This window comes from Trachurus japonicus, chromosome 5 (assembly GCF_045865225.1).
Source record: "Trachurus japonicus isolate A0001 chromosome 5, Traja_1.0".
In the NCBI taxonomy this organism is placed as follows: domain Eukaryota; kingdom Metazoa; phylum Chordata; class Actinopteri; order Carangiformes; family Carangidae; genus Trachurus; species Trachurus japonicus.
In genome coordinates, this window is record NC_140911.1 from 27,660,141 (window position 1) to 27,778,513 (window position 118,373).

Sequence of the window (118,373 nt, forward strand, 5' to 3'; positions counted from 1 at the left end):
CTGACACTGAAAGGGTCTGGGGGGGGGGTTGGTAGGATAGGATATATTTATATACATATAGTATTTTTTGCAATTAATCAACAGCAGTGAAGACATTACTCTTTTTACACACTCTGTGCAGGTGATTACTCAGGTTTATGTCCACTTAGGTGCAGTTGTTTAATATTCTGTTTCAAGTCTGTCACACTTTTTAAAAAGGGGCCATGAAACACCATGCCAGATTTGAAAAAATAAAAATATTGCCAAATATATATAAAATAAGTTTTAAAATGTATGTCTCCCCTCTGGAACACAGGAGGAACAGTTAACTTCATGCCAAACAGAAACATTACTTTATCCAGTGACCACACAGCTGTAAATGTTTGAGCAACCAGAGCCACAGTCAAATCATGAGTTAGTGGAGAACCAGCTTTTATACATTTCTACAGTATATATATATATAAATATATATAAATATATATTTATTATTGTATCATAAGGGGAGGGATATGCAGAGTGGGATACAAAATGTTTTACCAGTTTGCACCTGCCCACAGAATCCTGAACTCAGAAACGATGAAATGCAGTTTAATGGTCTGTTTCCACAGTTCACTATAGCAGATCGTTTTCGGGAATAGTTCTGTTAAATATCTGATGTTTTTGTTAACAGGATCTTAAAGTTTATTTCAGATGAATATAACCTTCTACTTGTTAGCATACCTGTTTAATCAAGTTTCTCCACAGTTAATCCACAATGCCAAAATGGCTATGAATGATGACAGTTGCACCTCTACTGCCTGAGTTAGTTAATTACTGCCACAAAAGTGTTAGACACATATTCATTATCGTTTAGGTGGCATTTCATATTTTAACATTTGTTGTCTAACAGGTGAAATACAGTCCATTATACAGTGTTATTTTGATGGGATTGTTTTCTGTGTATCTGTTGAAGGAAGTCCTGCCTCCTCTGTGTCTGATCAACACACCCCGGCCCAGCAGGGGCGATCACACCTGAACCACTTCTCCCCGACAACCCCATTTGTTTTGTGGAGGCCTGGGGTGTTAGGTGCTCCATGATGTTTACTTTGACAGTGAAGCGTCCTTGTTCTGAAAGAGTTTCAAAACAATGGCCTACACTAAAGCAAAGATTCAGATTAAGCACAATGTTGCGCTACTATGACTTATGGACTCATGGACAGACCTATAACACTAACCAATCATTAGCTATATGTTTGTGTCACAGTACACATTCACAAATGAATATAGCCACAGGATAAGACACAGCTAGTCAACTGCAGCTAAGAAACAAACCGATATTTCAACCCTCTGATTCCACCTACCTTCCTGGACCTTTGTTGTTATGGTTACCGAAATAATCACTCCTGTGAGTGGCGTGACATATAGTCAGGTAGCTACTATAATAACAATCATGTCTTGATTCGGTTTAGGCACAAATTTAAAAAAAAAGATCATGGTTTTGCTTAAAATACATACTACCTCAACATCTGTTGTCATGGTTACTATGATAATGATGTTATGAACTTTGTCGAAGGCTCCTTGTTAAAACTAACAACTAGTTTTGGGCATCCGTCACCACTCACCTTTCACTTCCTAAAGTCTCACTGTGAATTTAGTCTTGTTTTCAACGCGCTGCGAGTTTTTACTCATCTTGATCGTAAGACCTTCAGGTGGTAGGCTACACATACATTCTCAGTATTGGTGCTTCGACATATTTTCTGGAGTTGCGTACCAGCAAATTTCCCCACACACAAATACCTATGAGAAACATCCTGAAAAGTGGTGTGCCAGGCAAACAGAGAGCACCCATAAATAAACCAGCTCCCTCTCTGCCATTTCCCTCTTGATGTGCTGCACTGAGAGCAGAGCCAGTCTCCTCGGTTTGCCCCCAGGGGCAGATGAAAGAGAAATGCTGATGAGGAGGAAGCAGCTGATGGACGGCAGAGCGAGGTGAAGGTGGAAATTGGGAATAAAGTTAGGAGGAGCAAAAGGTTAGAAGAGAGGGAAGAAGTGAACCTCGGCACAGTGTTAAAGCAGAAACGATCCGGTGGTTTTGGCTAACGTCTTGTCAGCCGATGGAGTTAGCAGCCCCCGCCCTCGTCCCCACGTCACCACATTTACGCGCATCCCTTGGCTGCACACACAGAGAGGACCGCCCCTTTATGCCGTTCTCTCTCCTCATTGGATAAAGGTTGTAGGATACAAGACGTTTTCTCCTGGGCTTACAGCAGAGCAGAGTGACTGACAGACCCGTGTTTCAAACCAAACACTCTATAGAAGTGATTGCTGTCGGAAGATAGAACTATTTAAGACTTATATTAAAGCAGATATCAGTGGCAAGGCCGTTTCGGCTAATGCTGTGTTCAAGGCAGGCTTTTGAAACCGTAAGTTACAGCTTCAAGTCACAACTACGACTTGGTAGCGTTCCAGGTAACCCGTAGCTCGTGTTTTTACCGTCCTGTTGTCTGTGAAAGTTCCCTATAACGGCCACTCGTAACTTCCGACCCGTGAACTCGTACCAGATCGAACTGGTATGACTTCACAGGAAGGAAAAACACAAAGTACGAGTTTCCTTGAACGCACCATGAGTTAGCAGCCCCCGCCCTTGTCAGGCATCAATTGGTCCTCGTGCTACGTCACCACATTCACGCGCATCCCTTGGCTGCACACACAGCCCTTCATGCCGTTCTCTCCCCTCATTGGATAACACTTGTATCCCACAAGGAAAATTTTCTCCTCGGGTTACAGCAGAGCAGAGTGACGGAGAGACTCGTGTTTAGGCTGAAATACTTCATGTAAGTGATTGCTGACGGAAAATAGGACTATTTAGGACTTATATTAACAAAAACATTCCACTGATATCTGCTTTAACACAAATATTCCGCTTACTTCTGTTTTAAGCCAGTAGCTACAACAGGAGGTGGCTGTCAACCTGCTCCACACACTCATCTGTGCATAAAAGATCTAAAGAAAAATCATATCGAACTTGTAGGTCGAAGCACTACCAGGTCACAGAAAAGACAAATGTCTCACACGTGACATTGAATTTCTTACTTTTACATTTTGAGGCTTAAAGGGATAGTAGCATTTTTTTTTAAAGTGGGGTTGTATGATCTACAAATAGCCCCTAAGTACTTTAATTGCAGTAGAAGACTCTCTGCACTCCTCCCGTTAGCAACGCCAGCCCATAGCCCTGCCCAGAGATTTACAACAGTGTTGTGAACAGACTCAAAGAAACGGCCTAACTGTGTATTTTTTTTCCAGGTAAAACCTCTTCTAGGCCGCGAAAATAGGCCGTTTCTTTGGGTCGATTCACAACACTGTATGTTGTAAATCTCTGGGCAGGGCTATGGGCTGGCGTTGCTAACAGGAGGAGTGTAGAGAGTCTTCTACTGCAATTAAAGTACTTAAGGGCTATTTGTAGATCATACAACCCCACTTTAAAAATGCTACTATCCCTTTAAATGTCCTGAGAATGATGTTATGTTTCTGGGAGTTACTGTGTTTACCGGCAGTAGAAAAGGAACAGGAGATAGTTGTGGGTGAATGCAGCTGAGACTTTCAACTAAACGTCATTAAATTTGACCTTTTGAAGTTAAAACCCTTCAATCATCATATCGTTAGAGACACATTTTTGATTTTGAGGATACAGTTGGTGTGAGTCTGTCAATTGATTTCATTTAAGAGCCCATAGTCATTTTCTTCTTATCTGACTGGCAATCATGTTTACCACCAGAGAAGACCAAACAAACATTAAAGGGATAGTTCAACATTTTTGGCAAATTGGCGCATTGCCATAATCCCTATAGGCATAGCAGTAGGTTTGTTACCTTTATTTGCAAGCTATTTTTAGAACTGCCGAGTCGCGAGCTGCTCAGAACTACGCTAATGGGATTCACAGGTTACAACTTGTCCACCAGAGCATTTTGGAGTTGTTGGATTGTGTATTTGATGAGTTTTATGAGGAAAACCAAGAAATCCCATGAGCCTCCATAGCGTAGCTTCACCGTTCTAAAAATAGCTTGCACCGACAAATAAAGGTAACAAACTTACTGCCATGCAGGGACAAAGACTGCAAATAGCTGAAGCTAGATGTCTTATATGCATCACATTTTCCCATTTTCTGTGGCAATGTTGTGTGTATCGTCCCTGTTAAATAAACATTAAAATAAATAAATGACTATAGGGATTATGGCAATAGGCCAATTTGCCAAAATGCTGAACTATCCCTTTAAGATTTGAGACGTGTGGGATAATTATTTATTTATGAATACAGGTAATTAAAAAAAAAGTCACAACAGAATCTTCTGCTCACACTTCACTTCATTAAAGGGACAACGAGGAGTTTTGGAAAAGCGAAGTGTTTTCACACTACATTTATGAGCCTCCGCGCACCGTGAAATTCTTTGACCGGCGCAAGACAGACTCATGTTTTCATTCATCAAGAATTTAAGTCAGAGGTTCAAAGAGGTTCACATACCGTCGTAGTTCCGACCATAAACGGCGATTCGGTGGCGTTATTCTCATGACTCGCCACGAAACCGAAAGTAAAGAAATGCTGGTCGGCTCGACCAGCATTTCCACCACCACTAATAATAACAAAATAACGATAGAGACAAAATTATATATTTATCGAAAATGGGCCCATTAACAAGTGTGGGTAGCGGAGATTCATCCACATTAACGTGAGACTTTTTTTATAACCAAATAGAAACTCCTCATTGTCCCTTTAACTGACTAATTATTTCACCATCCAGAACTCATGGTTTTATTACTTTTAGTCAATTAATTTATGAATTTGTTTAACTGTGTCTCTCTGTACCAGAACAGGTTGTGTTCATGCAAAACCGCTGATGCGCGTTGCCTTCAGGGACAGTTTTTCATCAAGCAGTCTCTGCATTTACCTCTAAAACAACTCTGTCTCGTAACGTTCCGTTATTATCTCATAGCGTGGTGAATGTGCGGGTCTCAACTTGTCCACCAGAGCGTTGTGGAGTTGTTGGATTGTGTATTGAGTTTGATTAGGGAAACCAAGAAATCCCATGATCTTCCGTAGCCTACAGTGTAGCTCTGAGCAGCTCATGGCTGCGCTCGGCTGTTCTAAAAAAAAAATTGCAGTGACAGTTAAAGGTAACGAACCTACTGCTATGACTATAGGGATTATGGCAATGAGCCAATTTGCCAAAATGTTGAACTATCCCTTTAACACAGTAGCTCCACTATCTGTATGGAGCTGTGTTTCTGAGACACAGACAAAAATACAGTCGGGAATTTAAACAGCTCTATATTCCACAACACGACACAATACAACACAATATAAGAAAAAAATAAACACATGAGTTTAGACTACGTGACTTTACTGTGTCTGTCTGTTCAAACATGTGGTGATGTAACCGGTTAGTGACATACTGAGGTGAAGGAAGGGACATGGATCTTTAAGAACCCCTCAACCAGCGGTAGACACTCCGTCCCCTCTGTGCCTCGGCCTCAGGCAGGAATAAGAGGCAGAAATACTGCTGAGACCCCCCACCCCCCCCCCCCGCTGTGCTTTACCTGTCTCTTTATTGCTTCAGTCAGCACCAGAGTGCCAGCTGCCTTTGTGTGTGTGTGTGTGTGTATGTGTGTGTAGAAGGATAGAGGACGTATGAGGATTGCTCTGACATTGCAGTTCATCAGCGTGAACACTATTTCACATGTGTGACGCACTCACCACACAAACAGACAAACAAAAATAACTAGAAAATCTCCTCAGAGAGAGGGTGTGATGTAAACATATGAATAATTGTGTGTAAGCACATGTGTGTGTTGGTGTGTGGTTGTGTTTCACAAAGACTTGATATAAATGTATAGGAGGTCAGAGGTAGATTACAGTTTTGCTTACACACTTTTGCAGAATTTGCCTCATTGTGTCAAAATTCTACACACAAGCAAGATAAGACAAACACTTGGAGTGAGAGTTTTTCTATAGTCTTTTTTTCCTGCAATTTTCTTTTTCAGTTTACTGTTTGTGAGCATATTTTTGTTCAATGTAAATATATACAGTATCTGCTGTGCACTGACTGGTTTGGTGAAAAGATAAACAGCACGTGTGTGTATCTGCAAATATTTCTGTGCATGTGAACAATCTGAAGAATTCTCTACAATTTGAACTATTTTAGTATTATGGTAAAGCATGCTAAAGATGAGAGTGCTTTTCATTATGCCCAACAGTGAGTAGTTGGTTAGACAAAAATCTGGTGATATGAATGAAATGTGTACCATTTGGTGCAAAAGTTTGATTATTATAATGCTATGTGTAGTTTTGGTTGCAGTGCTTCATTTTGCAGGATATATGAGGTATTTTGCAGTTTGGGTGAGTGGTTTTGTGAATTGTGTTAAGTATTTTGATAAAACCAGCCTAGTTTGTAAAATTGTGTTTTAGCAATTGGAAAAAAACTGTATACAGACCGTTGTCCCCTTACTGCCCATTTCTGAACCTAACTGCAGAATTCTTCTCAGCATGATCACCAACCACATGCCTGCATGCCTCTTGGATCCAGTGGTATTTTCCCTGTTTTAACCAGGAACCATCTGAAATAGTCTGCGATGTGAATGAGGTCTTTACATTTCCCTGGAATGATTTTTTGATTACTGTAGAAATGAGCTCCACACAGAATTATTTGAGGAAATAGTAATAAAATAGCAAAGACTGAAGCGTTTTGTGTCAAGTGCATCATTGTGTTGCTGTTGATTTGAAAATGATTCAAGTGGTGCATGTGTGTATTATTTTGTTGTTAGAAAGGATTGTTGTGTTTTGATTGTAGAGTTTTGACAGAGCTGTGAGGTGTTTTACAACAAGTGTTGTGCCTTATGTTGCTTGTGTGTAGAGTTTTGACATAATGAGACAGATTTCGCAAAACGTGTGTAAACAATCGGCAAAAACTGTAATGTCATGATTTGCCCGAGATAATGTGAAATAAACTGCAGATAACATTTGAGGAAACAGGTATGTTGGTTAAAAATGCAAATCAACTGAAAGTAAAATGATGAAGTTTCTCATTCTGTAAGTAAACCAGAGCCAGTGCACAACACACTTACTGCAAAGCTACTGAAACTGCAATACAAAAGACCTGGCTGACAACCAACACTACTGCAGCAAACAGCAACAAGGCACCAGCAGATAATGTTGTCCACTGTCCAGTGCAACAATAGCCGCAGACCTACACTTGGAAGACAATCAATTACTAACAGAAGTACACATACTGTAGGAGGATCAGCAGTTCAGAGTGCTGCAGTGGTTACGTATTTTTATAGGCCAACTGGTTCCCTCAACACAAAGCCGAAGGATCATTGGAGAGAATAAACTCTGTGACCAACAAAGGTTTTGTTTAGCAGAATGACTTTCATAGCCAATGAAAAGCACTGTTTAGATTTTTGAATCCTAAATACCATCACCAGTAGCAAAAGATGTTCCCAAAAAGCATTAAAAAAAAATCAAAATTGTTTATAATTCATTTACAAGACTTTCCCCTGCAACACTCTATCCCGCAGCAGCAACAAAGACAGATGAGGGTTTGAAAGAGGAGTGAGGACTGTATTAACACCCACCGCCGACAATACCTTCCTCACCAGGTGGTCTGACACCAATTCACACCTTGATCCACCTGACTCCATGTGACAGTTCTCCCATGACTGTTAAATGACACAAACCTCTTACATGTGGCTCTCATGTCGGGAACAACCAGCAGAGATTTGGTCACGTGGAAGTCAAACAGTCTGCTGCTAAAACCAAGTGGACAAGAGCAGCCACTCACTTCCAGACGTACGTTTCTATGTAATACTTTGTTCCATAGGGAAACCAAAATCTAAAAACACTAAACGGTCTTAAATGGTGTTATTTCTGGCACACAACAGCGATACAGTAAGAACAATATTGTAAAATAAAATAAAATAAAATAAAAAGTACAAGGCAAGCAGCACTTGACCACCAGCAGTACATTTCTGTGTATGGATAAAACCCACTAGATACCACAATCTAAGTAGGAACACTTTCCTAGATGTAAGCATTTCTACCTGTCATGTCATATTTGATGAAAATCAATTCACAGTTACCTTGTAACAGTGTTACAATAATGTTGTTTGTTGATAGCTGGTGAAAAACAAAGCTCAACTGAGATGAATGTAAACAGTGCAGGCCCTGAACGCTCTTCAGGCAGTCGATTGCCTGATGGTGGAATCATGATCAGTCAGTCAGTCACTGACATTCGTGAATATGAGGTTGCCCCTGCTGTTGCAGTGCAGCAAAAAAAAAAAAAAAAATACACTGATTTACAAGCAAAAACATAAAATGACACAAAGGAACAGCAGCATGAAAACATGTGAGCTGCATGAAAACAATCCCATCCACTCAGCAAACCCTCAAACTACTAGAATAAGGCAGTAAATGAGAAGAATGCATGAAGGGCACTGTGGATTCGCTATTAACTCCAAAGTGAACAGATGTTTGAGAGTGTGGTACAGCAGTGCTTTAAAAATAGATGAGCTGCGTAGTGCAGAAAAACCTGGATAAGAAGTAGGATTGCATCAAACCTTTACAACTCATCCACACTGACCTGAGGACAGAAACACAGAGCTGCTACAGTCACAAGCTACAACAACCTAAGGCAAGTTGTTACTAAATACAAACCCATGCCACAACATCGGTGGTCCAGTAGTTGCTGTAGTGTCACATACCAACATGACGATGTTGTTTCTAAGTCCACTAAGGTTTCAAATGAATCAGACCAAACAAATCATAACTCACTCATCTGAAAATCTTCTATATTGTTGTGTTTTTTAACTGTGCCGACTGTTTTAGTTGTTATATTTCTGTATTCCTTCAGGAAGTCTGTGTTGAAAAGAGTATAATATATAGTTTAACATTATTATTAGAGATTTTCATGTTTTTCAACTAAATATGTCCACTGCCATCTCTGGTATGCATATTGTTGGAAAAGCTCCTGTATCCTACTTCCTCTCAGTGGCTTGAAGAGATGGTTTTTCTTTTTAATGATCTATTTTAACAAATTACAAATACTTCCTCCCAGTTAAAACACACTCCGACCAGCAGCAGCCCTTGTCTCCCCTCTCTGTTCTCTAACTGTGTAGATTCTCTTTGCTTGTACCTCTCTGGTTTCTGTGTGGTAGTTCCTGGATTTACCACAAAGTGATTTTGGAATGTCACTGATGTTTAATCTTCCTTGTACTTTTTGATGTTAACATCAGGATGGGGGTGTTTGACGGTTAGGTGTGTCAATTACATGTTTTGTCTAAAAATGACCTCAGAGAAAGGATAACTTCAGACAGAAATTAAAGAGTGAGGGGGGATTTTTTTTTCTTTTCTTTGAAGAATGGGTCTTTATAATTAACTCTCTTTTAACAAGAATATACTGAGAAAATGAAATCTACCAAAGGAAAATAATTCAACCTTTAAAATCCACATGTGTTTTACTGTCTGTTGAAATGTACCTCTGAGTAATTGGCAGGTTTTCATATTATATTATATTATATTATATTATTATACACTGTTGCTGGTAAAATTGAAATAATCATTTTAAGATATCAATGTTAACAAGATCAAGGAGATGATCATTGATTTTAGAAAAAAAAAAACAGGATGCCATCTCCCCTGTATATGCATCAGAAAATAAACCCATGCACCTTTCTACCAAATGTCACTGAAATCTGTGAACCATTTTTAGATCCTATTAAATAACGGACAAAAACAACAGTCCAGATTTAATAGACCTCTCAGAGGAAAAACACCTGAAGCCTCAGAGAGACAATCACAGACCCCTGAGAGAGCTCTCAGCACCGAGCAATGATTAGGTTGTCCAACACGCAGACACTCGGTCGATTGATCCTTTACAGGTCTGATAAAGTCATATTGATCGATTGGTTCCAGGTTGCAGGAGGTGAAACATGCAGAAACATTGTAATTCTTTTCCATTAGTTCCTGCTCGATGTCTCAAACGAAGGCAAATCAGTGTGTGCATTTGTGCGCCTGGAGCTAGTGCCACTGTGTGAGCTCACACAGTGAAATATAGCGTGTGACCATAATATTGACCTTGCTGCTTTTATGGTTATATCAGTGGATATTCTCTGCAGCCTGCCGGAAATCAATGAGTAAATGAGGTTTGTGTGTTGGTGTGTGGGCACAAACATGCTGTTTGGCTGCATCTGCTGCTTTTTCTAAGGTTTACTGCAAGAGATATCAGTCATGTTGAGCAACACCTGCAGGTAGCTGATCTTTTTCCTGTCTGCGATCAGTCTGATGGAGATTTTGATGAAATAGCACTGACACTAAACCCAGCAATGAGGTAATCCATCACTTAAAGCACCGAATGAACTGAAACTGCATTGGTCTGCATGTTTTACAAAGAAAGATCAATCATGTTTTTCTCCACTTTTAACCAACTCAACCAGATCCCTAGAAAGTAACCCAGTTCCTCACTGTGCCTAAGAACCCAGCAGTAATGCTGTAAGAGCATGTTGAGTCCAGATTGCATCATAAACGGGGTCATAGTTTGAAACATCTCCATATTCTGGTACAGGGACAGCTCAGCCAAAGAGTGCATTTGAGTCCTGAATATTCCTGAAGTCAAATGATTCACTAATTCATAAATATGTGGGTAACACTTTACTATCAGGGTCCCTTAATTAACGTTAGTTAGTAGGATTATTAAGCATTAATATATAAACTAATGTGTTAATTAATGCTGAGTAATGCATACATAATGATAACTAATTACATTATTCAACTTTTACATTTATTAACTAGTAAACATTAATTAACTGCTTACTAATAGGCTACATTAATTAATGTGTTTCCTTATCCTAAGTAATACATAATAATGATTGTTAATATATCTGTAAACAGTTAATTAATGCTTAATAATGTACTAACTAACGTTAATTAAAGTAAAGTGTTACAGATAGGCTATGTGAATAAATTATATAAAAATATATTAGATGTATTATGTATTAAAGTATAACTTTGTGTAGCCAACGTAGTATAATCAGCCAGTCCAACCCCATTTAGTTATTAATAGTGAGTGTGACATTCTCATAATGGATTAAAATTGCCCTCACATTCACAAGAGATCCACATGATACAGTGCAGGTACAGTGTGTAATCTATATTATTATCACAGCAGCCATTGTGTACTCTGCTTGAATGTGGTGATGCCAGCAGAAACACAAGTGTTGGTCATAAATGGTCATTTTCTGCATTCTTTCATCAGCTGATTATTTTCATTTTCATTTCATCATTTCAAGTCATGGAACAAGAGGGAGCAACAACAGAACAGGATGCTCTCCAACTCATTTATCATAACAACATGAGGTTGTAAACACATACTGTAGCCTACACAAGGATCTCCTCTGTTAAGTGCTACAATGAATTAAGACTTTACTTTATTAGACATTTTTACTGCTTATATTTTCTAGACTTTAAATGTGAGGATGAAAACTTTAAGTTCGTCTTTACAAACATACATTTCACTGTTGGTGAGAAGGAACAGTCATTGCTAGAAACAGGACTCAGTTTGCTACACTTGTCCAATTTCTGCAGAAGGTGAAAAACCTAGTTAAAGGGACATTGTGTAACTTCTCCTGTTATCTATTCACGAAAATCAATTATTTCGTTCAAAAGAAGGCTATGTTTTTCATTAAAGCAGATATCAGTGGAATGTTTTTGTTAATATAAGTCCTAAATAGTCCTATTTTCCGTCAGCAATCACTTACATGAAGTATTTCAGCCTAAACACGAGTCTCTCCGTCACTCTGCTCTGCTGTAACCCGAGGAGAAAATTTTCCTTGTGGGATACAAGTGTTATCCAATGAGGGGAGAGAACGGCATGAAGGGCTGTGTGTGCAGCCAAGGGATGCGCGTGAATGTGGTGACGTAGCACGAGGACCAATTGATGCCTGACAAGGGCGGGGGCTGCTAACTCATGGTGCGTTCAAGGAAACTCGTACTTTGTGTTTTTCCTTCCTGTGAAGTCATACCAGTTCGATCTGGTACGAGTTCACGGGTCGGAAGTTACGAGCGGCCGTTATAGGGAACTTTCACAGACAACAGGACGGTAAAAACACGAGCTACGGGTTACCTGGAACGCTACCAAGTCGTAGTTGTGACTTGAAGCTGTAACTTACGGTTTCAAAAGCCTGCCTTGAACACAGCATTAGCCGAAACGGCCGTGCCGCTGTTATCTGCTTTAATCAGTAATCACCATTCACCCCCGTCAACAAACTGAAGTGTTCCGGTAAACTCTGAATTTGCTGGTCATATCATTCATATCTACATGGAGCTGGTAAGCTCGTGTCTCCATGTTTTTACGGTCAGTGGCAGCGTGACGGTAGGAAACCACGGAAACTCAGCGGAGACACCGGAGCTGTCGGCTCAGGTCGAGGTGGCGTCTGTGAAAAGTCACCGCGGTAACGCAGTGAGGAGGAATGGAGCGTTACACTGATGCTGCATTCACCTGCAGTCGGGCAGACGGCCGTCGCTAACAAACCAGATGTCATTTTAGTCACAGAAGTCCAGAGAAAGCCGGTAAAACGTGGGTCAGGTAAACAATACGACATCGCCATGACAACATATTGTCACGTGTATTGTTTAGCCTCGTGCTGACGGACCACTTGTTTACATACAGGCTTGTTTATGCCGTTATGTGCAGCGGCTGTCGTCCGTCTGCCGTCTGCCCAATTTCACGTGAATGCAGCATGAAAAATACGGTTGAGTTGCTTGTGATATACAACCGCAACGCTAGATGGGAGTAATTCCTACAAAATATACCTTTAATGAAAATAAATGAACAAATTCACATTGTAGCAACAATAGTTACTGTTATGGCATTGCTACCAGCAGCACCAGTGCCATGCCCATGCCCAATATGCGACCCTGGTTCCACATCAGGAGAGAGCAGTGAGGTGTATAGTGTGTAACGTGTGTCGGCTAACTTCCTGTCAAACACCATCGGAAAAAAAACCTCTCTTCACACTGCAAAAGTTCGAACCACATTTTAGTTTGGTCCGGACCGAGACCAAATTCAGACCAAATTTCGGGTGTATTAGTCCGGGGAAGCTTTCATACGGATCAACAGAAAAGTCTGAAAGCCGGACCAAATGAAGTAGGTGTGAAAGCCTCCTTATCTCAGTCAGTCATGGCAAAGGTCATGTAACGTTCAGCAGTACACAACATTTCTCTGTGCAGCGTTTCCTCTCTGCTGTGACCTTTTCTCACAAGCTTTAGCAGGTTTTGCGTCAGAATATAAAGTGTTGGCCTCACTTCAGTTTCAATCTGGATGCTCTCTCTCAGTTGTCTGGTGAAGCTTTTTCTCAGCTTCCGTCATACCGTGTTTCTCTTCGTGGTGCCTGTTGTAATACTGTTATCTGATTACAAATGTGACTGGTATATATACGTATTTAAGTCATTTACAGCTGCTCCATTAGCTAAACGGTGTTAGAATCAGAAATCTGCCATCATCGCTTACATCCCAGTCGACTGAATCAGCCTCCAGATGAATGGTTGAGCGGGATTGGAGTGTGCTTTCTGAGTGCACTGTCAGAACTAATTGGCAAAATGTCCACAGCCAAAACTGCACTCATGAAGTGCTCTCCATGTTTTATGAGGCAGCTGAAGGTTAGTGCTCTCTGGACCATCACTGAAGAGTTTTATTTACTCCAGCAGTCTCATCTCCCAGCAGAGCTCTGAAAACGGTGATTAGACTTTACTCTGTGCCAACTTTCTAACACCCTCACACACAAAACACAAGCAGGTGAGAAACACATTATTTACTCGTTGGACAGAAAATGTGCATTGTCTCTTCCCTCACAGCGTTTCAATCAGACATTGAAAAACAAAATTGATCGATTGAAGCTGCGTAAGTTACCAAATTACATCTCCATCGTTCTTACGCTCAGTTAAAGTTTCTGCTTCTCTTCTCTTCAGCTCCTCATGGGTCATAAAGTGAGCAGGCAAAATATCAGCTTTGGACTGAAACAGTGCCTCTCCACAGATGAACCAGCTTGAAAATTTGAGCAAATCCTCATGATTGCCAGAGGATGAATCCATAATACTGTGATGATCCCCAAACCTTTCCTCCAGCACCATCACCAGGTTTACGTGTGTTTTGTGGTGAAACACAATATTACCCAGGGGGCAAAATCCCAGTTTTTTGGAAAACAGACACGGAGCGTTGTAAAAGGTTTGACACCAGAAATGATATGTAGGAACTTCAAGGATTAAAACCTGGGTGGACAACCTGGTCAACTAGCTGCTGGAAAGCTACAGGGGCCAAAACCCCTCTTCTTGGGTCATTTTGCTGGCGAAATTATGTAAATGCAAATATTTAGGTACTACAATGGCATAAATAGTCATACAACTATAAAATTTGGCAGAGAGTATCTTGACACATAGGGGGAGGCATGAAAAAAAGATTCTGGGGTTTGTTGCAACTCAATTTTAAGATATCACCCTCAACATCCCAAAAAAGACAAAAAAAAAAGTACTGTTCGCCTGACAAATTCTCATGAAAATTATGATTTTTCAGCACTTTATGGAGAATATCTATGCCTAACATGCCTAAATCATAATTTTCATGAGAATTTGTCAGGCGAACAGTACTTTTTTTGGTCTTTTTTGGGATGTTGAGGGGTGATATCTCTTTATAGTTGTATGACTATTTATGCCATTGTAGTACCTAAATATTTGCATACATAATTTCGCCAGCAAAATTACCCAAGAAAGGGGTTTTGGCCCCTGTAGCTTTCCAGCAGCTAGTTGACCGGGTTGTCCACCCAGGTTTTAATCCTTGAAGTTCCTAGATATCATTTCTGGTGTCAAACCTTTTACAACACTCCGTGTCTGTTTTTTTGCTTTGCCCCCTGGGTATATGGATTGTCATTAGATTTGGTCAGGATATTCATGTTCCTCTGTGAATCAGTTCTAGTATCCCGTTGTGCAGTGCATTTCTATCAGCCTCAGCTGTACTTGATGATGAACATGATAAGCATCAGTATGTTGACATGTCGGCTCGAAGCACAGGTGTGTTTCAGTGCAGCAGCCTCTCAGCTGCTGGTTCTGCATAGCTGAAGACACTTTGGCAGAGCTCAGCCTTGTGTGAAAAAACACAGTCCTCCCATTCATTTGAATGGAGCCAGTCCGTCTGTGCAGTGTGGGTGCCAACACAGAGAGCTCTGACACAACAACACAGGGTCATGCTGCGCAATAAAGTCAAACCTGGTTCTAACGCCAAAACAAGCAGGGTAGAGGGAAGTTCCTGGTACAGTAGATTGTAAACGTAGCTGCTGTATTTCTACTATCTGACTGTGATTAAAACATTGTGGTTTATTTTTGCATCTTTATATATTTTATGTCGATATCAGCTGGGTCATATAAGCAGCTTACTCTGCTGTTATAACACACAGCTCTGTGTTGCCAATTTTTCTCAAATCATAAATTTGGAGACCGATTTACTAAGGTCCCAGATAACGGGCGCTAAATTGTTTGCACCCGCTAAAATATTGCGTGTTTGGTTAGTGCACGCAAAACAGGTGATCTACTAAGAGTAACCCGCTAAATGAAAACACGTGCAAACCACAATATGTAAATGAGGGTTTTGCGCATGGTAATCGTTTCCGCCATGGAGAGAGTGGACAGAGAGCTGGACAGACGAAGGGACAGAATGACATTTGATCCGATGCATACAATGACAACATGTGTGTTCATCTCTCTCGCGCTCTGTTTAGATAAATAAACACAAATCGCTACAGGGCCCAACTCGTCATAGTGACGAACAGGCAGCAGCTGCAGCGACAATCACACACGTATTATAGGTGTGTGCTGCCCATGATCCAGCGGATTAATAGAGATCTCAGGTGGGACCGAGGGGGCAGTTGTCGGTCTGAGAAGTGAAGCTCACTTCCGCGTTCAAAAAACTGCAATCCCCTCGGATTCCTCTGGGGGCTGGTGTCAGAAGGGAGCATTCCCCATAGACCCCCATGTTAAAATCGCCGACTTTACATCCTCAGTAAACATGTTAAAAGCCTGGTGTCAGAACGTTTTTTCGTCTCAATCGATAGTTTTTACCCCCGCACACACTCTGAGGGGGATGAATTTTTTTTTTAACTCTACCGTTTTACTGTTGTAAGGTTAAAACTCTGGCCAATTAGGGCGCGGAAACATTGAGTGACAGGTCCGAGCAGCTCCATGGACAGCTGCTTCGAGGCCAGTGGGCGGGTTCTCGGCCGGCCAATCCAACATGGCGCTGTTCAGGCCGCCATATTTGAGTCACAAAAACGACTCCCCAAAACCAATGGGCGATTCTTTTTACAGTCTATGGGTGGGACACACGGATCTAAACGCTCTGACCACTGACCAGAGGGATCAAAGACGGGTGAAGGCAGCGGTGACGTGTCAGTCCGGGACCGGGACTGAGAGACGGAGCTGAGCAGCCAGGTAGCCTACTGGAGAGGAGAGGAGAGAGGAGAGGAGAGGAGCGCACTGCAGGACAGACGTGCGTAACGGCGCGTAAAGGACTTTTAACACGGCTGAAAAACTGTTACAGAATGACCCAGACGTGAGGAAATGCAGAGATGTAAGATCACGGGGCTCTGACAGGTATCAAACCAATAAACGCATAAGTTTTGGCAAAGTTGTATCAGTTAGTACATGGTTTTCAGACGTGATAAATAAAGACACAAAAACAGCCACCGCAATCTCTTCCTGGTTTGGTAAATCACATTGCGTGCACTAAATAAATCGATTTGCATCTACTCCTCCCAGTATTTTGCACGTTCTGGCTGAAACGCCCATATTTACATATTCATCAAGGCAAAAACGCTAAATGGATTGCAAGTGCTATTTTTCCCGTTTGAGAGACGCAATCCTTGGTGCGTCTGGTTAGTAGATCAGGTTCCACGTGTGTTTGCGCGTGCAATCACGTTTGCACACGTTTTAATACACGCAAACCTTTAGTAAATCCGGCCCCAAGGTGCAGCAGACTCCAGCTTACCTACAATGACACGGAGTTGAGTGTTGGGTGCAAAGCATTTAAGCACTATCCAAGCATCAAGCATAGTCAAGCATATCCTGAATCCTGAGCAAAATACTTGTTGGTGGTGATTAGCACCCTTTGTCAAAATGTCTACCTAAAAAAACTTGCATGCCCTGCCCCACACATAATATGCCCATGTACATACTTGTACTTGTCCATGCAAATACCGAGAGTGAGTTTCCTTTGCCAAGCCAAGTTTGTGATGCTACAGGTCTGGACATGAAGCAGACAGCAGATGAAAGCAGAGACGGAAGGAAGGAAGGAAAGCTCCATCATTATTTCTGTCCTTTCAGTCAGTGTATTCTAATCAATACCTGTAAGTACTCTTCTTTTTATTCCGAAGCTGGGGTTTCATTGCTACCAGTGTTCAGTCAAATCAACATGGGCACAGCTCAAATATTAACTCCACTGAAAAGGCATGGTCATAATGAAAAAGGTTACCGTTTAATTCCTGTCCTGTGTGCTCAATTGTATCACTCAGTGTGTTCACAGCAGCAGCCCCTGGAGATGAAAGATCAACCCAACCAGAAGTGGCAACATCTGCAGTTGAATAGCCCATAAATCCCCATAGACTCCCATGTAAAACTGACTGTATGATTGTGTATGGTCACGGTGGATTGTAGAAACTGAATTTCCCTTCGGGTATCAATAAAGTGCTTGTTAAACTTTTGTTTAAGCATTCATTGGCTAACAAAGTCCCTGCTCCTGTTCTCTTTTTCAGTCAAATTAGATGGTATTATTGTTTCACTTATATACTGGCTAGTTAGCTTAATTGAATTAACCTAGGTTTAGTGCTAACAGTGCTAACAGCTCTCAAATTATGATGCCAGCATATATCGAAATGTGGTGCACACCCACACATGTTTGCATTTAGGCAGAGGCTGCATCCATCATTATTCACTGTCTATGGTTGTCATCCACACTTGTATCCTCCTTATGACCAGAGGCGTTGCAAAAAGACAATAAGCAATTGCAGAGGGCCCTGAACTGGAGGGGGGCCCGCAGAGATTACATATCTCCTTGAATTTTCTACTATAAATGTTAAACCAAATTTAGCCCAAACAAACCAAACATGTATTTCTTTCTTTTAATGTTTAATTAACAAGGACAATACATACAACATTGCCACAGAAAATGGGAAAATGTGATGCATATACGTCTAGCTTCAGCTAATTTACAGTCTTTGTCCCTGCAGGCTTAGAATAAGATACTGAATACATTTTTTTTTTTAAATGCAATGATACAAATACAGTGAATAAATACCATGAATAAACACAGTTGCAGTTGTAAATTACAGATTAAAATACAAGTAACTGAACATTAGTAGTAGTAGTAAAGTGCTGTTGTACTGACAATGACTTGTGAGAACTTAATGTTCACATTTCTGCTGCTGCTGCTTGAGCCATGAATCATGAATCACTGTTACTCGAAAATTTAGTCATCAATGGCGTTGGGTTAATTAGCGGTTAATGTTTGTGGCGTTGTGGGTGAGGGGCTCTTGTCTGGGGCCTCCAGAGAGTCTAAAAAACGCCCCTGCTTATGACTGGGGTTTTGGAGTTTCCCTGGTAATGTTTTGTGCATGTAAACTGTTCATGTAAAAATCAGATATCTGAATAAAACCTTATCCCAGGCCTGAGAAACCTGGATAGACCACATGGAGTACACTGATAAAAAAACCAAAGCACTGTGAAATGTATCAACGTGTGTGAACCATGTCATGGTGCGTTAGGTGGCGAGAAATTAACACGCACCTGCAGTATCACAATCAGAAACCTGCATACTGGATTATGTGAATATGAAAAATCATGTTTTGCATATTACATGTGACGGCCTGACCCGAATGTAATCAAGAACAGGATGAGGTTCAAAATCAGGATACTAATGCATACATAAACACACTCACTGTGCTGCCGTGATAACAACTCCTGTTAATTTGTACAACAGAGGCAGAGAGCTGAGAGAACATTCATCTAAAACTCAATCAGCAGGACTCCTCAGCAGTGGCAGAGCTCATCAACATGGTGTTAATAAAATGGCTTTCTAATAGCATGTCTTCCTTCTTTGTGCACAGTCAAGCCATGAGCTCTTTACACTATGAGGAATAAAGTGCTGTTAGTTTGTTAATCACATAGCATGTTGTCATGCTGCATGCACAGAAGGAATTTATAATATTGCTTGCACAGCCTTCCTCCAGATTAATTGAGTTAGGGAGCATGAACACGTACACACACACATACATAATAGACGCCAAATGCAGTGGAAGTTATTATCAGTCTTTTTTAAGTGGAAACAAAAACAGCATGTGTTCAATGTACCAGAGTTAGTGATGAAGTGCTGATGATGGGGAGTAGACCTCACCCTTCCCATGAAGCTGCCTGCTCTCCCTGCCTCCCGCCCACCAGAAGCTGCCTTCATCTTGCATGTTTTTCCATATTCTGTGTTATAAACTGTTTTCTTGTCTGTAACAACATCTATTAATTGCATGTCTGCCCGTCCTGAGGGATCCCTCCTCTGTTGCTCACCCTGAGTTTTCTCCAATTTTCACCCTGTTGAAAGGGTTCCCGGGAGTTTTTCCTCAGTGGATGTGAGGGTCTAAGGTCGGAGGATGTTGTTCTGTTGCTGTGTAAAGCCCTTTGAGACAAACCGTTTGTAAAAATGGGCTATACTAATAAAATTGCCTTGCCTTGCCTTTAAAACATGAAGCAGTGTGTGGCTGTATGTGTTTTATGGGAACTGTTGGACAATCTTTTTAATCAGATTAGAACCAAACATTGTGAGGGCTTTTTGATGTGAGGCTTTATATTAACAAGCTGTGTCCCAAATGCAAATTACCGTACTATTAGTAATTCTGTGCAGTATTTAATACATGCATGCATGTACTGAGGAGGATTGTTATCACCTCCTGTGGTAAAGTTAATCAAATCAAAAGGAAGTGCAGTGAAAGATGCAAAGCAACCACAAAACCAGTGAAAACAGTCACATCTTCTTTATCTGGGTGAATCTGTGGTCTGTGTCTGTTGTTAAATGGATACACAATCATCCCTGTTTTAGCAGTTTACAATACAAAGACATGTCAACACACCGTTGTCATTTTATCATTGGACGAACAGAAGCAAAATGTGATTTCGTTTATGAATCAAAATGCAATTTTGAGGGGTCAGTAGAGCACCCGCCCCATGTGTTGAGGCTATAGTCCTCACTGCAGGCGGCCCCGGTTCGAATCCTGCGTCGAGCGGCCCAATCCTGCATGTCACCCCCCCCCTCTCTGCCTCCTATTTTCTGTTTCTCTCTCTAACTGTCCGGTCATTAAAGGCCAAAAAGCCAAAAAATATACTTAAATTGATTTCCTGCAGCAGGTCCTCCTTTCCTTTCTGTGTTGCACTTGTAGGATGAGAGTGTCCGTAGACGGCACACTCAGAAGGGGAGCTTATTATGCATGCTCCTTTTATATCAAAACCATTTCACAAGACATTTCACTTTGAACCAAGAAATGGAACCTGGAAGTATAATAGCATCAAGCAAAAATTCAAATGAATGTCACTGCTTTTGCCTCACTAACTGCACGCAGGAGAATTCCGTTGCTGTGGAAATCTGCCCTATTCCTCAATCTTTTAGATCTTGGAATAGTGAGGTAATGCCTTTCTAAAAATGGAAAAAACTAAAAATTTTCCCTGAGAGGCTCATCTTGTAGATTCTACTCATTTGCCGTTTTGTTGCTTGTCCATCACCCGTGTACATTAAACTTGGTTAACTCGCATGTCTGCTCAATATTAGCAAATAGTAAATACTATCAAATATAAGAAATGGGTAACACTTTACAATAAGGGTCCCTTAATTAAGTAAGTAAATTTCCTTTATTGTCCCGAAACGGGCAAGTGTTTTTGCAGCAACTGCTTCAACATTTAAAATACATGACAGGCAACAAGGAGATGGAAAGACAAAGAGACAAAGAGCACAGCACTACAACAATGATGGCAGGTAAAAAGCAACAAGCCACTATAAAAATCAACAAGAAATAGATAAAACAACAATAGATCAAAATCTAAAAATACATGCTAACCATAATAAATAAATAACTGCAAAACAAAGTGACTGCGTGACTACCTCCTTTTCCCCGCATTAAGGAGGGTGATAGCTGTGGGGTGAATGAGTATTTGTATCTGTTGGTTCTGAACTTGCTGCCGGTCGCTGCACGAGCATGCGCCCTGTGATCAATGTACTAATTAACGTTAGTTAGTACATTATTAAGCATTAATATATAAACTAATGTGTTTATTAATGCTGAGTAATGCATACATAATGATAACTAATTACATTATTCAACTTTTACATTTATTAACTAACTTTGAATAGTAAACATTAATTAACTGCTTACTAATAGGCTACATTAATTAATGTGTTTCCTAATCCTAAGTAATACATAATAATGATTGTTAATATATCTGTAAACAGTTAATTAATGCTTAATAATGTACTAACTAATGTTAATTAAGGGGCCCTTATTGTAAAGTGTTACCAAGAAAGGTTGTCCACACTCAAAATTACAGTAGAAGACATTAGACATGAGATCATCAACAAACTAATATCTCTTAAAGATGCAATATTACACTATCTTAATGTCTGACAGAACATGTTGTGGGGACTGTGGGGTGCCATTTGTAAAGTGGCTCATGATGAAAATAACAAGAACATTTTGTCACATTTAGCTTCAAACCACGTTTCAAAATGTGACAAAATGTTGCTGTTATTTTCAACATGAGCCACTTCACAAACGGCACCCCATAGGCCATATCTGAACAAAATTTCTGTGATTTTTTGTGAGAACCTGAATTTTCCAAAATGTTGAACTATTCATTTGAGCGGACAGACACAGTTATTCGTTCACCTCAGCCTCCAGAGGACTTCAGCATCCATAAACCTGCAGACAGACAGGACCTTTGTGCACAGTCTTTACATCTGCACTGTCTCCTGGGTACAGATAACTGGCCTGGTAGCACAGGTGTTTTTTGTTGTTGTTATTTTGTATCAAATACCAAGGCAGAATCAAATATGCCTTTAAAAAATAATATCTGCCATTCCACCACTATCTAGACTATATATGTACACATTTTTAAAAGTTTGCCATATTCATTCAAATTCTGACCATAGTGATTATTTCCAGTGCAGGAACAGAGGGGGTGCATGCAGGGCAATCTCATCTCACGAGGATACTTTCAGTCAGTGCGCTCCATTTAGTAAGGCTTTTACCTTTATCTGGTTACACACACTCAGGGGAGGCATAGACGTGGGCCCTATTGTAGTCAACTGTGATGACTGCATTTGAATAGCCTGCACTTGCTCCAAGTTTTCTTTCTAATAAGTGGAAGCTGTGGTATTTACTGTAATCCTGTCTAATGGAGCAGCTGAACGGCTTCCTCTGCTGCTGCTCCATCCAAATGCAACGTCCTGCTCCTGCCACATTACTGTTTCTCAAGGTGGGCTCCAGTCCTGTGTTCAGTTTGACAAGCTTCAAGGAGTCCCTAGAGGAAATCGAGATCAGATAATGTTCACAGTTATCTGTCTTACCATGGACCGATTGCTTAATGGGTCAACTGAGCTACACAGGGGCACTGGGCCAGAGCATTTACTTCTTGTTGCAAAGCTGATCAAATCAAATCTGCATATTTGTTGTACACATTTATGACAATAGGAGACATATAAAGAGAATGACCAGATAAAGTGATGTGAAGCAACCAATCAGAAGACATAAAACCAGTACACACAGATGCATAATTTGCAATTATTTTGTATCTCTTTCAATGTGGCTATCTTGCTCCTGTTTTGCCATTTGTGCTCAGAGACCCATTGTATCATAATCCAGTGGTTCTCAACATGGGGTCCGGGGATCCCTAGGGGTCCTTGAGAGGGTTCAAGGGGGTCCCCAGCTTTTTTTTTCTTTAGAATTTATATTATCATTATTATTTTTTGTTTGTTTGTTTTTTTGAGAATTTTACCATTTTTTTTGTAGAAAATCTTTAACTTTTTTTAAAAAACTTTTTTTTTCGAGATTTTTTTTTTAACCACTTCTTCCTACAAATGTTGAAACGTTTTTGGAGAAATGTCTCTATAATATTTCCAAAAATTCACGCCATTGGCCCTAATTTTCTAAACGTTATTCAGTCTCAGAACAAATATTTGTGTATTTCTGGTGTTTGCTTGAATATTTTGTCCAATGGGGGTCCGTGGTCTAATTTCTGTTAATTTAGGGGTCCTTGATGTAAAAAAGGTTGAGAACCACTGCTGTACCCACACTCCTATAGCACAAGATTACATACAAGTAAAGCAGATGTTATTTTCCCTGCAGCCAGGAACATGTTTACATCTGGTCTGCTTGTTGTGATGAGACTTTCTGGCTTCCTCTGGGGAAACCCTAACCCCATCTTTTGTCCTACAGCTCTAGTGCCTGAATGCTTGGATGATTGAGTAGGATGACCCTCGCGCTTTGAAAATTACAGTACAAGAGGAAACGTGGAAAAAGCATAAATGCATAAAACTTCTTCAAAATGCCATCAAAGACCAAAGTCCAGGAAAAGAGTGACAATGATTATGTTTCCTGGCTCAGCAGCAGCAGCAGCAGCAGCAGCAGGAGGAGGAGGAGGAGGAAGAGGAGGGGGAGGAGGAGTAATCTGAGTTCCCTAGAGACCAGAGTCAGGAGAGTAGAGTCATGCAACAGTTGTGGAGACTAAGTAGTAACTGAGTGAAATGACTGCACCGCGGAAACAGTCCTGTAGTGAGCAGTGTGAGTGACGCAGGTGTTCTCTGAGGGGAGCAGCAGCTTCAGGAGGCTCAGTCCAATGGGAGCGGGGGGAGCCGGTGTGGGCGATTAACCTCGGCTGATGTCTGCTGTCTGATGTCTGCCGTCTGCTTCAACACACTCAGTGGTCTTTCATGCTGGCCGAGGATCATGCAGGCCTTTTTACTCCGCTGCGGTTTTCTCTGGGCGATGCTGCTGCCGCCGAACCACATGCTGAATGCTGAACCTGAACCTCAACCTGAACCTGAACCTGCCACAGGTGAGTTCATAACAGAGGCTTCACTCTATACGGGACAAGGGAGTAGGCTGCTAACACTACTACATTACTAACTAACTAATCCGTCTTTGGGGTTTATTAATAGAGAAAATGAAAGGGTTAGAAAGAAAGAAAGAAAGAAAGAAAGAAAGAAAGAAAGAAAGAAAGAAAGAAACTTTCCAGAACTGTTCCAATCCAAAACAAGAGGACACGTTTTCCTTCCAGTCACATGGTGATAAGTCAGATCAACAAGATCATTGTTCGAAGTAGTAACAGGCCAGGACCATCAGCAGTCTGGTCTGAACAAGTAGGTGTTCACAGTGGTTTGGTGTTTATCATTACATAACAGTGGCTCATCACTTTGAATTCAGAACATAAATAATGCCACAGTTTATCATCTACTCAATATCAGTAATGACTATTAATGAGTGTTACAGGGGATAGTGAGGAGGAAAACACAATACTCCAGCTGAGCACCTCAGTGTAATGTGCTTCAGCTCTGTCTCATCTCAGAGGGAGCTATTAGGCTGCATTGTCTACTCCACCACATTCATCTGACAGCCCCCGGATACTCTGCAAATTATCATTTTACACACAAAACACATAAAATATGTTGCATTGTTGAAGCTTGATCTGCAGTATATGAAATATTTAAATGTTCCTCACTTTGATTATCTTTATCTTATTTTATTTTATTTTTTCTAATTGGACTTCACAGCACAACAACACAAAATTTAACAATCTATACCAAGACAAAACAGAACAACAACAACACACAATGCAGGGGGCCTGTATAGTTACAGTTCTACATCTATTCACATCACAGGCTGGGACATCTTATCTGTCTTTGCGACTATGGAACAAATTATCGGAGGCTATGAAATGTAACCATGATGTCATTTTTTTCCCCATATGATGACACCACTAGAGATATTACAGACAAATCTGAGCTCCACCTCTTTTATAGAAACCTATAAGTAAGCAGTAGTATGTCCAGTGTTCCCACCTGCCCTGCAACATCTTATCTGTCTGAGTGTCTGGGGTTAATCGAGCTAATTATTACCTCATATCCACATGTTCAGGAAAGGACAGATTTATTTCTAGTGGATCAAGATCCTATATTCTCACAACACAGTCCTCGACTTGATTAGTTGACAAAGCAGCTCCACAGCTATCTGATTTACAACCCAACCTTTATTTGTAAAATATGTTGAGTAGTCCTTACCAGTGTGTTGGCTGTGTGTTGGTTTGGAGCTGGCTGCTGCAGATGCTGTTCCGTGAACAAATCAGTATTGTAAACCAGTCAGGATGCTCAAACACTGGTCATAGTACCGATCCTTCAAACGCAGTCTGATGGTCTACGATCAGCCATGCCATGTTGTCATATCAACTGCCTCCATCACCAGTCAAACTGCAGGAAATCTGGTCAGAATGAACCTGCTCTTCCCGAGTGACAGCGTAGAATAGTCACATGTTTTCCTGCTGGATCCTCCACATTGTTCCTGTTTAATTCTTCTCCAGGTGCATTACTGCGCTCTGACACTGAGGGGGCCGCAGCTAATTAAAAGAAAATATTTTGACTGATTAGCTCAGATAGAAACATCCCTCCTAAAGAACCCTGCATGGTGGAATGTGTGGCATTTTTAATCAGTTTGCAGTTTCCCTCCTCTGTAATGTGTTTAAAGGAACAAAAAGCAACATGCAGAATGTGTGTAAAAATATCATCAGTAGTTTAGTAGATCTGACGGAGACTGGCTAGTGTCTGTCCATCCAGGCTGTTTGATGTCAGGACATGATGACGGTGCACTCAGTAAACTTCACAGGAAACATTTACATATTTTCTATTCATCTTTGCAGCTCTGCTGTGTAGCATATGGCCTTGGCACAGCTTGAAACCAATTAAATGACAGATGACATGCTCAAATATCTCTCTGCCTTACACACACACACACACACATTTCAAATACACTTCTCCTATACGAGAAAGGCAGGTAAGGAGCAATTCCACATCTCCATCACCACCTCTAATGTGTCCTTATCTCTCTGTCGCATTTCTCCATCTCACTTTTCTCTCTTGGTTACGCACACATGCACTCTTTCTCTCTCTCACAAGCACACACACACAAGCACACACACGGTATGGGTATATAGGTCTGCTGATTGTCTGCAGCTTTCCTCTGCAGCATCTGCCTCCTCTTAATGATTGTAAGTTAATGTTGGCTGATGCCTTTTCATCTGATTGTGTATTTCTCCCTCATTTCCTCTCTGCCTGTTTATTTGCCTGCTGCTTCAATTTCTGCCTTCCTATGAAAGTTTAATGATTATAGGCCATTACTGCAATAAAATAATGGGTGTGTTCAGCACGGCAGCTGCACATGGAAAAGACAGAGAAGTGTGAACAAACACAGAAGTCCAGTGTTTCCCCCAGAAAATTTGTTAGTTAAGGTGGTGTCTGTCCTGTCGACGGGATGAATATGAATATGAATATGAGTATGAATTTATTCCCATCTATCATGTAATCTGGTCCTCGCCCTAAATTATTCTAAGAGCTAATGTCACAGTATTAATCATTTAGAATTGGTGATGAATATAAAACCAATATTTCATGAAGTAAAGGCACCACATGTACAAAACGCATCTTGTGCTGAGTAGGAAACACTCATTGTTTTCTTGGAGGAACAGATGACTGAGTCACCAAATGAAATCAGCATAAATCTGATTGTACAGGCCGGTGCTTGTCGATGGAATTGATTTTTTTTTTTTTTTTTAACGTTCAGTGTTATTCCAGTAACATGACATTGTGACAACAAAATGGAGCACAATTGCTTCTGAGAAATGCTCATGGGTGAAATGGAGAAACCAGTGTGTGTTCATTCATGTGGAGAGCTCCCATGATGTAGGATGTGCTCTATTTTCTTCTCTCCGCACTGTCTCTTTTTTACTGCTTTATTTACAAAGTAATTCTCACACTGGTTTCATGTGATGAATCGACTCCTGACGACCAACTCTCTTGGGTCGTCACTGTCATAAATCCACTGAGGTAGTTTCTTTCAAAGTCTTGTAAAGCCTGCAAGCTCCACAGCATATTGTCCCCAGGACCTCCAGTCTGATGCATGAAACAGAACCTCTGATACACCTGTTATTGCTTCTCATTCTTGATCCTAATGCTTCTCCAATAACAGTAATTGCATCTGTAGCCTTAATAAGATCAGTCTTGTCAAAGGTACCACAAATCAGTGTCCCTTTTTTATACGACTGAGATATTACTGTGGCCATAGCAGAGAGTGGTGATTCATCACTGTCAGCAGTTTATAGTATCTTCACAGAATGCAGCATAGACACCTAATAATTCACCAAGGTTTATAAAAATCCCACATCAACCATTCATTTAAAACTTTTCTGTGTGTACCTTGATCCAGAATGGGGGGAATGTAGCTAAAGGTTAAAGGAAACCTCAGTTAAAAGTTTGCAGGTATAATTGTGAAACTAGTAAATGGAGAGTGTGAGATTCACACAAGATTCACATATTAAAGAGGTCATATTATGGAAATATAACTTTTTGAAGGCTCTTTAACATATATTTGGTGTTTGTTTTGCCTTCCGGATCCCAAAATGTGAGAATTGACAAAAAATTTGTAATGTGCAGGCTCCCTATTTTGAAATCCATGTGGTTTTATGAGCTGTTCCCTCAGTTGACCTCCAGTGATGTAACTAGGATTTGAATTTGCATACTACCACCCCTACCTGGTACCATAGACTGTAAAAAGAATGGACGTAGCACCCGTGACGTCACCCATTGGTTTTGGGGAGTCTGTTTTGTGCCGCTACTACGGGGGTTTGAGCCGCGCCATGTTGGATTCTACTTGCCATATTTGGAGCGGTGCGGCCGTTAGCCGGCCGAGGGCCCGCCCACTGACCTCGAAGCAGCGGTCCCCGGACCTGTCACTCAACGGTTCCGCGCCCTGATTGGCCAGAACTTTAAACCTAATAATAGTAAAACGGTAGAGTTTTAAAAAAATTCACCCCCCTCAGAGTGTGTGCGGGGGTAGAAACTATCGATTGAGACCAAAAAAATGAAATGTACCAGGCTGTAAATATGTTTTTTTAAGCTGTAAAATTGGCTATTTTAACATGGGGCTCAATTGGAGTTGCTCCCTTCTGGAGCCAGCCCCCAGCGACAGCCGGGGGGATTGCAGTTTTTTGAACGCGGAAGTGAGCTTCACTTCTCAGACCGACAACTGCCCCCTTGCCTGGTACCAGTAGAAGGGGGCGGGGCAAACTGTGGTTCATTTGCATTTAAAGGGACAGGCACTGAAACCAGCCGTTCTGAACAGGGCTGTTTTGAGCAGATGAAAAGAGCTGTGAGGTTTGATCCTTGGGATATTTTGACCAAAGCATGTCACAGACATGTCTTTAAGACACCTGGGAACTATTTTGATTTGTGCAAAAGGGGCAGAATATGTCTCCTTTAAAGTAGCCTTTCTGTTTTTCCTCCTGTTGTCCACAGTGTTGAACTGCTGTGAAGGGGATGTTCTCCTTTTGTTGGATTCCTCCGGAAGTATAGCGAACTACGAGTTCTCCCGCCTGCTGCTTTTCACCACGGAGCTGCTCCGCCCCTTCTCATTGGGCCGTGGGCATGTGAGAGTCGCACTGCTGCAGGTGGGCACCACCCCAAACCTGAAGTTCGGCCTAGATGTCCACGACAATCAAGAGAGTCTGCAAAATGCCCTGCAAAGTGTCACCCACCTGCAGGGGGACACCAATACTGTGGCGGCCCTCGGGGTGGCCCGGCGACTTCTAACAGAGACTCAGAAGAACGTCCCAAAAGTAGTGCTGTGGCTGACTGACGGCGTGCAGCCCGGTGACGTGGACAGGCCCATGGCAGAGCTGAGGGCACAGGGAGTGACTGTGTTGATTGTATCCACAGTCCATGGTAACTACCAGGTGTTACAGCGTGTAGTGACGCCTCCTCTGGAGTCCCACCTCTACTTTGTGGACATCGATGACATCGGCATCATCACAGAGGATCTGAGGGAGGCCATCATCAGTATGTGTGTGCATGTTTGTGGCCGGCACAGTATCTCCAGATGTTATTCATTTATTGGATTATTAGGGACAATGCAACGCTAATCGACAGTATTTAGCATTTGTGTTAGCCAGTAGGACTAAGTTTCATCCATGTTAAAGGCCACCTAAAAACCAAAAAAGGGCAACAATTAAGTAATGCATTAAAATACAACTTACATATGGATTTACCTGAAAAAAGCTCATAATAACAAATAGGACATGTAAAAAAAAATTGACATACTGGCAGCTCATGATTGCAGGTGACACACAGGGCCGTTGCTAGGAATTCTGGGCCCCTCAAAGAATACTAAAGTGGGGCCCTGGGGGGGGGGGGGGGGGGTCGCACCGCGCCGTGCCGTATTAAGTTCCGCTTTCAACACGCGCTGCTGTTATGCATGCGCGCTTCTCTGTGGTGTGTTAGTGTGTGAGAGGATGCAGCCATCGTCCGACGGGGGGGGCGGCGGCGAATATCGCTACATTTTATTTTTTATAAAGACGTTAGGTTAGGCGGCAGCTCTTTGTTGTTAAGGCGGCCGCCTTAACAGGAAAGCGCTGCGGGAAACCCTGGTATGTATTATCATTTTTTATTTACTTTGTTTTGATGCTAATGCAGCATTACTATGAGTATTAGTCAGGGTCATATGCAGAATAAATCAGTCATTAGACTACTGGGGTTTTTAATTATCATCACATTTCTCCCCTATACAACGGCCCTGGTGACACATATCAACACTGGCATGCAAACATAAAATGCAGCTAGGAAAACGTAAAATGTAAATAGCACATAGAGCTATGACATTAGCAAAAACAATAGCAGGCATTAAGAAACAGGACATGCAATGGCAAGCTAAGAAAGTTAGTTTTAGACAGAGAAGGTGTTTCTGACTACAGAATTAACTTTTTTTTTTTTTAAATCTCTTGTCTCTTTCTGTCTTTATTATCGTCTCTCTCTGTCCCCTTGTCTTGTCTAATCTATAGAAATCATCCGTGCGGAGCGGCTGAGTGTGGTTCACCTGACTTCCCACAGTGCCGTGCTGCAGTGGCGTCCTGTTCTCAGCGCAGACACTGGTTACTATGAGCTGTGGTACAACTCTATATTAAAAACAGCTGAGAGTAGACGCACACTCTCAGGTGACTCCAGCTGGGTAGAGCTGACTGACCTCCAGCCTGACACCACCTACACAGCAACCCTCCGCCCTGAGTCCAACCAGCGCCTCTTTAACACACTGTCTGTCCACTTCACCACACTTCCTGGTGAGATGACTTACAAGGAATTTGCACATGTGTTTTAAAGCACTGAAAAGAGCAGAAGTTGTACCATCAGATCCACTCGAAACTTATCCTCCTGAGAAAATAGAGTTTTCTCGTGGAAATGTCGACATTTGAATTTCCATTTTTCTCAAATCAGAAAACTGCAGACCGAATTATTCAACCGGCACTTGTCAAACGGGCTTTTGATTTTCTTCTATACAGATATTCATGTCATCACCAAGCAATTTTCTCCAGTGAGTGCACATGTCTGCACGTTTACAGTTTGTAATAATAACACACACAGCCCCAGACTTGTGCAGCTGCACATTCATCCAGAGCACACTAGGGTTTCATTTGTGTGATGTTTTCCAGGTTTTATCTAATCTAAGTTCAGAGGAGTTCATCTAAACTTGATGCTGGTAGTCCTTATCTCACCTGTATGATCCCTTCTTCCTGTGCTTACTTTAGATGTTTTAAGCCCGGCAGTGGTCTCTGTGTCAGACTCCAGCCCTCATCAGATCCGTGTGAGCTGGGGTCCCCTGCAGCCGGCCCGGGTCCACAGATACACGGTGGAGTACGGAGCCATTCCAAGCGGACACGTCCAGACAGTGACATTACACAGCCACAGAAACTCCACCTTACTGACGGGCCTGGAGCCGGGCACCCAGTACCTGATCACCGTCAGCGCTCTGCACATGAATGGGAGAGAAACAGCCATGTCTGTGAAGGCGTGCACTCCCGAGGGTACGCTTCATTTCTCTTTTTTACCCCTACCCCTTGCCCCTTGAAACGGAGCTACAAGGGGTAGGAGTTGAAAATCAACCCCTACGAATTGGGACACCCCTTCAACAATCACATACATCATCACGTAGTCTCACTGGCTTTTACGTAAGCAGATGCAGCAAGCTTTTGCCAGAAATCCAATCGCCTTGTACCAAAATAAAACTTAATGCAGACTGATCGGTTCATTGTAAAACATTTATTTATTTTTGTAAATGTGATGATTAATGTACGTAGGCTACAGAGCCCAGAGGCAGCGCTGCTCTTCTATCCAAGAATACACATGAAGCTTCACTTTTCATTCAAACAAACAATGCTACTGCCACAATTGTTAGATTTCATCAATGAGACCAACATTTATCTCCTAAAAAGAATTTAATAAGCTGGTAGTAAACCTCTAAAAACCTGCGGGTAAGTTAATTAGCGATCGCCTTCTCTCCCGGGATGAGGACGTAGTTTGGCCGGTGGAGCAGCGCTGCAGACCGGCTGCTGCCTCTGTGAGGAGCCGCTCCTCCTGGAGCTTCACTTCTCCGAAAAAACGTCGGAGCAAACTTCTAACCAGCCGTCATTCGGATAAACTAGCCGCACATTTGGGACCTAAACAGTTACTTTCTCACAAGAAAAAATATTAAAACTTAATAAAGTGACGTAATAACAGCTCTACAGCAAGAAATAAAACAGCTTTTCATTTTACAGCTACCAGTCGCAAGATGCATTCTGGGAAACTTTTCATACCCCTCCGTTTGGAGTGTGCCTCTGAAAAATCTCTGTTTGAAGGGGTATGTAGCCCTACCACTTCCCCTTACCCCTCTGTCCTAACGGGAATTGGGACGCCCCTACCCCTACACGTGAACGCACAAAACGGAGGGGCAGGGGTAAGTGGTAGGGCCAAGGGGTGAAATGGGATTGGGCATTTGTCTTTGACGTTTATACACCATGTTTTATGTAATTCCCTCATCACAGCAATTAATCCTGTGTATTCTCCTTTGTGAAACCTGACCTTTTAATATTTACTGCTTTATGAATCACTCCTACTATTTTCACATTGTATCAGCTTCACAGGAACAAACGCTTTAAATCTATCTATTATCTTTCTCTCCTGCAGCCACTCTGCCTGCTCTGGCCAACATTCAGCTGACCCCGATGGAGCGTGGAGAGGTGCAGGTAGTGTGGCAGGGCCGTCAGGAAGGACTGAGAGGCTACTGGCTCAGCTGGGAGAGGGAAGACTCTGACACGTCCTCCTCAAAGTCCTCTGTCTACCTGTCTCCCACCTCTCAATCCACACGGCTCACACACCTCGCCCCGAGCAGCCGAGTGTGTTTGTCTCCGGTCTATAGCTCGGGCCGAGGAGACGGGTTATGCTGCACCGCAGAGACTCATAAAGGTTAGGCCGGCTGTTATCTGCTTTTTCCACTATTCCTGCTATTATGTTCATACATACTAGATTTGAATCAATAGGGGAAGTGTGATTTCCTGTTTCTCTGTCTCTGCTCTCTGATAGATTCCAGTCAGTGGGGTAAACAGCCAGAGTCTGCAGCAAAAGAAAAAGGAAAAATAATTAAATAAAGCATTAAGTGCTCTGGATGTACTAGATAACTGCAGGAATGAATAATATTTTTTAAGTTAAGTTCAAGTTTCATCTTGAAATGAATTACAATTCTAGAAAGCTTTATCACATCACCTCAGCCCTCTGTCCTCACATGGCTGGATAAAAAACATAATAATCTTTTTCTTGATGAAAATATCACTAACTTCTCTAGAAGGCAATCTGCCACAGCAACACACACATTTGTTCAGACATAGCATTTAGCCAGGAGCAGACACAGGTACAGGCGATATGAGGAACTACTGTTACTCAACTATTTATTATTCTGTTGAACAGTCTGTAATGTCAGCCTAATCTTAAATTGAACTGTTACACAATTATTGTTATAATTGCAGCTGTATTTATTTGAAATTAAATGAACACGTACTTACAGTGCCTTCCTACCAGCCCTGTGTCAGAGCAAAATCACAATTAGCAATATCACCATCATTAGTTTGAATCCATAAACCTGTAATTTGGGTGGAGAAGTGACAGTAGTTAGAATTCAGTTGCAGTGTTTGGAATAAGATGAGATGAGCATGGGGAAAAATTACACATTTAAAGTCTTTGAGGTACCATAAACCCTGAAACACCCCTGTGAGTCGCAGAGATAATGCAATTAAATATACAAGTTGAGCTGCTGATAATCAGGCTGCCCTGCATTTCATTTTCACAGCATTAGTCATTTCAATAACTCAATAAAAAGAAAAGAAATGGTCATCAGTTTGGAGGCCTGGCACTACAGCAGTATTCTCTCACGCCCCTGTACAACACAGTGTTTTACATTTAATGATGTCTTCATTCACTTCACATATGAATGCTGTTAAATGTGTTAGTCTACGCTAAGCTGACGATACTTTAAATGCAGAGGACGTTAACCTCGCCTATTAATGTGCTCCTCAGATTCTCTGACTGAGAATGAGTCATCTTTTTTTTTAATCTTGTGAACGCAGTGTTAATTTGTGAAAATGATCAAAATGAATTATTAAAACACACAGTGGTGTCAGTGCAGAGTTACCTTCTTCAATCCGTGAGCTGCAGACAACAAATCATGGTGAAGGTAATAGTCCAACAAAATAATGCTGCATCATAGTCAATTTGGAATGATTATCAGAAGCCGAGTTTCTGCTTGTTATTTCTGGTAAAGTGTCTCTTCACTGGTCGACTATAGGAGTTTAATATGTTCCAAATGTTCTGTTTAAAGCTCATTATAAATTAGTCATGATGGTGAATGTTTTTTTTGCTTTTTTCAACATTCTCTGTCACATATGATGGACATTTAGCAGCCAACAAGCAAAGAAGCAGTCAATATGGCAATCACAGACAGATGCCTTTCTGCATTGCTACCAGTGATAAGGAGCAGGAAGGATGTGATGCCTGCATGAAGATGATTATGGTATTTTATGTTATCTGCTCTTGAGGTTGGGGTGCCACCCTTTCTGCATTAGCATCCCATTTCTGTACTTTGTGCAGAGTATGAGGAGAAAATCTAAATACACATCGATTCTTATATCTTACTCTTACATTTTTATTGCTTTGTGTTTAATATGTTCCTATATGTTCCTGTGTAAAATTAGCAAATTAAACAACAACATTTCTATTTAAAAAAAGAAAGACGTGTTTGCACTGTGTCTACATGCATTTGACCTTTTTGTAATTATAGAGGGATAAAATGTTCTGTAATAAAAATAAATAAATAAATAAATAAAAAGCGTTGTTCTGGCTGGTGGTGTGGTTTTGGTTGTTTGTAGGGCCATCTAGTGGTGATAGACTGTAAACAGATCAAACACTGACCTCTCACTGTAAGAGCAAAATAGGCAAGGCAAGGCAATTTTATTTGTATACCAGTAGTCCATTTTGTCTCAAAGGGCTTTATAACAACATCCTCTGCCCTCAGACCCTCACATCCACTGAGGAAAAACTCCCAAGAAAAAACAGGAGAAAGCTCAGGGTGAGAGACAGAGGAGGGATCCCTCACCCAGGACGGGACGACGGGACACGTCTGTAGCTGAGACCAACGTTAAGTTAAAAAATGGGTGGTCTGACCGCTGAGTGGGTATCGATCAGAATGTTGCTGCTGACAGACATTCAGTTTCTTCCTCTAATATTTTGACTTCTTAAATTAAAACATCCTATTTTCAGTACATTCATCTCTTGTGTTAATTCTCTGCTTGTTACAATCCCTGAACCAGTTACTGTGGAGGCTACAGGATTTCAACGGTGGACTTCTTCTACCCCAAGCAGCAATTTAACCACTGGAACCATCACATGCTGCTAATGATGACATGTTCAATATTTTTATAGGAGCATAATGCAAAGATTTGATTGATATAGTACATGCTGACTCCTGTGACGGATAAAGGCATATTTAGGATAGAATAGAATAGAACTAACTTTATAGGGGAAATTTGTCATGGACTCAAGTGCATGGTAATAGCTGCCTTGTCAACAACAATAAATATAGTCTTCTTATAATGGTAGTGATCCAAGAGACCTGAAACTGTTGTGGTCCTTTGAATACTAAGTGGCAAGAATTATTTTAGTGTTTATGAGCAGTGAGCACACACCTCTGGCCTTGAATTAAAGTTAAATTGCATTAAGTTTGCATCAATTTGCTGAAATCCATCCATGTGTAAGTACATACATAGAATCAAGCAAAAAGCTTCCACTTCCCTCAGGATAATGATGTAGAAAGCAGATTTTACTCAGGGAAGCTGATTAATCTCCTGTGCTTCATTTACGTGCGCCTCACACTCCCTCGGGGATAAAACATAGTGTTGCTGTGGCTTTCTGAGGGCCTGACAGGCTGGTGTTGTCTTACAGCATCACATATAGACAACCCTCTGTCAGTTTTTTGTCATGATGACACAAGTTGTTTCACCTTCTTCCATTGGCCCAAAGAAGGAGCGTCTTAGCTGACAACTGCAAAGATCAAGCAGAACAAAATACTTCACATATTGGCAGCATGTTGGAGGACCATGGCTGAGCTTTGACATGCATCAAAAAATGACAATGAGGGAAACTTTAAGACTTTATATCAGCTGGTAAAACTGCCTCACAGACAAGCTTGTTAAACCAATGGCTACAATGAGCGACCCACTACAGCAGGATGAAGACGAGACGCTTGTGGGGATGGGACTTCGTGTCTCTGTGTCCCCTACACAGCTGGCTTTTTACATTGTCTTGGTGACGCTGGGCATCCTGGGTAATGCCACTGTGATTGGAGTGATTGGTAAGGGTGTGATCATGGACCGTGGAAGAGGACGCAACTCGGATATCATCATCATCAACATGGCAGCGTCTAATTTGATGGTGTCAATGATGAGGAACACACTGCTTGTTATTTCAGACATGGGACTGGAGGTATGTAATCTTCAAGATCAATAGATTTGAAGAGTTCCAGTCAGTCACACTTTGTTTGCCTCAACAAACCTACAGTAGCTGAGAAGTGACGTTGGCATTGGATTTTATTCTTCCACTCTTTCTTTCTGTTACAGCTGTACACGTCCAGAGAATGGTGTCAGTTCCTGATGGGTGTGTGGGTGTGGCTGCGCTCTGTCAACGTGTGGTCAACGTTCTTCCTCAGTGCGTTCCACCTGCAGACACTGAGGCGCGTGGCTCCGACTGTGGGGAACGTTCAAGGGCCCCAGGGGGCTCCCAAGCTCCTGCTGGGTCTCGGCTTCATTTGGCTTGTCAACTTTCTTTACTCCATTCCAGCGCATGTATTTTCCACTAATGGGGGCCTGAACACCACAGAGGTGAATCCAGTGGTTTTGCATGGTTCAGCCTATTGATAGCACAGTGTAATACATTGTACTAATAGTACCTATCTAAAGTACTATCATCTCAGTTTCAACAGATTAGCAGTAAGTATCAATGGGACTACTTCTTCTGAGGAGGCTAAATTGCTGACTAAGAGTATGCTTTGTCTCAGTTAAATTTAGTAATAATTTGAACTTCAGGTATTTTTGTTTTATCTCAAATGTATTCCATGAATTTTGGACTTCAAGTTTGTTTGTTTTTTTCATCTAATTTGAGGGGTGAGAATTTAGTAGAGAGGGGTCTTTGTGACAGTGAGGAAAGGCAGCTTTATAATGTATGAATTGGATGGATTTTCAAACATTCAATTCTAAAGTTTGATAGATAAACATGGAGTTTTAATTCATAATGTTCAAAAAGTTCCTCTCTCGTTCCTCCATGTTCTGCTCTCACTGCCCTTTCTTCCTCATCTCAGACTCTGATGCTGGTGAGCAGCACAACGCGCCCCCTGCTGGGCTGCGTGTGGAACTTCCCCTCCAGCTTCAGTGGTCTGGCCTATGCCACCACATCCATGGTGATCCACGAGTCGCTCCCCATCATCCTGATGGCTTTCACCAACCTGGGCTCCCTTTACACCCTCTACACCCACGGCAGGACGCGAAGCTCAGTGCCGGACGCCCCTGTTATAAAACGTGTGCCAGCAGAGCGACGAGCAGCCAAGGTGAGGAAGAAGAGGGTTTCTAGAATTTTCTGTGGCGGTTAAACTACTGTATTTGAACAGGTAGTAAATGGGTGGATTGAAATGTACAGCATTTAACTGCACAACATAGCCAATATCTACAAACATAGCCAATATCTACATACATTTTTATTGGATTCAACTCATAGTGACCATTTTCATCAAATCAGATTCTTCTCTGTCTTGTGTGATTTCCAGGTGATTCTTGGTCTCATCATGCTCTTCATTGCATCCTGGGGAACCAGCATTATCTCTGTCAACTATTACAACTACAACCGTGGCGACGCAGCTGAGTTTCTTCTGGTTATTGCTCGCTTTGCCAACATCATCTTCATCGCCATGTCGCCTTGTGTTCTGGCAACCGGCCACAGGCGGCTGCGTTCTTTCATCAAGTCTCTGCTCTTTCACTGACAGCGCTGCAGGCCGACAGCCGACGATGCTGAGGCCCAGGAGGTGAAACTCTCACAGTTCTGCTGGCCACAAGCTATTCATGAGCTCATGTTCTCTCTGTGGTTGAAGGTGGTTCGTGGGCATAGCTGTGAATGTATGTTAAACCTCCACAAATACGTGTGTGACTGGAGAAGAACTCCATGGAAAGACAAAGTGCTGATGGCATTCAGGTTACAAGGATTTGTGAAACATGTTGTACAATGCTAGTTCTGTTTGTATATGCTTATGAGAGATTTTATTAATGAAACACATGGGGGAAGTGGTTCATATAATGAAGAAACAGACACTGTCAAACCTACAAAACCTTCAAGGATCGCTTATTGAGTTGCTTCAGTTTCTTCTCATTTTCCCTATCTACTACATTGTTAATACAATGTTTTTCTTAAAGGGATAGTTCAACATTTTTGGCAAATGGGCCCATTGCCATAGCAGTACAGTAGGTTCGTTACCTTTATTTGTCGGTGTAAGCTATTTTTAGAATGGCCAAGCCGAGCCGCGAGCTGCTCAGAGCTAAGCTACGGGGGCTAATGGGATTTCTTGGTTTCCCTCAACAAACTCATCAAATACCGATCCAACAACTCCTGTGGACAAGTTGTGACCTGCACATTCACCACGCTATGAGATAATAACGGAACGTTACCAGACAGAGTTGTTTTAGAGGTAAATACAGACTGCTTGCTGAAAAACTGCCCCTGAAGGCAACACGCATCAGCGGTTTTGCATGAATTTCCCTCTAAAACAACTCTGTCTCGTAACGTTGTGTTATTATCTCATAGCGTGGTGAATGTGCAGGTCACAACTTGTCCACCAGAGCGTTTTGGAGTTCTAAAAATAACCTTGCACTGACAAATAAAGGTAACAAACCTATGGCAATGGGCAAATTTGCCAAAATGTTGAACTATCCCTTTAAACAGAAAACAGAAAATACATTAATAGCTACAATCAACAACACAAACAACCCTATATAAGTGAGATAAAGAAAACTCAAAGTATTATTAGAAAACATCTCAGCTCAAACTGTTGCATCTCAGTTTGACTTCCATTGATTGTCTGCTGGTGATGAAAAATCTTAATAATAATCAATGTAAAATAATACTTGGTACAGTTGTCCAGGCAGTAAGAGGGAAGATTCCAGCTGATTATACATTCTTGCATCATTTGCTTACTTGACCTTTCTCCTCTACTTTTCTGACTGTCCTTTCTTTTGGAACAACAGAAATGGTTGATTCTTCTTTTTTTCCTCCAGTTTTTGGGGTTTTTCTCCCTTGTTCAGTTTTCTCACTGTGACAGTTAAGATATTTAGACCACCCCAGAATCATGCTCGTGATTCTCTTCCTCAGCTTACCATGTCCCAGGGCCACCACCATTGGACTGAACCCTACAAACAGAGAGGCAGAGAAATGGGCCACGGTCAGCAGTCCCTCAGCATGGTGTCCCCCATCGTGGTTATAGTATGTCACCGCAGCGACCTGTAGCGCCCAGCAGACCACGAAGAGCGACACCAGTGACATGATGACAGAAGCTGCCTTGCGTTCAGTGGACACGTGCTTGTCCAGCTCTCCATGAGCTCCTCCTGCCTCCCCCCCTGAGGTGACAGCTCTGATGTGCTTGGCCAGAGCGTGAAGCGTGGCCAGATTAGTGAAAACCATCAGCACCAGCGGCAGCACCTCGTTAAGCGCCAGTGAGGTGGAGGCAAAAGCTGAGCCCTGCTGTTCAGAGGGAAACTCCCAGACGCAGCCCAGCAGAGGCCTGGTGGTGCAGCTGATCACCATCAGCTCCACCGTGGCGTTGCCGTGAACATGGGTGCTATACACCAGAGCAGGAATGGAGAAGACCAGGTTGGCCCCCCACACCAGCCCCAGAGTGATCCATACCCGTCGCCTCTCCCTCTGCTGAGCCAGCGGTCCAAATGCCACATGCTGTCGCTTCAGGGTGGTGCAGTGGAAGAGACTAAGTGCTAGAGTCACCCAGCAGCCCACGGCCCGCCACCACACCCACAGCAGCATGAAGACTCGGCACCATCCGGGGGATAGAGACACGTCCAAGCCGAGGTCCGACACAAAGATGGGCACTGTGCGGAAAAGCGAGGTCAGCAAGTTGGCCAGTGATAGATGCACCAAGATAGTGTCAGAGGGAGGGAGTCTCCGAGCTGGATTCTCACTGGCTGACTGAAACACCTGGGAGTAAAAGCAAGACAGACTGAGAACAATCCAAACCCAAACACACTCATCCCACAAGAACATACAATAATCTAAATGCTCTCACCACATGGATGACCAAGATGTTTCCCAGTATGCCAGAAAAGACCAAGAGCCCAAACAAAATAGCATCTACAGTGAGGACTTCTGACATGGCATCATCCTCTGCATGGCCACCTGCTTTGCTTTTTCCTCGTGCAGAGCATTTGTAAGAGAGTAGAGGAAAACATCAAGCTCTCATTCACCCAACTACTGCTGCTGATGTCCCTCATCTTATATATGCACACAAACAAATAGGTTCACCACACACAAGGTTTCATCTTTGCTGACCAGCTTCAAGGTTGATTTAGTTTAATTTGCTGGGTAGGCGAGGCTGGCATTTTCCACATTTGCTTTCTGAATCACCAACCAACTGTAAATGTGATGTTGGCTCAGTAGGCATGCATGGCTGTTATTTGTGCTGTTCATAAGAGTTTGTTCACATTAAATTATTTATACTAATTCACTCAGTCACTTTTCTCTGCTTTAGAAATGCATGTTGTGATGGACTTGTAACCCACCCTGAGTGTTTCCTCAGCTGGCTCATTTATTTTTCAGTTTATCTTGTTAATGTCCCAAGAACAACTTGGTTGAATAAGGGGTGTAGTGTCAGATATATGCCCAAAACTACTGATCACACAGATTTAAGTAATTATCTAATGTGACCTTTGAGGACCAGGTGGTGCTGAGCCAGTCTCACTGACACAGCATTGTTTTCTCTTATTAATCAGCTCCCTTGATAATAATTGTTTGCTGGGTTGTGAGGTTTTTCTCTTGGGATGAGGTAATTTTGATAAAAAATCTCACGTAAGCACTAATAAGAAGCTTACTACTGACTATGAGCTCATTTAATAATCATTTTAGTGTAGACCTCTGACACATGCAATCATGGGAGATACACATAGGATGGAACACAATAATAATACTGCTATAAAACCCTGCCTTCATTTCTACCTTTGTGCCATTCACTTTTTACAGAGGTTGTGTCAGGGAGGTGTAAGAACAACTGCAAACTTTTGAGGGTGCATTTGGCATTTTGGAAATGTATGATTGGAGAAGTTAAGAGCAAGGGTTCAGTTGGCCGTGCATCCCCTTAACATACACTACAGATTTACATAAATCCATTTAAATCTGGAATACAAATAAGGAGGAAAAAGTGTTAATTCAGTTCAGTGTGTTGAAGAACTGCAGAATAAGGCGCTTCAAACTGTTTGAAATGGTAGGCTAAGGACCGACAATTATATGCAATATTAATACCATTTCTCCTCCTGCAAGTCAGTCATTGGGCATTGAATCCAACTCAGCTAATTTATATGGGAAAGTATTATAAATTAACCACTAGTGTAGCTAGCTACTTTGAATTTGAATTGTATTTTCTGTAAAAGCATCATGGCTGATATGTTTAGTTTAGTGTGTTTATTTCGGTCTTATAAAAACAAATAGCCTACAATAGACAAATATAAAGGTATAAATACAATACAAAACAAAACAAATCAGAACAAAAACACAACAAGCAATACAATTCACTTTGACCGAAAAGGTGTAGGCTGAAGCATCAGCTTATTTTGTCTACCCTTGTTAAATTAACATTTTCCGTTCACTCATTATACATTTTTTTTACAGAATATAGGCAATAGAAAGCTGGAGCCATCCTCATCAGAAAAAGATAATCAGATGTAGCATTTTATAGGCCTATATTTGAAACTGTGATGATTGAAGTGTTACCACTGCATACATTTATAGGTAATAGAGGGCCAGTCTCATGTTGAATTGGTTACCAAAACAATGAACAAAACAGATCAATCAACACAGCATAATGATTTTATTATATTTTTGACCTTGAAGTCCAGCCTATTTAAATAGCTAGTCTACTTCAAACACATTATTTCTACTGGACTAGGACCAGGTGTATTGTGTAGGTGTAGTGACACAGTGGTGGGTGTTGCACCTTGTAGCAGCTCTGATCTGACGTGCACTGAGGTGTGAGGCTGCAGGTGAGCAGCAGCAGCAGCAGCACAGGTGTCTAAACCGTCCGGTCCAGTCCAGGATCCTCTCCTCTCTGCTACTGACAGACGCCTGAAGCTCTGTGTAGGATGATGACTCACAGACCAACCGTTTATAACTACAAGTTTTTTGTTTTTTTTTGTGCACGCACCCACGCTCCCAAGCACTCCGCGGCGCGCGCGCCTCCACGTACACTCTCGCACACTCGCACAGCGGGCATCAAAGCCGTTACGTCAAGCCATAGGCAGGAAGGAGAGAAGCAGATCTGATGGCACGATAACCGGATCCTCACGTCCCATCGAAACCAGTAAGTGCTTTTCATTATCGGCTGGAGGTCGAGGGGCGACGGCGCAGTGAGTGAGGCTGTCGCCGAGCATCCTCCGTACAGCAGCCCACTGGCTTCTCCTGTGCAAGGTCATACTCGGATATCTGACTGACTGAATGTGAATGGACGTCTGGTTCTGAATGTTCTCTCTGTCGTAGATGCATCCCCGCTTCTCTCCCGCCCGTGGACGCACTATCCACTTTGCACACGGAAGCTGAGCTGATCCTATGGCAGACACCAGCCCGCCCTGTACCGATCTGATCCACTGTGAGAGAAAAGCGTTCGATGAGAGGGAGTGAAGATGAAAAGCCAACAACGACCGTCACTGCTCGCCTTGTCGGCACTCCTGCTCTGCACGTTACACCAGACGGCTGGGTCCAGCAGGTCTGATCGCAGCAGCTCATCATCAACAACATCATCATCATCATTATCATCATCATCAGTACCATCATCCACAACATCCGCATCGGAGCAGAGAGGTAGAGATACTGTGGGGACACTCCAGAACTGGCTGAAACAGGCTAACATCAGCTCTGAAAGTAGGCCATCACCAAAGTTTGAAGATGTAACAGGCCACGTGAATAGCTTCTCTCTCAACACCAGCAGAGGCAATGTTACTACTGTGATATCAGAAAGGTCTGGCAGGGCACCGAGCCGGGGCCGGGGCCGGGGCCCAGCGGGAGGGGTGTCACCACTGTGTGCCTACCGGGTGATAGAGGGGGGCATTGGGGGGCAGCTGTGTTTTCGAGACACGCTGTTTGGCTACAAGTGTCATAAGGGAGACTGCAGGACAGTGGTGTCTGTCAGAAACCTGGTGGCAAACCTTCTCATCAATGGCAGCGTACTGTTACAGTGGACCCGTGAGGGAGAATCCATGACGACGGGAGGCCGAGGCGGAAGGTCAGAAGAGGTCGCAGCCGGTCAAAAGAGAAGTGGGGATCAAAGGTCAAATTCAACAGGAGAGGAAACTCTGCAGTCCAACACTGTTCCAAGTGGCCGACGCCACAGACGTGGAGGTTATGAGTTAAGCTGCTGGTGGAATGGAAGCTACACTCAGTTTGAGTGCGCTGGCGTTCATCTTGGATCCGGCTGCAGGGACTTTCTCTTCACCGAGCTGCACGAGAACATCCCGTACCGCCTCTGCCTGCGCTCCCTGGCCCAGTCTCAGCCGGGTCAGGGTCAGGGAGCAGAGCAGCGGGACTGCGTCGAGTTTACCCTGCCGCCGTCCGGGATGCAGGACATTGTGATTGCCATGACGACGGTTGGGGGAGCTATTTGTGTGATGCTGGTCATCATTTGCTTGCTGGTGGCATATATCACAGAAAACATCATGAGCCCCACAACACAGCACTCGTACTCCTACCGCACTCACTCGCGTCACTGAGCACTGCTGAATCAATAAAATGTCATACATCTAACATAGTCACTCATTGTCTGGAATAATTATTTTTCAAACAGCTACATAGTATGATATATATTATACATCCTGTTATGACTGAGTTGAAGCACAATCTACTATGGCTCTGCAAATAACATGCCTTGTCAACCTCTGCGAGGATGCACTGAACCAAATGTACTGATAACCTACAGTTAGTGAAGACAGTAGTTTACTGTGTTATGTTTTTTGTTTGAGGCTGTCTGTGACTGAATCTGTCAATGTGTGTGCTGGCAGCATTTATACAGCAATACAATCAACTAAATGGCTTTGAATACATCAGAAACAGTAGTTTTGCTAAATGTGCAGCCCGTGAAAGAGTCAAGACTGGTCCTGTACTTGTTGGGTCATAGAAAAATAAAACTGAACTAATTTACATTTTCTCGCTCAACTAAATCGTCCCACCATCTTGTTTTGCTTTAAGGTCTGCATATAGTATGTATTTGTACCATTTTGTGAAGGGCAATACAATCTGGTGTACAATCTCCAAGTACTGTGCCAAAGTAAGGATAAGTTATAATGCCTTTATGTCCTGCTGTCAGTGAATAAAGAACCATGAGGTAATTTCTAGTACATTGCAGCTGTTGTTATTTCTCTCCTTTTGTGTGTGTGTGTGTGTGTGCATGTGTGTGTGTGTGTGTGTGTGTGTGTGTGTGTGTGTGTGTGTGTGTGTGTGTGTGTGCGCGTGTCAGCATTCACATCCCAAGCAACAAATCTACAAGAACCAGATTAAAAATACTGAAATAAACACAACCCCTAACAAGGCAGTCACAAAAAGAAAATGTGGACTTTTCCCATGACTAATATCACAATGGTTAGTATAGTCATTTTCTGAAAAACAGAAATAGATTTTTTTGGCCAACCAGGTAAACTAAATGAGAACATCAAATTGGTGCATCACACTGATGCATTAATGATATCAAAATCCCATGTTGACATGAAGCCTATTCAGTAATTTGCAACACTGCCTGATCCATCCAGAGATAATACAGGGATCATCACACCTAAACACTATGGCAAAATCTCTGATGTTGCCTCTAGGTAACAGCATAAATACTAGGACTAAACAAGTAAAGGGGACATGTATGCCATAAAAGCATTAAGGTTTGCATCATGTATTCCTATGTAATATTCCAACCTACTTGCATAATAGTCTAGGCTATCCATCCGTCCCATTTTGAGAGCGGAATATCTCAATAATGGCATCCATCATGTTGGATCACAGGGGGCCGGAGCCAATCCCAGCTGACATTAAAGGAAACTTCATATAACAAAATAGTAGTATGTAAAAACACTTTTGTCGATTATTTAATGCTGTAGGAGGGGGAGAGTTCACTAAGGTTTTACCAGCAGTGTCAGTATTTACTTGTGTCAAGTTTACAATTAAAAATATATATATATAGCCACATGGCATGCAGGATGGTATCTTACTATGCCCTCTCTATGCCTGCTACACCACAGATATGGAATACATTAGCAGAGAGGCAACAAAGATTTGCTGTAACTTGTCAAATGTTAGCTTAGAAGTTAAAATAAACTGGGAAACCAAACATTTTATTGTCAATGTTATTTAATGAGCTACTTGGTTGTAAAAGGATGTCACAGATTTGTGAACATTATCACCCAAAAGCAAAACATAAGAACTTCAGATTTATACTTCTTGAGGAAATAACTGTAGGCCTATTAGCCTAGATTTTGCTGTGTCATGGCTGAACAACTGTTGAGACTAGGGAAATTTGTTTTGACCTGAAGGCCAAGAAAGTAGGCTACATAATGTAAAATGTATGTTAGAAAATACTCTGGTTGTTGCCTTAGTAGGGTAAAAGTATTTCAAAGTCATATTTTCCACAGTTTGGCCTGGCAGACATGAAGCCCCGCCCTCACATGACATCACCGGATAAAACCGGATTCAAGTCACAGGGCTCCGCCATTTTAACTTCCTGCTTCAAAAGAAGACGAGCACGTCGCACAGTATTTGTTGTCGAACTCGTTAATGTTTAGCTCGACGTAGGGTTTTGTCTTGGTGTTTTCTCTTACAGGGCTCAAACTAACAACGTTTGTTCAGCTTGTATCTGGTAGTTTCAGCCGGACAGTCGCGATGCCGAGCCACCCGCTGCGTGTAGCGGTTGTGTGCTCGAGCAACCAGAACCGCAGTATGGAAGCGCACAATATCCTCAGGTAAAGATGAGCCGCCGGGAAGAGGAGAAAACGGGAAACCACCACCGGGCGAACCGAATATGTGTCGTGTCTGGCTGTTTTCTGAGCCGGTTACAGCCTTGCCGACATGGTGACATGTAGACAGTCCGTCGGGCCTCAGCGCCCAGTAACAATGGACCCGCTCTTCGACAACTGCACCGGGCCACGGCCACTGCTAGCGCTGCTTATCACTAGCCTTCCGCTTAAATGCTGCCAAAATTTAACGTCAACACTGATGTTGTCAAAGATTTCAGGGTTTCCAAAATTACCGGCCCAACTTAATGGGTAGTTGTCTTTTTTTCACCCCCACATGTTGACAAGAGCGCCCCCTGGTAGGAAAAATCCGGAAGAGAGGAACTGCAGCTGAACAACACAGTGGGGCTTGGTCTCTGATCAGTCCTCTCAGTCACAACATCTGGAAGTTTAGTTTTTAAACAATGTGTGCTCGTTGCACACTTCTTTTTATTATTTACTGTTAAGATTATTGGACAACTTGCTTTAATGGACTGGACTCAATTGTGTAAGATAACGACCTATAGATGGCTTGTTGCTGACATTTATGTAATGAAATAAAATTTAAAAAATCCCCCTATTTAGGATTTTGTCTAAATGCTGACGTCCTAAATCTAAGGAGACGAGTGATAAGGCAGATGGATAGGATCAACTGTAGGCATGGGAAGATGCTAATTAATGCATAATGTTGTCTGTGTTTGTAATTTACTCTGTTGTCTTTTCCTTTTTGCAGCAAACGTGGATTTGATGTGCGTTCTTTTGGGACAGGGTCTCATGTCAAGCTACCCGGTCCTGCCCCGGATAAGCCAAATGTGTATGACTTCAAAACTACATATGAACAGATGTACAACGACTTGGTCCGCAAGGACAAGGAACTGTATCCCCTTCTCACTCTCACTCGCTCTTTCATTACACACAGACACGGATAGTAGATGCCATAAGAAGTGAACATGGTCCATGTATACACATATTACTTAGATTCATCTTTGTCAGGATTGGTACAATGTGATTTGCAGCTGAATGGAGACCACTGGAGGCTAAATATGCAGAGATTTTAAAATGGGCACGAGATAAACTGACTTTATGACACCTGAAGTACAGGGTAAACACCTTGCAGTTCAACAGCTGTGCAGCAGTAAATGCATTTTGGTGAAGATCATAAGGTTTTTGCTGAGCCCATCAACCTGAATCTGTCGTCTTTTAACACTCTAGCTTATATTGTTTGAAATGTGAGGTCTTTCCTGTCACCACTGTCCCTTTCTAATGCAGTTTTCCTATATTTGTAATTTTCCCCTCTGTCATATTAGACACCTTTTTGCTGTTAATTGCACAAAATTGATTCACTGGTGTTTTAAGGTATTGACTATACTGCCCAAGGTAAGTTAAATCTTATCAATTACAATCACCTGTTTGATTTGAGCACTCATCTTGACCTGCATTACAAAAGGCCTGTAATGTGTTAGAGGAGTACATATTGCAGTAGTGCATGTAGTGTATATACCTGCTGAACTTTATGTGTACATATATACATAAACTGTCTCAAATCCATCAAATGATTGTAGTTCTTGCCCCTGGTAAGTCCCAGCCGATGGTACTGTTGGTCCTCACTGACCCTGTTCTAATATCAATGTAAGCTCTGTTGGTAAGCAGTTACACCTGCCCCATTGGTTGTTTTCTTTTAAATGCCTCTTTCCCCCCCTAGAATATTTAAAATTCAACTTTTAGATAATTGTTTTGTTTCCTAAAATACCAGACTAAATGTAGGGCCGGTTAAAAAGCCATCCTGAGTTATTCTGGTAAAAAAAAAAAAGGAAAAAGTCTCAAGTGAAAATCCAGAACACCACTTAACACATCAGGTTTTTAACTTAGTATTGTCCTATACTAATATTAATGAGATGTCGGGTGTAAATGTTGCCTACCCATAATACATTGAGAGGTCTAAGGTACCTTGTTGCATTTGATGTGAACGGTAATCACATTATAAATAGAGGTTGTACATAGAATTCTAGTGTTCTAACAACTTTGCATAGATTTCATACATATAGCCCACCATAAGAGACAGCTCCCATAGTGGTTTTGCCCCCCCCCCCCCAACCCTTCCCTTGTGTTTAGCTTTGCCCAGCAAGGTAGCCATGTACAGATGTGCAGACACAGTCTGAGATTGTCTTTGTAAAGTCCAACAGATGTCAGCCTTCCACTATCTACCTGGTTTTGTGATATTAAACCCTGGCTGGATGGATGAATAACAGTACTGCTCTATCCACCTTGGTGTTTACAGCAGACCCCTATCAGACAGGCTGCTCACTGCCCACTAGAGGGTGCTGCAGTTTGACTAATGCAGATACTGACTCCTCAAATCTACATTTACTGTTCCTTGCTTCTGTGATGTGACTGACACTCCAGCTGACAGATGAGCATTTTTTAATTTTATAGTACTTGGCCACAGAGTCTTGTAGGGGCTTAAATGCTGTGTCTGACAATGTGATCAGTGTATTGTGTTACCTTGAAATGTTTCTCTGGCTCCTGTTGTGCTCCTTGACCTTCCCACTCTTCAGATACACACAGAACGGCATCCTGCACATGCTGGACCGCAACAAGCGCATCAAATCAAAGCCAGAGCGCTTTCAAAACTGCAAGGATAAGTTTGACCTGGTCATCACCTGTGAAGAGAGAGTGTACGACCAAGTGCTGGAGGGTGAGGCTTCTTATGAGAAATGTCTAATCACTGAAAGTTGGTATCTGACAACCACATTGTACTAATATAATGCTTTTGTGGACAGTTTTTAGTTGTTTTCATCCCATCGGCCCCAGCACAGTCATGCTGTGCTCTCGATGCTTGTGAGTGTGTGTGTGGTACTTTTGTCTCATTTGTTGCATCTTCACAGATCTGAACTCCAGAGAGCAGGAGACCCTGCAGCCCGTACACGTCATCAATGTAGACATTCAGGACAACCACGAGGAAGCCACGCTGGGCGCCTTCCTTATCTGTGAGCTGTGTCAATGTGTGAGTGTCTCCTACCAGCGTCCTCAAATTCTGATATACAGAAACATTTGAAGCAAAGTGTGATGAATTCGCCAGAGACTTGCTTTGTTTGCATATTTATTTACATGACAGGCATGTTTAAGGTGTTGAGCGGCGGCATAATGGATTTTTTGCCACAATAAGATCTTTATGTGCACATAACCAAAGCCATATGAGATTGAGTTGTCACCTAGTGAAAATGCCAACGTTACAGACGGGTGGTGTAGTGTGGGTGAAGGAGCTGGCTGTGTTTAATGCGTGTCCTCCTCCATCCCTTCAGATCCAGCACACTGACGACATGGAGAATGAAATCGATGAGCTCCTCCAAGAGTTTGAGGAGAAGAGCAACAGGCCTTTCCTTCACACTGTCTGCTTCTACTGATGCACAGGAAACTGCAATAAACACAAACCCAGATCACAAGCAATCAGACAATAGATCATGGACACACACTACCTGCTCCCTAAACATCTGTTACAAAATACATACATATTGTGTGCCTACACACACACACACACACACACACACACACACACACAAACAGCTTTGGGTTAGGACCTAATGGCTGCTGTTGGACATAATGGTGATGATGGGTTTTTCCTCTATGCAGAGGACGGACTCGCTGCTCTCGCTCTGCCTTTATTCCTTGGGATCAAGGTCAGGCCAAGGTCCTCCCTCCATCCCAGTTCAGTGAAATCACTCAGCCATGTCTCCTCAGGGAGAGCCATAACACCCACACCCCCCAGTCAAACAACCGCTTTACAAGTTCCTCTGTTGAGTACAGCATTTTGATGCTGATTTTCTTTTTCTCTAGATGATTTACGACGTAATTGTAATTCATTTTCAGCATTATGTCAGATTTTTATTTCTGACCAGAGACGATGTAAATGTCTTTCTTTGGGGTCAGAAAGGAAAGAGAGAGAAATAATTGAATTGAATGCGTGTTTTGTGAGACTGTGTTGTAGATTAGTTAGGATTAAGTTAAAGTGGGTGGGCTACTAATAACCAAACCTAGACCTCTCTGAGGCTCTCCAACGTGTTTCCAGTATAATGTGTTGATTCATATTTAAAATCGGCTGTTATCTTTCAGGGCAATTTTTTTTCCTTTGTAAATGTTAAATAATTGAAGCATTGTAATGAACTGCAAACTGCGAGCTCAGCTCAGAGTGCCTGAATTTTCTGTATGTACATATGAATCCACTTAAGAGAGTAAAAAAAACCTCTAAGAAACCTGCTCTGACTGTTTTTTTGATCTGTGATGTGTGGTTCACATAAGACCAGTGATGACCAGCATGCTACTTGAATGAATGTTACTACAACACAGAAGCCAAGACAATCTGCTCATGCTCAGCCTGTGGTTCAGTCAGATGTTAACCTACACAGCTTTGGACTTGCAGGGTTAACTAGGGCAATAATTTGAAGTAAGCATGAGTAAAGGAAATCTCTCTCTATCTATCTGCTAAAGTTGACATAGTAACCATGACAATTCACACAACTGCTGTGACTTGAACAATAACAGTCCACCTTGACAGCCGTCCAGTTGTCCACAGCAGCGTCCGTCTGCGGTTGGTTGGGTCAGTGAAGGCAGCACCGACTGGATGCACGGCACCGACACAGACCGGTAGACCGAGGAGCCGCTGCGTGTTGTCCCGGAGCTCGTTAACATGTAAGTTAGCTGGATATGACATCACCGTGCAGATCAGGATGTTACTGTGAAGTAACGGTAACAACTAGTGTCTTTACGGCGACGGAGAAGAAGTCAACTGTCTCAACAGTTTCTCACCACTTCAGTGATGTTTGACTTTATTCCTCTGTGTCATCTCCTTAGACACTTTCTGTCCTGACACTGACAGACATGGACGCGCTTCTCAGCCGCATTCACAACTTCGTGATTATGATAATGAGAGGAATGGACCGCGCCTGTTCCTGCGCCTGCGGAAGGTAAAACTACAACCCCCCCCAGGCTGTAACGTTACCAAATTGTTTGTACGTGATAGATAGGCTACTGTACGACCAAACTCTCTGTAATGAACCCTGGTGTTAAGTGTCCTGGAGTCAGCTCACAGTTTCTGAACTGTTCTTTGTGTTCGTGTAGAGCCACAGCTGGCGCACCGCACGTGCAGACTCTGTCCTGCTATTATAATGTATGCGACCACTGCACATAGGATAGCCTACAACATTATGCCTATATGGTGGAAAGACCAATATATCAGCAATAAGCCACTGTTAAAAATCTTTGAAAAATATTTGTGTACTATATGAGGTTGTGAATTATTAGAACTAAAAACCACAGACAGTGACATCATATAGCTAAGTTTGATCATTGCTTTTATTCATGGGTGCAGATCCCGGGGGGGGGACGGGGGGACATGCCCCCCCCCAATTTCTGAAAAACATGAACTGCCCCTCCCCAATAAAAATACCCTAAACTATTCAAAATTGATTGATGTATTTTCAGACTTCACATTCTTCACATTTTAGATTAACATCTAAAAAGAAATGATTGAAATGGTTGAACAAATAACCAGAGCAGAAATCTCTGGTCTCCTTCACTACGATGCAAATGAATGGGTAGTTTCTTACACAGACGTTGATGACATCAGCAGGCTTTACATTTTAAAAAACGGCCCCCTCAATCTTAGGATTCATATTTTGATATTCATCCATATCAGTTAATCATGCATAAAGTAGTCCCTTACACTGGGTGAAAAGGAAGACGGTGAGAAGAATCTGGGAGGGTCGGTGGGAGGCGAAAGATAAGAATGTGAGTAAACATTATGTCCGAGACCCTTAAAATGATAATTTACTAATATAACAGCAGTGAAACGGCTGTTGGCTGTTTAGGACAAATAAACAAGAAAGGTAAGCACAATAAATAATTCCCTGTGCTGTGCTTTTTGAATGATATGGTGAGCCTCCACCAAGTTGTGATTTATGGTGGCATGTTATGAGCTGCATATGGGCAAAAAAAAAAAACACTTTTGTGTCCCCCCCAATCCTGACATCGGATCTGCACCCCTGCTTTTATTGTTACTTTTATTGGTTTGGCTGCGTCTCCTAAAATAAAGACTAGATCCACTATCATCAAAGAGAATATTTTGTGGGGAAAAAAAACGAATCAGAGAAAATGTCAGAGATTTAATTTCACTAAGCAAATGTCATAGTTTCCATTTGTGATGCTTTTGTAGCTGTTATTTAAAAACTTGAAATAGACATGATAGGCTACATCAGGATATGGGTATATGGTATTAGCATAAGATCACTTACTAGGTCACTGCTTTTGTCAGAATATCTAAAAAATAGATATGATTCCACAATCAGGGCTGAACAGAACATCCTTATCATTTTGGTTCACTGGCACTTCTCCATGTCCGAATCCCTCACTGGCTTCTGCTCTGTGTGCTGCAGCCATCAAGTTCACCGTGTGATTCCATATGAGCCGCATGGGCTCATGGAATTCACAGAACACAAAGACTATTTATATGGCATCTTGACCCGGATGGAGACGTGCATGCTACTAGGACTGCTGTCGGGCCTCTGCATCAGCTGGTTCCTATGGAATCTGGATAGACTCTGGCGTTCATGCCACAGATACTGGTGGCCCAACTGAACGAGCTGTGAGTAAAATCTACGGTTTTTGAAATAACAGTGATGTCACAGCAAATTCATTCACAAGCATGACCCAGGAAATGTGTGGTAGATGTGTATGATATTCTCATCATACGCTTTATCCAGCAGCTTCTGCTTTCTCATGTCATCTTTTCAGCTAAATTTAATCCTGTTGCCTTACTGTGATTTTTCCTTCCTTCTTTCACTTATTCCATCTCCAGGCAGTTACATCCAGTCCAGAACACAATGGAGTGGGGAAATGGAGCACAGAAAGCAAGCTTTTTCCCATGATGTTAATGAGACCTAAAAGATAAAGTGTGGCTCAACTTCCCCTGTTGCTCTGTGTTTTCTGTTAAGTAAGTTAAAGCCTTGAAGTTCTGATTCAGGCTTTATGTATTTATGGAGGCATGTTGTGCCTCTTTAAAAAAGCTTGAGAGACCTGACAGAAAATGAAGGGAGAAGACAGGTCAGACACACAACAGTACGTCTGATATTACTGTCAGTATCTACAACTATCAGGCTCAGTCACCATTTTTATAAAACTATTACTGCCCATCTGCTTATTTTACATGAATTTAAACCCCCATGTATTGAGGCTATAGTCCTCATCCGGTTCGAATCCCACGTCAAGCAGCCCTATCCTGCAAGGCCTCTGCCGTTATGTGTAACAGTACTCCCTTCTGGCTTTCAAAACCATAAGACTGATCTCTCTACAGCAGCATTTCATAGGTACCGTAGGACTGGACCATTAGATCGATTTAAAGGGATAGTTCAACATTTTGGCAAATTGGCCCATTGCCATAATCCCTATAGTTTTAGCAGTAGGTTCATTACCTTTAATTGTCGGTGCAAGCTGTTTTTAGATCGGCGGGGCAGAGACATGAGCTGCTCAGCTAACGCTATGGAGGCATATGGTATTTCCGGCTTTCCCGCATGAAACTCATTAAATGCACAATCCAACAACTCCAAAACGCTCTGGTGGACAAGTTGTGACCTGCACATTCACCACGCTATGAGATAATAATGGAACGTTACGAGACAGAGTTGTTTTTGAGGCAAATGCGTAACCGGAACTACAATCCAGACACGGCTGCTCGGCAGAGTGACTTCAAAAGCACAAGTAGTTCAGAGTATTTGCTTTATGTGTTGTAATGTTACATAATTATACGATATTATTTCATAGCATAGTGAATGTGCAGGTCACAACTTGTCCACCACCAGAGTGTTTTGGAGTTGTTGGATTGTAGAATGCGCCTCTGTAGTGTTAGCAGCTTGTATCTCTGCCCCGCCGATCGAAAAACAGCTTGCACCTACAATTAAAAGCTAAAAGGAACCTATGCCTAAGACTATAGGCATTATGGCAATGGGCGAACTTGCCAATATGTTGAAATATCCCTTTAAATCCCACCAGCAGCTACATTGTCCACTGGCCATTTCCTTAGTGCCCAAGCAAGAACCATCAAAACTTGTAGTGTTTATAAAAACACAGACCCATTTAATCATTCCAACAGAGACACTCCACTGTGCACAACATTTATAGAGTTATTACAGACAGAATGGTTCCCATGTAAAGTACACCTTTACAATGTATACATTATATGTTAGAGTTAAAGTCTCAGACCTTGTTTGTTAAGTGATCATCTCCCCAAACCCTGTTAACTCATCTTCTGTCATAAAAGACAGTCCATCAGATTACTGGACATTAAGTAGCAGACTAGTTAAAGGGGCAGGACACTAATTCTTTAAATTTTCAGCCTGATTGAAAAAAACATTGGACTCAAACTGGAGTTCCGTCCTTCGGAGGAGAGGCTCCACTCTTGTCCTCCTTCTCCACCTTGACCTCCTTCTCCACCTTGACCTCACTGTCAGTGGAGGCAGCAGGCTGGGCCAAACTCTCTGCTGTCGTAGCTTCTGATTTGACGGCATCTTCACAGTTCTGTTCAGTGGCACTTTTGCTCTCTGTTGATTGGTCAGTATCAGAGGGAGGTGGTATACTGTCGCCTTCCTGCTTTGCATTTACCTCAGGTGCAGGAGCGATCACCTCTGCATTTATCTGAGGTGCAGGAGCGATCACCTCTGCATTTATCTCAGATGCAGGAGCGATCGACTCTGCTTTTATCTCAGGGGCAGGATCGATCACCTCTGCATTTATCTCAGGTGCAGGAGCGATCGACTCTGCTTTTATCTGAGGGGCAGGATCGATCACCTCTGCATTTATCTCAGGTGCAGGAGCGATCGACTCTGCTTTTATCTCAGGTGCAGGATCAATCACCTCTGCATTTATCTGAGGTGCAGGAGCGATCGACTCTGCACTGATCTCAGGTGCAGGATCGATCACCTCTGCATTTATTTGAGGGGCAGGAGCAATCGACTCTGCATTTATCTCAAGTGCAGGAGCAATCACCTCTTTTATCTGAGGGGCAGGAGCGGCGATCACCTCTGCATTTATCTGAGGGGCAGGAGCGATCGACTCTGCATTTATCTCAAGTGCAGGAGCGACCACCTCCTGAGCCTGAGGTGCCTCGCTGAGTGGCAGGTTGAAGCCCATTTTGCCTCCGCCGCCTGTGGTCCCGGCCGGAGGGGGGGTGAGGGTCTGGGCGTCGTCGTCTCCGTGCAGCCAGTCCATCTTCTGGAGGTGCTGCTTGACGGCGTCGTCGACCCGAGCGTCGATCATGGCCTCCGTCAGGACGCCGTCCTCAGAGGAATATGCTGCTGCCTGTGACAACATGAAGCACAACGTGTGTCTTACACATTTCTTTACGCAATGAAAATAAAATCTTATAAAAGCATCCGATCCAAGATACATTTACAAAGTCATGGTCAAAATGGGTCTCTTATGTACGAACGTCACAGTCACATCCTGGAGACTTAGCAAACTAAATTACTTCTCTGTGCACTTAACTATTTTGTTCATCTCTCTGATGGTTTGAGGATTGCCTGGTCTTATAGGTCTTATATACATATTTCAACTTAGAAAATATAGTTGTTGGTTTCCCTACAAGTGAATGCACCTGTTGTTACTAGCCCATACAGCCCTCTTTGATTCATCATTGTTCTTTTGTTGTCCCACATTTTGTCTCTGTCTTTAGTTGGTTTCTGTCTCTTTCTTACAAATACTGTATACTATACTATAATATAATACTTTGCAGGTTTTGTTTTCAGCACTTTAACATTACATATTTACGACAGCTATGTTTTGATATGCTGATTTTTTTTCTTTTTGATACTATCTGTGAACCAAGAAATCAGTATCAGATGTGTATCAGAAATGTAAATGTAATCTGTGATGATGATAATAATAATAATGAATAAAAATGTAAAATAAAATAAAAAGGCATCCAATCTGGAACAAGTTGAGGAAACATACCTGCCAGGCCACGCCCAGCTTGGAGATCTCTCTGCCCGACATGCCCTCTGTCCTCTTCGCTATCTCAGAGCACTTTTGACCATAGTCGAACTGTGCCAGCTTCATCCTCCTGCACAACACAAACACACACAGCAATATGGGTTTATTTGGCTGGCTTGGATGCAATGCCTTTCAGGTCTTGTAGTGTTTTTGCAGCTCACTTCAAAGCCTCCTGGCCTATGTGTGCATCACCCCACCCACACATCAGCCTCCATCACACATCTGCAATTAATGCCTCAGCATGTCTGCTAACCTTCACGTGCCCAGCAGGCCTTTTCTTGGCCTTCAAATCAAACAGGCCTGAATGTAAACTAACCCACACTGGCATTTAAAGGAAGGGATATTAAACCACAAAATGACTGTACATCCCTCTACACATTAGGACTGAACCTTATTACTTGTTTCAATATGCATCCCTGGTGTGTGGCACAGGTTTTCTGCCCTATTTAAAAGGGATAGTTCAACATCATAGCAAATTAGTCTATTTCCATAATCCCTATAGTCGTAGCAGTAGGTTCATTACCTTTAATTGTCGGTGCAAGCTGTTTTTAGATCGGCGGGGCAGAGACGCAAGCTGCTCAGCTAACAGAAGGGAGGTGACAGGTACTTTCACGTTCCCCTCATCAAACTCATCAAATACACAATCCAACAACTCCAAAACATTCTAGTAGACAAGCTGTGACCTGCACATTCACCACGCTATGAGATAATAATGTAACATTACGAGACAGAGCTGTTTTCGAGGCAAATCCAAAGCCGGAATATATTCCAGACACGACTGCTGGGTAGAGTGATTTCAAAAACCCAAGTAGTTCCAAGTATTTGCTTCATGTGTCATAATGTTACATAATTATACGTTATAATTTCATAGCGTAGTGAATGTGCAGGTCACAACTTGTCCACAAGAATGTCTTGGAGTTGTTGAATTGACCCTTCGCCAACTCCTCCCACAAACGGCTATTGTCCAATCCTACGTTAGCAACCGTAACTATAGGCCAGGCAAGCTTTCCGCAGTGAGTCATTACGTTTGCTTTTGTGGACATATTTTGAGACTAGGACGAAAAACATTTGTTTGTAGAGAAGGATGTTGTTGTTGCTGCTGCTACTACGGCGGCAGCAGCAATATAGAGATGTTCAGATACGAGCGGACTTTTTTTTCGACTTGAGCAAGTGTAAATATGGGGATAACCTATGTTCACCTCCGAAATGACAGCTGTACTTTTACCGCGTTTACCTGGGCTTTTTGGCCAGGGATCCTCCAGGCAGGGACTGCTTTCACTGACTGATACAGCGCTGGGAGAAAACAAAACAGCAGCGAAAGCTGTATGTGGTTCACAATCGCCCAAAAACTTGCAGTGTGACAACGTTTCATGACCAGTGAGATGACGTAAGTCTTCGTGGGTTGATAGACGGTAAAATTACCGGTCCTTACTGCTGCTCTGTACATTGTCCAGTCGTGTCGTTGAACAGATGTTTTATCCTCCTGCGCGAGTCACGTCACTGAAAACTCTGAATGATCTTTGTGACTTCTACTCTCCATTATCTCAGAACAGTTTATCCAGAAATTTGCTGATATTTCCTTTGAAATCGATACCAAATACTGCCAGGAGCATGGCTGGGAGTGAAAGCTTGCCCGCCGTAGCAACAGTAACCAAGGGGGTGGGGCTTATGGGGTCAATTATGGGGTCAATTGTGTATTTGATGAGTTTTGAGCAAAAGTACAATTCCGTTCCGTTGCGTCTCTGCCCCGCCGATCTAAAAACAGCTTGCACTGACAATTAAAGGTAATGAACCCACTCCAACAGTAAGACTATAGGGATTATGACGAATTTGCCAAAATGTTGAAATATCCCTTTAACAGCTTTGTCAGTAGTGTTGGGATTTTTTTACTCACTGCCTCCCTCCAGTGGCCGGCTCCAGCACGTATCTGTCAAAGTACAACCGCACCAGCCTCTCCCTCTCCTCAGGACCCGGCAGAGCAAAATTCACTATTTCATCTATACGGTCGTTGATGGCCCAGTCAAACTGCTCTGGTTGGTTACTGGCCAACACCAGCATGAATCTGCAGGGGGAACAAAAAAAAAAATCATAGAAATTTAGCGACATAGTTATGTGATGAAAGAGTATGAAACAGTAAAGGTTCGAGATTAACCCTCCTGTTGGAAGAAAGGAAGGAAGGGCGAAGGGAAAGATGGGAGGAAAGAAGGAAGGGGAAAAGGAAGGAAAGATAGGAGGGAGGGAGGGAACAGATTGGGTCAAAAAGGAAGGAAGGGAAGGGAAGGAAGGAAGGAAGGAAGGAAGGAAGGAAGGAAGGAAGGAAGGAAGGAAGGAAGGAAGGAAGGGAAAAGGGATTGTGGAATGAAGGAAGGGAAGAAAGATGGAGGGAGGGAACAGATTTGTTCAAGGAAGAAAGAAAGAAGGAAGGACAAAGGGAAAGATGGGAGGAAAGAAGGAAGGGGAAAAAGGAAGGAAGAAGTAAGGATGAAGGGAAGGGAGGATGGATGGAAAGAAAGAAAGAAAGAAGGAAAGGAAAAGGAAGGAAAGAAAGATGGAGGAAGGGAACAGATTTGTTCAAGGAAGGAAAGAAGGAAGGGAAAAGGGAAGGAAAGGAAAGAAAGATGGAGGGAGGGAACAGATCAGGTCAATTGGATCAAAAGAGGAAGGAAGAAGAGGTAAGGATGAAGGGGAGGAAGGAAGTAAGGAAGGAAGGAAAGAAATAAAGAAGGAAGGGAAGAAGGATTGTGGAAAGAAGGAAGAGAGAAAGGAAGGATGGAGGAAGGGAACAGATGGACAACAGGAGGGTTAAAGCAGCAGTGTGGCACAGAATGAAAACATGTTTACTTGTTGCTCTGTTCTCCAGTGCGATACAAAAATGCATTCAAGGTGGCTCGGAGGTCTTCACTGATCTTCTCCTACAAGACACAAGAATGAAACCTTCAAATCATGTGCTTCAAGATAAATGAAGGGATGTGCAGTTATCAAAAGGGATGAACGTCTGTATAGTGAAACACATCAACACTTACAGTGGATCTCTTGCGAAGGAATGCATCAGCTTCATCAACAAACAGCAGCAGCCTGTAAGAGGACACAAACAAAAAGAACTTACTTTATCTTTCTGGACATTATCTTAGTTTGTACATCATCAGAATAATCTCCAGCGGCTGTGGTAACGTACCCCCGTCGACTCGTGCCGGCCCAGTCAAACACTTTATGCATGGCGGTCACGCCGTCGCGGCCCATGGGCGCTACATCACCACCGGTCATGATTGCATAGTCCATGCCGGAGTGCATGGCCAGCTTCTGCTCAGCACAAAGACAGATGAGACAGCTCACAGTTAGATCAAGCCTCAGTGTGCCTGTCCTGTATGTGACAGTCACCATCACTCAGCTGTACCTTGGCAAACAGGGTCTTGCCCGTGCCGGGTGGGCCGTACATGAGGATGTTCCTGTAGAGGCCGTTATTCTGCCTTGTGTTTCTTGTCGCTATGGCGATGTCACGCACACGTTCCTCAAGGGAAGGCTAAGAAAAAAGAAAATATGCTTCGATTACAAGTGATTGCAGACCGTTGATAAGAAGACGTCTGTTTTGTTTGAGGTCCACTTACCTTGAGCACCACTCCCTCCAGAGCGTCCTGGGGTTTGCTCTTCAGACGTTTGGCCGTCTGAACGGTTGCAGGAAGAGGAGAATGATCAGAACCGTGTTAGAACCTGCACGTACAACACGTATGAAACAATGAAGTCCTCCACAGCTACCTTGACTGGATGCTTGATTGCCTCTGCCACGGTGAAGCGGGACGTCTCTCGCACCAGCGACGGCTTCCCCAGCCGGGCCTCGATGTAGCGTCCTGCCACCGCTGTGGCGTTTCTGGCTGAATAGACTCCCACAGCCAGGAGGGTCAGTCCTGCCACCTGGTCACATGGAGACAGACATCAATGGTTATTCACATGTTGGGTGTCCTCTGTGGCATAAATACTATTATAAGACAGAAAGGTGAAATCCGGCGATCTGATTGGTTGTTAACCGTGGTATATTGAGCATATGCCACAGCTACTATTCTAAAGCCTTATCACAGCGTAGGCTATCACTCCGCGTCAGGCACGTATGACTGGTATGAATGGAAGTTGTTGTCATGTATCCATGACAACGGACTGTAGCAGTCCGTAGCAAAAGACAGCTGATGTTTTTACGATGTTAAAAAATGGACTAAAGTAGTTGAATTCACATGTTTAAGGTGAACTTTCACCTCCGGGGAGGGTTAACAATGGTAGAGGGGACTGAGCAGTGACTTTCACCTGAAAAAAGCGGAGGAAAAGACGAGATGCAGAGCTACTTGGAGCTAACGTCTGGAGAGGTGGGACTATTTTTTCACAGTGAGGCTATTTTATTGGATAATATGTATTTCTGGTTGAATAAAACTACATGAAATTGATTGCATATCCCTCTTTCATATTGTCATTATTGGTAACCGTTTTATAAAAGCAATATATCACTCCAGTCCGTGGTATATGCTCATTATACTGAGCATATACCACGGACTGGAGTGATATATTGCTTAAATACATCATATAAGGACTGAATGTACAATGACATAACTTCTTGCTTTTGTTGTTATTATTATAGAGCAAACTAAATCAGACTGTGACAGAACCAAAAGTAAACTGAAAAGTAATAGGTTATAGTTACGAGTTACTTTACCCAAAAAGTAACTGAGTTAGTAACTGAATTACTAGTATAAAAGTAACTAATTACCAGGAAAAGTAACTGTTGTGTTACTCTTTTATAAAATGCTCAAATATGTCAAATGACTTGGACTCGCCCCCTCTAACCCCAACACCACCTCCCGTTTATCTGGAACTAACTAACTCACTCAGTATTCTGTGCGGAGGAATACTGAGTGAGTTGGTTAGTTTACAGATAAACCACTTTTTTCCAACTAGTTGAATAAAAGATGTATGTAACGTACTCTTAATGGGTGTATTATTTTGTGACAGGACTTCTTGAGGCAAGTAACAGCACATTTTATTGTCAGTAACGGTAACGTTGTTATAACGGAGAAACTGTAACTTTTTGGATTATTGGGAGGAACAGTGAAAAAAGTAGCACCGTTAGTAACGCTGTTGTTCCCATCACTGGACAGAACAGATCTGGTTGTCTTTCTGTTAGTGACGTTTAGACCTTACTAAGGCTGCATCTTATGATTATTTTCATTACCGATTAAAAAAAAAACCCACCAGATGACGTCCTCAAACGTCTGGTTTTGTCCACAAACCAAAGAGAGACTCAGTTTATTGTCATAAAGGAACAAAGAAACCAGAAATATTCATATTTAAGAAGCTGAAATCAGAGAATTTTGACTTGTTTTCTTAAAAAACTATTATCAATATAGTTGACGATTAATTTAATAATTGTTTATTGTTTGATTAATCGATTAATTGTTGCAGCTCTAGTCGTTACTGTGCATTTCTAATGTAATCTCACACTAAACTAACTGTGGATGGAAACAGACTCACCGTAGCTGTGACTTTGTCCCAGTCTGAAACAAAGGCCCTGAAGCCTTCTCCAAACACAGCACCAGCAGTCCTAAAAGCAAAGACACGTTCACTGTCAGTGGGACTTTCTGGTGTTGACACTTAAGCGATAAAACCATGAGCACTATTGTGTCATAGAGTGGTGTGATAGTGACTCCTTTAACACCCTCTGTTAATACTAAAAATAAGAAAGACTGTAGTGTTCAATCAGAAAAGAGGCCGTGTGTCTTACTTGATGGACTCCAGGACAGTCTGTCTGTGTTCCGCAGCCTTCAGGCGGATTTGCTCGCGGATGATGTCGGCGTTCTCTCTCTCCACGCGGGCCCGGGCTTTAGACTCCGCCTCTATACGCAGGAGCTCGTTCTTGTGCCTCAGATCCATCTCATGCTCTATCGTTGCTGGAAAAGCCATGACAAACAAAGTACATAAACCACTGGTCATCAGCTGCAGAACGACCCCCACATGACCCCGCTCATCAGTGTAACAGAGGTGAACTGTGCACCTTTCCTCATGGCCTCCTGTTTCTGGACCGACTCCTCCTGTTTGCGGAGGTTCTCCTCGTTCAGGGCTTGCTGTGGGAAGAAAACGGAAAGTAAAAACAGCCATCAGTTTGGTACTGCAGCTCTTTTCAAAGCATTTCCTGAGAGAGTTGCATATATTCCCATTGCACTGCTGGTATAGTGACAAATATAGCTCATTCATTTCAAACTAAACTCACCTGTTGCCTTAGTTGGTCCTCATATCGCTGCCTGGCCAGCTTGTCTTGGTACTGGGCTCTCTGTGGGCAGAAAGAAATCACTGTAGCCATCAAACTCTGTCTGGTCTACTTCAGTGCATTGTGTATTTCTAATACTTAATTACTTTAATAAAACAAAAAAAAAGGAAAAGATAGAGCTGTTCTGTTCATACCGCTTGATGCTGCTTCGTCTCCTCATTCAGAGTTTTCCTCCTCTCCTCACCTTGGACTCTTAACTGGTCACCTTTTAATTGTTCCACTGCTGCTTCATATTCCTGTTACAGTGAAATATAAACATGTCAACAATCAGTCACACTGAAGGAACACACTAGAGATCATTCAATAATCACTTGGGTTATCCAAAAGGATACAGAGCTACATATGGGGCCCATGTTTTATTGTGCTGCACATTGTACATAGAGCTAAAGTGGAGATGCAAATATGACACTGTATTTTGAAGCTACACATCCACATGAATACTTTGGACACAATTAATGCCATAATTTACATTTTCTTTGACAAAATGCACAAAACATAATTGGAATGTGTATTATTTACTTTTTTTCTTATTCATTAATTATACTCTTTTATAAATACGGCCTTCTTTTTGCTGCTATTGCTATTTGCTATTTATCTGTGATATACATTTCTTTGCATTTTTGCTTTTGCAGCCTTGTACATTTCCCCACTGGGGGACGTATAAAGGATTGTCTTATCTTATTTGTCTGACTTCCAGACTGATGTAAAAGTCTAGCTCTAATACTCTTTTAACCCTGTGAATAATGAGCGACTATTTGATGACTATTTGCTCAGGGTGCTGCTTATAACTGCTCTAAAACAAATCACCAGAAACTGGCTTCAGAAAACCCAGCCAACAATAGAAAAATGGAGGGACACCATTCAACAGGTACATCAAATGGAGTATGTAACATATAAAATGAGGGGTAACCTCAGACTATATGAGATAAGATGGGCCAAGTGGTCAACCTACTACAATTGATTTAATCATCATAATGTTGTTGTTGTAACTGTGATTATCCTGCTTGTTGTAATTTTTTTTTATTATCTTTTTTTAAATGTTTATTTATTATTTATTTTCTGAGTGTTTGTCTATGTGATTGTTGATGTTATATGTTTTTCTTTTTTTTTTCCATGTGTATGATGTTGTGACTGTTATGTTGTCTATGTTACGTGACCTTTTTTCATGTGTACATGTAAATGTACAAACACGTGGTGACTTTAAAAATAAAGTAAAAAAGAAAAAAAAGAATAATGAGCGGCACGTTACTTTTCAATTTCATTATTTTTCCTGTGTTGGACTTTCAGAACAGAACAGCACACATGGGCAGCACCGACAGTCAGTGCTGCTCCAGGACACAACCCCCGTCCTGCAGAGGATGAGGAGTGATGCAGGACTGGAGGTGTAAGGTAAGGTGTACTGTACCTTTATTTTGCTCTGGTGCTCCATCTGAGTGGACTGCTCCTGCATACGAGCCAGGTCCAGAGCTTCTTTAGCATGTCCTGGACAGAGGGACAGGGCGACATCAGAGATACAGCTTACACACAAGGAGGGACTCTAGTTGATCCTGGTCTGACACCACACAGCGCATTCAGGCCGGAAAAACACAAAGCTGGTTCTCAAGGCAACCAAGAAATAGTTGGTTCTTTCCTGGGAACCGTGACATGTTGTATCCTAGACAGTAAGGACAAAGGCAGTGACTACAACCTGGAGAAAGATTTGCAATGTTCTGCTAAAGAAACTAAATGTTTGTGGCGATTTGGGCGTCTACAGAATTTCAAGAAAAGCTTGAAAGCAGAATTAAGAAGTTGTATGGATTTCCCATTGGGACTTAATAAAGTCAAGTAATTCTGATCTTTTAACTCTGGAGAGATGGCCAAGGCTGGGTTCACTCCAACACCAGACCAAAATATTCATAAAGCTAAAGAATGATTACTGAGACAGCAAAGAAGCAATATCCAAAGCGATCCGGTGGTTTTGGCTAACTTTTTGTCAGCCGATGGAGTTAGCAGTCCCCGCCCTCGTCCCTACGTCACCACATTCACGCGCATCCCTTGGCTGCACACACAGAGAGGACCGCCCCTTTATGCCGTTCTCTCTCCTCATTGGATAAAGGTTGTAGGATACAAGGAAAGTTTTCTCCTCGGCTTACAGCAGAGCAGAGTGACTGACAGACCCGTGTTTCAGACCAAACACTCTATAGAAGTGATTGCTGTCAGAAGATAGAACTATTTAAGACTTATATTAACACAAACATTCTGCTTACTTCTGCTTTAATAAAGTAAAGTAATTCTGATCTTTTAACTCTGGAGAGATGGCCAAGGCTGGGTTCACTCCAACACCAGACCAAAATATTCATAAAACTGAAGAATGATTACAAGGAAGCAATAATTTGGAGTAATGCTGCAGACCATACTCCCATTGTGGTTCCACTTAAACTGGTTCACCATGAAGCACAGAGACTCTGAGACTCTTGAACAGAACCAGAACCAGAGAGCGCCATCTGAGGACTGACAGAATGAATGAATGAATGAATGAATGAATGAATGAATGAATGGCAGCAGCAGTGTAAGCTGTGTGTCTGCAGTCAGCCGCGGTGCAAGGTGATGACCTTTGAACCCAGTCCACTAGTGTGAATGGAGGAGAGGCAGCACAGACTCGGTCTCATCCGCTACTGGACTTTCACAGGAGCACGAGAGTCCCGGTCTGAGTCCGAGGCCTCGGTGTGAAGCAGCTGCACAGACACAATGTGGACGGACCTCCCTGAGCCCCCTCAGCCCCCTCAGCCCACTCAGACCCACTCAGACCCACCGGCGCCGTTCAACACTTACGGGACTTGTCGAGCTCCTTGGCGGCCTGAGCAGCCCGCTCCAGCCCGGTCGGATCAAAGTTGCTCCATTTGTCCTTGGGTTTATCACCACCACCTCCGGAGCCTCCGGCCGGTGGTGGTGGTGGTGGCGGCGGGGCCGGGAGTCCGGCCGGCGGCTCCGGCTGGCCCCTGTTCAGGCCGAACAGCCACGACATGTCGCTATCAGGAAGAAAAACCCAGATCGGCCGGTTCCGTGTGGAGCAGCAGGAGGATCATGCAGCTACTGATCTGATCTGTCACTGCTGCACACGCGTGTCACGCCGCAGACTTCTGCGCAAGTGCACCAGGAAGCGCAGCGGCTCTCTGAAGAACAGCGACGGCCATTGGCTACCGGTCGAGCACGCCTTCTTCTCATTGGCTGCCAGAACCAGCGTGTTCACTAGAGGTCATTCACGTAATCCCACCCAGAATTGCTACGGCAGCCGCGGAAGGTCACAATAGCTGCAATTCACATGGACTGACAGCAAATATTCTTTGGTTGCATCAGGCTGGTGGAGGTTTGGTGAGACAGAGGACACACACACGGTGGGATTTGACCTCTACTGCAGAGAGAGAGACAACTGTTGGAGTGTGTGACTGCAGACCTGGGTGTGTGTGTGTTCCTAAAACACCACTGGTTAATTGAATTGTATTTATTTCATCCTTGTGTTTGTTATTATGCACCACCGGAACATCTGCAGGGGAATGGCAGCAACAGTTTGTACAGAAGTGTAGAATAACATCAAAACAATGCTGTTCAATGAGAAGAACCAATGAGAACAGAGTATGTATCAAAATGTTTAATGAACTAAACATAGTGAGGACAGTCTTACCACAACAATGGGTAAAATAGATACAAAACAAAGTCATCACAAAAATCATCACCCTCCATCCTTACCCCCCCTCAAAAAAACTTCATTACAACATCAAGTAATAACTTAACAAAGGTTGTGTTCCTATCATGATAGCAGGGGCAGTTAGGAGATCTGCTGAGGAACAGTTTCACACGCTTCAGTAGGAAACCTCTGGCACACATTGACAGGTATGTTGGACTGAAGACGGTGAATGTAGCAGGAGCAGGACTGTCTGCAGACAAACGGTTGCTATGCTACGTATCGTCAGCTGAGAGCTGGGGTCATGACGAAGCTTGAGGGATGGTCACAGATGTCACAGAAGAGTGAACAGTATCGACAATAAATACAATTGGCTTTAGGATGTGTCATATTCTTATATAAATATGAAAACTTGAGCTTTGAATGGCAAAATCACAACATGGAGAGAGAAGCCGTCCTCCGAGGCCGGGGATCAAACAGGCCCTTCGACAGCGTCCTCCCCCGTCCTCCCCCAGGGAAGTCGCTCGGTTGGGAAACTTAAGTTAACAAATGTGATTATTATATGACAGATACCTAGATAGATGAAGTGGCTGTGAAGCAAAGTGGTGGATGTCAGTCTGGTCAATTCGGAGGATCATCTCAACAATCCAAGGGCACTGCTCTTTAAAGCACACATCAGCTGGAGATCCATAACCGCAGCGAGTCCTTTTTATTGTAGGCAAACCACACGCGAGAAGACACCAGGAGGCTCTTTGCCGTCGCCCAGCGCCGCACCGAAGCCTTCCTGCTGCCGAGCCTGGGCCAGCTTGGCAAGCGAGAGGAACGACCGGGGTTCTGTGACGGCCAGGTCGCTGATGACACGCCGGTTCAGCTGGACGCTGGTCTGTATGGAGGGAGAGAGAGATGGTGAAGTGAAACGTCGAAGCTGCGAGATCCTAGAGAGAGAAGTGGTACAACTCTGTAAACGTGTGGTTTGACACAACCAACCTTTGTAAGGTTGTGCATCAGGGCCGGATACTTCATGCCGTGCTCTCGAGACGCTGCTGCGATGCGTGTGATCCAGAGCTGAAGACATCAGAGCAGAACAGGAGATGTATCACACTGGTTAACTTGTTCAAGACCATATCAGCAATTACAGGGTATGTGAACAGTTGTTTTTAAAAAGAACTCCTCAAACGTCATGTACTGTAATAGATAGATAGATAGTCAGTCTTTATTACGGACTCAGGTCCATTATAATGCATAATTATTAAACCCTCCTGTGAGCTGGAGATGTGAAGAGGGAACAAACAAAGCTGGGATTGACAGCTGCTTTGTCTTTGGCTTCTTGTGACGTTCAGAATCATCTTTGGGTCCTTGGAAGACCTCATGTCCTCTGTTAAAAACAACTAGTGTCCTCAAGGTCTAAAAGTCAACGTTGTGGACAGACTGCTAAAACTGGTTCAAGTGTTTTCATTGTTATGTTACCCAGGATTCACTGGAAAACTAGACTGCTACTGATTAATATTGGTCTGACTAGAGGAGAACATGCTAAACTATTTTGAACTGGGTCTTGGATATAAACCGGGTGACACATCAGATAAAACCTACCCGGCATGTATTTGTGTCTTACCGTTCTCATGTTACGTTTCTTCACTCTGCGGGCTTTGGTGGCGTAGACGAACGCCCTCCGGACCGCCTTCACCGCCAGGCCGTAGCAGCGGTTCTTCCTGCCCCTGAAGTGCTGGTGAAGAACCGACAACACAACACAACCACTGACGTGATGCTTTTAACGTGTGTTCATGCCGACGAGGACGCGTTAAGCCTCCACCGCACAGCAACACATATCAGAGAATAAACAGCTGCGTTTCTAGTTTCCTGAGGTGACTACAACACAGTGTTTAGTCGGTGTGGAGGCAGGTCAGCTAGCTGACTGTGCTCCAGGAAATAGTCCCAGCCTTACCCGCGCATGTTTGAGAACTTCTTGAACTTTCCAGTATCTGTCGGGTCCGCGGCTTCTGATCCAGCACGACAAGGTCAGGAAAACCATGTTTGTTTTCCAAGCCCAGACTTCACCGCAGTCTTGTTCCTGTCAGAGCGAAAACACCGCTTTAAGTGACCTTAGCCCAGCTCCACCTGCAAGGAGACCGGTTCACTCAACACGCCGTGCTGCGACTGACTGACAGACGGACTGGGTGCGCTCGGTTTAAGACCCAGGCTATCTGGCGGCAGCGTTTCATAAGCTCCGGTTGGGCTTACTGACGGGAATGTCGGGGAAGATGTGTGTGCAGTGCAGTGTTGGGTAACTTACGTTACTCTCGTTACTATACTTATTAGCTGTAGTTACTTCCCCAAAAAACTTACTGCGTTAAAATGAATAAAAAGTAACATACTTTCCAGGAAAAGGTTACTATTGCGTTACTTTATTTTATTTTATTGTATTTATAAAATGCTCAAATATGTCAAATTAAATATGTCAAATTACTTGGACTCGCCTCCCTAAACTCCTGACATCCCGTTTATCTGGAATTAACCAACAAACTCAAAAACACTGTTAACTCACTGAACTCTTACGTGAGCGAGGTTCAGTCACACCGGCACGTGCCTGTGATTGAAACACGCGCCCCCCTGAGAGCGGTGACGCGGTGGATGCTGGGACAGCAGACAGGCAGTGGAGGTCAGACAAACTCCAAGATGTCGGCTGCTGGTCTCACGTCCTTGAGCCGCTGTGGCTTTTGGGCTTTCCGCTCTCCCACAGGACTGGTGGTATGTTAGACAACAGGATAAGTAAACGGCTGACATTGTGTATGTTGTGGCGGTGCTGATAGTCTGGCGGAGCTCTGTGAGCGGGCTCAGGGTAACCCATGCTGGGTTGACAGCGGAGGGCTCCGTCTATGCTCTGACATCCGTGTTACGTAGTCCTGTGCCTTGGCTGCTAACCAGTACCGCTAACTTTCAGCAGGAGTTAACACTAACTATGTAATAACTTTACAAAAAGTGTTATTTACTGGTTGTTGGTCGGTGCGTTCTGCATCAAACATCGACAACAAACCCGGTGTGGCTCTAGTTGTTAATGTAAACACTGGTCAGCTAAATATAGCTCCAGTCATGTGGGGAATTCAAGCAAAACAAATGGGAAAGGACGAGAAAACTATCACCGCCTTTGTCATGCAAACGGTTTTGTCTTTCTTAAAGTTGGTTCCTGCTGAACATTTGAGTGCCTGTTAACATGAAGCAGAGTTTGATCCTTGGTACTGAGGGATGTAGTTGTGTCTGGTTGAAATGAGAGCTGCGTAGGTGAATGGATTAGTCCATAATCTCAAGCGGCTTGATCGTCAGTTGATCAATTCAGTCACTCCTATTAAAATGCTGAATATTTGCTGCTCAGTTCTTCCTTCATATGATTACATTTAGCTGCCTTCTTCTTATCATGTCATTTATCAGGTGTGGGTTGGTCGACGGTACTCTTGAAGACCTCCTCATGTCATGCAGTCATGCACTGTTCATTGATATTTTATAGACTACTTGATCGGCTGATCAAAGGAAAAAAAGATCCTCTGTAACCCTTAACTTGTAGGAGTAAAGTTACTTCAAGGAGCAGCAAGATCAAGTAAAAACTGATGTTACAAAAAAGTACAGATGAACTCTAGAAACACATGGGCTAGACCTTATCCTGATATGTATCTTATCATGGCAGTAAGAGATAAATAATAAATTGTAATAGTCAGCAAGACAGAAGACAAAGTGAAAGAGCAAAGAAAAGGAAGTTTAAATTCAGTTTTCTTGTGTGTATATTAAAAATGATAGAGGGACAGAATCCTCCTGATTGTTCTTCTTGTCCTATCAGGCAGTGCGGTACGCCCAGACAGCAGCAGCTCCAGCACCAGAGCCCAGAGTCAAGAAGTTCCAGATTTACAGATGGGACCCAGACACGGCAGGAGACAAGCCCCGCATGCAGACCTACGAGATCGACCTCAACACGTAGGTTTAGAGCTTTTACAGCTCTCAACACTGAGACATGGACAGTGGCGATGTGCAACACTGTGTCACTGAGCGCTCCAGCTTTCAAACTGCGTTGGCACTTGGCAGGTCTTACCTACTTGTAAACATGAGCACTGTGGAGGCTGCTGTCAGAAAGAAAGCTCTCCTGTGGGACTGTGGGTGTAAATGTTTACAGTTGTTACAGTAATGAAGACGACCCTCAGATTAAAGGGATAGTAGCATTTTTTTAAAAGTGGGTTTGTATGATCTACAAATAGCCCCTAAGTACTTTAATTGCAGTAGAAGACTCTCTGCACTCCTCCCGCCAGCCCATAGCCCTGCCCAGAGATTTACAACATACAGTGTTGTGAACAGACCCAAGGAAACGGCCTATTTTCACAGCCTAAAAGAGGTTTTACCTGAAAAAAAATACACCGAAAAAATTAACAAAATGATATTATAGCGAACAATGGAACTGTGTATTTTTTTTCACGTAAAACCTCTTTTAGGCCACGAAAATAGGCTGTTTCTTTGGGTCTGTTCACAACACTGTATGTTGTAAATCTCTGGGCAGGGCTATGGGCTGGCGTTGCTAACGGGAGGAGTGCAGAGAGTCTTCTACTGCAATTAAAGTACTTAGGGCTATTTGTATCATACAACCCCACTTTAAAAAAAATGCTACTATCCCTTTAAGCTTCAACAGTCAAGTCAAGTGGATCTTATCTCTTCTGATGAACAGCAGTTAAATTAAAGGTCTTATTAGTTGATGCTAATAATAATAACAGCTTTTCCAGTTCTGGTTATGTTCACCTGTGATGGTGACTGGTGATCAGGGCGCTGTAAGCCGTAACCTGGGCAGTTACAAACAGATAGATGAACTGAGAACAGGCTTCAGGTGGATTTACCACCTGGCACATTTCCACTCTTATCAGCCTGAGGAGACTCACCGTGCCAGGGCGCCATGGCAATAAAACACTGCAGTGTCGTCCCCGGCTGCACTTTGATGTTTTATTGACTCCCTGACTGGTTTTCTTCTTCATCTAGTTGTGGTCCAATGGTTCTTGATGCCCTGATCAAGATCAAAAACGAGATGGACTCCACTCTGACCTTCCGTCGCTCCTGCAGAGAAGGTCAGTCACGTGAAAGCTGGAGGGTGACGCCTCGATAATTCTCAACTGTTTAAAGTGTCGTTAGAAAGGAATGTAGTTTGTAAATGCATTAGTTTCATATGACCTCAAATAATAAAACAATCCATACATCTGTGTAATAAATGTGTAGTAATTGGATTCAACTAACTCTGTTTTTTTCTTGGTTTGTTTTTAAGAAAATGTACCAAAGTTTAAGTTTGCCCTGCAGATGCTTTTTTTAAAAAATAATTATTAAAGGGATAGTTCACCCAAAATTCAAATTTCACTCATTATCTACTCACCCTCATGTCGTCTAAGGGCTGGGAGAAGTTTCAGAGTCCTCCGTGCCTTCTCGGATTTACAGGGGGTCTCCGTGCAGCACTGCATGTCCATATGACGGTTGCGAACCCAAAAAACATCCAAATGCCTCCACACAGCTCCTCTGTAATGTCCCTCTTGTATTGAAGCCCCAACATGAGAAATTGTTCCGAAAAAAATTCAATAAGTCTATATTTTAAGCTTGTTTGTAGCGGAAACTCCCAGTGTCTCAGTTCAGTGCTCCGCCGGTGTCAGTGCAAATCGTGCAAGATTTCTGAAACTCTCTGAAACTTCTCCCAGCCCTTAGACGACATGAGGGTGGGAAGATAATGGGTGAACTATGCCTTAAATTTGTGGAAGCCAACCACCACAGTAATAAAACACTCTAGTTTTAGTTTTGGTTGAAAATAGTTCAGATTGACTTGAAATGATTCTCACCGTGTGTTTTTAAAATCTCTTTACTGTAGGAATTTGTGGATCCTGTGCAATGAACATTAATGGAGGAAACACACTGGCCTGTCTGAACAAGATTGACACCAACATCACCAAGCCAACCAAGATTTACCCCCTGCCACATATGTATGTGGTCAAAGACCTCGTTCCGGTGAGTAACAATCCACTACACCATGTAACTGATGTTGCCCTAGTTGTGTAAGTTGATAAGTAGTAACATTGTCATAAAGTCTGGAATGTCATGGTGATGACAGCATGACAACATTTCTCACAAGCTTTCTCTTCTGACGCATGGAGACATTTCTGTATCATGTTTCAGAAGTAACTTACTAGATTTCTTCTGTTAGTTCCTTTCTGACATTTTAGTTCTTCTGACTTCATGATTGTGTTTTGCAGGACATGAGTAACTTCTATGCCCAGTACAAGTCTATTGAACCCTACCTAAAAAAGAAAGACGAGTCAAAGGAGGGGAAAGAGCAGTACCTGCAGTCTGTGGAGGACCGACAAAAGCTGGTATGCCGCTATATATATATATTTTTTTTTTAACTTTTGTTAAAGTATTGACAGAAGGCTTTCAAGTACTCAGTCACATTGAGAATAAAAATTAATACATTTTCTTGATTTTCTTCCCTGTGAAGGACGGCCTGTATGAATGTATCCTGTGTGCCTGCTGCAGTACAAGTTGTCCAAGTTACTGGTGGAACGGAGACAAATACCTGGGACCTGCAGTGCTGATGCAGGTGTGTCTGTGTGTGTGTGTGAGAGCGTAGAAACACTGAGGATGGTTCATGGTGTGCTGTGTGTATCAGGGTTGAAAACATTATTATTTGCTGCTGCTTTTACTTCAATTCAATACATTATTTTAGTATTGTCATTCTAATTCGTAACTATTCATTATAGTCTTTTAAACCCTCTTTTATTGGCTTTTTTTCTTTTAAATGTATGTATTTCTATGCCTGCAAAGCATGTCTTACCTTGCCTGTGCTATGGTCCGTCAGGCATATCGTTGGATGATCGACTCACGAGACGAGTTTACAGAGGAGCGTCTGTCCAAGCTGCAGGATCCTTTCTCCCTATACCGCTGCCACACCATCATGAACTGCACCAAGACCTGCCCCAAGGTAACCTGTCAGCACTGATCCTACACCAGCAGCCACACTCGCATGCACAGCTTCTCAGTTATGTCTTTCATGCAAGTTACAAGAAAAAGATTTTTTATGCACTGATTTGCATCTGTACTTTTTTTAAATCTGTTGCTTATTGTGTCAGATATAGTTTCTACTGACACAAAGGGCTTAAGGGGATACGCCAACATTTTTTTTTTTCGTGTCTTGCCTCACTCCCGAGTCCATGACCAGCAGATAGACACCATCCTTTCGACTGTGCGGGCAGTAACGAGGGAGATAGAGCCATATCGCCCATTATTAGCTTAGCTCAAACACTGGAAGTGTATCGGTACTGGTAGCCTGCCTCCACCGAACGTCATCAGAGAAACTCTTCAGCAACTCTAAATGGAAACCGGCGGGACGATCTTCGTCTTAGAGCTGACAAAACTCTCCGGTAAGGCATCTTGAGCGGTCAAATGCCGGTAACGGGACGAGATCGGTCAAAACAGGGGGTTCAAGCAAAGACGGTTTATTTTGGTTCAAGCTAGCTACATCGAGGGTAGGTTAGCTTCCTATTTCAAAGTAAAAGCACAAATTCTATCGTCATGGTTTTCTGTATGTAAAGGGAAATGGGTGTTTTATTTTGTGAAAGTAACCGGAAGTGCGTTGGTCACAACGGCTAGCTTGAGTAGCGCCAAATTCGTCCGAACAAAATAGTAAACAGCTGGTATTTAGACAAATTAACGACACACTGCTGATCTAAACGGCTACTTTCTCGCCTAAACATGTTTGAAATGTCGATAAAGTGATATATTTACAGAGTTTAGAGCTAAAATGAAATCAGCTTCTGACTGCTGATTTCGGCTCGGGTAGGAGGCAGGCTAACACTACCTATACACTTCCAGTGTTTGAGCTAAGCTAATTACGGGTGATACGGCTCTATCTCCCTTGTTACTGCACGCACAGTCGAAAGGATGGCGTCTATCTGCTGGTCATGGACTCAGGACTGAGACAAGACATGAAACAAAATGTTGGCGTATCACTTTAAAGTTAACTAAGAAAACAAGGATGCACTCTTTACTTCAGGTGTTGTTTGAACTCCCTCTAGTTCCCTTAATATCAAATTGACTCTGATCTTTCCACCTCTCTTTCTCTCAGGGACTGAACCCAGGGAAAGCCATAGCTGAGATCAAGAAGATGATGGCTACGTACAAGGAGAAGAAGGCTGCTGCCATGTGAAGCTGCAGTCATCTTTCTCCTACAACTTTTCCCTCCATGATTAAATTATACGTTAATTAAAATGCTTAATGAGGTCTGAAGGGCCAGTACATCAGTCAGCTCACCCACCACCGCACCTCCAAGATCAGTGTGTGTGTGTGGTTGGAGGACATGGTGTTACAAAAACGCACATGTAGAGTATGAATGCAGGAGAGACGGAGAGAGTGTTTAAGAGAGAGAATGAGAGTGTGTGTGTGTGTGTGTGTGTATATTTATCTCCAACTTCATAGTGTGTATGTTTGTGCACTAGGGAGACACAATGCTGCATATTACTCCAGTATAAATGAGGCATTTTAATGTGCATAGACATTTTTTAGCTTGTTGCTCACCAGGCTTGCAGCCGGTCCGCAGACACAATGTTTATCCTCCCTCAGATCTTCCAACATACCAACAGCAGTCTTTGTCTTGATGGAAAATAAATAGTTAAAATATACCTGCCTTTGTTTTCATTGGATCGATTTCATTGGGTTGATTATTCTTGGTCAATTCGGTCATTACAGCCTGGCTCCACTAGATGACGTTATGGTGCAGAGTCTGAGCTGTGAATGGACCGTCAGCAGCCACATCCCTGTCACCTGGTTCACTGGGTGTGTGACACAGATGCACATGTTCATGTACAGCATTTGTTTAAACACAAGTGAACTGATTTTAAAGCAATAGTTCAACATTTTTTTCCTATTGCCATAATCCCTATAGTCTTAGGAGAAGGTTCATTACCTTTAATTGTCGGTGCAAGCTGTTTTAAGATCAGTGGGGCAGAGACAGATGCATGACGCACGGTATTTTTGCCTTTCCCTCATCAAACTCATCAAATACACAACCAACAACTCCAAAATGCTTTTGTGGACAAGTTGTGACCTGCACGTTCACCACGCTATGAGATAATAATGGAACGTTATGAGACAGAGTTGTTTTAGAGGTAAATGCGTAGCCGGAACTACATCCCAGACACGGCTGCTAGGCGGAGTGATTTCAAAAACGCAAGTAGTTCTGAGCGTTTACTTCATGTGTCGTAATGTTACATAATTATACGTTATATATTTCATATGTGGTGAAATTGTCCACCAGAGTGTTTTGGAGTTGTTGAATCATGTATTTAGTTTGATGAGGGAAACGTGAAAGTACCGTGCACCTCCATTGTGTTAGCTGAGCAGCTCACATCTCTGCCCCGCTGATCTAAAAACAGCTTGCACCGACAATTAAAGGTAATGGACCTACTCCTAAAACTATAGGGATTATGGCAATAGGCCAGTTTTCCAAAATGTTGAAATATCCCTTTAAGTCTTAGATCACTGTATTTAAATTGAAAGGGGAACAATTTGTTGAGAAACTCTCTCTCATCTATAAATAGTTACAAAGTCTATGTATGTAATAATAAATGCACAACAGATTATGTTTCTATTATAGAAAATTATTAGTGATGTTTAATGTTTAAGGATAAATCACTGGCTGCAGCTGTAAATAAATTACATATTCATGTCCTTGTCAAGACGTCTTGCAGGACTCAACCAAAATTCAAGTTAAACATCTTATTTGATTTTCAAACTAATCCTATAGAACATAATCCAGATGTTATCCTGTACTATAAATATAATAACTAGCCTACATGGTATGACAAGAGAGAATAAGGCCCATGGTAAATAATGTTCAGAGCTGAGGTGTAGCCTACAGTTTAGATGGAGAGTTTACTGTTTTGAATCTTAGAGGATGCAAACAGGTTTCATATGTAATAAATTAACAATAAATTAATCTGAAAACTGGATTTATCTGGTATTATAGGTGTAAATAAACCTAAACAATATTCCTTTGTCATGATCATCTTTACATCTTGAGAGCTAATTTAAACAAACAATGACCTGCTGGTAATTCCATCAGTCAGCCTGGTTACCTAGCAACAATCATCACTAGCTCAGGTCATGAATCTTTTCTGCTCTGGTGTCTGTTGGCTAACCGGTTTTGGTCGAACCCTGGTCTTGCTGGGACCGGGGGATCGGGGGTTGGGGGCTGGAGGCTGAGACTGGACGGGGAGGAGACTCCAGATGCGGGGTGGTACAATGTGGCGCTGCGAGATCCTCCTGCATTCAGAGGACGCATGAGAGCTGAGAGAAGTCGGGGCAAACTGATCCAAAGTCATTATTGGTAAGACACTCAGAGGAAAGAACAAGTCTGCATTTGAACTTTTTGTTGTAACTGGACGTCATTTCTTTGTTTGTATCTGATGCATGTGATTGTTTAGAAGATTTATGCTGAGAGTTTTTGGAGGAAAAGAAATCAGGTGGTGTGTGGAGACAGAGTGCATGAAGCTTCTAGGTCCATGTTTCAAAGGCTTCAAACCCTCCCAGGTCTTTATCAGTGGGCTCGAAGCAGACAGAATCAACTGTGGATAATTAGTGTGCATGTTAATGGCTGTGGAGAGCTGACATGTGGTCTGGTGTTTTCACTGGAGAGAGGGAGGAGGAGGAGGGACTTCACTGCACAGCCTGCAGCAATGGCACTACAATGGAGACTGGGTGCCAGGAGGAAAAAGTCCAAGAAAAAAAAAAATCAGATGCCTCTGGAGGGTTTGGGTCATCAAGGCCTGCTGGAAAGTTTATTTTTAATTTTTATTTATTTGTCATGGTTGCATGAAATAGGTGACAGCGGTCAAACCTCCTGTTGCTGCCCTCAGTAATTGTGTGTGTGTGTTTGTGTGTGTTTGGTGGGGGCTAGATGGGGTCTCTAGCTGGGAAGTGAAGGACTAAATGGGGGAGAGGGGGGCTAATCGCTCCCAGATGTGTGCTGTGAAAACATATGGTTTCCGATAGCCACTGTGATGCACAAGAAGAATGTGTGTGTGTGTGTGTGTGTGTGTGTGTGTGTGTGTGTGTGTGTGTGTGTGTGTGTGTGTGTGTGTGTGTGTTATGCTGGGACACAAGCGCACATTCACAGATTTGTTACATGTGCAGGGCTCATGCAAACAATGTTTCCCTCACGTTTTGTGCTCAGTGCGGCCGCACAAAGATCTGCATGCAGTCACACACACACACACACACAGAGCTGAGGAGTCGGTCCACAGTGTGGGACGTGTTGAAAGCACAAATGCACTGCTTCATGTTGTGTGCATGAAGGAGTGTACAGTGCTGCAGCAGAGGAGGAGCGATCATACTTTCCACATAGTGGAAAAGTAGTTTAGTCAGTGGTGCAGGAAGCGAAGGTAATGGATTTTACTGTATGTAACACTCTGGGACTTCCTGAAGCTCACTGACAGCTCTAGGAAAAACTAATGAGCGGGGGGGTCACCATGTCTTCATGTAGTCAGTGTTCATGTTTTTTTTTTCTGCCCACATGTCATTTCGACTCAACCTGAGAGGCCCTTTGGTGGAGTGAAGAAGAAAGAAAGAAAGAAAGAAAGAAAGAAAGAAAGAAAGAAAGAAAGAAAGGGGGGGAAGGGGAGGAGGGGATGGGGGTTCGAGGAAATGACCAGTGAGGGCGACAGAAGGGAAATGAAGGATGTGGAGACAGACGGATAAAGGGAGAGAGGGAGAGAGGGAGGGAGGGAAGGAGGGATGAAGAAAAGTTAGAGTGGGGTGGGGTTGAGGGGTCCTCTGTTTCTTTTCCTGGAATGCAGCCTCCAGACAGTCTGCTGCTGCTGCTGCTGCTGCTGCTGCTGCACCACAGAGAAGTAGGAAAACAGAGAGATTGTTCTCAGGAAGACAAACGTGCCACATTCTTGCTGTCAGAGCCCCCCCTCCTTCTTCTTCTTACTGTGGCAGTTTGGGGCCAGTGGAGGGGGTTTGGAGGAGGGTGGGCTGAGGTGGTTAAAGACAGAGGAGGAGGAGCAGCGGGGGGTTTATAAGGTGACAGAGGGCGGGGGGGAAAGAGAGGACAAGGGAGTTCAGGAGACCAAAGGACATGTCCAGCCTCCAGCGGTGTGTTCAACCCCTCATGGTGCTCTGTGTTGATTCCTCTTCCTGTCCCCCCTGTGTCCCCCGCAGGGGTGAAGTCAGTCTACCTCCCACAGTCACCATGAGAGTCCTCCTGCTCATCTGCATGCCAGGTAACCGCACCATGTCCCACTCCCAGCCCCCAGCCTCTGGGGGTCACTGATGGAATAACCACGTTACTAATGGCGCTACTTTTTTCAGTAACGAGTAATCAAAAAAAGTTACAGTTCCCCCGTAATGTTAATGTTACTGACAATAAAATGAGCCGTCCAGTCACAAAATAATACACGTAGGCTATTGTGAGTTGGTTAGTTCCAGATAAACGGGAGGTGAGGGGAGTGGGTCCAAGTAATATGACATATTAAGCCTGTGCATATTCTCATTTGTCTAGGTCATAGTATCTCAAAGGAATTTTAAATCGAAAGCAACTGGACTTGGTTATTTGTCTAGGAATAAGTCTAGGAATAACTAGACAAATAACCAGGTCCAGTTGCTTTCGATTTAAAATTCCTTTGAAATAGACATATTTGAGCTTTTAAAAAAAAAAAAGAAAGAAAGAAAAGAAACAAAAGTAGTGCAATAGTTACTTTTCCTGGTCATTAGTTAGTTTGTAGTTTCAATCAATCAATCAATCAATCAATCAATCAATCAATCAATCAATCAATCAATCAATCAATCAATCAATCAATCAATCAAGGTTGATTTATATAGCACTTTACAGCATCTAAAATGATGAACAAAGTGCTTTACATAAAAATTACAACTTAATAACACAACAAGAACAAGACAAAGAGACATTAAACGATAATAAAAAACAAAAACAGCATGTAAAGAGAGAAGTCACAGCATCACTCAGTATTAAAAGCCATTCTGAATAGAAACGTTTAAAGATTGGACTTAAAAAGCGGCAGGTCATTGATGGCTCACAGTTCTGGTAGTTTCATCTCTGACATTTTGAATACTCATTAATAGCTAATTATAGAACTATGAAAGCTATAATAATTATTTAATAACGGATGTGCTTCCTGCCCCAGAGTGAGAGGTTACAGATACCAGCTCTCATGTCTGTACAATATACAACCAGATAGCTTAGCTTTGCATAAACAGGGGCAAACAGCTGGCATGGCTCTGGCCACAGGACACTGTCAACCATAGTGACGGAAGTTGTTCAGGAAAATAGTTCTGAGGGCCTTTAAAACATGAAGTATTTATTATGTAGATTGTATTGAAATGAACAAAAGCACAAAAAATCCTCTCCTGTATATTGTACATTAACTGTAACTGTGAAAGTCTCCTCTCAAGTCACACTCTGTGTAAAATCACAGAGGTTCAAATCCAGCAAGACGGCAACACTCTATTATTTAGCTGATGAAAAGTCGAATCAGAAACCAGGGGCGTGTCCAGACATTTTTGATAGGGGTGGCCCAAGTGGAGCCTTATAGAGAGCCTAAGCGGAAGCAGGAAGTCACGTCGCCATTCAATGGTGATCCAATTGAATTGTGCCATGAGAAAAAAATATGACCTCTACCTGTTTAAAACATCACGTTTCATGCAGAGAAATCAGCAGTTTATCGTAAAACGGCAACGGAAGAATATATTTTGTGTGACGACCGCTCTAGGACTACAGATCTGGTGTCCCACAAAAAATACATCACCAACTGACACGGGAAAGGGCGGCATTTGGTATGTGACGTCACCTACGCGACCTGTAGTCTTTCTGGTTACGGACTCTTCTGAATTTTATTTTACAATAGTTTTATAATAAACTGCTGATTTCTCGACACGAAACGTGATGTTTTAAACAGGTAGAGGACATATTTTTTTCTCATGACACAATTCAATCGGATCACGATATAAAGCTTTGACTCCCGTTCATTTACATGGAGACTTTTTCCAAGTTGAGGTCCCATGGCGACCGTTACTTCCTGCTTCCGCTTAGGCTCTCTATGATGAGGTGGCATGAAGCGTGAGCAATAGTGCCTGTGCACACACATTACGTACTCATGTATGCATGTATGTACGAAACACACCCACACAGGTTTTGGCCATACCAGGTTTGTCTGCAAAACCCATATCTACTTCAGTTACTAACACTGCAAGAAAAACTAGACCTACTAGTCAAAATACAGGAGTGGCAACATATAATTGTGATAGAAAAAAAAAGCCAGTATAAAGCCCATCATATTTTGGGGTGGCACCTGGGGTGGCCAATCAGATTTCAGCGGTGGCCTGTGCCACCAAAGGCCACTCCCTGAACACGCCACTGTCAGACACAGCTAAAACAGCTTTGATCAGTTCGGCCCACTCAGAGGTTTTGCTGCAGATAACTAGTTATCAGACTTTAGTGTGACCTCATCTCTTACTAACATGGCCGCAGGAAGGAGTTACAGGATGACGTCAATGCTAAAGAAATGTAAAGTGTGCGTATAACACACATTAGGAGCAGTTCTGTTCAGAGCAGCTCATCACCTTGTCTCTGTTTGTCCCAACTGTCCACAGTCCTGCTGCTCGCTCAGGCCCAGGCCCAGTACCAGGAACGCTTTACGTTTTTGGGTGAGTTCATTAAGAGAGCATTAGCCTGGACCGTTCCTTCCAGCCCAGCATCAGTTTCTATCAGCGCTCTCCACATCTGTTCCTCATCTGTCTCTGTCCTGTGATGTGTCACCTAGCCTGGGGGAGTTCTCTCCTCTCCTCCTGATTGTTATTTACCACCCGCATAGCAACTGTTGTCACCATGTAAAACTCCAACCGCTCTGCATGTTGTTATTTGTAAACATCTTGCGTATGAGGTCATGAATTACACCCTCGCAGGCTGCTCGTTCTCTCCAGCTCTGGCATGCATGTGGTTGAGTTCATACAGAGCGCTGCCTTTTGTGTGTGTTTGTGGGGGAGGGCGGGCTGTAATTGGTTTCACAGGGTTGATCTCATGAAACATTTCTCTCTCCTGCTTACTTCATGGCTTCACAGAGGACTATGGGCCAGATTATTTCCCAGGTAAAACATTTTCACCTTCTACTGTGTTGTTCCTGGATGTTCTTGAGCTGTCACTGATGTTTAGAAGGACTTCTATCTTCTCCTCCGTCTTTTTAGGGAGTCCAGACTCTGAAAACCAAGATTCCCTTCCTGGAACCTTCCAGCAGCAGGTTCGACTCGAGCCAGTGGTCCGTCCAGAAAAATCAGGTATATCACATCCCGTCAGTATATTTTGAATAGGTTTCTATGATGTCAGAGTGAGAAAACATTTTAAAATCTGTTTCTCCTTTTGGATGTCAGGGTCCGAGTTGGAGACAGAGCCCACAGAGCCCGGTCCCCTTGGTAAGAGAGGCTGCAGAGATGAGATGAGGAGCCATGATCAGCTGTTTTCTTTTGAGTGGAGATGGTATTTGTCTTTGTGATTTATTTCCAGATTGCAGAGAGGAGCAGTACCCCTGCACCAGGCTCTACTCTGTTCACAAGCCATGCAAGCAGTGCCTCAACAGCCTCTGCTTCTACAGGTATGTAGGACAGGACGTCTGCAGCTCCCAGCCTCTCATCGTCTCTTCTAGTTTGAACAAACTACTTTTCTATCCCTGGAGAAACGTAGTTTGTAAAACTACAGCTAAAAAAGTAGCTTCAGCAACTACTTCTACTCATTCTACTCATTTAACTCAGCGTTAAATAAATCAACATGTGGTGTCTATGAAACTAAATATAATAGCCTACAATAAATTCACATGCAGTAGAAATATGCCTCTACACTCAGTTTTATTTTCTAAATAAAAAAGCTGATATTGTTGGTCAACATACTATAGGTTGACCATAGACATGTTGGGTAATGTGAAGAGAAAATGAAAATCCTGCCCCAGAACCCACTGGTGAATCAGTCAACAAAAAATACAAAGGGGTCGACATATTCTAGATCGGTGTGTCTGGAACAACAATGTTTAAAACCATGACAGGAACGCCAGGGCCAGCCAATCAGAGGCAGCGCTGGATTGGCAGATTTATGCCTTATTTCAGTTCTAGAACACAATATGGTAAAATACAACTTATATTATATAGGGTTTTTTTTAAGTATATTTTTTGGCTTTTATGCCTTTATTTGATAGCCATAGTAGAAATAGACAGGAAAGGGGGAGGCAGAGAGAGGGGGAATGACATGCAGGAAAGGTCTGCCCGACGCGGGATTCGAACCGGGGACGCCTGCGTTGAGGACTGTAGCCTCTACGTACATGGGGCAGCCGCTTTAACCACTGCGCCACGCACCGCCCCTATATAGGTTTTAAAAAATATATATATTTCATGTTATTGGCCAAAATTGTAGTTTGTAATTTAAATAGTTGAACTACAAAAAATGACCCCAAAAAGTCGACACAGCACAAAATATGAATGTAGTTTAACTGCCAGCAAGTTACAGCAGATTGTAGTTAAGATAATGTAGAGTTTAAGTCTCCACACAACACTGCATGTTGCTGTGCTAGGACTGGTGTTTGTTTCTGTTGACCTGGGTATAAAGAGGCTACATTTGCCACTTGAACTCATGTTTTTTAATGGTGGAGGAGATTATGGTAAGAGTCGTTAACTTGGTGACACAAGCATGAAATCTGACACAAATACTCTCTAAGGGTCACTCTTTTGGAAAAAGGCGCTGGCCACTCAAAAAGTATTTTATTATGGGTCTCACATTCCAACATTAGAAGTGTTGTTTTTCTCATAACAGCCATGTGAAATGTTGTATTGAAGATGGCGTGCAAGATGGCCGCCATGTAAAAGCAGTTGGCATATCTCATGTTCTATGAAACATAGAAACACAGTTTTTGGTTCTATACATTGGTTTCTGGGGTTTAAGATTCCAATAGACCTGTTGGTTTTCTTGTCAGAGCATTTAGTAGGTGGAGGAGCTGATTTTAAAACCAATGTACAGAACCAAAAACTGTTCCTATGTTTCATAGATCATGAGATATTCCACCTAGTTTCACAGCCATCTTGCACGGCATCCTCAATACAACATTTCACATGGCTGTTAGGACAAAAACAACACTTATAATATTGGAATGAGACCCATAATAAAATACTTTAGACCTAAATAAATTGATTTTGATAATTACATGCTAATATCAGACATATGAATGAAATGGCTGCCATATTAAACCTATTGAGTGGCCAGCAACTTTTTCCAAAAGAGTGACCTTTAGAGAGTATTTGTGTCAGATTTCAGGCTGTGTCACCAAGTGAATAAGACGTCTGTCTTCAAAAGCCTCTTCTGTCATTTGTTGTGCTGATGTGTATTTGTTGCAGCAGGCCAGTGATCATGTTTGTTGTAATGATGAAACGTGTGTGAGGTCTAATGCACTAATGTATCATCTGACCTCCATGTGTGTCCACTCAGTTTGCGACGGGTATACGTCATTAACAAGGAAGTCTGCGTGAGGACCGTGTGTGCACATGAAGAGCTGCTCAGAGGTGGGTTCAGTACATCGTGTGTGTGTGTGTGTGTTTGTATTAGGGATGGCTCGATACCACTTTTTCATGTCCAATACCGATACCGATACTGCAATTTAGAATATTGGCTGATACCGATATCAATCCGATACTGTCTTTTCTCCTGTTCATGTTATACATATAATTTGTATAGACGTAGGCTACTTTGCTTAATATGGACATCTAAAAACACCATGTTCAAACTGTGCAACAAATATTCTGCTCCCCTAAAGCAGTGGTTCCCAACCTTTTTTGGCTCGTGACCCCATTTTGACATCACAAATTTCTGGCGACCCCATGTGATCGTCAGGATGCTCAATTTATATTTGAGAAAGTGAAAGTATAGAATACAGTTTTAATCATAATTTTAAAAAGAATAATAACTAGTAAAAATTTTTTAGATATAAGTTTTTTTTTTTTTTTTATCAATTACTAGACAAGGGGGACCCCATTTGAATTCCAGGTGACCCCCTCATGGGCACCCGACCCCAAGGTTGAAAAACACTGCCCTAAAGGAAGAAATAAAATAAATATGAATCCTGGGTTTCCCCCAGAAATTTTGGCCAATATCGGACCGATATCGATCCTGAATATCGTATGGAGCCATCCCTAGTTTGTATCCAGACTTGTTTGACCTCTGCCCCGTCTTGCCTGTGTACAGCGGACCTGTGTCGTGATCAGTTCTCCCGCTGTGGCGTGGCGGCGCTGAGCGGACAGTGTGCGTCGATAGGAGGGAGCTGTGGGAAGAGCTGCGGTGGCTGCTGATGGAGCACTGAGATCAGGGACTCTACCTGCCCAGATACTGCCGCTTCCCTCCAACCCGTCCACACCCTCCGACCACGCCTCCCTGTTTCTGTGCTCCACTCCTCCTTGACCGACTCCTCTGTGCAACTCATTACTCTTGTGCGAAAAGCACTTCTGTACCCTTACTTTTCCACATGTATGTCTGCCCAGTAGATCCTGTGTGTACGGTTAAATATACTCCAAAGAACGATGATTGTATAAATCACTGGTGCTATAAAATCATCACACTGGTGCTATAAAGTTTAACCTTTAGAGATGCACATAAAACTGCAGAACATCTTTTTCCCCCCTTTTTTTTGCCATATTGTATCATATTAATCTCATGCTTTGTGTTTGTTCATATGTTACTGTACTTGTGTTGAGAAGCAGTCATTGTCACAATGACCAGCTCATCAATGGTGGCCACTGTGCACTGACATCAGACAAAGTGAATCAGTATCCAGCCATCGGCCGTTTCATCATTGAAGGTCATGAGACGTGTGAAGAAACAGGTGGCGAGTGACCTCAGCTTTTGTACTACTGCCACCTGGGTCTGCGCTTAGCAACCAAGCAGCACGCGTATAGAGATATACTCCAGTGGCAACAAGTGCTCTGAAAAGGCATCTCACAAACAGCCTCTGTACTACTGCTTTGTTAAACTGTCACTATAAAGACTGAGGAAAAAAATAAACTTTTTTTGTACTATAGCGGTTTGGTGTGTGTGATTGAGTCAAACATGATTCATTGTGTACAGCATAATACAGCGCTGAAAGGTATTTATGGTGCACACAGTACATTTATTCCCCTGCAGACATGTGGCCTCCATGTGTACTGTCATACAAGTTCATTTGCTGTTACTAATCATGAGTCTGTCGCCTTCATACAGTAAGTAAAAAATATAAAAAGCATATACACCAAAGAAGACCAGTGATCAACTAATACAAAGACATACTGTAAGTATACCGTCACTGTTTCTGGCCTACAATAAAGTCAGTTGGATAGTTCACCCAAAATTCAAATTTCCTCTGTGCCTTCTCTGAGTTACGGGGTGGGGGGGGGGGGGGGGTGGCGCGCAACAGTATTTGTCCAAACAATGGTTCTCAATGGATACCAACTTTCTTCGTCCAAAAAGACACACCAAAAAACATCCAAATACCTCCATACTGCTCGTCTGTAATGTCCCTCTTGTATTGAAGCCCCGACATGAGAAATTGTTCCGCCGGTCAGTGCAAATCACGCGAGATTTGCACAGACACAGGAAGAGCAGTGAACCGAGACACTGGGAGCTTCCGCTACAAACAAGCAATATAGACTTATTTAATTTTTTTTCGGAACAATGTCTCATGTCGGGGCTTCAATACAAGAGGGACATTACAGATGAGCAGTATGGAGGTATTTGGATGTTTTTTGGTGTGTCTTTTTGGACGAAGAAAGTTTCTCACAGTTCTTAGTTGACATGAGGGTGAGTAGATAATGAGTGAAATTTGAATTTTGGGTGAACTATCCCTTTAAATCTGTGTCTGTTGCTAAGAAAAAAAAATACACTGCAGTCACCTTATTATGCTCAATTTGTTTGTTTCCTGGCACTGGAGCTCAGTGAAGACCTTCCCTCTTTCTTTTTCTGTCCTTGACTGTTATAATATAAATGTGGAGGAATTGAGGCCAAACTGCAAAAACCTGGCAGAGTTTCCTTCCTGCGCTACATCCAGATTCTGTGCAGAGGAGAATCCTGCGGTGATTTGGGTTTCTTCTCGAGTAAAAGCAGGAAGTTTTGCGAAAATGTTGAGCAAGGATCAAGTGCAGATGGCTGCCAGTAATCAGCAGGCTGCTGGCGTCCTCGCCGCAGCTGTGGAATCACATCACTGCCTTCCCTCCAGTTAAGTGTTTACTGTACAAAATATTCTAAAAATGCCTGTGCTCATTTCAACGTCACAAAATAAAACAAATAGCTCTTTAAAGAGTAGAGTTAGAGTATGAACACTGTCAGGAATGTCTCTGTGGGTAAATATTGCTGCTGAGACATTCATGATGAGTGGGCTTTCCCTGGATTAGAAGCTGCTCTGCTGCTGATTCACTTTCTCAGTTCCCTGCCAACAATAAGGACGATGGAAGAGTAGGCTGCCGCCGTTTCATCTCCTGCTGCAGCTGCTCCTTCAGGGTGGATACCTGTGGGAAAACAGGTACAGCAGTGGGCGACAGAGCTACACTTCTATATACACTTCAGATCACTTGGTTGCACACTGATGCCATGAGGCTGGGCACCCGCTTCTCCTTCAAGTGGCTGCAGATGACAAAGGGATGATGACCGAGCTCCGTCCCATGTGTTTCTATGTAGAACTGTGTATCCAAGCAAGATGTGTGAATCACATAGCTGTGCGAGTTTTTTTGAATTTCATTCATTTGTTCAATAGGGACAGTCCAATTTAATATAGTTCCAATACAAAGCATGGGACTGAGATCATTTTTTCCCCCTGATGACTTTGAACTGCAGGCTGAAAAACGCCACTGTGCTGTGCATGGACTGATGTAACTGTGACATTCTTTAATTCCCCCAATGCTGTCGTTGTCCCCATGACTAGCAGCCGCCATCTTCATAAACAGTGTAGTTCATATGCTGGTCCATCCGCCTCCTGCTGTCATCTACTGCTGCGTAAAGTTTGTTTTCAAAAAAGGAAGCATGAAATTAGCAGTGATTCATTCTTGAAGCATTCGCCTCAACAAAAGCTGCTTTATCCTTTAAAGGCTAGAAAGAACGGAGCTCAGAGAGGCTTTCTTCCTGTTTTCTTGATAATGATTCTGAACATTTCACCACAGCTGTGATCATAGAAGAAATGTGATCATTCACAGGACATACCTGCTCCTCCAGCCCTTTGACTCTGTGCCTGTGAGCTCGCTCCCTGGTGCCCAGAGTTCGCTCCATGTCCCTGAAGCTGCTCCTCAGCCGCTCCGCCTCCCGCTGAGCCTCATCGCGCTGCCTGGCCAGACTCTCACACAGGTTGTGTGACTGCTCGATTTCAGTCAGCTGAGTCTATTCACACAACACAGAGTGGAAGACAGAAAAACTTTACATTGGTGTAAAACATTTTTGTAAGTCATATGCCCAGCTGTGTGATGTCATGCCAAGTGAAAGGGAAAGAACATATACTGTATGTGATGGCATATCTAAAAAATATACAGTGAAGAGTGAAGAGCAGTTGTTTAGGGCCACATGATCACAACGGTCCCAACGGGGATTCGATCAGTTCATTTAACACATAAACATGTTCCACATAGTTTTTTACCTTATGAAAGTTAATTTAAATATACTTTTCAGTTGACCATAAAACCATAGGATGTTAAATTCACTCCCATGTAGAGAACTCAGTTAGTTGCCATAGTAACACAGCACAGTGAATGCAAAATGTAACGGCCAAACATATTTTTCACCGGCAAAATGAAAAAAATCATGCATTATTAAAGGGACAACCTTTTGGAAAAGCGAAGCGTTTTCAGGGCTGTCAGAGTTAACGCGTTAATCGCGATGAGATTAATTAAAAAAATTAACGCGATTAAATTTTTTAATCCCGGTTAATCGCGGCCCATTTTGTCCTCTGTCTGCTGGACTGGAGGACTGGAGTGTGGGACCTCCAGTCCAGTAGGTGGCGGTAAGGCACCTTCAAGTTGGTTGCTACACAAATATACACAGTCTAACATATATCCACAGCTCCATCCATTGATTTTTTGACGGCTTCTGTTGTCAACAAATGCACATGGCCAGGCAGAGGCGTAGCAAAGTAAAGGGCAATTTCCACTGGATGCAATTCGTTTAAATTCTGTGTGAGTTTCATGCATCATGTGTTATGATTAGGTAGGCCTACTAGGTCTGGTCTAAAAGTTGTTTGTCTAGAGATTATAACACTTTGGAGTGTTGAAAGTCCAAAGCGCCATATATAATATTTTTAATAGAGATTAATCGCGAGTTAACTATGGAAAAAATGCGATTAATCGCGATTAGAAAAATTAATCGTTTGACAGCCCTAGTTTTCACACTACATTTATGAGCCTCCGCGCACCGTGAAATTCTTTGACCGGCGCAAGACAGACTCATGTTTTCATTCATCAAGAATTAAAGTCAGAGGTTCGAAGACGATCACATACCGTCGTAGTTCCGACCATAAACGGCGATTCGGCGGCGTTATTCTCATGACTCGCCACAAAACCGAAAGTAAAGAAACGCTGGTCGGCTCGACCAGCATTTCCACCACCACTAATAATAACAAAATAACCATAGAGACAAAACGATATACTTATCGAAAATGGGCCCATTAACAAGTGTGGGTAACGTAGATTCATCCACATTAACGAGACTTTTTTATAACCAAATAGAAACTCCTCGTTGTCCCTTTAAATATTAAAAGAGGCTGAAAGTCACAGGACATGTCTGTTCTGATGATGCAAGTCAGCGGCCCTGAAATGTGTTTCTCTTCTATAAACACACATTCCACATTTTGGAGGCGACGTCTTTCCACATACCAAACTCATTTTTTACGCCATTGGCACTTGGTGGGTTTTAATTTTACGCCCTCTACATATATACTGTATAATACTATATATAGGCTATATGTGTTTGTGTGTGTTCTTTCAGTTGTTAGCAGTGTGTGTGATTTGGTTTTTGTGCTGTTTTTGAGTGTTGGGGTGTTTTGGGGCCCACAAACAAAATCTTGTTTAAGGCCAGCAAAATCCTGGGGCCGGCCCTGACTGCAACCAGCTCTTCACCTGCATCATCAGTATCTGCTGCTGTGCTTCCTGCAGCTCCTGCTCGGTGGTGTTGAGAGAGCGATCCAGGCGGCTCTTCTCCGCTGACAGCCTCATGCTGCCTTCTTCAGTCTTCAGCTTCTGACGTTCCACCTGGTTAACACAGGTTTTTATAGAAACACAAGCAACAGAAAGAGTGAAATGTTACAACTAGGAGACTGGGGTAAACGCAGCATGTTTCCAAATGGCTCATGGACCTTTGAGCTGTTATTACAAAAGGTTCTTTGTAAGGACAGCACTGACCTTATCCAGCGTGTTCCTCAGAGCATTCTTGTCTTTCTCCAGCCTCACAGCCTGTCTCTCTGCGTCCTTTTTCTCCGTCTCCAGCATGGCGACGGCTCGCTGCAGCCCACGCAGCCGCTCCTCCACGGCGAGCCGCTCCGCCTGAGCCGACTGGGCGCCGCGCTGCGCCTCCACCAGCGCCGCCGAGCGCAGACGCAGGGCCTGACGGGGGAGGACACACAGCACACACACTCACACCTGGCACAGGAGTCTGAACGAAGCTTGTGTTGTGTCGTGGACGTTATTTGAGCAGATGTTAGTGTGACATGATCTCCACCTCCTGAGTGTTGCTGAGCTCCACCTCCAGCTCCTCTCGCCTCAGCTCGCTCTGGCTCAGCTCCGTCTGGAGGCTCTGCAGGCGCTCGGCGAGGGCGACCGTGCTCCTCCTCGCTTCCGAGGACGACGCTCTGACTTCATCCATTTGTTCCTTAGTGACAGAGTATTCACCACATAAACACTCCACTCTCTCATCCACGTCGTCTCAGGCTCCTTCTCCTTGTGTTTCACTCACCTGTAGAAGTCGTTTGTCGTGTTCCGCCACGCTCAGCGTCTTCTGCAGAGCGGCCAGACGAGCCTGTGTGCTGCTGTGAGCTGCCGCCGCCTCCTGAAGACTCTGGTTTAGAGAAGCTGTTTTATCTTTGAGGAAAGATTCACTTTCCTGAGCTTTGAGCAGGGCCTGTCTCAGACTGTCCACCTCCCTCTGCAGCACAGACACACGGGCCTCTCCTTCTGCCACCTGCAGTTTGTACAGATCACACTGATGTGCAATTCATTCAACAAACAAAGACGCAATACTGTAAAATTAATATGAAATTAAAGCTGCTTTGCAGTAGTGGTCGGGGCCAGGCAGTTTTGGACAAATTTATGGAATTCTGAGTAACAGGAGACAAAAAAGGAAGACAAGAGCAACATCGACATTTCAATGTCCATTCTGCCTTAGCTGAGCTTTGATCCTCTGACACCAAGAACCAGCTCCTAACTCACTGAGCTAATTGTGTTATCTATACATAATAATACATAAATTGCATCTTGACAGCATGGAAATGTTAGTGATTTGTTTTTAATAATAAGTGTTTTGCATCATAAGAGAAAATCTGATGTTTAAAAATGCCACTCTTACATTGACTGCAGTTGTTCCCATGAGAACCATCAACCATGACTCCAAAATATTCTCAATTTTTTCAGGAAGATTGAAAATGTATTTATCAAGAATTGGATGGTATATGTTTACAGTCAAACGTTTTCATGCACTGTAGGCTCAATTTTTGATAAATCAAAAATCCGAGAAACAAGTTTGGTGGAGGACAGTCTGAAGATTCTCTGTAGCAAGTTTGGTGTCAATTGAGCAAAAATTGTGGGAGGAGATAGGTTTAATAAGTTTTACAGTTTTTGAAAAAAACAGAGTGATGGACTTCATAATTTGTAATGAGTTTAAGTGGACAAAAGTTTTAGCAGTATTGGGGCGGCATTTTGGTGAAAGTTGCAAAACTGTAGCATGTACTGTTGATTTGGTAGAAATTTTTAAAGTTTTTCAATTTAAATGCTCCCCCAGGAGGAATACTGACATGTGCTTGGAGTTAAGTAGGAGGAGGAGGAAGAAGAAGAAGCTGTTTACCTGTTTGAGCAGGGAGTCGTGGCGGTCCTGGGAGGCTTGGCTCTCAGCCTCCCGGTCTCCCACACTCAGTCTGAGTCTCTGCAGCTCCCCCTCCAGACTGCGCCGGCCCAGCTCCACCCTGGTGGCCCGGGCCTCAGCTGCCTCCAGCGCTTCCCGCAAGCGCTTCCTCTCTGCCTCCAGACGCAGCTCAGCAGCACGCTGCTTATTCAGCTGATCCTGCACAAGACAGACAGAGGACAGGTTGGTCTTTACTAGAGAACACAGTTCTTTGTTTCTGTAAAAGACGGTCTTCAGAAACGTGTTTTATTTTATTTTATTTAACCATATAAAAACTCATTGGCATTTAAAAACAGGTTTTCTGCAGGTTTCACCAGCTCAAATTCTGTTGTTTTAAATTATTAAGACTTGAACACAAAACGTCAGTGACTTTTTAAGGCCTAAAATATTGATTTTCAAATTTTAGACTTTTTAAGATCCTGCAGAAACCCTGAAAAACCTCCTTTACAAGAGTGACCTTTCTCAATCCTTTATAACTGCTGTTCGAAGGATTTCTTCTTATTATTCTTCTGTTTCTTCCAGTAAAGTCCGGCTGTCGTGCTGTGTCCAGACGGTGAATCTTTATGAAATGCTCTTGCATCAAAACAGACATATGGGGAGCTGACGATGGGACACCAGAGAAGGTGTGACCCTGTGTGTGTTTGGCATCTGTTGTTATTATTCCCCCGACAGCTTTTTCCTCATAAGTACTGCTCCGCTGTAGAGAGCTGCCATATGGCGAGCGTGACAGATCAGCGCTCACTGCTGAGCGAGCCACAGCACAGAGACGACGTGTTTACGTACGTGCTCGCTACAGGACGACGGCGTGTGTGTGTGTGTGTGTACCTGTGTGTGTTTCTTGTCGGCCTCGGACGCCTGCAGCGTTCGCTCCAAGTCCTTCACCCTGTCGCCGAGCGCCCTCCTCTCTCTGTCTCCTCTCCTCACCGTCTCCTCCTGCTGCTGGAGCAAAATCTGAGTGGTGGTCAAACGCTCGTCCAGACCACGCCTCCCTGTTATAACACACATATCAAACACACATCAGTACAAGGAGACTGCAATTCGCCACTATTAGTCCAGTCATTTTATGAAAAAAGGTTGAACAAATTGCAACAGAAGCAAACTCAACTGATTTTGTATCCTCAACATGTCCTGAGTGAGGGAAAAAAATCTTTTTTTACTTTTAGATATCTCCAATGAAATTACCGAATTGATTACTCACAAACAAAAAATGTATTACAAGTTTTTTGAAATTCTTTGTTAACATGAGCAAATTTGCATAAATTTGCATAAACCCCACCGTTTTGACGGCACATGTATATATATAAAGGTGCTGTGGTGGTACCAGCTTGAAAATTGGAATGAGTTGACTCCATCGGTCAACCAACAAGAAATCACTTTAAATTTCAAGATGACTGCAATTTTTCAAGACAGCCACATCCTTAGTAGAGCAGGTATGACATTACGTATGGCTAATTTGCATACATACCAACACCTGATCTAAACATTGGGTATAGCAGGTGAAAATGTCTTGTTCAGTCTTGTTAACATATTACAGTTAAAACACTTAATATTAAGGTCTGAATGGAACCCATTTAGGCCATCAAGTGTTGTATGTATGCAAATTAGCCATACGTAATTGGATTATGCACTGTTTGCTCATACCTGCTCTACTAAGGATGTGGCTGTCTTGAAAAATTGCAGTCATCTTGAAATTTAAAGTGATTTCTTGTCGGCTGACCGATGGAGTCAACTCATTCCAATTTATAATATAATAATGAATAGGCGTATGAATGGGCTATATTTGGGTCTTTTTCTAAACTTTCCCCTAATGGGATTCTTCAGGGCTTTTTTTCCCTCACTCAGGACATGTTGAGGATACACAATCAGTTGAGTTTGCTTCTGTTGCAATTTGTTCAACGTTGACCCCTTTTTTTGCCTAAAATGACTGGACTATAGGTCCTTTCTAAAGACTCCATGAGAAACCCAGAGGCACTCGTACCTTCTTGGTATTCCTGGAAGGAGTTCTGCAGCTGAGTCAGTCGACTCTGAGCAGAGTCTCTCTCCTGCGTCAGCTCGTCCAGCTCTCGCTGCACGGCTCCCAGCTGGCAGCGAGCATCGTCCTGCACAGGAGCAACAACAAACAAAGACTTGTTTTAGTGTACAAGCAAAAACATATTCCTGAATCATCATGAATATTTACTTTGTGTTTTTGTGTGTGTGCGCGCTTGTGTTGCTCTTTTACCCGTTCCTTGTGTGCGTCACGCAGCTCCTGGAGGAAGTCTCTCAGACCGCTGCGCAGAGTCTCCGGGTCCAGCTCCGGCTGAGGAAGAGGCAGCGGCGTGTCCCCTCGCTCAGGAGACACGGCACCAGAGCCTAAAGTGTTGTCAGGGGTGCTCACTCGAAACTCTGTAACAACAAAAAAGAAAAGAAAGGAAATTATCATCAGTCTCATTTAGAATGTAATGTACAGTATCTGTATTCTATTTGCTACTTCTTTGTGTAAAACACTTTGAAACAATTTATTAAAAATAATATTGTGATAGCTTTTTTCAACTGCAAATGACATCTCCAAATGACAACTTTGTTAACATCTGTTTTTTCCTATTAAGATAAACTTCTTAGTCTGTTCAGATTGATATTTGGTGTCCATATGTCGATACGATAAAGACATAATATATCGCGATACTATAATGTATTGATCTCCCTCCCCTAGTAAGTCCATGTGTATTTATTGTTTGTTAAAGGGATATTTTAACATTCTGGCAAATTATCCTATTGCCATAATCCCTATAGTTTTAGCAGTCGGTTCATTACCTTTAATTGTCGGTGCAAGCTGCTTTTAGATCGGTGGGACAGAAACAAAAGCTGCATGGTATTTTTGCCTTTCCCTCATCAAACTCATCAAATACACAATCCAACAACTCCATAACACTCTCATGGACAAGTTGTGACCTGCACATTCACCACGCTATGAGATAATAATGGAACGTTATGAGACGGAGTTGTTTTCTAGGCAAATGCGTAGCCGGAACTACATTCTAGACACGGGTGCTGGGCGGAGTGATTTAAAAAGCTCAAGTAGTTCAGAGTGTTTGCTTCATGTGTCGTAATGTTACATAATTATGATGATGCTTGCTATCATTTCATAGTGTGGTGAATGTGCAGGTCACAACTTGTCCACCAGAGTGTTATGGAGTTGTTGGATTGTGTATTTAGTTTGATGAGGGAAACGTGGAAATATCGATCTAAAAACAGGTAATGAACTATGACTATAGGGATTATGGCAATAGGTGAATTTGCCAAAATGTTGAAATATCCCTTTAAAGATAGTTGTAATTTCTCTGATATTCTATTCTTTGTTTTTGGGGTCTGTTTCAGATTTCAGATTTATTTATTTTTAAAATGGGAACAGTACATATTGATGAACACTGTCCAGTCCCATTGGCAGGTTTCTTAATCACTGACTGTGGTGAAAGTTTAAACATATATGATGATGATGATATATGATGATATAAGACTGGATCTGAATAAACATCACAACAATAAAAAAACAGATCAATAAATTCAAAGTTAGCATATCATAACTAATGTCAGGGTGAAGTCCCCCACTGCAGCGGTGAACCAGCATGTCCTGTTCTAACCTTTAGGAGGGGACAGCGAGGAGCGCATGGGTGACATGCTGTGGTGGCGTGAGCCGGCGGCCGGGGAGGTGGAGCTGGCCCCCGGGCTCCGGCCCCGGCCTCCTCTGCCGCTGGCTCCGATGCCGAGGGTCCGTGTCAGCGCCGACTGCAGGCTGCTGAGGCGGAACTCCAGGTCCCTCCTGGAGGCCTCGGCCCGGGTCAGCTCGGCCTCGGTGGCGGCCAGCCGGCCCTGGGCCTCGCTCAGCTGCAGGCCGTGGTGGGAGGCCGCGTCCTGGGCCGCCTGCGCGCGCAGAGACAGGTTCTTAGCTTCGTCCTGCAGCTTCTTCTCGCAGCCGCGCGCCTCCTGCAGCTGAGCCGTCAGCTCCCTCTCACAGCTCCGCCAGCCAGACTCCGACTCCACCAGCCGCTTCTGGATCTGGGAGAGCTGGGACAAAAATAAACAGCATGAAGATCATGATGAGCTGCAACCCCCCCCCCCCCCCTCCCCCCTCCCCCCCTCCTAGGGCTGGGACGATTCGCTTTTCTCCCGATTCGATTCTTCTATAATTTTTTGGATGGCGATTCGATTTAAATTGTGATTCTACGATATTGCCGATTCTCTCGATTTTTAGTCTGCATTTTTAACATTTATCTGCACACAAATACTGTAGGAGCCTAGAAATTAACATACTCCATTATAAAGTGAACTTAAACCCTTTTCAAAACCTGGACTCTCTGTATGTAAAAAAGGCTAACAAATGCACATTGCACAATATTTAAAAATAAATAAATAAATAAATAAAGTAATTTAAAAAAATCGATTTTTGAAAAAAAGAAAATCGATTTAAAAATCGTCAAAAAATATATTGCGATATTTATGTGAATCGATTTTTTCTCCCACCCCTACTCCCTCCACCTGCATCCTGTCCTCATGGGTGCAGATCCCGGGGGGGACATGTCCCCCCTAATTTGTGAAAACCATGAATTGTCCTCCCCACTAAAAATACCCTAAATTATTAAAAATTTAACATGTATTTTCAGATTTCACATTTTTCACATTTTAGATTCACATATAAAAAGAAATGATTTAAATGGTGGAACTAATAATGTTTGACAAATATATTTCTGACTCCATATTCCATCTCTAGTTGGGAGGTTAAGCCCAAAAAATATAGGCCTTTGACTTCAAGTCCTGATGCAAAGGTCCCCTTTGGCATGGAAGTAGGTCATACAAATAAATCTATCTTAAGACACAAGTGAGATCACACGTTGTATCCGAAATAAGCATGTTTTTTTTTAAATTGGCCGCCGACCATACTCTGGTCTCCTCCACTACGATGTAAATGGGTAGTTTCTTTCACAGATGCCGATGAAATCAGGAGGCCATACAAAGAACGTGTAGACATTTACATACCCGAGACCCTTAGAATTATGATTTACTAACACTTAAGTAAGCAGTGATTCACGCTGTTTAGGACAAATAAACAAGACAGGTAAGCACAATAAATAATTCCCTGTGCTGTACTTTTTGAATGAAATGGCGAGCCTCTACCAAGTTGTGATTTATGGCAGCATGGTATGAGTTGCAAACAGTTAAAAAAAAAAAAATCACTTTTGTGTCCCCCCTGATCCTGACATGGGATCTGCACCCCTGCCTGTCCTCACCTCTTTCTTGAGGGAGTCTCTGGCTGCTTCGGCTTCGTTTAGCTTCTGTCTGAGAGTGAAGCCCTCCTTCCCTCTCTCCTCCTCTCTCTGCTCCTCCAGCGACAGGCGGGCCTGCAGCTCTGCCACCTCCCTCCCTTTCTGCTCCTTCTCTCCGTCCAGAACCTTCAGCTGCAGCCAAGAAAAGCAAAAAAAACCACACCGCTCTCACTTTACCAAGAAAAACCTGAAAACCTCAGTGTGGCTTACTCAGTTTTGACTTAAAGGGATAGTTCACCCAAAATTGAAATTTCACTCAATTTTCTCCTCCGTGGCTTCTCTGAGTTACAGGGGGTCTCGGCGTAGCAGTGCATGTCCATATAAGGGTTGCAAATGGATACCAACAAAAAGACACACCAAAAAACATCCAAATACCTCCATGCTGCTCGTATGTAATGTCCGTCTTGTATTGAAGCCCCGAAATGCGAAATTGTCCAGAAAAAAATTAAATAAGTCTATATTTCAAGCTTGTTTCTAGTGGAAGCTCCTCTTAAATTTGGACGTGTAACTCAGAGAAGCCACGGAGGACTCTGAAACTTCTCCCAGCCCTTAGTCCACATGAGGGTGAGTAGATAATGAGTGAAATTTCAATTTTGGTTGAACTATCCCTTTAATGTGACATTTCAACTGCAGAGTTTGAAAGCCAGCGTTGTGGGTCCGTTGTGTGGCGGTTGCTCTCTGACCTGTCTGCGCAGCTCCTGCAGTTCTCTCCGGGCTTCCAGCCGCGAGCGCTCCACTTCCCTCAGGCAGCTGCGCAGCTCCGCCACCTCCTTCTGAGAGGACGAGAAGTTCTCCTCCAGCACGGCCAGCCTCTGCTCCTTCTCCTCACACTGTCGCTTCACACTGACCAACCCCACACCCACACACACACACACACACACACACACACACACACACACACACACACACACACACACTCAGTCAGGGTTCCCACTCTTTTCTTGAAATCATTTTCCAGGAGATTTTCAGCTGCTACAGTCTGACAGACATGTTGTTACACCACACACTAACACATCCCCCGTCCCATTCATGCTGTGGAGAAGTCTTCTTTTCGACAGTTGTACCTTATTTTGTACATTTAAAGGGATAGTTCACCCAAAATTCAAATTTCACTCATTATCTACTCACCCTCATGTCGACTAAGAGCTGTGAGAGTTTTCAGAGTCCTCCGTTCCTTCTCTGAGTTACGGGGGGGTCCTTGCAGCAGTATTTGTCTATATGATGGTTGTCAATAGATACCAACTTTCTTCATCCAAAAAGACACAGCAAAAAACATCCAAATACCTCCATACTGCTCGTCTGTAATGTCCTTCTTGTATTGAAGCCCCGACATGAGAAATTGTTCCGCCAAATCACGTGAGATTTGCACTGACACAGGAAGAGAAGTGAACTGAGACACTGGGAGCTTCCGCTACAAACAAGCTTAAAATAAAGACTTATTTAATTTTTTTCGGAACAATTTCTCATGTTGGGGCTTCAATACAAGAGGGACATTACAGACGAGCAGTATGGAGGTATTTGGATGTTTTTTGGTGTGTCTTTTTGGACAAAGAAAGTTGGTATCCATTGACAAACCATTATATGGAGCTCTTAGCTGACATGAGGGTGAGTAGATAATGAGTGAAATTTGAATTTTGGGTGAACCATCCCTTTAACAAGTCTGTTTCTATGTTTATTCCTCCCTTATAAGTCTGATGTAAAGATGTGTAGTCTGTGGCTCTGACTTATCTATGAAATAATCTCTTACATGCTTAGAAATTATCACAAATGTATCTTGGAACAACGCAGAAACATGTTGTTTTTGTTTTCAAACCACAGCCAAAACAGCTCTCTGCTGCTGCTCTGTCTGTCACTCAGCAGAGACAAGGAGACTGCAGATGCCGGAGAGAAAACCCTCATGCTTGCTTGAAAACACTCAACAACTCAAAGTCTCTGGTTTTCTCGCGAGGCACTTCTTTGGAAAAGAAATCATTAACAGGGTCTGAAAAAGTCAAATAGAGCTCTAGTAGCAGCTGATGTCATGTCATCATTTTCCAGCACAACTCGTTGCTTTTTTCTCATTTTCCATGTGTTTTCCATGAATGGAAAATGGGTCAACTATTTTCCAGGTTTTCCAAGTTTTCCAGGATGCGTGGGAACCCTGTCAGTCTTAGACAAAACTCTCAACAGAGCTGTATTTATTTATCTTATTTCTGTGTGATCGACCTTTTCCCTTCATTCAAGCTTTCACCTGATTCTTTCTGTTTCTGCGCTCCGTAGAGTTTCCCTCAGCTGCACGTTGGATTGGTTGAGAGTGTCCCTCTCCTTGGTGACATCGCTGAGGTTGCGTCGCAGCTCCGTGTTTTCTCTCCTGTAGTTTTCGGCGGCGTCCTGAGTTTGGCCGTGGCGGCGCTCGGTGTCCAGCACGTCTCGTCTCAGCTGGTCTCTGCTCTCCTCGCTCACCGAGAGAGAAGCTCTGCACTGGTCCAGCTGTGGGGGTGAAACGCACCTTTAATTATTTAATTATTTTTTAAAACATGTTTGTCCCATGATGCATGTCTCATGTATTTGTCAATGCACACCCAGATTTTTCTAGGATGAGGATCACATTTATAGCACTGATAGACCTCCTTTCTCCTCCATCATCTTTTACCATCGCTGAGACCCGCTTGTCAATACTTGAAACACTTTTTCAAAACTATTTATTGGCAAACTAAAACTAAAATACAATAATACACAAATTCTCCAGATCTACCAAAACATCTTCCAACACAAACATTTAGTCAGTCACAGCAAAATCTCCAAAAACACTAACAACTGATGGAATAACACAAACTGAATCACTTTACTTTATGCAATATTGTATTTGATCATAAATTGACTTTGAACCTCTTGGTTTTAGCAAATGCAAGTATTTTGTTTCTTTTGTGCAAACAATACAAAAAGTGAACAACAACATCTCAGAGCAGCTTTGCAGAATGAATACTTAAAAAAACTTACTTTACTTTCTACAGTAAAACAACTGAGAATGACTGCAGAAAAAAATACATTTACAAACAGAAAACAATTCAGTAAAAATAAAAAATACAAAGCCACTGCTAGACTGCCCAGTATTCTGTTTTTCCTCTCCCTCGTCTTTCTATCTCTCGTCTTTCTTCTTTTTTTTTTTATAAGATCAGCCCAAATAGGTCATGTGACTGAGTGTGATTCCTAGATGTTACAGTTTATCTAGAATCAGCTGTGTATTGATGAACTGCTGTTCACTTCAGCCTTTAGGTTGGGCTTTGAACATGAGGTTTTCTGTTTTGACAAACAGTTTGAAAGCAATTGAAAATGTAGCTGTTAAACCAACACTAAGTAACTTTTCAACCTTCATATAATATTTTCATAACTTTTGTGATGGTACATCGACTTACAACAAGTTGAATGACACCTCTGTCATGGTCTGAGGGGGTCTGTATCTCTTTCTCTGGCACTAAGCAGCTTTGAGGAGCATGGTAGGAACCCTGCTCTCACTTTACTTTCACTTTCACTTTTGCGAGTCACAACAAGGAGGGAACAGGCAAAACAGCACTTTAGCAATGGATTATGTTTGTGTTTTCACTTTGAAATGATCCACTGGAAACAGAAACTTAGTTTTGATGTCTTTTGTAAATTTTAATGCAGGATATTTACAGGGCTTCACGCTAGTGTTCATGGGAAATGGAGTCTTCCTTCAGGCAAAACACTACCGCTTTGGTCCACAGGCGCCGCCAAACTCAACCAAAACTGAAAGTTCTTTAGTACTGCTTTAACATCTACTGTTTTGGTCTTAGTAGCTTGTGTGAACAAATTTTAAATATGTTAAATGTATGTATTTTGTGTCAAAAGAACCAAAAATGTGTTAACAGTACAGCTCACACAGGCTGATGTTGTGTTATCTGTGTGAGGAGTGAAAACGTGTTCAAAGTACTGACAAACGGGTCATATCGATCATAAAAACCAGTTGTGTTTTGTTTAATATTAGAGTTGTCTACCTCTTTGAGGGCGACATCAGCACGTGACTGGAGTTCAGTGCACTTCTCTCGCAGACTGTGGAGTTCACGTTCATGGACGGAGGCTGAATCCTCCAGCTGACAGCGAAGCTCCAGCAGCTCAGCACTCAGAGCCTCAGCTCTGATCTGGAGCCAGGGGAAACAGAGAGAACAGAGAGTTAAAGACTGATGATGAATCAACAACATGAGACAAACTGAGACAGGAAATGACATCACCTGCTCCTGCTCTTTGTAATGAGCAGCTTCTCTGGACATCCTCTCTGCCTCCAGAGCTGCAGCGGACAGCTCGGCCTGCAGGCTGGACAGCCGCTCCGACAGAACTGTTTTCTCTGCCTCCTTCAGAGAGAGCGCCTGGCAAAGAGACGACGTCTGATTAACACACAAGTCAACTTCCTGCAGATGTGCTGGGTTAAACCACACTTTTCCCACACTGTATGAGATACAAGAATGTGGTTAAAGCAACAGCCTAACCTCCTTGTTTAATCATTTTATCCTGATATTAGGATTCCACTTTGATTCTAAATCATTAGATATAATCTCTGTGTCTGGATCCAGATCAGAGCAGACCTGCTGTTTCTCAGTCTCAGCCTGCAGAAGGCTCTGATCTCTGTCGTGCTGGAGACTCCTCAGTTCATCCTGCAGCTCCTCCGTTTCTCTCTGCGCCCGGTGGAGCTGATCCTCCGTCTCCTGCTGGAGCTTCTTCAGCGCAAACTCGTGCTCCATCATCAGGCCGTGGCGCAGGACCTCCTGAAACCCACGGCAACCGGGAGCACAGACGTCGGTTAGAGAGTCACTTCCAGAACTAAAGCACCTCTATAAATAGCATTTGCAGTTACACACTCAACCACTGAACCTCCTGACCTTTTCTGAGACCAGCCTCTCCACCTCCTCCTGATGTTCGGAGATGGCCTTGCGTAAAGCCTGCTGGGCCTCCAGCTGTGCTGCATTTAGAGTCTGACTCAGAGCTTGTTTCTCCCTCTCAGCCTGGGCCAATGCATTCTCCCCATCTGAGCGAACACGCCTCAGCTCAGCTAAGAATCCATCCAGGAAAACCAAACAGAGGGAAAGACAGGATTCAACCACCAACTTCTTCTTCTGTCACATTCCTAATAAACTGGACTTCAATTATCTTCAGTTTTGCAAGTTTGGGTCACAGTTTTCTCTCTTCTGTCTCTGCTTCCTACATGTTTTCTGCTACATGCTGTCTGCTCACTCACCAGCAGCAGTTTCAGAGCGGACTCGGAGGTTTTGGTTCTCGGCCTCCAGCTGCTCTCTGCGAGACTCCACCTGGACCAGCTGTTGCTGCACCTCGAACAGACTGGTCTCCAGAGACTCCCTCTCCGACCTGTGGGGTTACACAAACACTAGTTACTCACAGACCCGTGTGAAAACTGTTTTATTTTATTTGAATGATTATGTAACAGGAATTACACATACAACACTGCCACAGAAAATGGGAAAATGTGATGCATATACTGTAAGACGTCTAGCTTCAGCTAATTCTTTGTCCCTGGTCAGGCTTTAGGATAGAATAAAATACACTGAATACAATAAAAAATGCAATGATACAAATATAGTGAATAATACAATGAATAAGTAACATAAATAAAGAAATAAAAAACACGAGTTAACTTGAACATTAAACATTGGTAAAGTGCTGTTGTATTGACAATGACTTGACAATGAATTTCTGATGGTAAAGAATTCCATAGGTGTGTATCTACCGAGCACTGAGAGGGATGATTGGCCAAATGTTGTCCTGCAACTTTCAATTTTATAGTTTTGCTTGGTTATACTCCTTGTCATTGTCCTACAGTTGTCTGTCTTTTTTACAGATCTGAGACATCGCTTGTAGGGCCAGTCCATTTACACACTTAAAAACAACTTTCAGAAAGGAGAATTTTATAAAATTGACAAAAAGTCAACAAATTGTATTTCTCAATGATTTTGCAGTGGTGCCATTTTTGTGGCTTCTGGTCTAAAATGTTCAAAGCTTGTTTATAAAGTGAGAATAGAGGTCTATAGTAGCTGAGTCAGTGGCCTGTATAGATATGTATATTTTTATATTTCAATTAATCATGTCAATCGCAACTTTAACATCGGTCCCGGGACTACGGATGTAAAATAGCCTTTTGGCTAATTCTGGCACGTTTACATTTGTTTAAATGTTTTTATTAATGTGCATTGTCCCTGATCTTTAAACCTTTAAATAAATAAATAAATAAACTGTATAGATTATATATATATATATATATATATATATATATATATATATATATATATATTTTTTTTTTACAATTCAACGAATCATGTCCAATCCTCCTGTATTTATGGAAATGTACTTCTTCTGTTATCTACCGGTCCTCTGTCTTTATGGACTTTTTATGTTAATTGTTGTATTGTTTTGGGGACTTTGGATGTAATTTAGCACCAGTGCTAAATCCAGTGTATTTACTGTGGGTACTCTTGCACTCACTGTCCATTAATATGCACTGTCCAGACTAAATAAACAAATAAAGTAAAGTAAGTAAGTAAAGGCAGTGATGCAAGAGGACACATGTGAAAGAACCACAGCATGCAGATAGAAATGAGCTGCCCTACAACAGAGACAGTTCAGACTGCTTTTTACAGTTCTTTATATGTGCATCAAACTGAAGTTGAGGATCCAGAGTTTTACCTAAATATTTAAACTCATTTACCAGCTCAATTTCTTTAGTATCAATAGTGATGTGTGTCACAGTCAAACAACAACAACAGACCTGAAAGCAGCCAGCTCCTCTGACAGCACCGTGTTCTCTCTCTCCGACGCCGTCAGCTGGACCACCAGAGCCGCTTTGTCCCGGGCCAGTTCTGAACGGCCGCGGCCGGCCTCCTCTAAGGCCACCTCGCTCCTCTGGCCCTCTCCCCTGGCCAGACTCAACTCTGACCCCAGAGACGTCACCTCGCCACACAGCTGTCGGCAGAAAACAATGTGGGCGAAGAAACGTCAGACATGAAAAGCCATGTGTCAAATGAAAAACTCCCGTTGACAGGGCTCCTACACTATTTACATTTCTAAATATCATCATATATCATCAAATATAATCATACTTTTTCCGGACCCTAATCGCCAGACTTCATTTGAGTAATTAGATGTGTATCATGTAAATAAATAATTCAATTAAAGCCCCTGTACAGACTTTTCATTTAGTGTTGATTTTGGTGGCCCCTGTGGACAAAGCGGTGGTGTTTTGCCGGAATGAAGACTGCATTTCCCACTGTCATGAAGACGTTTGTCTGGCCGGCGCGTGTAGATTTGTTTTGGACTTGCTTTTTTTCTTTTTTTTTTGCAGCGCAATGTATCTATTGGTATGGTTTGGTCAGTGGTCCGACCCGACCATGCCTTCCAGAGGTCTAGAATTAGACTGATGGGCTCATCTGCTGTTGTAGGTAACAGAGACACATCAGCTTGAGACTTTTGCGTATCCAGTTAAAAGCTCTGTACAGGGGCTTTAATTTAATTCAATTATACTCATTGATTTTTATTCTGAATGTGTATGCCATTATGTCAGCAAATCATTTCCAGAAGATTGTAGCATAGGGCCTACAAAATAATTAACCCAAATAACTTCAGATACAACCAAGTATAGATAGATAAATATTAAAATTAATATATTTCCATACAATAGTTTCCATTTTCCATACTTTCCATACTTGCATAGGAACCCTGTGTTGATCTGGACACTTTCTGCTGCTGGTTCAGACAAATAAACACTTTGAACCGACATCAAAGTATTTCTAAATGAGGTCACATCCTCTGCTTAGAAGTCATGTGACCTATTTAAGGACTAAATTGGCTCATAAATGGCAGGTGATTTGCCCATAGCTTTTGCTTAAGTGTTTCATCTTGGATTAAACCTTTGAATGGTGATGTAATATAATCTTTTATGTACCTGCGTGACTTTCTCCTGCAGCTTTAATCTCTCTGCCCTGAGAGTCTGGAGCTCTGCCTCCATCGCCACATGGCTTAGCTCGGTGTCCTGCAGTGACTGGTGCAGAGAGATGCGGGCCGAGGCCAGCTCCAGCCGGTCCTGCTCCAACCGGACCAGCTCGTCTCTGATGGCCAACTTCTCCTGCTCCGTCTCCCGTTTCTGAGTCTGCAGGAGGGCCTTCTCCTCCTCCAGCTGAGAGACAGAGGGAAGAGCCACGCTGAGTGAGGGAGCTCGATTTCTCAATCAGCAGTTTCTGGTGACACTAGGTTTTCACTGTGGAGGTCTCTGTGTCGTAGTGTTGGTCCATACACTCCTGATGAAGTCAGCTAGCTGAGTTTTGAGTGATAAGCTTTTAATAAATAATGATATCTTACAACAAATTCTCTCCACCTCTTGTCTTTCCTTTCCTACTTTTTAACCAGATGCAGGTGCAGATGCGGCGTAGCCATCATTTTAGAAGTGAGGGGGACAAATTGTTCAAAGGTCTATTGAGTGATTTATCATCCTCTCGCATTCAATTGCACCTCTCCTTAGCAGCTACAGAACCACACAAACAAACAGAACAGCACCAGGAAACCGACTTTAGCTCTTTAAAAATGATATACAAAGTCAAAATCTACTCTAAACTCTGGTTGAGTTGACACAGAATGACCCTGAAGTGCGGGGGACATGTCCCCCCGTGTACCCCGCGTCTGCTACGCCCATGGCCGCTACATAAATGCATTCAAGGACAGATGGTCCAAACGTCTGCACCTCCATCTGCATTTCTACCATTCATTCTTTTGAGACTCTGAGACAAACGAGGCTCTGAAGATTAGTAAACCATGATCAAACACAGCAGACAACCAATACACAATACAGAACCCTTTCAGAGGTCAAATACTGCTGAAACTCCGTCACCTGGAGGATGTAGGTGTTTAGGTCGGCTTTATCCTGAGCCAGACCCTCATTCATGCTGCCCATCTTGGCCAGGGAGTCTCTGAGAGCCGCCTCCTCCGACTGCAGCTTGTTGAGCAGCAGAGAGAGCTCTGCGTTGCTGCTCTCAGCCTGGAGGGACCAGTCCACAAGGGTCAAAACAGGTCACCAGAGATTCACACACAAAATACTCCTAAATCAGCAAACACTGAATGGGTGGACTTGTTCTTACCCGAGCCAGAGCCTCAGACAGCTGGGCCCTCTCCCTCTCCAGCAGCTCCCTCTCAACCTCCCCCTGCTGGTGGGTCTCCTTCACTGCAGACAGCTCCCCCCGCTGGGCAGAGGCTCGACTCTCACTCTGATCCCACTGCTTCTGTCTGTAGGTCATGTATGTGCAGCACTGAATCAATACATTTTAGAGTTGAGGCTCTGTATGTCCTTTAAAGGTCCAGTGCGTAATAATTGGCAAGGTTTATTGGCAAAATCTGAATATACTATCCATGAATATATTAGTATAAGTGTATAATCGCTATAAACTAAAATTTGTTTTGTTTCCGTAGCCTTATAATTATTCTTTTATATATATACATATAGCAAGGGTCTTGCTTTAGAGAGTGTTGCCATCTTGCGCTGCCATTGAAAAGCTGTGGGCAGACCTGAGCAGGTTCATCGTTGATTATCTCAGCCTAGATTTTATTCTGGGAAAATATTGTGTTTGGTTTCCATAATTACTCTAAGAGAGAAGGAAATTGTTATTTTTTAATAAATTTGTTTTTATTCCTGGCAAAATTTCATATTCATAATACTCCTTGCTTTGTTATTTTTCGAAAAGAAATGGAACTTTACTTTAAGCAAATTACCAAGTCAACAAATGAAAAGGTTATTAAAACTTTAGACGTCTACAACCTTTTTGTATAATGTACATTACCCCTGGCACGTGTGTTTCTGTATACTGTTCTCTGTATGCTATTTGTATCTCAACTCTTTAAAAATAGAATATAGCATTGTGTTTGAAAAAAAAAAAAGTTTGTACGGCAGCCCGAACGGAAAATGATGTTGCCAGATGTTTTTAGATGTCACGATTTTCCCCCCAACTTTACACACTGGACCTTTAATATGTTGAGAACTGTTTGAGTCCTGAAGGCCCAGTAGAAAGAGAAACATAAAGCAGGGCAGACTGGTCAGAGCAGCTGTGTGTGTGTGTGTGTGTGTGTGTTGGAGCACTGAGAAGGCAGACAGCTTTCTGTTTGTCAGCTCATACAGGTCTGTTGAATGACTCCCTGGCTGTCTGTGGGCTGTGCCAGACCTTGTGGATTAGCTCCTACATCACATTCACTTAATCACCATCAATTAGCCGACTTACATCCTCTGCGTCTCCGCCTTGGCCCGCTCTCTCTCCTGAACGGCCGCCTCCTTCTCCTCTCTCTCGTGGTCCCGTTCTCGCTGCATGGACGCCACGCTCAGCTGCAGCTTCTCACAGTCCATCTGGAGGATGTGGTTGCTGCTCTCCGCCGTCTGCGCGCTCTTCTCCAAGTTCAGCTTCTCACTGCGATGTTGGTGATGCATGCGGGAGAGCACATTGTAGACTTAGGGTTATTATTACTTATCACCGACAGGATTCAAGGATTAGAATCAGATAGTTAAAGGTGATGTAAGAGTCTGTGGACCTGGTCAGTGCGTCTCTCTCCTGCTTCAGACGCTCCTTCTCTCTCTGTGCGGCCTCCCTCTCCCTCTGGGCCGTTTCCTTCTCTCTCTGCAGAGCTTGGTTTCGCTGCTCTGCGTCTCTTTTGGCCGAATCTGCCTCTGAAAGCTGCTTTCGTAACTGTTGTAACGAAGACTGGGCAGAGAGCAGACGGCCTCGAACATCCTGCAAACACACAGGAAGACAGTGCAGGAAATGTTACATCTATATAATAATAATCAAAGTGCGGTGTGGAGTTGTGGTGTCTGCCATTATCACTATGGTTATCATTAGGCTCTTTTCTCTGAGAGACGATCATGTTTTGTTTCAACCAATCAATGAAAAAGCGCCTACAAGCCCAGCTGTGGACACACACACCTCATCAATCCCCCATCTACATCGTCTTTTTTTTTGTGTCTTTTGTGTTTATTAAAAAAAAATGGGAGTAAAAACAACAAAAGTGCTGCGTTTATATTTTTGTTCAGTGTACGTACATATGAATAACCCTGAGGGGAAATTAGTCAGGAGCTGAATAGCACAAGTGTCTTGTCCCAAGTTTGGACTTTGACTTAGTGTACAATGGCAAACTGTTAATAACACACCTCTGAGTCATTATTAGGACAATAATACAGTGCTGATGAGGAGGAAAAGTAACAAAGGAAGAGGTTTACCCTACACAAAAATAATGATGCAAAATACTAGAAAAGAAGAAAGTGGCTTCACAGAGCAGCACAGCAGCGAGACTTAAACCCTAAACTTCAGCAAAATGGTAAAAAAACTTTTTAAACAATGTTTTCAATTTCAGTCATATAAAGATTGTCACAAATGTGTTTGATTAGTCAAAAATACTGAAATTATGGTTAAAGGTTCTGTGGCCCCCCTTTTTTTTAAATTTTTTTTATTGTTTTTCCTTTTACAAAGCATTTTATAAAGTAACACAACATGAACATGGGGTGTTTTCTGTCACAATATTTCAGCAAAGTAATTAACCAATCAAGTACAACTTGATATAGAAAAGAAGCTCAAACAAAAGAAGGACGTTTCAGGGAAATGTACATTTTCCATTGCTTCCAGATGTCATTGAATTTGGATTGCCTACATCGTCTTTTTAAACAGTGCACCTCTGCTTTGACGAAGACCATCACGGTCAAAACGTTGGTTTTGTTTATGCGGTCTTATTAAATCATTTTGCATCTAAGGCTACGAGTGTGCTACAGTACATCCATTCTCCTCTGGAGACTATGTGGTGAAAATAAAGACAATCATTCTCATGTCTTTTGGTAATGCCCCTATATTGTACCGTATTGGCAGCATTTGAAGAAACACATAGAGAAACATTTTAAAGTGCAACTTCAATTTACCTTTGAAGTGATGTACTTGGGAAAACAGAACCAGGGAATAACAAGGTCAGGGGATAAATATATATTCAGAGTAATGTTGGTGGCAGGCAAAAGAGCCATCACCAGGAAGTGGCTAAAGACAGATGCACCTACAATAGAGGACTGGGTAGAGATAATGTATATTATTTACAGAATGGAGAAGCTGACTTTCTCAACTCAAATCAGTTAAATTTAAGAATTACTGGGAAAACTGGGTTGGTTTTGTGTTCAGTAAGGGCACTGTGCATTATACATTTTCTGTTTCTGTTTCTGTATGACCCTCCAACAGAAGAAAAGGGACTCTGCAAGAAAGAAGTGAAAATAAGGATAGGAGTGGGAAAAAAGTACTTCATATTACTTCTCATTTACTCCACGTTTACTCTCTTTATGATTAATTGTGAGTTTATGCCTATTTCTGTCTTTGTCCCCTGTGTGGACTATGGATAGGTTCTATATATTTGGGAAAACTGTAAACAATATGTAAAATGTTGATGGGATAATGCTGTATGGAATCAATAAGAACGTTATTACAAAAAGAAAAGATGAAGACAATCACATCTCAATAACCCTGGGACTTCCACTTTAAATGCTGGCTGGACAGAGATAAAGAAAAGTAACATTTCTCTGAGAAATGACTGGACTGTGTGAAGCTGAATCACCGCATCATTTAGCATAGGGTTAAGATTAGCCACTTGACATTGTTATTATGGTTATTAGTAGTTTTAGTGTTTGTAGTTATTTTCTAGCACTCTTGTTGTCATTGATTTTAATTTACTAGTTATTGTTTTGTATTATGATGTATGATGATCACAGGAGGAGCAGTTAGCTCAGAAATAACCCTAACCCTTCTGTAAATGATGAACTCAAAGCAGTAAATGACATGAGAGATGTGTGTGCAGTGACGGACTGGCCGTAGGGCAACATGGGCAAACGCCTCAACAGCCACGTAACAATGTGGCTGCAAACAAACAAACAAAAAAAGAACAGGTGCCGAGGTTAACAGCCGGCCAACTCTGAAGAAAGGGGAAAAATTCAATAATACTCTTAAATATAGAATGTTTTTGGTCGTCAATGCATTTTCTCAAGACCACTGAATGATAACTGATATATCTCATTTCCTTGGGTGAATTCAAGGCTCTTATAAAACCTAAACTAACAGAAATGTGCACCTGCTTTTCTTGAATGATGCAATGTAGAATATGTTAATACAATATGTTTGTATTGTTGTGTCCAGTTGCTTTTATCATTGTTGTTGCACCAGCTCAGCCTCTTGGCCAGGTCTCCCTTGCATATTTATATATACAGTACAGGCCAAAAGTTTGGACACACCTTCTCATTCAATATGTTTCCTTTATTCTCACTGAAGGCACCAAAACTATGAATGAACACATGTGGAATTAACAAAAAAGTGTGAAATAACTGAAAACACGTCTTTTCTTCTTTGTCTTCTCTTTCTTCTTTTCTTCTTCCTCTCCTTCTTCCTCCTCCTCCTCTATCTCTGCCCCCACCAATTCTAGTTTCTTCAAAGTATAGCCACCCTTTGCTCTGATTACTGCTTTGCACACTCTTGGCATTCTCTTGATGAGCTTCAAGAGGTGAACCTGACCTGAAAATGGTTTTCACTTCCATGTGTGCCTTGTCAGGGTTCATTAGTGGAATTTCAGTGAGAATCTACACTGTAAACAGTCATGAAAATAAAGGAAATGCATTGAGTGTGTCCAAACTTTTGACCTGTACTGTATATATACACACACACACACACACACACACACACACACACACACACACACACACACACACACCGGTACATTCACACAAAGTGGTTGTGTAATGTTTGGCCTCTTTTTGGAGCTAGTCCATCACTGTGTGTGTGTGTGTGTGTGTGTGTGTGTGTGTGTGTGTGTGTGTGTGTGTGCTGACATGTCACCTGCAGCTGGAGGGTCTTGTTGCTGACAGCAGAGTGCAGAGCAGACAGCGCTGCCTCTGGTAGAGGAGCCAGTGAGCCGGGGCGAGAGGGGGAGGACGACCTGCGAGGAGACGGGGAGCGCTGAGGGGACGAGCTGCGCAACAAGGCCAGCAGAGGAGCCCCGGAGTTGTCCTGGTCCGCCTCCGAAGACGACTCCCCGTCCGACAAAACCGCCTAGAGAAGAGAAGAGAAGAGAGAAATTTAAATGAAGCAGGGGCAGGGACAGGGGCAGGCGCAGGCGCGGGGGCAGGGGCAGGGGCAGGGGCAGGGGCAGGGACAGGGACAGGGACAGGGGCAGGGGCAGGGGCAGGGGCAGGGGCAGGGACAGGGACAGGGGCAGGGGCAGGGGCAGGGACAGGGGCAGGGGCAGGGGCAGGGGCAGGGGCAGGGGCAGGGGCAGGGGCAGGGGCAGGGGCAGGGGCAGGCGCAGGCGCAGGGGCAGGGGCAGGGGCAGGGGCAGGGGCAGGGGCAGGGGCAGGGGCAGGGGCAGGGGCAGGGGCAGGGGCAGGGGCAGGGGCAGAGACAGGGACAGGGACAGGGACAGAGACAGGGACAGGGACAGGGACAGGGACAGGGACAGGGACAGGGACAGGGACAGGGACAGGGACAGGGACAGGGACAGGGACAGGGACAGGGGCAGGGGCAGGGGCAGGGGCAGGGGCAGAGACAGGGACAGGGACAGGGACAGGGACAGGGACAGGGACAGGGACAGGGACAGGGACAGGGACAGGGGCAGGGGCAGGGGCAGGGACAGGGACAGGGACAGGGAGCTTCACCTGAGCGATGTCCCGCAGCGTGCTCAGCAGCGTTTCAGTGTGAGCTCTCATCATCTGCATGTCAGTCTCATCGTTTCCACTCTGCTCCTGCAGGAAACCAGGGGAATGACACAGACACACTGGGTCAACCAGGAGGAGGAGGATTAAAGAGACGGACCAGTTACACAACCGTCATGGCCGTCCGCTCACCTCCAGCCTTCGCGTCAGAACGGCCATTTGTCTTTCTCGCTCTTCCATTTGGCCCTTCAGTCTCTCTGCCTCTCGCACCGAATCTGACAACCTGACAGTTGACACAATAACAAGCATGAAGCCAAACATATCAAAGACAAGTTCAGTTAAGTTATAAAGACTGGGGAAGTGTAGATGCTGGAGGTATTTACTTGTACTACTACTTTTGTGCATTTAACCAGTTTTTTTCTATGTTTATTCCCCTCTCAGCCCCATTATTTTTGATTTAAAGGTGTGCAGACTATGGCTCTAATTTATGAAATAATCTAATAAATTGTAACATCTTACATCTACAGAAATGATGACAAATTATGTCGTCTTTAGTTTTCTCACTAGACACTTTTTGGAAAAGAAATCCTTGGTGGGGTTTGGAAAGGTCAAATCGAGCTCTGGTAGCTGATGTCACAGTGTGATAAATCATTTTCCAGGACAACTCAAGCTTTTCCAGGACATTTGACTTTTTTCCCCCTCATTTTCTGTGTGTTTTCCATGACTGGAAAATTGTTCAACCATTTTCCAGGTTTTCCAGGACAAGTGGGATCCCTGATTGATACTTAATTCCTTGCTAACCAGTGCAATGGAGGAAAAGCTATTCAGAGGCAGGAATCTGGGATTTTATAAACATCCTCATTGCAGTTGTGAACAACACGCTGCTGTAGTTATTAAATCCACCCAGGATCCAAACATTAACCGATTTAAGATAAAGTTTATTAGCAGGGCACTTACACTACCAGACAAAAGTTTGGACACACCTTCTCATTTAATGGCCTTTTCTTTATTTTTTATTACTTTCTACATTAAAAACTATTAAGGAACACGTATGGAATTATATACTTAACACAAAAACATTAACCTTCGTCTTGTGTTAGCTTTTTACTGCCATCTATGGTGTTTTGGGTCAGTTTGGACCCGTATTTTAAATCAGCTGTAAAATACACAAAATAATTTTTTTTTTCATCCAATTTGTTTTTCTTCTCTTGGTTACATTGTTAGGATTCCTTATCCATGGAAATATTGGTTTAATATTTTTGGGTGTGGGCCCCTGGACCTTTTTTGTCAGTATAGCTTGTCTTCAGTTGAACCTTCCTCTTGTCAGCTTTCTGCTACCATCTATGGTGTTCGGGTCAGTTTTGACCCGAGTCTTAAATCAGCTGTAAAACACACTAAAAACAATTATTTATCATCCCATTAGTTTCTCATCTCTTGGTTATGTTGTTAGGCTTCCTCATCCATGAAAAGGTTGGTTTTGCACTCATGGTTTCAGTTTTAACTCTCATTATTGTTCTTATCGTTATAACCGGGTCAAAATTGACCCTAACACCACAAATGTAACAATTTTCACCAGAGCATTTTAGAACTTTGTGAGAATTTTTTTTTTTTGTTTAAATAGATGTTCCTGACAAAGTCAAAAAGTCTTGATTCTATAAACAAATGTATGTGGTACTTCTATGCATTTAAAACCTGAAAACGGGTCACTGGTGACCCGAATACCAAGTGTTATCTGTCACCTGACCTAAACCCAACTGAGATGGTTTGGGAAGATTTGGACCACAGAGTGAAAGCAAAACAGCCAACTGACGACTTCATGAAGCTGATGACAGAATCTAAAGTGTGCAAAAAGCAAAAGGTGGCTACTATGAAAAATATAAACTATAAAACATATTCTGCTTTACACTTTTTTGTTTACTACACACTTCCCAATGTGCTCCTCCATTGTTTTGATGTGTTCAGTATAATACACACAGAATGAGAAGGTGTGTCCAAACTTCTGACTGGTAGTGTATAGTAGTATATATAGTGTATGTGAGGGCTCTGATCTAACGGCCTCAGCAGCCACATCAAGCCGATGAAGACTCGTCCACGCTGCCACTGACCTGACGTTGAGCTCACTTCTCTCTGCGTCCGTCCTGGTCTGAAGGTTCATCATGTCTGCCACTTGTTCTCTGAGCTGCTGCTCCAGCTGAGCCCTGAGAGCCTTCTCCCGCTCCAGAGCCACGGCGGCTCCTCCCTCGCGGCTCTGCAGCGCCGTGGACACGCCCGCACAGGACAGCAGAGAGGAGTGGGACGCCCGGGCCAGCTCGTTACGCATGTCCGACAGGTCCCTGAGCGCGGGAGTGGGGAGGATGAGGAACACAAACTGTGAAATTAAATACTTTCCAAAAGGCCAAACGACGTGCGATTCAAATGACTGGTTGTAAACCTTTCAGTGGCGCTCTTCAGCTCACAGACGTGTCTCCTGAAGCCCACCACTTGGCGCCACAGCATCAGCAGACGGCCGTGCTCGCTGCTGAAATAACTGTGGAAAGACTAGAAGGAAAACAACACATCAACTAAACTCCAGGTTTCATTTCAAAGCTTTGACTGTTCACAGCATCCCTCTCCCACCTCTTCCTCTCTCCTCCAGTCAGACTCCTTTTGTTCCAGTTCCTCCCTGGCTTTGGTCCAATCGGCAGTGAGCCTGCGGATGTCCTGGCTGAGCGCCTCATTGGCCAAACTGGCCTGTTCCAACTGCTCTCTCAGCATCGCGTTCACCGCAGACAAACTGCTGCTCCTGAAAACACACAATAATAGATATAAATATATAAATAAATTATAATAATAATCTTATATTTTATACCCCAACTTTGAGCAGTTTTTGTTTTTTTTGAGGTTTCCCAACATTTTAATATATGATATTACACACATTCCTAGTGGAGAAATTTCTTGCTAAGGATTTAGTTCCCAGATTTTCATAATGTTTCTCTTACTACCTTACTAAAAGTTTTTTACATTTCGTTTTTCATGTTAGGAAATCCAGGGTGGCAACCAATATAGTCAAAATAAACATACATGGGACAATATTTCAGGCTGGGATCATCAACATTTGTTAACTAGACATCTTGAAGATTGTAAAAATATAAAGGTCAGGGTTAGAAAGGGTTAAAAATATATATATCAATGGGGCACATGGGGGAGGGGTTCCTGTGACCAAATTCCGCCATTTTTTTGTGTTTATTTGAGTTTTTATGTACCATACATAACTTAATAATGGCAATCTTCATCTCTACTGATTCCTCATGCCAAGACAAAAAGAAAATGGGGTCAGTTGTCTCTGTAGGATGTATAGTTAAGGAGCTATAGAGATTACATTTTCGGAAATCCAGGATGTCCACAAAAGATGGTCCAAAAAAAAAGTAAATATCTCATGTTACAACATGAAAACCTGCGGCTTATATTCAAGTGCAGCCTATATATGTATTTTCTTTTAAAATTTAGCTGGTGCGGCTTATATTCAGGTGTGCTCTATAGTCCGGAAAGTATGGTAAATTCGCTAACACATGGCATACTTTTTTCTTTTTTAATCAGCGAGCTCTATATTGGGGGGGACATTTTGAGCATATTTGAATTTTGGGGGGATGTGTCCCCCCCCAATGTATATGGTAATTACGGCCTTGACGGGGATCATCAAAATTGATTTACTACACACCTTAAGGATTACAAAAAGCTATGTTAGAAAAATATATCTCATGTGGTGTGATTAAGTCACCTCTGTTGTTCTTCCTCCAGACGGATTAGAGCATCTTCCAGGTTGCTGCTGGATTCCTCTGGATGGCTGCCATTAGATGCCTCACTGTGACTCTAAAGGAGAAAACATGTCGTGAAATGTGTGGGAAGTTCCTGATCACATAGATAAAAGCTGGTTTCCTCAGTGCTGAACAAACACCACTTACACCCAGCCTGTGTTTGTCCAGCTCGGAGGACTTCTCCTGCAGCATCTGCTCTAGATCTCCACACCTCTTCTTGTACTGAAGCACCTGAAGAAGCAGCACAAATATTATTAACGTCTGTCCGTCTCACTGCCCGGCGCCTCGGCAACAACAACAACGCAGTAGGAGTAGAAGAGAATCCCACCTTGGCCTGCAGCTTCTGCACCAGCTGCGCCTGCCTCTGCTGCCCCTCCTGGTACGCTGTGAGTTTACGCTTGTAGGACGCTTGTTCCTCGTCCAGCCGCCGCCGCAAATCCACGTTCTGCTGAGCCAGGCTGCGCGACTCCGGAGAGTCCCGGTCCCCCTCTCCCGTGTCGAAACTAAGCGCCTGCTCCAGCTGTGGGTTTAATTAAAAATGGGAGGCAGATTTATTATTCATGCTGAGGATCTAAACCTACACATACTGTAAATCCTGAGACTGAAAATAATTCTTCACCTTGAAAACATCAGGTGGGAAAACATGTGATGCTTTTCTGGAGGTTTAGGATCCTACCTTCTCACTGTCCTCAATGTAGACACTGAGGACAATGAAAGGCTGTTCTGTCTTTATACAAAAATTAAATATATTTATAAAGGGAGAGGCCCCACTTCAAGAGAAATGACTTCAGAAGATTCGAAAGTTAGTTATTTCTCCTAAAACTTTCACTGAAAATGTTTAATCAGTGTGTGAATCCAGTATAGTCACAATGAATTAAAATATTCAAAATTCATTGTTGTGAAAATGTTTTGGCTCTCAAACTCCATGACTTTAACAAACAATCTGGGAACTTATGGTTACTTAGCTCTGTTGTAAATGTTTAAAAGCTATAGCAGCAGGTTCAGGTTGAGTCCAGCTGTGGGTCTGTGCTGCATGTAAATGTCAACACTCCACTGTTGAACTGTCACATGAAACTAGCTGATGATAGTGATGATGGATTATGAGATTTAACATTAGTGTTTCCAGGCTCGTTTTTTTATGCTCCAGTCATTATTGTTGACACTACTGTCAACTTTTTTTGTTAGTCTGTAGCTGGAATACATAGAAACTGATGTCATGATTTAAAACATTTTGCTGATTCCTCACTGCAGCCACTAACTCAGTGTTTTTCAACCTTCGGGTCGGGACCCCATGTGGGGTCACCTGGAATTCAAATGGGGTCCCCCTTGTCTAGTAATTGATTAAAAAAAAACTTATATATCTAAATACTTTTTTTTACTAGTTATTATTCTTTTTTAAATTATGATTAAAACTGTATTCTATACTTTCACTTTCTCGAATATAAATTGAGCATCCTGATTGACAATCACGATCACATGGGGTCGCCAGGAATTTGTGATGTCAAAATGGAATCACGAGCCAAAAAACGTTGGGAACCACTGCACGAACTGTAGCAAAGAGTTGCAGCACCACAACGTAGAGACCGACCATAATGTTGTTCAATTAAATTAGTTGATTAGAAGAAAGAAAAAAAGAGTGCAGACCCCTCTCAGTCCGACACCTCTCAACAACACAGCCGATTTATTTGAATAGACTTTTCAAAGGAGCCTTTTCATCTGAATGAGGATGTGTTTGTGCCTGAGTCTCCCTCTGGTTCTGGGCCTGCATGGATCCTTCACTAATGTTCAATCCAAAGTGGGATGTGGTGCCCACCCACCCAGCACTTTAACAACCCCTCCTCCCGCTACTCAAGCCCCTGTTTACAGTTACCCAGGGTGACAGATGCCATGGCAACATTCCACTTCAGATCATTCCAGCCCCCATCACCTGGGCGACCAGCAGATCTCAGACAAAGAAACACAAGAAGACATGGAAATGGGGGAAAGGCTCGGTGCTCCCACACTCCCACACTCACTGGCTCCTAGTTGTGACTTTGTCTCACCACCAGCGCCAGGTGTTGTTGTCATCCCGGCGTGCTGCCTTACCCTCTCACTGATTGCACCATATTTGATGGCGAGCTCGTCTCGGTCCGCTCTGCTGTGGGCCAGCAGGTCCTCCAGCCGGGCCAGCTCCCCCTGCAGCACCCGGTTCTCCTCCTGGAGGGACATGACCGAGGACATGGCCCCTGCTGCTGAGAGGACAGAAGGAGCAGAAAGGAGTGAAAACTTGAACTTGATGGAGATTCATTCGACTAGACGCCGGAGAGATTTGTGAAGAACTCACAGCCGTCGTTCAGGTTCTTTGTGACGATCTCTCGTACTCGTGCTGGTAGACAGGTGGGGGGGGCGTCTGGTGACGGGCCCTGGACTGTCAACCTCTTCTCCTCAGACAAAACACTCTCCTCCAACCTCTGATGCATAAAAAACACACACATCTATTATTTCAACTTGTAGAGAAACATTACAGAGACGATAATAGGCCTAACTTCTCAGGCCTACATCTGAATATCACACTGCATGGAATGACAACAAACTGAAAGATGGTGGTGAGTGTGTGATGAAGTCCTGTAAGAGCAGGTTGACAGTCAGTGAGTCCAAAACTGTTACATAAAAAAAAAAAAACCTAACAATGAGCATCAACACACAAGGACCCACATCTCTCACCTGGATCACAGACTCCAGCTTGTTGGAGTCGGTGTCAGAGCTCTCCGCAGCGCTCATCACGTAGATTTCAAATCCTCAGAGGATTAACTTCCCAGTAAATGTAGGTTACAAACGTCTCCACAAACTCAACCACCGGCTTTATTCTCCCAACAGGTGTGAAAAGAAGAGAAGAGCAAAGCTGGTGAACCTCCGTCTGGTAGCGTGTTGCTGGCTACAGCAGCCGACGCAGCTCTGTGTGGCGGAGCAGCCGAGCCGTGACCGTCCTCCTCCGGTGCAGGCAGGCACAGATTGAGGACAGCAAGGATTAGGAGGTTTTAAAGTGCACCCCCCCTCCCTCACCTCCTCCCCCACACCCCACACCACCACCACACTCTCACTGCTCACCAGAGCCTGACAAGGACCCTCAGCCTACAGGTGCTCAGTAAATTACAATACAATGTAAAAGTAGTAGTTCAATTAAAATAGTGAAACTATATAGGCTAGATTCATTACACACAGAATGTCTTTATTTCTTTTAATGGTAATAATTGTGGCTTCCATTTAATGAAAAGCCAAAATTCTGTATCTCATAAAAGAAAAAGTTGGCTGATTAACTCCAAACACCTGCAAAGGTTTCATGAACCTTTAAATGGTCTCTTAGTCTGAGAAAGTATATTGTTATTCTTTTTAAATACTTATTGTACAGAACAGTAGGCTACACACTCTTGTTACACATCTTTGCACAAATAGAGTGTCTTTATATTTGCATTCCTTACTTT

The 118,373-nt window shown here is 42.9% G+C and overlaps 10 protein-coding genes and 1 long non-coding RNA gene across 14 annotated transcripts; 7 read left to right on the forward strand and 4 right to left on the reverse strand.

The window, feature by feature from the left end:
- Positions 1-24,057: 24,057 nt before the first annotated feature.
- On the forward strand, positions 24,058-32,629 carry LOC146987765 (von Willebrand factor A domain-containing protein 1-like). Its single transcript, XM_085777939.1, has 5 exons — positions 24,058-24,127; positions 28,632-29,171; positions 30,170-30,445; positions 30,911-31,186; positions 32,328-32,629. The coding sequence occupies exons 1-5, from the start codon at positions 24,058-24,060 to the stop codon at positions 32,609-32,611; spliced, it is 1,446 nt and encodes a 481-aa protein (XP_085634065.1). The 3' UTR covers positions 32,612-32,629.
- A 3,186-nt stretch (positions 32,630-35,815) lies between these two features.
- Positions 35,816-37,729, forward strand: LOC146987766 (olfactory receptor class A-like protein 4). The gene is made up of 4 exons (XM_085777119.1): positions 35,816-36,170; positions 36,305-36,565; positions 37,042-37,287; positions 37,504-37,729. The coding sequence occupies exons 1-4, from the start codon at positions 35,886-35,888 to the stop codon at positions 37,714-37,716; spliced, it is 1,005 nt and encodes a 334-aa protein (XP_085633245.1). The 5' UTR covers positions 35,816-35,885; the 3' UTR covers positions 37,717-37,729.
- A 1,180-nt stretch (positions 37,730-38,909) lies between these two features.
- On the reverse strand, positions 38,910-48,567 carry ora4 (olfactory receptor class A related 4). Of its 2 annotated transcripts, XM_085777123.1 has the most exons (4): positions 48,467-48,567; positions 42,063-42,076; positions 40,021-40,130; positions 38,910-39,932 (listed from the first exon to the last, which is right to left on the reverse strand). In XM_085777123.1, the coding sequence occupies exons 1-4, from the start codon at positions 48,565-48,567 to the stop codon at positions 38,910-38,912; spliced, it is 1,248 nt and encodes a 415-aa protein (XP_085633249.1). The 2 variants fall into 2 exon arrangements, with proteins under 2 accessions (XP_085633249.1, XP_085633248.1); XM_085777122.1 differs by lacking the exons at positions 42,063-42,076; positions 48,467-48,567 and having other exon boundaries at positions 40,021-40,139.
- fndc10 (fibronectin type III domain containing 10) lies at positions 42,487-43,924 on the forward strand. Its single transcript, XM_085777120.1, has one exon. The coding sequence runs from the start codon at positions 42,623-42,625 to the stop codon at positions 43,703-43,705; it is 1,083 nt and encodes a 360-aa protein (XP_085633246.1). The 5' UTR covers positions 42,487-42,622; the 3' UTR covers positions 43,706-43,924.
- On the forward strand, positions 45,683-50,214 carry ssu72 (SSU72 homolog, RNA polymerase II CTD phosphatase). Its single transcript, XM_085777124.1, has 5 exons — positions 45,683-45,934; positions 46,698-46,841; positions 48,520-48,659; positions 48,850-48,968; positions 49,267-50,214. The coding sequence occupies exons 1-5, from the start codon at positions 45,855-45,857 to the stop codon at positions 49,366-49,368; spliced, it is 585 nt and encodes a 194-aa protein (XP_085633250.1). The 5' UTR covers positions 45,683-45,854; the 3' UTR covers positions 49,369-50,214.
- A 508-nt stretch (positions 50,215-50,722) lies between these two features.
- LOC146987770 (uncharacterized) lies at positions 50,723-52,924 on the forward strand. The gene is made up of 3 exons (XR_015035936.1): positions 50,723-50,925; positions 52,393-52,601; positions 52,819-52,924. It is a non-coding gene; the product is annotated as an uncharacterized LOC146987770 (long non-coding RNA).
- Positions 52,925-54,061: 1,137 nt separating this feature from the next.
- atad3 (ATPase family AAA domain containing 3) lies at positions 54,062-65,424 on the reverse strand. 2 transcript variants are annotated; one of them, XM_085777126.1, is made up of 17 exons: positions 65,115-65,424; positions 63,709-63,785; positions 62,438-62,539; positions 62,247-62,306; positions 62,031-62,100; positions 61,761-61,926; positions 61,511-61,580; positions 59,753-59,908; positions 59,605-59,661; positions 59,394-59,519; positions 59,175-59,299; positions 59,023-59,074; positions 58,841-58,911; positions 57,894-58,061; positions 55,961-56,069; positions 55,097-55,309; positions 54,062-54,634 (listed from the first exon to the last, which is right to left on the reverse strand). In XM_085777126.1, the coding sequence occupies exons 1-17, from the start codon at positions 65,305-65,307 to the stop codon at positions 54,371-54,373; spliced, it is 2,079 nt and encodes a 692-aa protein (XP_085633252.1). In that variant the 5' UTR covers positions 65,308-65,424; the 3' UTR covers positions 54,062-54,370. The 2 variants fall into 2 exon arrangements, with proteins under 2 accessions (XP_085633252.1, XP_085633251.1); XM_085777125.1 differs by having other exon boundaries at positions 54,104-54,667.
- Positions 65,425-65,916: 492 nt separating this feature from the next.
- Positions 65,917-68,149, reverse strand: mrpl20 (mitochondrial ribosomal protein L20). Its single transcript, XM_085777127.1, has 4 exons — positions 67,907-68,149; positions 67,577-67,687; positions 66,952-67,029; positions 65,917-66,847 (listed from the first exon to the last, which is right to left on the reverse strand). The coding sequence occupies exons 1-4, from the start codon at positions 67,991-67,993 to the stop codon at positions 66,674-66,676; spliced, it is 450 nt and encodes a 149-aa protein (XP_085633253.1). The 5' UTR covers positions 67,994-68,149; the 3' UTR covers positions 65,917-66,673.
- A 474-nt stretch (positions 68,150-68,623) lies between these two features.
- Positions 68,624-74,639, forward strand: sdhb (succinate dehydrogenase complex, subunit B, iron sulfur (Ip)). Its single transcript, XM_085777128.1, has 8 exons — positions 68,624-68,709; positions 69,791-69,924; positions 70,969-71,054; positions 71,837-71,973; positions 72,219-72,335; positions 72,461-72,562; positions 72,821-72,943; positions 74,087-74,639. Exons 1-8 carry the CDS (start codon positions 68,638-68,640, stop codon positions 74,165-74,167), a joined length of 852 nt encoding a protein of 283 aa, XP_085633254.1. The 5' UTR covers positions 68,624-68,637; the 3' UTR covers positions 74,168-74,639.
- A 1,609-nt stretch (positions 74,640-76,248) lies between these two features.
- mfap2 (microfibril associated protein 2) lies at positions 76,249-85,371 on the forward strand. Its single transcript, XM_085777131.1, has 9 exons — positions 76,249-76,345; positions 78,181-78,242; positions 80,629-80,682; positions 81,097-81,123; positions 81,220-81,309; positions 81,403-81,444; positions 81,536-81,623; positions 83,498-83,571; positions 84,251-85,371. The coding sequence occupies exons 1-9, from the start codon at positions 76,299-76,301 to the stop codon at positions 84,352-84,354; spliced, it is 588 nt and encodes a 195-aa protein (XP_085633257.1). The 5' UTR covers positions 76,249-76,298; the 3' UTR covers positions 84,355-85,371.
- A 622-nt stretch (positions 85,372-85,993) lies between these two features.
- Positions 85,994-117,997, reverse strand: crocc (ciliary rootlet coiled-coil, rootletin). 2 transcript variants are annotated; one of them, XM_085777132.1, is made up of 37 exons: positions 117,616-117,997; positions 117,236-117,362; positions 116,998-117,143; positions 115,241-115,432; positions 115,060-115,143; positions 114,876-114,967; positions 113,735-113,900; positions 113,550-113,656; positions 113,224-113,451; positions 111,311-111,401; positions 111,122-111,208; positions 110,307-110,519; positions 106,987-107,186; positions 106,683-106,865; positions 105,552-105,696; positions 105,305-105,451; positions 104,366-104,596; positions 103,193-103,386; positions 101,651-101,778; positions 101,295-101,464; positions 101,001-101,180; positions 100,650-100,784; positions 100,416-100,559; positions 98,651-98,889; positions 97,104-97,263; positions 96,385-96,552; positions 94,741-95,164; positions 93,342-93,505; positions 93,099-93,219; positions 91,946-92,109; positions 91,064-91,279; positions 89,960-90,184; positions 89,726-89,875; positions 89,410-89,610; positions 89,128-89,259; positions 87,227-87,400; positions 85,994-86,538 (listed from the first exon to the last, which is right to left on the reverse strand). In XM_085777132.1, the coding sequence occupies exons 1-37, from the start codon at positions 117,670-117,672 to the stop codon at positions 86,452-86,454; spliced, it is 6,072 nt and encodes a 2,023-aa protein (XP_085633258.1). In that variant the 5' UTR covers positions 117,673-117,997; the 3' UTR covers positions 85,994-86,451. The 2 variants fall into 2 exon arrangements, with proteins under 2 accessions (XP_085633258.1, XP_085633259.1); XM_085777133.1 differs by having other exon boundaries at positions 86,219-86,538; positions 116,998-117,140; positions 117,616-117,772.
- Between the last annotated feature and the right edge of the window lie 376 nt (positions 117,998-118,373).

What these genes read in the sequence shown, in the direction of transcription:
- crocc (XM_085777132.1), bottom strand. Translation starts at nt 117,672, where the DNA reads ATGAGCGCTGCGGAGAGCTCTGACACCGACTCCAACAAGCTGGAGTCT. An exon ending in TGGACAAACACAGGCTGGGT is followed by an intron (nt 114,968 to 115,059) that starts GTAAGTGGTGTT and finishes TTTCTCCTTTAG; the next exon opens with AGTCACAGTGAGGCATCTAA. An exon ending in ACGACTCCCTGCTCAAACAG is followed by an intron (nt 90,185 to 91,063) that starts GTAAACAGCTTC and finishes TACAAACTGCAG; the next exon opens with GTGGCAGAAGGAGAGGCCCG.
- ssu72 (XM_085777124.1), top strand. Translation starts at nt 45,855, where the DNA reads ATGCCGAGCCACCCGCTGCGTGTAGCGGTTGTGTGCTCGAGCAACCAG. An exon ending in GAAGCGCACAATATCCTCAG is followed by an intron (nt 45,935 to 46,697) that starts GTAAAGATGAGC and finishes TCCTTTTTGCAG; the next exon opens with CAAACGTGGATTTGATGTGC. An exon ending in TCTGTGAGCTGTGTCAATGT is followed by an intron (nt 48,969 to 49,266) that starts GTGAGTGTCTCC and finishes CCATCCCTTCAG; the next exon opens with ATCCAGCACACTGACGACAT.
- LOC146987766 (XM_085777119.1), top strand. Translation starts at nt 35,886, where the DNA reads ATGGCTACAATGAGCGACCCACTACAGCAGGATGAAGACGAGACGCTT. An exon ending in TTTCAGACATGGGACTGGAG is followed by an intron (nt 36,171 to 36,304) that starts GTATGTAATCTT and finishes TTTCTGTTACAG; the next exon opens with CTGTACACGTCCAGAGAATG. An exon ending in GGGGCCTGAACACCACAGAG is followed by an intron (nt 36,566 to 37,041) that starts GTGAATCCAGTG and finishes TCCTCATCTCAG; the next exon opens with ACTCTGATGCTGGTGAGCAG.
- ora4 (XM_085777123.1), bottom strand. Translation starts at nt 48,567, where the DNA reads ATGCGCTTGTTGCGGTCCAGCATGTGCAGGATGCCGTTCTGTGTGTAT. An exon ending in ACATCTTGGTCATCCATGTG is followed by an intron (nt 39,933 to 40,020) that starts GTGAGAGCATTT and finishes TTTTACTCCCAG; the next exon opens with GTGTTTCAGTCAGCCAGTGA.
- mfap2 (XM_085777131.1), top strand. Translation starts at nt 76,299, where the DNA reads ATGAGAGCTGAGAGAAGTCGGGGCAAACTGATCCAAAGTCATTATTG. An exon ending in CCTGCTCATCTGCATGCCAG is followed by an intron (nt 78,243 to 80,628) that starts GTAACCGCACCA and finishes AACTGTCCACAG; the next exon opens with TCCTGCTGCTCGCTCAGGCC. An exon ending in TGGGCCAGATTATTTCCCAG is followed by an intron (nt 81,124 to 81,219) that starts GTAAAACATTTT and finishes CCGTCTTTTTAG; the next exon opens with GGAGTCCAGACTCTGAAAAC.
- sdhb (XM_085777128.1), top strand. Translation starts at nt 68,638, where the DNA reads ATGTCGGCTGCTGGTCTCACGTCCTTGAGCCGCTGTGGCTTTTGGGCT. An exon ending in GCTCTCCCACAGGACTGGTG is followed by an intron (nt 68,710 to 69,790) that starts GTATGTTAGACA and finishes TTGTCCTATCAG; the next exon opens with GCAGTGCGGTACGCCCAGAC. An exon ending in TACGAGATCGACCTCAACAC is followed by an intron (nt 69,925 to 70,968) that starts GTAGGTTTAGAG and finishes TTCTTCATCTAG; the next exon opens with TTGTGGTCCAATGGTTCTTG.
- mrpl20 (XM_085777127.1), bottom strand. Translation starts at nt 67,993, where the DNA reads ATGGTTTTCCTGACCTTGTCGTGCTGGATCAGAAGCCGCGGACCCGAC. An exon ending in AGAAACGTAACATGAGAACG is followed by an intron (nt 67,030 to 67,576) that starts GTAAGACACAAA and finishes TGATGTCTTCAG; the next exon opens with CTCTGGATCACACGCATCGC. An exon ending in TGATGCACAACCTTACAAAG is followed by an intron (nt 66,848 to 66,951) that starts GTTGGTTGTGTC and finishes CCCTCCATACAG; the next exon opens with ACCAGCGTCCAGCTGAACCG.
- LOC146987765 (XM_085777939.1), top strand. Translation starts at nt 24,058, where the DNA reads ATGCTGCTGCCGCCGAACCACATGCTGAATGCTGAACCTGAACCTCAA. An exon ending in TGAACCTGAACCTGCCACAG is followed by an intron (nt 24,128 to 28,631) that starts GTGAGTTCATAA and finishes TGTTGTCCACAG; the next exon opens with TGTTGAACTGCTGTGAAGGG. An exon ending in TCTGAGGGAGGCCATCATCA is followed by an intron (nt 29,172 to 30,169) that starts GTATGTGTGTGC and finishes TCTAATCTATAG; the next exon opens with AAATCATCCGTGCGGAGCGG.
- atad3 (XM_085777125.1), bottom strand. Translation starts at nt 65,307, where the DNA reads ATGTCGTGGCTGTTCGGCCTGAACAGGGGCCAGCCGGAGCCGCCGGCC. An exon ending in TGGAGGGAGTGGTGCTCAAG is followed by an intron (nt 59,520 to 59,604) that starts GTAAGTGGACCT and finishes CTTTTTTCTTAG; the next exon opens with CCTTCCCTTGAGGAACGTGT. An exon ending in CCGGCCACTGGAGGGAGGCA is followed by an intron (nt 56,070 to 57,893) that starts GTGAGTAAAAAA and finishes TGTGTTGTGCAG; the next exon opens with GAGGATGAAGCTGGCACAGT.
- fndc10 (XM_085777120.1), top strand. Translation starts at nt 42,623, where the DNA reads ATGAAAAGCCAACAACGACCGTCACTGCTCGCCTTGTCGGCACTCCTG.